Here is a 142,528-nt window from a genome sequence, read left to right as displayed (position 1 = left end):
CGCGCTCTTCTCGCAGCGCTGGGATCAATGTTGAGGTGAAAATCGGAGGCCCGCGACGGGAACTCCATCGGCTGCCTTTCCTTGTCGTCCCCCCCGCCACTTACAACACACACAAATCCCCTGAACCAGGTCCGCCAGAGGAAATCCATCACAAAATGACATTGTGAATTTATTTCTTGGAGGGGGTGGCACCATTAACCCCTCCATTTGTCTTCCTCCTCCATAGTAAGCCTGCGAAAAAGCCTTTGATCGTTAAATAGTGGCACAATGCGTCAAGCCTCTGCTTCTCATGACGCTGAGTTATAAATGAACAGTTTGTCCACTAACATGTATTTCAATATTTATTTACTAATGTGGAGTCTTTATTCAGGACACTAACCCTAAATCCTATTTATTCTGCACATTACAAACATCTTTAGAGAGAAACCGAATGCACCCGGGATTATTCTCTTTTATCAAGGCGTCATTCTTAAAACATTGTCTGTCGGTTTCATTACGACGTCCCGACTCAGAAACTTTGGGCTTTTACTGAACTGCTCTCAACTTTCGAGCAACTTTCGTAACGATTTTCATCAAATTTGGTGCAGATGTCAGAGCTGTCCAGAGGATGCACACCGGAGACTTTGATGAAAACAACTCAACACCTGTGAGCACGGCTGGTACGACATCCTGAAAATAGACCAACAATCCCAACAGGACGAGTCCTAAAAAGATGGATGATCTGTGAACTCCTTCCATGAGTTTCACATTGGACATCGGATGGATCACCGTCATGTAACCATCCGTAGCTTCAGGGATCATGTGACTTTGAAACTGTGACGGTCCGGTTCATAATCAATGCATCTGCAACACATTGGCTCCCAATTTACTGCATTTTCAATGTGAGGGTTATATGTTGGTGTTTGTTAAGGGTTGAGGAGGTGTCATCACATTGGACATGTCTCAACATGTGATCGAAGCTGCGATCTTCTCTTCTCATCCTGCTCACCCACCTCATCAGCAAAGAACCGCAGTTTAAAAGACAACGAAAGGGGCTGAACACAACTTATATTTCATTTTAAAGTGTTTCGGACACAACATTTGAAGAAGAAAAGGTATTATTTAAAGGAGAAGGGTTGGAAATAAAGAAAGTGCATCAGAAACCCAGAACCAAAATATATTCCTGCCGCAATCATATAAGAAGCAAGGCAAGGTTGAAGTAAATTATTAAAAATATCTAGCATTGTAATTACATTTCTAAGACACTGTGGTTTGGATCAGACTTTCCTCTCACATTCTGCATCACAGAACAGTGCTGTGTGTGAGTGAGTCAGATGCTGAGGATTTGAGTTACTTTTATAGATATTTTATTTATTGTATCTCTCATCCTGAGAAATTCACGCCCATTCATTTGATCTGCAGGATATATGAAAAATAAATATTAAAGAGGTAGAACATCCAAGGCCATTTTAATTACTACTGAAAAGGTTCCTTCTAGCTTTTGTATGAAATGTATCTTTAGATTTACCACAATACAATCGATCCATTGTTAGAAGAACAGGGGAAACTCTTCTCATTGTGTGAAGGAGGCAGAAGCAACAGAGTCTGTTGATTGTTTTTCACAAAGTTTGGTTTCAAACCTAAAAAGCTGAAACAAATTTGCAGCACCAACTGAGTGAATCCTGAATCCTGAGAATTGTTACGAGAACAGGTCTCACGTCCCATAAAAGAAATGCACCTTTGTGTTCGATCAAAGAAAAGAATCCGCTTGGCAACAGTGAAGTTAAAAAATCCCCGGAGTCGCCTTATTGTGTCTTCTTTGTGTGTTGATTTCCACCTCGATGCCAACACAGGTCCTTCCAAACAGCTCGTTTTCTGAAGTGGGAGGGACAAACGAGCGGGTGGAATGGAATTGGTTGCCATGGATTTTCATTAATTTAGTACCGTTCATTTGGTGGCAAACGGAAACAATGCACACTTTCAAAAGCAAGTTGTTGTTTTTTGAGAATGCGTCAAATTGCCCAAATGTCACAAGCCAGATGCACGTGGTTCTACACAAACGGACCCAGCGTTTGGCTGCATGCGAGATCAGGAGAGAAATACTGTGAGCTGGTCCAAGAAGAAACAACCATAAGATCAGACCCAAAGAACCCTGTGCTGCTTCGATCCGATCACCTGACCTGATCCATGTCGCACATTCTTTGTTCAATAACTTCCTCGAATCCTTACAAAGCACTAAATGTATGACAGGCTGTATTTCCACTATTTGTGCATTGTGCGATTTGAGTGTGATCCAAATGGTGATGCGCTGTCTGTGAAGGACTCGAACCCAGCACAGCACCCGCCATCACAGGGTGTCCATATTGAAATATTAATGTAGGTAATGATATTGGTTCACAAAGCAAATCAAGGATCGGCTTTGATAAGATTCAAAATCAATATGGCACTGATTCTGCAAAAAAAGCTCTGACTTAAAAGAACAGCGAGTACAAACACGTTTATTTTCTATCCGCATGTTGATTTTTCACCGCCAGCCGTGGACTTCAGACAACAACAACAACCACAACGCATTCCACACTTCATTCATTAAACTGCTAACTGCGCGTGCAGCTGCCCGCAGCCTTCACCGCCGGCTCTTCACGCGAGCTTCCAGGCGGGGTATTTTGGAGGGAAATGGTTGGCGCGGCAACCGTGACATTCTGATTGGGTCAGTTTGTCGGGTCTTGGTATGTTGTTACGGCTGAAAAGGGAGACAGATCGTTTGATTAAGAGCAAGCGGTTTAACTGGTGCCAGAAGAAGAGGCCGCTGGGGGTAAAACCCACGGATTGCTAAACGCCGCCGTGACAAATAGCTCCGACAACCCCGTCAGCGGCGGACCAAAGGCGCCGCGTGACCGATGTCTCAGGATGACACTTACTGTCAAATTATATAGGGTCATTGCTTAGAGATTATGGAACAAACTAAACTTTCCTTCTGTTGTTTTCTTCAGAAAGTTTGTCTGGTTATTAAAATACAAACAGGAAGTCTGTCTAATATATTTAATGCACTACAATAACTATGATACTTATTTACTTATATACTGCTACTAATATACTATATACTACTATTAAATATGATTAGTAACGAACAACAACATGAAGATTAGTACAGTAACACACAACCTCACAACAACACTCAGGAAACAAAACACACAACCTCAAAACAACACTCAGGAAATAAACACACAACCTCACAACAACACACAGGAAACAAACACACAACCTGTTTTAAAGAGAAACTGTAAATGTAAACTATGTGGAGATCAAAGGAAAAGCCGCCAGGAAACAGGAAACAAACACACAACCTCACAACAACACACAGGAAACAAAACACACAACCTCACAACAACACACAGGAAACAAAACACACAACCTCAAAACAACACACAGGAAACAAACACACAACCTCACAACAACACACAGGAAACAAAACACACAACCTCACAACAACACACAGGAAACAAAACACACAACCTCACAACAACACACAGGAAACAAAACACACAACCTCAAAACAACACACAGGAAACAAACACACAACCTCACAACAACACACAGGAAACAAAACACACAACCTGTTTTAAAGAGAAACTGTAAATGTAAACTATGTGGAGATCAAAGGAAAAGCCGCCATTCTGAATCTAATCAACGCTCTGGTTTAACAAAGGCTCATCGACTATCTGACGGGTTTAATGTCTTTAAAATCAGCTCCTTGACTAAGTGTAAATTTTACTGATAAAACTCCAACCAAAGCGTGCGTGGCAAACATCGTGATGCTCCTGCTCTACTTGTTCAACTGAGTCAACAGCAGTAATGTTTGTCTCAATCCTTAAAGGCCCCTATTTTACACGTAGTTCCTAAAACCAGGAACACAAAGAAGCCACGGAGCTTCCAATCATCTGGAAAGCAGCACAGCAGTCTGTTTTTACACCATTAAATACAAAAATACCTTAAAGGTCAATCCAACCCAACCATAGAAAGATACATCTTTGTCCCCTGCAGTGGCGTCCAGCCATGCAGTTAATTTCATTTCATTCTCTGATATTTCAGTTTGACAGCCGAATAGAATGACGTTGCTCTAATATAATAATAATAACGTTTAAATGAAGCAATGCTTCTCTCATCATCTTCTCTCTTTGCAGATTCCAGCACACAGTGTGTAGCCGGTAGATTTTATTGGAAACATTTTCTACTGGAAAATAGAATTATGGAATAATATTTGACAGCAACACGTGTCAGGCGGCGTTCATTAACGCAGCAGCAGCAGCGAGGTCCCTCCGCTTTGCCTTCGGTGCTGATAGTCTGGAGAGGTTCGTATTGAGGGCGATTCGGCTCTCCGCTCGCAGCCTAAACAAAGTCTGTATTCTTAGACACAAAGGACCAGAGGCCTTAATCTGTATTCTTCTAAGATCAAGGCCGAATGAGGCACAAAAAAAAATGGGATGATGTGGGCGTGACTTAAATATATTGATTTAAAACACGCAGTAGAGCCACGTACTGCGCTATTAAACTGTGTTTCTTGTTACATAAAGGATGCGCTTAACGGAGACGGACCGGTGTGAAGAATCAGCTGTGACGGCGTCACATGTGTTCTGCCACAAAAGTTCCGCATCGCTAAAACACCGAAATTAAAGACGCCATTGAAATGCGCGGTGAGACGAGAGCAGTGCTCATCATTAGCAGAGATGCGTACGAAGCGTCACATCAACAAACCCAGACAGCTGTGAAGGGATTTCCAGATCCACATAAAAGGGAGTGTGCACATTGGAATGTGTCGAACTGACGAGAAGTGGGCCCAGAACAGAGCTCTGCGGGACTCCTGTTTCACTCTTTTTTAATCGGTGAAAATCCGCGAGCACCCTTTGGACACGACACAAGCGGCGCTGGCTAACAAGACTTCAGACTATTGTTGACAAGAGAGGTAAAGCCCCCTGGACAATGTTTTATTCACTGCAACACAGGACTTCAACCTCCCGCAGGGATGCGCGGGAAGAGTTTGAGGTGATCGCTGTCCACTTTGACTGCAGGAAGTAGCACTGAGAAACACTTAGTTAGTGCACCAACATGCAGCATTCAGAATTCTAAATGAAACGAGGCCATTTTTTGGTTTCCCCTGAAGGGCTCGCTCTTCAACAACAATGGGCCCGAGAGAGAAACAGGGCCAGTTAAACCTAAATCACTGCACTCAGACGACTTGACAGTGTTACACAAAGCAGGCAGAAGCAGCAAGGGAAGTGCAGGAGACTGTCTGCTGGCCATTAATAAGTGATGTCATTGTGCATATACAGTTTTTAACAGCCAGAGGCTTCACCAACTAAAGCACCAGATGGAAGATTCCCCAGTTCCTCGTAGGTATTATAATATGTTTCTAGATTCATACTTGGCGGTCCAGAGGGACCATCACGGTTTGTACATAATGGCCCTCAATGAGTCCCTTAAAGACATAATGTAATCTTTAATCAACCAACAAGCTCAGCACATCAGCTAATGTTCACGCCCCAGCATTGACTCAACAGACCATTTGACCTCTACGAAGTGTGAAAATAAAATCTCAGACAAAAGTGCTTTAGAATCGATACATGCAGCCGACATCATCCAGTCGCTGCACATTCTAATCATGAACATTGTGGATGCGTGGTCCTTTTGATTGAGGTGGATTTGGACCTCTGAGGGGCAGAAGATACGCGACGCATCGTCTGTGTGTGACTGTCATATTATTATATTTTGAATATTGTTTTCTATCTCATAGCAGAACAAAATCTCCACATTTTTGTTCAACATACAGTGACCTTATTTATCTGAAACTACGTAACTTTCGTCCTCATAATATTGCAGCTTTTACCTCTTGAACCTTTTTTTTCCCCGAGAGCATTTGCCCATCGCAATAATATTACTGAAACCATTGACATTATTAACATGGTTAACGTGTTTCCTGAATGTTGTGTAAAGCCAAAAGTAAGCAACAAAAAAAAAAAAAGATTCTTCCCTAGTGTTCCTGTGTTTAAACGTGTACATGTGAGCGCGTCCCATTCTCCCTGCGGTCCAGGAAGTTGAGCAATTATTACATTACTCGGGTGAGAATTGAACAAACTGTCCTAAATTGCAGAGAGACGGGGAACATAACTGAAGGTCACATTAGCATACGAGTCGACCGGTAACCTGAGCGCACAGCGACTGGTTCCTCAAAGACGTCGTGACTCTCGCTGAAGTCTCTTTTTTTTTTTTTTTCTCCGCGTTTTACTGGCTCTTGGCTCTCGGTGCGGAGACGTCGTGCACAGTTCCTCCGGTAGGACGCAGCAATTAGGCAAACGCATTTGCAGGATGCTCTGCAGACGAGAAGCGGAGGGCGGGGGGGGGGGGGGGGGTCGAAGGCCTGTGACCTCGTTCTCTTTTTGACACATTTTCCACCCTGAAGGGGTTTGTGAGTATCAGCCCACATACATATATATATACATATATCTCATATATATCATTTTTTATATTCCAGATAATGACCTGGGTGTTGGTTTTCTAATTTTTTTTTATTACTTTTTTTGTTTCCCATCTTGTTGGAATGTAATTTGGGCCTGCGGGCTCCCCCCCCCCTCACAGGCAGAGCATTATGTGACCGGCTCCCATTAATTTAGTCATACACTTCACCCATGGTACTTATCGGTGGGTCATGCCCCATTATAAATACAGTTTTCTCTATTCAGGCACACAGGGATTCCCGAAAGGGTTGAAGAGTAAGTGATTAATCTGATTGGCTCTCCCCTCCGGCGGACTTGGCGAGAGGGTTTTTTTTTCATTATTCTCAGCAGATGGGAGCTGCTACTACGCTGCTCATGATATTTAATTCAAGTACAAGCTCACCTCTGTGCAGTGCTTTGACAAACATCTTGTACATTTGCTGAGTTATTAAACTAATCACTATAATATGCAGGGTCACATATTGCTTTCTGTTTATCTATAAAATGATATAAACCTTTGTGTATTAAGTGTGAAATTAATATTTTTCTGTCAAGACTCACACAATTGTTATCATAGAACAAGTGGTACCTGGATTAAAGATATGTCAACTTTAAATCTATATTGTTAACAACTATATTGATAATAAAACTGGTCAAAGGCATGTGAAGTAGACACATTACTAAGTTTAAATTCTGTTTGTTGGAGCTAATTAAAGATTAAAGTCACTTGCTGTGTTCATTCCTTCATTCACTAAGACACATGTGATAAATCATTGAGATTCTGCCAGAATTACGAGCCTTAATAATTAAAGTATTTTTGTGAGGGCTCTAGGTCTCACATGCTGTTCATACAACTCACTAAATAAGATGTGTTTATACTACTTATCTATATATGCATAATATATATATAAACGCTTGCTTAACCCACAGAAATTACAGAGTTAAAAAATGCCACTGGCTGCCTCATGCAATATGACACAGAGAGAGAGAGAGAGAGAGAGAGAGAGAGAGAGAGGGACCTGAATCAATGCAGATCACATTTATCTTGTTCCAGCCCCGTCCTCTTTCTTACTGTTAAATATGCATTAAAAAGAATGGAGTCGTTGAGTATATTTGGCATATAAAAGATATGGGCTCATCATTAAAAATCCATGTAAGCCCTTTAAAGCTGAAGAGAGGTGATTTCATGCTTGACTGCATCATCCCGTGGCTGCTCCGCTCCACCTCCACCCACCAGCACCACCAGCAGCAGCACCACCACAATAGAAAACACACACACACACACACGCACACACACACATGGCATCAGGCAGTGACGTCCTTGGTTCTGCCTCCCCCCTGCGAGGCCCGGCGGGATGGATGCGGTGTCTGGACTAATGGAGCAGGGAGAACACGGGGCCGGCTGTGGATAGGAGGAGGAGGAGGAGGAGGAGGAGGAGGTGGAGGAGAGATCACGGTGCTCTTGAAGCACCTCTTTGCAACAGCAGGTTCACGCCATCGCAGTGTCGTGAGGAGCGGGCTGATATTTATCGGCTGGAGGTGCCGGATCTCCCCGACAACCGGAGGAGGGGGGGTGGGGGGGGGGGGCTTTTATTTCTTCGCTTTGTTTGCATGCAAAGAAAAAAAAATCGTACTTGTGCGCTAATGATACAAATGTGCCAAAATGTCCCGCGCAGAACATCTGCGTTTCCATAAACCATAAAAACATTTAGCCTGTGATTAATGTGGTTTTCTTAGAGAGCTCGTGGCTCTCCTTAGCAGACCACCAGGACGAGATGTTCAATCAACTATGCATGACTTGACCTTAATGGGTTTTTCACTGGGAGGCTTGGGTTGGTTATTAGGGAACCAGCTCATGTGGAACAACCTTGTCCCCTTGGGAGGGGAATTACACCAGTTTCGGAGGAAACCCACATTAGGTGGCACGCGGAGGAAAAGGGGGGGAAAGCACCATTTCCTCCCGACTCGCATCCATCTTTCAGTTTAAAATGGGCCTACTGTGTCATCTCAAAAGACGAATTTCCATCTGCTGCTCGGTGACCAAACCCCCCCCCCCCCCCCCCCGCCCGCTCTCTGCCGCTTAATGGTCAGCGTTGGTTTTCCTGCTCCTCGTTAACGTGGTATGGAACCGATGGGCTCGCGATGGGCTCAGCGGACCCGATCGCGTGGACCCAACGAATATGGCTCATTAGACTTTAGAATTGAACGGTGGCGTTGTGCATGTTGGTGAAGCGATGGCCGTTATCGGCCTCCACCCCCCCCCCCCCCCCCCCCACCCCCACGACCAGAAGCCTTGATCATCAAGCTCTGTTTACCCCATTCCAATCCGCACACACCGGTAAATAAACAAACAAAAAGGCTCGGTGTAGAATTAATTTTCTCCTCCAGCTGTGTACTCTAATTGGGATAATAAGCTGAAAGGTTATCAACACCCTGTGAGGCATTATTCTAGCACCTAGCCCCCCCCCCCCCCCGGTGCCCCTCCCCTCTCCTCTGCCGCAGTAGAGGGGATTTGTGCTATAAACTGAGAAATGACACCCCCACCCCCCAATCCCTCCCCATCTATATATAGCTTTATCTCAAGCAATACAGCCTTACCATCGATGTTAAAGGAGGTTGGAGAGCCGCCTGCTTTGATTTGATAAAGTGTGAATCAATTGCATGAGTTGCATTAGGTTGTTTATTTTAATACAACACTTCCTTCTCATTGGAAATGATTCCGGGTCATTGTGTGTGTCAATTCATCGTTGCACTTTGCACTTTTTACTACTGAAAACCCTCGTGGTTGACCTCCATCTGTTGAGGGAGACCCTGAGGCTGAAAGCTCTCCTTCATCATTTGGAATGTGTCTTTATGTCTGCTTAGACGTTGTCATTTGACATGTTCCTCAAAATGAAAGTAATTGAGGTCCACGCATGTCGATGCTCGAGGGTGTTATTATCTTTGGAATCGATTTAAAACAGCGCTAAGCGTCATGAGACGCGTTCATCGGTAACTTTGCCAATAAAACACTCTTTATTACATGTCAACGGAGATATTTCACGTGTCCGTTGACTGGTTCTTTGTTGTGAGGAGTTGAGGAGTTTATGTAACTCAACCAGTCCAAAAGGAATACAGGTTGCTAATGGGACCATCATGGGGCGGCTGATTAGACCGTGAAAAGTGTACATGAGCAAAATGCAAAGCTGGATCTGAGGCTTTTGTTGGACAAAATGTATCTTCTGTAGGTCTGATTAATCTAACTGTGTCATAGTTTGGTATTTTCTCAGCTACACTGATCATGCTAATCGTAGTCGTACATGCTAACAGTAGCATGTTGCTATGTAATGTTCAGTCTTGATGTAGTCTTGATGAAGTCGTTAAAATCAAGGCCACTTGAAGCCTGGCAGTCCTGCGAGGTTACAACAGCAGCTCTGACGTGAACGAGATTCTAATCAACTGGGTTTTGCTGCTTTTATTTTGTTTTTTCATCTATTATTTTGTGCTTTTTCAGCTTAGCTGTAGGCAGTCGTGCTTTGAGCGAAAAAAACAGTCTTGTTTTAGCAGGTCAACATGCAACTTCGTAGGTTGAAAAGAAGATTAGTGGATGAAAGAAAACAAAAAAACTTAAAACCTAAACCTAAAATCTCCCCCCGTCCTGTGAATAGAGCTTCTGCCCGAAGGAGTGATACCGAGACGATGACGGACCACCCAAAAGGAGGAACACCACTAACGGAGGGACCGAAAGCTCGGTTTCATTACACCATGCAGATCAGAGGCATGTTATCCCCTGCCGCTGTAATTATGCACAGCAATTGTGCCAAAGCATGTAAATCAGCCACATTATTATAACTGACAGTGGACTCATCTCTTCATCACTTATTCAGTGCAAGGCAATTTTCCAAGACTTCCCCAGATGGTTGTCAATTTAATGCAAAATGGAAAGGGGATTCAGTCCAGCCAAGCTAAAAATTGATATCTCCAAGTCATAGGTTGGATAGTTATTTGAAAGCCTTGAAGTAAAGTATGGGTCTTCATTTCCATCTGACAGAAGTGACAAAGAAAAATACATGTTTTTCAGAGATATTTCCCCAAGAAAGGATGACAAAACGTCCTATCCGGCTTTTATGGAACCGTTTATTCCACTTTAACATCACCCGCACTTTTAAGGGTCACTCAGGTTTCCTTAAAAGGGGCCATTAGCACGGCTTTCAGAGACAAGGACCTCTTGTGCGAGAAGCACCACTTGATGGAAAGAGCTTTTGTCCTCTGATCTTTTGTCTAAATGCAGAGCTGCAACACTAAACCAAACATATCACGCAGGGCTCAATTATTATGTGTCCAGATAACGTATCTCGTTAGAAATAAACAGCTCAAGTGTTGTTCCTCTGTGTACATCCAACAGCCTATTATTATATAATAGGACTTGAGTGCGATGCTCGGCGATATCTATGAAAATATGGCACAAAGTCCCGCTGTGCCATTCATTCACATTTTATAATTGCGGACACCTCAAAACTGTGATTTGTTCTGTTTCCCTCTCTGGTTTTTGTTCCTTTCTGGTGGTTTTTTGAGTCCTTTTGTGTCAGCGCCGTGTTGCTTAAAAGCCCTGCGATGAATCGATTGGACTCAACCTGACCGACCAATGGAAAATGATGTTTGTTGTTGTCACTTGCTTTTCTTATCAACCCTGTAAATTTCAAACTGTGAACCGGCTCCTCTTCAGTATTCATGCCGCATGGCACACCGAATACAGCGAGGCCGCGTGAGGAACGGCAGCAAAATTGGCTTCGGAGGCTCCCTGGCTGTCAATATTGACACGTACAAAAATGTTGTTGAGTAAAAGTGGACTTGGACTGTTCGTCATTCACAGGACAGGAGGAGGATGTATTCTCATTTTTGCACCATGGTGGAAGTGATCTTTATGTCTTCTTTGGCTAACTACGCGGAGAAAACCGCAAGAAAGAACGTGAACGGCGACCACGTGTCAGCGGCCCGATCCAGTCAGTCCTGCTGCAGAAACCTCCTCGCCCTTCTGCAGCAGTGACTCGCTGCCTCGGTACCGGGATGAAAGACCCGACGGCTTCGAGCCCGACTGTAAAAGATGGCCTACCCTTAGCTTTGATTTATTGGCTCCTGCTGAATGTAACTGTACCCACGGTGGACACATACACATCGGTCACGGCCCCCTATCGATTTTTCAACCGTTAAATGGATGACTTTGTTTAGTGGGGAAAAGAGTGAGCGATCTCAGCCGCACTAGCAAGCTGTTTAATAGTCCCGAATCTATATTTCATTAAAATGATGACACATTGCACCTCTGGCGCTCTCCACAGTCCTGTTCTATCGATCTGCAACACGTTGGGCCTTGTAGTGAACAATAAATCGTCATGGACCCCTTTCTCAAACGCTCACGTCCGGGGAATTAGACAGCGAGGGAATCTCCATCCTGCGCGGCGTGTGAGAGGAGCATCATGGGTAATGAATATCATCTGGGAAAGTTCTCACCTGATACACTGTACCTTCCCCTCAGAGAGGAGGAGAATCCATCTCACTTAGCTGCTCACGGGTCCGCGTTCATTCATTCATTTATTTTTATTCATAGCACCAAAAAAATCAATAGCCTTTTTCTTTTTTTTTCTCCGTTCGCAGTGCCGCTCTGAAGCGTTTTTTTCGGGTGGGGGGGTTAGGGGGGGGGTAACTCGTGGTCCGCAGCGGCTCGTGGAGAAGATGACCTTTGTCGTCCCCCACGGAAAGACCGATTTTTGTGTCGCGCATCTCCTTTGTTTCTTTTCATTTTGACACAATTAAACCACGAGTCGGGGGCGGGAGCGACGGGGGGGGGGGGGGGGGGGGGGGCGAGGGACTTCCTCTGTGATGGGAACCTGTTGTGTTCACCATGAATACCGACCAATCGCTCGGCCTCTGGAGGGTAAACAAGCTTGACATTTAGTGTCGACCTTATCACTTCTATTACGCCGCTGGTCCCTTTTTCTGACACAGATGGATAAGGGCCCCTTTTCTCATTTCATCGTATACAGTGATGTTAACAAGGCATCCTTGTTAGGTCAAAGCATATTCAAATTGTTCTTTCACATTTGTCACATTTGAGGCGAGCTCCTAATAATAAACAAGAGCAGCTCTAACAGCAGGATTACTGAAATAATTATTATTACATTTGCATGTCAGTGTGACATGATTTTAAGTACATGTTCTTTTTTTCCCACAATGAAATGCATTTAAACACCCTGCAGTTAAGTGAAAGCTTTTGCTGTATTACGGGTGGGATTTTTTCATTGGAAAATAGTCGAGTGCACGCGAAATAACAATATTGACAAAGGTCGCGTAGCCTGAGCGTCCGAGTGTACCGTGGCTGCACGGTGAAAGAAGAGAGTGCAGCGACACGTCACAGTCAACCAAACACACCGCGTGATTGACAGGTGACCTCTGGGAGGTGCAGAGCAGAAACGCCACGGCGAGATGCTAATCAGGATTAGCACCTGTGGTCTGTGGTGTGCAGTGGCTGATAAAAGAAATGGATGTGGACATTTGACCAAGACTGACCCAGACTTACACAACCCAGCATGTAAGAGAGTACAATAAAAGCTTATTTTACAGTGGAAATGTTCATGAATCCCACTCAAACACTTAATAAATCAATGCCTTTCTTTCGGTGCACATACTTTTTGCTGCTGTAGGTATTCAGTAACAAACAAAAAGAGACAAACAAAAGATGGGCAGTATTTTACTTTTCATGGATAAACTCCTGCTTTAAGCACCTTGGCTTGATAGCTGCGTGCCTTCTGCAGACGGCCCCTTTAAAGTCAGTGTGTAGCTATTAATTCTATATTATGTATATTTGTAACAATTCGGGAAGTTGTGGGTAATAAATGAATTAGTCCTCTCGTCATCCTTTGTTTTATTGAAAAGTTACATGTTGATTTAAAGCTGCATGTTGTTGTTGTTGTTGTTGTCGTTTTAGGCCACATGGGGTCAGCACAACAGGCAGAAATGTCAGTAAAGTGTTTTTTCCTCTGCTTTGGTCTGCTCCTGAGGGAAGAATCTGGCTCTTTAGCAGATAAATGTTTACAAGCTTGCAGCTAGCGTCAGCTGTTGATGTGAGAGCTGAAGAGGAACCAGAAGCTGAAAGCTGGTAAAATCTGTGTTCGGCTGAGGGGAGCTGCATCTTTAACGGCACGATAATTAATTTGATTCATTGTTGAAATGAAATGAGTGTCATTTTAATTGGATTTTAGGCAACTGGCTGTGTTTACAAATGAACAATGTGAAACATGTTTGGATTAATGGAGACGGAAGGGTTGGCTTTCATCACCGAGCATTCTGTCTCTTTTCACTTTTCACTTAATGAAGAAGGGAAAACGCAGCTAATATGAAGAACCTTCGGGTCATATCAGTCCAAGACGAACCTGCCCTGCTCCAAAAACCCAAACCATGTATTTTCTATGGAAGCTAATTTGAGTGGGATATTGAACCGGCCGTATTGGCCAAGGTAAAACATCCCCGAATCCAAACCGTCCTTCTGCTGTCGGTTCACACACACCGGACCTGAACCTCGCTTCTGATTACAGAGCAGAGCAGGTGTAAATTAAACGGGTACAACGGGATGGCTTCCTCTGAATAAATGCATTTTGATTATGAGCAAACATTGCCCTCCTTTGGCCCTCATTATGCAAATTGGGAATTGTATTTTAAGGGAAGGGACGGAGGGCGAGGGCCATTTGTTTGCGAGAGGATTCTGGCGCAGCTCGGCACTCGCATATTGTTGATTAACGGACTAATGGACGAGCAGCGGAGTGGGGTGAAGTAATTTCATACCAATCACTATTCATTACTTAATGAGAGATGATGACTCGGGGCCACTCCTCGGCTCCGACGGCAGCAGAGAGCCAGAGTTGATGAGTGGTAATAAAAGAAAAATCATATCATTATTTACCTCTTTAAATTCACCGGGGCCAAGGACCGTAATTAGGAGGCACAAGGGGGAGAAAAGAGGAAGAGGTGGAGGGGTTTTTGGCAAATAGAAAATCATTTATTATGACCTAATATGATTTCTGTTTACAGCTGGAGCCGTCAGACTTTACCTGTTGAGGCGAAGCATAATGACATCAAGTACAACGATGTATTTCTCTCTTATAACGCAGCTCTTTGTGAAGCTTCCCATTGACTTCAGAGATGAATCAACCAGAAAGTATCATCTCGTTTAACAATTTGACTTAGTTATATCATTTGGTTTTTAACGACATCGTATTTCTGGACTTTGTGCAGAGGATAAGGAAGTGCTTGTAATCTTAAAACAATGATACTATTGGTGCTATTTTGATTAATGGAATAATAAATGGAGCGGAGGTAAAAGTTTAGGTCATTCACTGGAATAGAATACAGTGAAAACATCACGTCATGCAGAGCAAAGCTAAATATACAGAATATACAGATCAATGAATTATGATTCCTGGTTTCTGCATCACTTGGATCATCAGTAGAATTAAGTCACAGTTAGTTCAGGTCATTTTAAATTAGTAGTTTGCTGGGTTTTAAAAAGATTTCAGTTTGATGAGACGTGTGGAGAATTTTGGGGGATTTGGTGCAGCTTTCACGTCTTTCCTGGACTTTTTTGAAGAACAAAGTGAAACTTCTGCCCCCAAGTTGCCCAGAGAACGTGCCGCTGTGCGTTTGGTCCAATAATGTAAACACGTGGTTACGAGGTTATCGCTCATGTAAACATTTAAATATGCTCCCGTTCTCCTCGCACTGTTGATCTGTCATTTCTGAACAGGTGCTGTTTGAATACGGCTCTGTGTACATTTTGGTGCTGGCGGCGTTGCTCCTCTCCGCTGACGGTTGGTGTGTGTGTGTGTGTGTGTGTGTGTGTGTGCGTGTTTGTGTGTGTTTGTCGGTGTGTTTGAGGGAAGGAGGTGGAATGTTCCACAGTGGGGGAGGGGGGGGGGGGGGGGGGGGGGCGGTGGATCACGTTGCAAACCTCAGTAGATCTGAATTCTGCTGCCACAGTGAAGTTCTCAGAGAACTCCAGACCGTGGCACCAGCTTTTCTGCCCAAACGACATGATGGTCATCCTGCTTAGTCGCCCAGTGTGTATTATGGAATGTTAGCAGAATAACAACCACGATTTGTGTCATTCACAAATCGTGGCCCCTGGCCCCTGGGGTAGATTTTGCGTTAATATCCAGCAGTTTCAGTAAAAGTCAATTGTATGAAATCTAATTTTTTCTAAACTAGAGGACCCCATTTGGGGCCCAAACAAGGTAGAACCAGGTGAGAAACAGTATCATGATATTGATACATTTACATATAAAGTAACATATAAACTGATGGTTGCACTCAAAGGGGTTCCCCTTTACCCCCACAAGCATAAACTGTACAAATAGACAAAGTAGTTCCAGTGTTACTACACTTTTTATCACCAGTGGGTCACTTTCAGGGCAGAGGGCAGAAAAGTGTCCAAAGCAGCAACAAATTTGTACCTCGTACCCACAAAGTAACTCTCTCCTCTTAAAGTAACAGGACAACATGAATCGTTACCCGTGGGCTTTATTTGTCGGATGGATAACTGAGAAACACAAAAATGGGTCGAGTGGTTCGCTCTCCTCCTCAGAACCTGTGCTCGTGATCGCTCTCCTGCATTCTGCTGTCCGTTTAAAATAGGTGGGGGCAGAAGCCAGGTGACGTGGGCACCGCTCTTGGGGATAGTCGGTAAACTTCTGTCTGCAGAGCCAAAATCCAGTCAGTGACTGTCAGGAAGATTAATGACGGGAGGAATGAACACTAAGGAGAAAAAGGAGGTTAAGAGTTAAGGTTTCAACAGAGGAAACCAAGATGGCTTCCTGTATTCAGGACTCTGCCGCATCTCGTCCCCACAGCGTTGTCCCGTCTGCTGTTTGAACAACTGCAGGTCATTTCCTGGTCAAAAACCGAGATTCTTATGAAATGAGTTGAATGTACCCTGAAATGTTCTGATCCCTTTCTTCTTATCCAAACGTATGCAGCCGATGAGCAATTGACATTTTATTTCCTAACTCCGTCCTCTGGTTAAATGCAGTACAGACAGTAGTTGATGGCAAGAAAAAAAAACCTTCAATATCTGGATACTTAATTGAGTAAGTTCCAGCCTCCAATGTACTGGGACCACCCTCGTTGAAGTTCCTGACATCTTCCCACTGTAAGATAATGAAAAATGCTTCACCATTGATCTCCTTCCTGATGCATATCTTGCATAACTTTCACTTTTCTGAACAAAAGCTCCTCATTTATTGCCGTTATTCCCTCTTTGTCCTAACTGTCCTTAACTGGTCGCCATTAAAATGTGATGCTTAACGTTTAGAAAACCCGCCGGCATCAAAGCCTTCGGCGCGGCTTCTGCTCAAGTGAGATGAGTCCTCCTTTCAATTAAAAGCGACTCCTCGCTGCTCTTTGTTGGGCATCCTGTGTTCAGGAATTCATCGTAACCCTTTCATCGCCGCGCTCCTCATTAATGGGCTTTTCGCAGGTAATCTCTTGTCCTCTCGCTCGTATCAGAAATGCTAATGAAACCGAGTGGCCACGACAAGCTGCTGGATGTCCCCACCGAGGAAGGCCAAGGGTTTCATGCGTGAGAATTCGGCATCTTTCTGTGTCGGTTCCCTCGAGGGGACGTTTAAACGTAACCGAGGGGGTCAAACATTTTGTCGTGACTATTTTTACAGAGAATCCTGCAAGTTGTTAGACGGCTCAGTGGCTTTAAAAATAAGCTGGGAATCACATTACTTTTCATTAATACACTTCACAGTCCGCAGTGAGAGAACTGTATCTGTGTAAAAATGAAAAGGATGAATAACTTCTCAATTCAATTCTGAAAGTTAATCAAATTGCCAATTAACTGTATTAGCAAAGGGAGGCTACAATTGATGGATCCTAGATGCTTCTCTAGCTCCTGATGGAACTGTAAGGCAATTGAAATCTTCGGAGGATGACCTTTGTCTGTTAATCAGCCAATTAACTTTGAACGAGACGCTTCATTATTTACCTGCGAGTGTGCAGTTAAATAGCCGCGAAATATACGCATGCTCTCATTGGAAGTCCTGCAGGAAACAACCTCGCCGGCACCTCCCCACCCGGGCTGCTGGGAGGCCGGCCACCCTCCCCCACCCGTCTCTCCAGACATCTCAATCCACCCCCCCTGCTTACCCGTACCCGAGCTGGAGTGTCAAAAAGGAGCTGGACCAAAGCGTTCAGGGGAAGTGAAGGAATGGTGAGGCTCTAATCCACCTGAATCACAAAAGGGACGCTGGAAAGGGAGAGTTTGATAATTTCACATCATATTGTGACAGAACAATATGCAGTTCCATTCTTGGCATACATTCATTTTTAGATGTGGAGGAGAGAATACTTTAGTTAATTTTCGTATTAGTCAATATTCCCATGAGCCTTATTCATCTCTAAGAACTGTATCCAGAGAACTAACTGAACGTTTAATCTCTCAAAGCTTTCACTGTATGTATAGAATATAAATAAATCAAAGTAGCCAGAGGTTCGTGGTGATCTTTACTCTCTCTCATAAAAGGTCTCAGACTCTTAGATATATCGAGGTATCAAACCAAATCCTCACTCTCAGCGCTTCAGCTTTATCTCCCCAACAGCGCCTGTGGCCGCAGGCTGCCCCTCAGGGCGCCGACCCGTTCTAGCTCCCGACGATGCCAAACGCCAACACCAGGGGGCGTCGGCCTCCGACAGCGACTCGCGACAACGTCGCCTCACTGCGACACACGTCCAGTGGCGTCACTGGTAGACGGTCGAAGGAGAGAGAGAGATTCTGAGAGATGAGGTCTGGGATGGATGGTTCGGGTCAAAAAGAAAACGTGACTTTCACCCCGGAGACCTGAAGCCAACTCGTACTGAATCTAATAAACTCATTTGATTTGTACGAGCTGTAATTTGTAGGAATCCAATGAACTCAATTATTTTGCAATCCACGTGATAATGACCCAGTATTCATAAAGGTCGTTTATAAAAGTCCAAACAGGGTGGGGGGAGTGAAGGTGAATGGTTTGATTTATATTGATTAACTTCCGTAATAAAACAATTGAGCCACAAACACTCCCATCACTGGTTTGTCATGTGACATACTTATGAGGAGCACACGTTAATGGTGCCCCGGAGGAGCCTTGATGTTGGGAGCAGGATCACAGCGCCCCCCCCCCCCCGACATCCAAGGACGTGCCGCGTTGATTCCCGAAAGTCCTCACAGTGCTCCAGATCGGGAGGCAGATCCTGATGGGAGGGGGTAGGGGGGGGGGGGGGGGGATGTTGGATTTGGATGCATTTCAGAAAAGCACACCATATGCACTTGTCACAGAGTGGATAATCCCGAGATATGCAGGATCAAGGTTAATCTGTGGTTAAAAATGAAATGGATTCAGAACATATCAAGACACAGTATCTCTCGCTCAGCATGTTTGGGATTCTGCCAATGCAGCACATTTTGTTGAAGGACGAAAGTCATGATGACTTACTTGAGAGTCCACTCATGAAGCCCATATGGATATTTCTTCCTGGATTGTACATTCTCTTTCACCTTTTCTGTCATCGCCTTTTCTTTTGCACGAGAGTGGACCTTTGCAAGGATCATCTATCATTACATAGGATTACCATTTCTTTGCATGCTGGGATCTCTTGGGATTACAGAGAGATTAGTTCTTATTTTTTTAAAACCCCCCCGTGCCAGATCTGCCTTTATCTTTTCCATCCGGCAGTTTTGTGTAAGATGCTGAATTTCCAGCATCCTGACTGCTTCTCAGATAATTCTTTCCCATCCTCAGCAGATGCCTAAAACTCTGTGTGCGGATTCTCTTTTCTTCATTCCAATGATTTCCCAGCTTGTTAAATAGGACCTAGCACACGTAATGTGGCTCACTCTCTATATTTTTTCATGATAAGTTAACCAAACAAGCTGGAATCCCCCCGCGGTTTGAATGCTGCGGCTTATTCTGCGTCCCTAACGGCAAACAGCAGCCTGCGCTGTGTAAGAAACAACACATCATTAACAACGCAGCCAGCTACAACGGGCAAATGGCAAGGTCATGTTCGGGTGACATTCTCATTATGGAATTGACATAGTACATGAAATAAAGAGGACAAAGGGGATGCATGAAAATCACGTCACCAAAAAAAAAAAAAAGAAGCATGCTAGAGAGACATAAAGTAGAAAGAAATAGATATGATATGCTTCTCTAGGCAATGTAAAACATCTTTACAATCCCCCACAGAGTGAGATTAAAGACTGGCTGCAGGGGGGGGAGGGAAGCTGTATGGAATTAAATAACATATATCAACACCATTTAAAGGATAAAGAACACATACTTGGGCAACATTATTAGAAAGAAAAATAGTTTAAAAATACAGAATTTCCCTCCTAGCTTTTGTTTGGTCTTTGTCTTTGAGTTCTTATTCCAAAGCAGGAACGCGTGCTCGTTGGTACGCGCACTGCAGCCAGCTGTTGATCATGCTGTGGGCGTTTTGGCGTGTTTTGTTGTTTCCCCCCTGACTCGGTGCTCGGTGCACAATACTGAAAGTTAACACGGGTCTTCTCATCTTCTGGAAATTCGGCAAATAAGCACATTTCCCCCAAAAATGCAAACTTCACTGTTGAACAAAGCCTCAAACAAATCCTTCCCCTCTTTCATCCTCTGAGCGTCTCTTTGACTTGACCCCAACAAGCAAATGACACGGATGTGGCTGCTAAAGTGTGTTCACCAGCAACACTAAATTGGTGGGTATCGCCTGAATCCCCTTTTTGGAAGTCGACCTGTTGTTATTCCGGTTGGTCACCTCGAGGGAAGGTGAAAGCAAAAGTTCAGCTTCTTGAAGCCGAAGAGATGGATGCACTTTACGGGGTTTCTTTCGGCTAGATTTCCTCATCGCTGCTGATCAGAACTTTTCCCTTGTTCCGTAACTACTTACTCGTTAGATAAGGAGACATCTTGAGACCTTACTGCCGGGGAGGATGCTACAGTAAATGTTAAATGTCTCGGATCAATACCGTTACCCGCCGCTCTTCACTGCACTCTGCTCATTAGACATGTGTCCGACCTCCCGGCTTCCATCAGGCTGCTGGCAGGCAGCGTGAGCCTGCTATTAGCCCGCCTACAGTGCACCCGGGGCCCTGTGCAGCTCTACAAGCGCAAAAGACATCTACCTGAGCACAACGCAACCTGAAATCACGTCACAATTTAGGGGATGTTGTGTGAATGTTTGTCACAAATCATGGACAAACTTGTATTACGGACAAAATGGCTTCGGTGCCGGACCTTTTTGACGGCTTCCTGTGCCACGATCGGGGTAAAGACAGAGAGCAGCAGCACCATCTGCTGGAGAGACGCGTCATAATAGAAGGAAGAGGGTGAAATAATGAGGATGTATGTGTCTTAATTGCAGCACATGTCAAATACACAAGGAATTTATTCTGAATTATTATTATGTCAAAAAGGAAACAAATCCTTTGTTGGTTGATAGCAGACGTGACTTCATCAACAGTTACAGCCTCTCCTAAAAACTGATGTGAGCAGCAGGACATCTGGATCAAACCCCCTGGAGGCATCTGTACTCGTAAAAGTAGAAGAATTGAACTCTATACTGAGTGGTCCCTGCCTATAAATAAAACGTTGCAGAAAGACAATCAAATGTAGTCTGAGTGGATTACTTATGATGTCACTCGAGTATTAAACATCTGCCACGAACGTGCCCCAATAGTTTAAACCAGAGCTGTCAATAGATTTTTTTTAAATAACTAATTAATCGCACATTTTGAAATACAGCAATTGCGATTAATCGTGATTAATCTGTCTTAAACTTTAATTGTTGTCTTTTTTGAAGCAGTGGTGGTCTCCTGCAGGATGTTGAAAGTAGCCTAGCAGCTAGCTAAGCCTTATAGTTCCCCGTTAGCATTGTATTATATTTTTTGTCAACCCTTTTTTTTGAAATATAGTATGATTTTGACGACGCAGGATACAGTTGAGGAAGCCAAAGAACAGCGATTAAGGATTTAAAGCCCCTTTATGTTACGGAGCACTACCTTTATATTATATAGTCTAGTCTTCAATGTCTGCTGGTTATAATAATGAGCTGCACTTGCTTTGGAAAGTGAAAAATCCTACTTTGTGCTTCTCAAATGACGAATCAAAAAAGGAAAAGAAACTCCCCACAAAGAAGATCTGTGACGGTTTGTTTGCCTTTGTAGTATCTTTTACTCTTTCAGACGAAAAAGAAAAAAACATCACAAAGACAGAAAGACGTTACACAACAGTCCTGGAAGTCCAGTTCGGCTGCTGTGTTTGCATCACTTCATCTCCCTGATAGTAAGTGTGAAATCCTGCACATTGGCATCACGGAAGATAATGAGCCCATGTGAGATCTTATTACCTCCCAGCACCGACCGGCTCATGCAGCAATAATTACTCCCACTGGCGGCTTGCTTATTGAGGACGCCTGCCCAAACTATCACTCTGGGACTAATGGTTTCCCTCCTTCAAAAGGCAAACAATGGAATGAACACCGCTTCAATCAACCCAGAGTGATGGATTTAATGACAAAATCATTTTCCCTCCACTTTATGCGCGAGGACGAGCGACACATGCAGAATGAGATAAGTCTCGGAGGGGATGTGTGTTAGTGTGTGTGTGTGTGGGAGCCGAGCTGTAAACAACAGCGCTGCTTTTATTTACTGTGATTTCATTGTGTTTGATGATAAGTGATTGTGACCATTTGCTGTTAACTTTCAGCAAATGTAATGCATCACTATGTGCGGGCGCGGCTCCCTCATCCGTTGTTCGCCGACCGAGGGATGTCTTTAAGGTCGGGGGTGGAAAAATGAGCTCTATCGATTTCAGGTGCAGGGGGGGGGGAGTGAGGATGGAGGCAAGTGGACGGACTCCAACTAGCCTCCGTTGGATGGTGAGTTCAACGCGCAGTGACAAATGGACGGCGGGATGAGAAAGAACACCCTGAAATCAAATTGAATATGGATTGTTGCGGCCTAGATTTATGGCTGCGGGTTGCACCAGACCTCGAAGCCATGAATTGATGCAGTTCAAATGGGGTGTCGGGGGGGGGGGATTGTATTCGTTTAGGCCGCGTGTCATCGACATGTTGTCGACAACACAAACGGTGAGTCACGGTCGTCCCACAGCGGGGCTCCTCAACCCACTGCACACAGACGGGAGTAAAAGGCCCTGACGAATCTGCCTCCCTGGGCCCTGTGGACATTTTGTTTTAGGCTTTTTTCATTTAAGTGTGAGTATCCATGATTTTTGTCCATCTCATGAAAAAAAGAATCAAATCTTTCTTGTTTTTAACACCATACGTGTCGTATTCCTGTGTGCCATCAATCACAGCTGAGCTGCACTAAATGAATTCAATTAGAGAATGAAATGTTTATTCATCCGCAAACAATGCACTATATCCTTATCCTATGTACTAAAAACGGAAATACTCCGCTATACCCTTTACAATATATTTAAATGATTGATGTCTTCAGTATGAACCATCGAGTCACAGACAGTCTGGGGAGCTTTTATAGTATTTAGAGAAGGAATCCTACATTGTTGGTCCTGCTTTAAAAGACAAAAGTCCAAAGTTTTGACCAAACGACACCTTGGAACTTGGACCTTCATAATCCAGAATTTATTTTACCAGACAAAGAATAATTCTGTTTTTCTTTCGCTATCTGAGATCTATTTTTGTAGTTTCCTGCCAGCAAATCCCATGGGTCGTGATAACATCTTATCTCCTTGCTGCCACACTGGCAGATGAGGCTTACCAACTCAATCCATTGAGGCACCGTGATCAGATGATCCGACGGATTAAAACCAGTCCACAATTCATGGAAACCAAGTTTTGAAATAAGTGGAAGTGAATGCACCAGCACTCTTTTTAATGTGTTCCAGCAACTGTAGTAAGTATCAATTTAAAGAGAAATCTGAATGAATCTATTTACACCAAATCAGTCAGAACACCTACAGATGAACAAGTCTTCAACACGACAATATTTTAAGGGTCATTGTAACGTATTTTATGAACATGGATCCGGCCACAATACGCCATGTTTCCCGTTACAGTCCACACGACATATGATATGTAAGGTGATCATGTCTGCCATCACAGTGTAAAACTTATATGAATCCAACGATTAGAAGTTCCTGAGTTGAGTGAATCTATTTGAAAATGACATGATAAACTGCCTGTGAACAGATGCAATAAACCCCGAAGCAATATAAAAGCAGGAAGAAAAGAATCAATGCATTTTAACATCACTTGACCTTATGTGCCGTGTAAAAATACATCTTCAGTGCTGCTCCTTGTCCCGGATGCACACAATCAATATCTTTTCTTCATGCTATTTGTGTGTTTAAGGTGGCAGACTTTTGCCAATAAAAATAAAGAGCAGCCGCTGATAAATATTGGTGTTTTTTTTTAGTCCAATAATCTTATTTATTTTTGTATTTATTTTCAAAACTGTCTGTTCCAATAGAAAAGGTTAAAACACACATTCTAATGGGGAATGGAAATGTCCTAATTGAGAATTACACTGATTCATATTAAAACCAAACCAACACAAAGATTGAATAAGATAATTATGCAAAAGGAACATTTTTATTGTATCATCATATCTGTTTACAATAATGCTATGCTATATATATTTATATATATATATATATGTATTTGTATTTATATTTTTACATAGAACACAAGCTACAGAGGAATACACACAGTACGGTCAGCAACATAGAAAAATATTAGACTAATATTGGCACAGATGCAGAATTTATTTTACATGTTTTACATTCAACAAATAAAATAATCACATGACCCTCACAGCGACGTCAGACGTTTTTAACATTCCTTTCAAACACATGAAAGACGTTCTAGCGGCGAGCAGAAAATAATTGCACGTCAGAGCGCACACACACACACACACACACACACACACAAAACAGGACTCTGATTAAAGGGTCATCAAATACAGAAAAGGTTCAAGTCAGCTAGTTTTGAAGGTTGACAGCACAGGATCTTTTGGATTTATGGATCTCCTCTGATTTCACTCCGGCAGCAGCATAAATACAGTTAACACTCTGAGAGAATCAATGAAGAATTTATACAATAATTTGTGATACAGCGTTGGCTTGGAGGCAAAGCTTCCACGAGGTCCTCCCCTCCAGTGACCCCCGCTGACCCCTTAAACACGCACGGCCCTAAATGCAAACAAGCTAAAGATACATTATGCGTCTGTCTAGTGGGGGGGGGGAATGATGCACGGCGGCTTTCCAAAGCTGGTGGAGGTGGATTCAAGGTTGTCAATAAAGTGCACTTGCCATTGATCTAGTAGTGCAAAGGTTAAACGTAGCTCTGCGTGTACATGCGCCGGACCGCTGGGCGTGAGGGTCTGTGGCGGCAGTTTTCTAAACGTCTAAATGTAAACACCGTTTGACGGACAGCTCGGTGATCAGAGACACAGCCGTCACCCAGAAAAACCACGTCCCTCCCCCCATCCCCCCCCCCCCCCCCCCCCGGCGTCACGTCCCCCGCTCGTTTGACAGCTGATGGAGATGGAGACTCGGCCTCGGACGTGCAAACGTGGCAGAACCACGGCGGCGGGGCCCCATCACGCACACGGGCCACCCAGGACCACAGAAGCAATGACACCCCGATTAAAAAAACATAATGAGGGCTTTATGAAATGTATCATTGTGTAGACAATTTTAATCTTCAATTTTAAAAGGCTCATTAAGAAAGAGAAGGTCATTAGAGCGTAATATACTGTATAGTCACGGATAATTAGTCTCACATATGTACGGTAGATTTGCTATTCATTATATTGGTAAGCCTGTCTCCTCGTCACATGATTTAAATAATAATAATAATGATAATTCTAAACTGTTAGATGGTGGGGCTCAATAGCTTCCTACCTGCAGAGGGAGGCCGACCAAGCATCATCCCCAGCTTCCAATCACGATATTGATGAACAAAACTCACTTCTGATCCTACCTTTTTCTGGGATGTTAGTGGAATCTGCATTAAAAAAGTGTCTTGAACCAATTCATGCAGTTTTTTGTCTCTAACTGTTATAATTTACCAGCAGGAGCTGTTAATAAAAACAACAGAACCAGCAGGAACATCTTTAGTTGTTTAAAAAATGACCACTGAACTTCAAATGCTAATCTTCCACACTGCCCGTGCCGGCCTGCTAAGCTCGACAGGCATAGCAACAGTAACCGAGGAGGGCGGGACTTGAAAAAATGTTCAATTGGTGAACTTATTCAATCAATCAATCAATTAATGGAAAAGGATCCATTGAGAAAGCGAACACAGCGAGAGCCATCTGGTATCAGAGACGCCGTATGGCTCCTTTGTGTCTACTTCACCGTCCTCACCAGATAGATCCGGATGCTGACTACACACTAAGGATCCCGTTTGGATGGACTATTTACACTGTAGAGACACGCTCGGATAAAAAAAAAATATTTTTAAACAATGTATTTATTTTTTGTACAATCCTGGGGATAAATGCTACCCATATATTGCCTCGGCTTCGAGAACAGTTTAAGACTTCACGGAATAATTCAATCAAACAGCCACACCGAAGCCTTTAAGGCGACCATAAAGGGAAAGTAGTTATGACCACAGTTAACATCCTTCAGCGTTTAGGTCGGACTCGTGTTTATTAATAAGGCCATGAAAGCATCCAAGTGGTAGATGTCAGATGTTTAGTTTCAGGAGGACTCCTTGTCAAACTCAAACCTCTGAGGAAGGGTTCCACTCACAATACACTGGTCTTGTTTCGTGACAGTTGGAACAGGCCTCGCCTCTTTGATACAAGGGACTATACACATTTGAGACTCTGTACAAAGTGAAGGTCAGACCTCCCGGGATGGAAGGTGCCTCCCTGCGGCCCGCCGTCCCCCCCCCCCTCCCCCCGAGGCACCTTCACTTGAAGTAGTTGAGCCCTGCCACCAGGAAGAACTTCTCCAGGAAAAGCTCAGAGTCCAAGACGGCGATGTGGGCCGCGCGCCCGATCAAGGTGTTGGCCGTGTTGGGCAAAGCGTGGAACACGTTCTGGCGGATGAGGCGGCACTCTTTGGCCTCCACGAGAGGCCGCAGAAGGTTCTTGATCATCTCGGTGTAAACGGGCCCTGCGGTGGTGACAATTAGGGAAGATGCGGTGAGTCGCGCCGCTTAAAACACACTTTGCATCCAAATCCCACGGCTTCTAATCTTTAAGGTGAGCTGAGCTAAGTGGAGCAGCTGCTGGCTGTCGTTTATATATAAACCCTGGAAAATCTATTTTGGCGCTCTCAGAAGGCCAAAAAGAAGTTTGCTAAATCCTGCTTTGTTATCGCTGTAGGGCAGAAGCTTTGTGTGGGTGTAGGAGCTGTGGTGCACTTTAGGTTGAACCCGCGACTGAGTGATCACTAAATGATGTATCAATAGGAGCTAGACAGCAATATGAAGCTGGTCAGACGTATTTAAATTTATTAATTATGAATTTAACTTTCACATAATTAAATAATACCAGTTATGATGTTTACAGATTAGTGAAATATAGAGTCCAGTTGCGATGGTGCCTCTGACCTGTGGTCCTGTCTTTGAGGGCGGTTTTGCACATCTCTATTCTGGCAGAGTGGAAGGGAACGTATCGGTCCTGTGGAGACGCCACCAACACCACGTTCTTGAAGAACTGGAGCCCTGGAGGGACACAAATCAAACACAATGAGACACTGTGTGTGTGTGTGTGTGTGTGTGTGTGTGTGTGAGAGGGGGGAAAAGAGTGAATTGGTTGTAAAACACAAAGAACAATCACAAACTACAGTGACAGGCTTGATAGGATAAAACAGAGGGGTTTTTTTTCTTCCTCCAGCCTGCTGTCAGTGTGCTTTTAGGAGAGTGCGGCTGGTGGGTTTCCAATGACAGTGTTTGGATCATTTTGTCAGCCTGCCACAGCTCCGGAGGGGTAAAATAGTGTTTTCAGGCTTATCTTCTTCAAGTCTGTGTGACAAACGACTGCTTTGTTCCACTCAAACAGCGGGGAGGCCTCTCGCAGCCGGCCGCCTGCGGTTTGAGGGCTGGCGAGCCGACGCGTGCAGAAGTTTTGCAAAAAAAAAACAAACAGGACGAGATGACAACGATTTGGTGAAATTCTGGATCCTCTTGTCTTTCAAGTGATGAGACAAATTACCGCCTGTGTTTTCCAAATTCCTCCAGCTTTCAGAATGCTGTACCTTGTTTCTGACTCAGGAGATAGAGGAAGGTTTTCCGTGGATCCACTTGGTCTCTGAAGGTGAGCTGCAGCAAGGATCCGGATTTCTTCAGCTTCTGCATCAACCACAGACCTAAGAAGAACACACACACACACACACACACACACTCCTCTTTCTTTAACCCCCTGCATAAAAGCAGAACAGCATGGATGGTATTCTGGGATAAAAGATGCCGCTGTGGTTTTATTTGTTTCCTCACCTGTGCTGACCAGTGTGCTGCTGTTGTACAGCGTTCCCAAGTGGGGGCCCGACAGCGAGAGGAAAGTGTGCAGCTTGGGTAAATAGCAGCGGAAGCGGGGCCTCGTCAGCACGGAGCGGATGATGATGTTCCCGAGGGAGTGGCCGATGAAGCTGTAGGTCGAAAAGGACAAGGAACTGCTTTCAAGGGGGTTGAACTTTCCACCCGAGTGGGTGGCTGCAAAAAAAAAACCAGAGCCTCCAACACGGCTGACCTTCGACACCGCGCGGTATCTTATTATACACTTTTCTATTCCAGTTGGGGCTATTGGGACATTTGAGCTACAGCATTGGTAATGCATTAACTTGTTTAAACATTCTCAAAGGCAAAGACTGCTTAATGATGCTAACATGGAGGACATGCCATACAAATGAATCCTCTTCCCAGCAGATGCATGAAGCTATATGTCTGTCGGTTAGTTTAATCACTGTACTGTTTCAGCTTTGCCCAAAATCCCTAATCACCATGTGGGTTCCATCTCATCTATCTCCTACAACTAAATGTAGAGGAAATGTGGAAAGAAGCAGATGCTGCCGGGGCAGACGATGGCATTCGTCTTTGATACTTTCTCTCGAGAGAATAAAACAAAAAAAGTGAACAAACTTGGGGAGAAACTTAAAAAAAAAATCAAGAATTGGCACGTTGAGGGCAATTAGGATGGGAAGATGAATAGCTTAATTTGACGGGAACAAGGCAGCACAGTGCTGCATAAGGGAGTAACATCTATCATGGGAAAGTCCTTATTGGCACTGTATAATAAGAGCTGTTCATCCATTTTGTGATACTTATCCAATTTGGACTCGTGCAGGCAATATACAGTATATCATCCTGCATTTGTGATGTACATGGGTAAAAGCATTGGAGGCATCATTGTGAAGTCTGTGCTGCCATCTACTGTCCAAACACAGCGCTGCTGCTCAAGGTCTCCGTTGAAAGGATGAATTACAAATCAATCTAAAAAGGTGAGTTGTCGGTAACGTGCGTGTTGCACGGCGTTAAAGCCGAGCGGCCGACCTTATCCGCCCTACGGTGAGGTTGTACAGCTGGATGTGCTGAATGATTTCATCCAGCAACCTGTCCGTCATGGTGTCGAAATCCGCAAACGTGTCGGCCTGCAGGGAAAGGGCAGAGAAAAGCTCGGCCGTCAGCATCCAAAGTACTTTCACAAAATGGGACCGGACATTTTAGCCATTTGGTCCCGTCTACTAATGTACCTGGTTCCTTTCCGACATCAGGAAGTCGAGTCTCGACCCTGGCAGTCCCAACTCAATAAAAGTCTTCACCAGCCGAAGGTCTGCGCTGTTTCCTGGAAACAAAGAGGCAATTCTACTCATTGTTTCTGGCCCATTAATCATTTAAGTGACACCTGGAATTAGTATTCACAGACTACAGTTTGTAGGACCCACTTCGAGAGACTATATTACATTTTCAATGCCAATAGCGCAGAAAACAGGATGTAGAGTATGCAGGTGATGGTTCTTGCACCTTCAACTGTGAGAGGACCTACCATCAAGCCCGTGTACACACACCACAAGGTGAATGCCGTCATCAAACTCTTCGTCGTTCTCCTCGGGGGGGAAGTAGGGCAGATCCGAGGCCAGGACAGGGAGGTCGCAGTAAAGGCTGGCCTGAAAACTCCACTCTTTGAGCAGCTCGTCTTTGGCTTTGTAGAAACTGGAGTAAAAGGGAAACAACAATAAAATAACTTGAGATATACTCTGCATTTGTTATATTGGCAATAAAATAACCTCTGAGAAAATTAAGGTTTAGTAGCTCATTTAAGATTAGCCCTTTATACCCACCAGGTTCCAAATTTCAGCTGTGGAGTCTGAACCGGATTCCAGCTCCTGTATTTCCAGATAATCACAATGCATTTGTCTGCACCCTTTGAAGTGATTTAAGGCATCAGGAGGCGTTTTACCTCGTCTTGACTTACTCGCTTCATATTTGCTCGCACTTCATTTTGTTGTGCCTGGCTTTCCAAGTGAAGAATAACTGCCAAATATCTCCCCCGATGTCAACCGCTGTCTCCATATAGCCATAAAACCTTGTGTTTTGCCCTTGTTTCCTGCAGTCTGTGTCAATTTACTGACATACATAAAAGTTGTACACAAAAGTCAAAAAGGCAGTATTTTCCCCTGCCCGAACACAAATAACTAATGAAGCCTCATGGTCCAACTGAAAGTATAGTGTCAGCCCTAAAAAAAGATATATATTTTATTTTTCTCCAGATTTTGTGTTGATATTTTTGTAGGGCTGTAGTGGAAAGTCCAAACCGGACTGAACTTTAAAATGTTGAAAGCATTAGCATACTAGACAGCAAAACATTCATAATATTTCAAACATGTGCACTTAAACGCTAGCAGATGTAAAGACGGTAGCTTAGCAACGAGCTCAGGCGCTAGCTCAGGTGTTAGCGGTTGTCTAGACGGTAGCTTAGCAGCAAGCTAAGAATTCTGTTTTAGATAAGCGGAGACCATTAGCTAGGAAGGGAATTTGGGCTGCAGTTCAGTTGGTTTGTTTTTTAGCTGCTGTGATGTTTTTAGTTGGTGTCACATTTTTTTGTCCCTGTTTATGCACACAACAGGGAAACAATACATTGCATCACTTTTTTTCCAGGGATCACCTGAAGCTTGATTAACAGGGTGGTAAGCAAAAAAAAAAAACATAATTTGCTCTTTCCTAACCCGTAAACTCACTTTAGCATCCGTTCGTTAGTCTCGTCGTCCATACTCAGAGGATTGAGTGAAGACGAGGTGATGATACCGAAGGAGCCCAGGGGCTGATGGGTGATCGGCGAGGTGGCCTGGCGAGCGGACATTCCGCTGACGGAGGGAGACTCTCTTAGCGCTGAAGAAAATGGCAGGCAGGTCGGGGCACAGGAGACGGACATATTCACCACCTCCACCATCTTTTTATTGACGAAGGCCAGCCCTGAGTTGGGGATCTTGGAGGGCTTAGCCTGGCAGTCCAAAGGCTCCTTCTCAACGGGCGATGCGATATCATTGGCAATCAGCCCTGTGAGATTGCTCGGCCTCTGTTTGATGGTAATGCTGGGGAGGTCACTGGTGTATTGAAGCACTGGAGGTGACGGGGAGTGATCCAGACACTTCTTGCCCTCAACACTAACCACTTCAGTCTGATGGAAACTTTGGCAATCATTTACAGTGTTGATTCCCTCCTGTGCGTTTGCACTTTTATGCACACATGGTGTGTTTCCACAGCTGCAAGGCACCACTTCTGTTTCAAGGAGATGCACATCCTCCTCTGAGGTGCCTGATCCACTGATGTGTGTTTGATTCTCCCGCTGGCTGCCAATAACAGTGCTTACCTTCACACGAGGGCTCTCTACAGACTCTTGTAGAAGCAGCACTTCAGACGCACCATTTAACCCTGACTCAATGCTGTATGTCTTTGACAGGTTTTGAGGTGAGTTTAACGGTTCGGAGCTAATATTCGCTTTGAGGATATGGCCAAGGTTTGGCGTTGAATTCGGGTCTAACAAAGACGATTCAGGTTGTTTTGAGCCGTTGATCTTCATTGAATCCTGGTGTTGCACCACACCATCCGTTTCCGGGTTTCGGAGCACACGGTCCTCCTCTATGTCTTCAGGGCTGCTTATCTGCGGTGCCGAAACGGACTTTGTCAGTTTACTGAGCTTCCTCTGCTGCTGGTCTTCCTCGTAGGGCAGCGAGCTAATAGAAGTGAGCGAAGCCTGTATGCCTGCACTGCCATTGCTCTCCATCTGCAGGCCTTCCAGAGAGCTGCGATGGACCGGGTGGCGACGCGCTACTTGCTGCGGGATCTCCCGTTCGCTGGAGAAGTCTAGAGGCGGTCGGCCTCGCAGCGGGGCCTCCAGGGGCCAGGCCACCGAGCTGGGCTCGCTCTCAATGCCCGAGTCCGAAATGACTGAGGACGAGCGCTTCATGAGCTTCGAGCCGACCAGGCCTCCCCGTTGGGTCACCTCTCTTCTGAGATCACCGGGAAAAGGAGGTGTGGCTGGATGCGCGTGGGGAGGGACGACGGGAGAATCCTCGATCTCATCATCCACGGAGGGATTTAATGGCATCGCAACATCGGACTCCTCCTCGTTGTTTTCACTCTCCGTTGCATTGCTGTCCTTTATGGCATCACAAAGGCGGATGGTATTTTCGGGTAGATGACGAGCAGGAGACTCATCACTGCTGTTGTTAGAGTCAGTGAGTAGATTGTGGTTTGAGGATAGAACCAGGACTGTTTCTTCTCTGTAAGGATCCACATCACAAGGCTGATCGGCGATGTCTTGAATCCCGCCTTGTTTTTCCCCTGGTTCTTCCGAGTGCTCTGCCTCTGCTCGAGAGGGTTCAGCAATGTCCCCGGTGCCAATGATGCTCCGGGTTCCCATGGTGCTACTGGTCTGACTCTGCTCTGCCGTGAGTGAGCCATATGTGGGTAGGTCCATGTAATCATCACTGTCCAAAGGGTTGTGGTGATTTGCTGGTGATCTGGCTCCCTGGCAGCTCTCAAAAATCCCGTTCACATGCGACACAGCAGGATCTGACTTGGTCTGCCGATCAGTGGTTGGCACGTGTGATATCACATCTGGAAAAAACAGGACATTGCAGTAAGCCTTTTGTGATTGGTTGCAGACAACAGCATATTTTCAGTTGATCTTTTACATCACCTGTTTGAGGGGACTCCACATATCTGTCCTCAAAGATGATGGGCAGGCTGTTCCAGTCTCCATCGATGTCCAGGCACTCAACAGGTAAAGGAGGCATCTTGGTCAGGTAGTCTGAGCTCCGCACTTCCGCAGCTATCTGGCCATGTCTGTTGATTCTGAATGAGCAGAACAACATCATCATTACTACGCCTTTCTTCATTCAAAAAATTAACATCCCCTCTTCCTGAGAAAGACTACTTACAGTTCTTCTTGAAAAGTCAAAGATATTTCCTTATGGTGTTCGGTGAAGAAGTACGCCTCTGAAAACCTCCGCACCTGGTGTTTTGAGAAACAGACAAAAGTGTTTTCTTATGAGTCAGTTGCAATGAGTCAGTCATTCAAGGTCTGCCTAGAGAGAGAATGATATCAGTGCTTTGAGTTCAGGACACAAGCTTGATCCTAAAAGCTTTCTCTTTCTCCAGACTCAATTAGAAATGCATCATCCTTGAAAATCAGCCACTGTGACAGGCAGATCACCAGGAACACTATTTCTGGTGTATTTTCATCCCCCAATAATTAAAGAACATTTTTGCGATCTAAACTCCACTAGTGCATGGAGGTATGACAGTATCTCACCTTGGTATTCAAAGCAAACATGTTCATTATTTTCAGACCAATGGAGACAAAACGATGCGACATAAGAGGTCCTTGAAAGCTAATCTGCTGTAAAGAACAATTTCCTGTTTAACCGCCTGGTGTTTGGGAAGAAATTGAACTGGAAACTGCTGCATTCAAGCCATCTTCTGGAATTGCACCTTATTTTGTATTTAATTTCCTGCCCAGAGTTGGGTCATTTTGACTCATGAATCTAACCATAGTGCACCTGATGTTCTTTTTTTCAACTCTTTGTAGATCGTCTCACAACATCCCCTAAGGAGCACCTCACAGACACAAAGCTTCAATGCTTACGTAACCATTTGATTGTTAAGTTGATTGTTAAGCAATTTACAGATATCAGCACAGATCGCATTCATTGCACTCTAACATGAAGACCGTCTGGCCTGCGCGTTCTCACAGAACAAACAGGACCATGGCGTCGGAGCGTTCCATCTGCGTTTGGACGGCGTGCCGCTCTCACCCTGAGTGTGTGGTGCTCCTGGGCCAGGTAGGAGAGGATGTGAGGGTTGAGAACAGCGGCCTCCAGGAAGTGGCTCCACAGAGAAGCCAGCTGGGAGCAGAGCTGGCTCACGTCCCTGCTGATCTGCTCCGCCACGCTCTCATGGCCCTCCTGTCGCTGGGGAGCGCAGAGAAATAACCCTTTATTATCAAACTGAATCAGACCCGCTGAAATAAAGCCTTCTATTCTAGGATCGTGTTCTTCTGACAGTGTGAGTCTGACTCATCCAGCAACGCATGCAGTTATCTTGGGGGAAGGCGGGTTATAACAAGACCACACGTCACAGTGAGAGATATAACACCATCATATATACTGTATATATATAGCCTTGAATTATCTTACTTATTAGTGTTTCTAAAACCCTAAATATGAAAAAATGTTAAAGTTCTACAACAGAATCATACAAAGTAATCCCACCACCACGTCTTTGACGTGTTTTTTTACCTGGGGGAAGAACATACCTGTAACTCTGTTGTGAGCTGATTCAGAGTTTCGTCCACAGGCAGCGCCTCTGTGGGGAAGAGAATCAGCTTTTATGAACATAGATGGAATTTTAGTTTCCACATGCTCTAGTTTCTTAATACAAATAAACAAGAAAACATTTTTAAAAATACGAATGACTTTATTTTGAGTATTCAAATTCCAATTCTTAAATCGTAAATGCAAATCTGTTGAATAGTTTAATTAATTTGGGGGTTTAAGTTTGAAACTACATCATAGTGAACATGGGTGTAATTATATTAAATTCATAGTTAAATGGCATGATATCTTAAGTTTAACAGGTGGCAGAAAGTGGCACATTATACTTCTACCTTGTACTACTTCAAGTACCAACGTAGAAGGTACATTTACTACACTTACAGTACACCTTTGAGGCACTTTGAGTGCTTTCCTTTCTCTGGTTGTTACTACTTTACTCCACTGTAACTAGTCGACCATTTAAATGTCCTTTTCTATTCCAAATTTGTGATTCTTTAAAAAAATATGATGTTTTAAAATGTAAAGGAATCTGCTCAACAAGCAGCCATTGAGCGTACTCTGCACTGCCAATATGTCCTTGTCAAAACCGGCCACCACGGTGTGGTGGCAAGGCAGGAAGGAGGACTCAAATAAAAAAAAGACTTAGTCAGAAAAAATCCGGCCAGGAGAGTACTGTGTGTGTTGTGTACTACTCGGTCAGGAGAGTACTGTGTGTGTTGTGTACTACTCGGTCAGGAGAGTACTGTGTGTGTTGTGTACTACTCGGCCAGGAGAGTACTGTCTGTGTTGTGTACTACTGCGTCAGGAGAGTAGTGTGTGTGTTGTGTACTACTCGGTCAGGAGAGTACTGTGTGTTTTGTGTACTACTGCGTCAGGAGAGTAGTGTGTGTGTTGTGTACTACTCGGTCAGGAGAGTACTGTGTGTGTTGTGTACTACTCGGCCAGGAGAGTACTGTGTGTGTTGTGTACTACTCGGTCAGGAGAGTACTGTGTGTGTTGTGTACTACTCGGTCAGGAGAGTACTGTGTGTGTTGTGTACTACTCGGCCAGGAGAGTACTGTGTGTGTTGTGTACTACTGCGTCAGGAGAGTAGTGTGTGTTGTGTACTACTCGGTCAGGAGAGTACTGTGTGTGTTGTGTACTACTCGGTCAGGAGAGTACTGTGTGTTTTGTGTACTACTCAGCCAGGAGAGTACTGTGTGTGTTGTGTACTACTGCGTCAGGAGAGTACTGTGTGTGTTGTGTACTACTCGGTCAGGAGAGTACTGTGTGTTTTGTGTACCAGAAGGGCTGTTGTCATTAACTCTTTGACGTGTATTTGTATCAAAAAACTTAATTTGATACTAAAAGTACAATTAGCTGTTTTATTTAGTTTTAGCACTTTGGTTGCAGTGGATATTTCATCCGATGGGTCCTGAATGAAATGTGAACATCAGGAAAAAAGGAAAAGGTTGTTTGATGAAAACCATGTCGCTTAAATAATAATAATAATAATACAATTCAGACATTTGAATACAGTACTAGCATGCATCCTTTTAGAGGTTTGCGTCACCTGAGGCCAGCGGCGTCTGCTGCAGCTGAGGGATCTCCCTCCTCAGGGCCGAGTGGTAGGTGTGCAGCCCTCTGTGAGCGACCAGCAGGAGGCGACACAGCCGCCGGTGCCACGTGTGAGCTCTCTGCAGGCAGTTCTCACTGGGCAGATAAAAGCTCCCCTGCAGAGAAGGAGACCCGGAGGAAATGTCAGCTATGTAGGTCACTAGTCACAGAAAACAGGCTGTCTTAATAACAGACGTGTACACATACTTGACATTTAGAGTTCAAGTATACAGCTGCAATGGTTGAGCGGGTTTGTCGGTGACCTTGTGATGAAAGGAGCGTGTTTCTGGATGGGAACGAATAAGATAATCGCTCGGGAGATCAAACGCAACGTTGGGGACAAATGGACTCTAAACGCATCCCTGCTGACCTTTAAAAGATCACACGGAAAGGAGGATTCAAGGTGCAATTGTTTGTTCGGGACATACGAGTAAAAGAATAAAAGCCCTGTGAACACAAACGAAGCTAGACTGGAAAAAAATAAATTGAACTCGAACCATACAATAAAATATTAAAAAGCAGCATGACGAGGAGCTCTTGGAAAGTATTCGTGACCTGGCTAAATATGAGTTGTAAGAAGGGCGGCGTTTCCAGTAGATGGCGCTCTAACAGCGCCGTGCAGGTGTGACATCACCAGGGCCTTGATCCAATAACTATTGCACACATCGGCCGTGATCAGACGGAGCCGCGGGGGCCTCGGATGGGACCACTGGCCCCAGACCTGTCTGCTCTGGGGGGGGGCGCCTCCTCGTGGACCGGGGGTGGGGGGGGGGGGGTTTCGGGCCGCGGCGGCTCGCGGCTTTTGAAAGGCGTTTGACGCCGGAGGAGCTGGGGACGTGCAGCGGTTCGCCCCCAGCAAAGTGAGGTCCGCGGCCCTGTCATCATACCTGTGAAGCGCTCTGTAATTGCAGCTGTGCAGAAAAGCCAAACATCTGTACGGTTACTTGTTCTTACGGTTTTATAGAGGCCTGCCCGGATCAGTCTGAGAGCGAGGGGCAGCGAAAAAATAACAACTTTTCAGAACGAACCAGTAATTATCCTGAAACTATGGTTTCTCTCCGGGCTGAAAATGCCTCGGATGTGTTTTGGTCGTACGTCACCTGACAAGAGAATTCATACTTCAGTGGGTTTAGACAATAAAGAAAATATGTATTTGACCTGATTTATCCATGATTTAAACTGGATTATTTTACACCAAAAAGCCTCCTTCGGTACCACAGAGGGAACCATGTCATCGCGGGTATGAAGCTCTAAACGAAGGGGGGGGGCGGATTTATTTCACCTGCAGCTGTGAAGTACGTGGCGCTTGTGAGCAGAACTCATTACTGTGATCAAACGCGGCCCCCCCGCCTGGCTTAAACGCAGAGCTTATTAAAGCGCCCCGCTAGGGGTGGGAGTAAAAGGCAGGAGGTGTAGTCGGGGAAGGGGGGGCGGGCGGGCGACCGGGGGGGGCTCATTAAGATTAACGGCGCAGACTGCGGCGTCCGCAGGGACCCGAGAGATGCACGTTATGGGTTTTACAACTGTGCAAACAGAAGACAATGCCAACATCCAACAATATGAAGTGAATGAACGAAATGCCATGAAACATGTGGTCATAAGGAGGTTTTAAGTGTTGCATGTTGACGCAGGAAAGGATGTCAGCATGCTCACTAAATCCACTGTGTGCGATTGACAGTGTGTCCACAAATAGCAATTCCATTCACTATGATCCCAGTCCATAAAGTATTCAAAACTCCATTTGAGTTCATGGATTTGGGTCGTGTCATATGTCCCGAGATGCAATAAACGATTGACAGCTGTAGAAAAAACTGAGGGAAATGATCCAAGAAAAGGAAGGCCCTTTTTTAAAGAGGTTAATACGCACGTTTCTAATGCCACAGACGCTTGTGTTGCTGCGACTGCATGTTTTCATGCTTGAAGGCTCACAAAATGATTCAGGGCGCGTAGAGTCAGACGTTTACCGCGTGATAAAGATTCCTGATTATGATTTCGTTTGATTCCATTATCCCTTCTGTCACCGTTGCAGCTGGGAAGCCCAACTCGACTGGGAATTGGCACGGAAACGCTTCCAGATGCCGGCGGCCCGCCTGCCCGGCAGGTGGCTTAATCAGATATTATTAAAAGCCAGAGAGCGCAGACTAATAATCCCTGCGACCGCACAGAGCCCCAACAAACGAGTGCCAGGGGGGCAGACGGGGTCAAGGACTCCTGATCCATCTCAGGATGGGTGACCCGCCCCCAAACAAAACGACCCAAATCCGTCGCCCTCCGTCCCTGCAGCGAGGTCCACCGCCATGCGGTCACGTCATCGCTTGGCATTTAGATACTTACAAAAAAAAAAAGGGAGGAGCCGGTTGCGCCGGTCACGCTGCGGCCCCCTAAAGGTCCACGTACCTCAGAGACCACCGGCTTGCAGTAGCCGGCTCCGAACACCAGGTTCTCCACCGACATGGCAGATGGGTCGCTGGGGCTCTCCGGCGAGCCCTTCCCCAGCCAGGAGCCCTTCCCTGTACGCGCAAAGCTGCAGAGGGGACAGGACACACGGGGGGGGAGGGGGGGAGGGGGGTAATCTTTGTGATGCACGGCTTAGAAGGGAGGCGGCTGGATTCATCAGATTAGTGGTTGATCACTTATCGGTTGGAGCGGCTGACGGACGCCACAGAGAAAGGACAAGTTGATTTTGATTTTATGGGTACAGGTGCATGGTACATCTTCTCTAAAACTCAATACTGCATCAATTACAGAGACCTATTTGCCAGTGACCACATGGTGACATGATGCCATTGTCCAATCAGTGTTTAGCACCTTCAGCCGCAGACAATCAAGCATTGAAACAGTTTTGAGCAAAAGTATTCAATCAAAGTGGGTTTAACCACCAAAGACAAGCTGCCATTATTAGTGTGTGTGTGTGTGTGTGTGTGGTTAATTTTCTTTTCTAACGATCACATTCAAGTTGACACGTGACGTTTCTCCACGCGAGGAAGGTGAACTCCACCTGATCAGCGGCTGGTGTAAGGCGACCAGTGAGGCGTGCACGGACACCGAGATGACGGACAGGTGGAAGTAGTCGAACATCACGGGGACGTGGTGGTGGAGGCCTCGGCGCGGGTGGAAGTGGAGGCTGAGGGTCCGGCTGCTGATCAACGGGACGGTGGCTATCTCGGCCAGCCTGAGGAACGCATACGGGAGACAGGCTGATCTGACCTCTGACCTCTACTGCTCTGTCCAACACCATTCAATGCCGGTGCAGATTCATCTTGCTTAAAGATGATGTCCTTTGCCTTCTGCCAGACTCTTTTAAACATGTCTGACTATGAGGACTGTATAATGTTATAATGGAGTTGTTGTCCTATATTGTCCTTGCAGCTATAAAAGAGAGTCTGAGGAAATCGTGACTGGAATCTTAATGAAGGCCTAGCAGATAGAACACAGACTCCAAGAAAGCAGCTAGCGTTAAAGCTACAAGGGAAGGCTCTACTATACTCACACAACTACGAGCCAATAAAGAAAGCAGAGTCCCAACAGAAATAGTGTCTTTTGCCACGTGCTGAAGCAAACGTAGCGTTTCTCCTTCTATAATCCCAGTGATCGTGCGTCGCTGGAACACAAGTCGTAGTCAGGTGTTCACAAAGAGTCTCAAACACACACGGAACCTACTGTTGCTCGTTGTCGGTGAAATGAAGGTCCAGCTTCAGCTGGAAGTCCACCTCGCTCAGGGCTTCCTCCACCTGCAGGGCACAGCCGGGGTGTTTAATGCAGGAGCGTTAAGGCGGCAGGTAGATGTGGTGGTGGTGGGGGGGTTAACAAGATCATGAAAATACCACATTGACCAGGCTTCAGTTCTCGAGTAACCTCATCAAAGGGAGACAAGCACTGATGCAAGAGCCCTCTTTGATATACAACAAAAGGGAAGAAATCCTTTCTGCTCAAGAATAGTCCAAATTATGAACATTAAACCAAATGTGAGGATCAAAACGACACGTTTTCTTTGGTTTTGTCCCTGAAGTCTGATGAGGATACAGTGGATATTATATAAGGTACGTGGTGGTGGATTAATGCGGCTTTTGGTTCAATCAGTCATTTAAATGAGGTGTCCTGTTGTCTGTGTGATCTGCAACCAGCACTGAACCAATCGGCCTCTCAGGGAGTCATGTGACACGTGGTTTATGGAAACCCAAAGCAGCCATTGGCCACACAAAGGCTGAGGCATGAGTCTGCTGAAGGGCACCGTTCTCCCTGCATTTGTTTAAGGGAACGACACCCCCCCCCCCCCCCACGCGCTGTACAGCAAACATACACGTCTTTGCAGTCGGGTCCTTTTTATTGATGCTCCGACTAATCGAGCGTGCATGTGACCGTGCACGGGGGGGGAAATGAGGGGCTATTTCGGTCCGCGCTATCTGCAGCTGTGAGCGGCAGATAACCTCCGGAAAGGTTAATGAGTCGTGAGCCTTCGGGGGGGGGGAGGGGCTTACAGCGGGAATCGGCAGCGCCCCGAAGCTGCCTGATGAAATCTTCCCAAATTAGGAGGGCGGCAGTGGCGTGAGGCGGCGCAGGCCCATTCTGACGCCGCGGTTTGAGCTACGGCTATCATGTGGGCTATTAGCTTCCGTGCCGGGGGGGGGGGCACACCGTTGCCACACTTTGTAGCTTTAAGGCTGGGGGATCGACATGAGGGATTTTCCATCGCACTGTTTTGCCGCCGAGTGTAAGAACTCAATCCGTCATTTAATAACGTTTTCCAAACCACTGCTCCTCTTCTCTTTCATTCTGCATCTGGTTCTGACAAACACACAGCGGCATGCGACAGACGCAGCGAGCTCGCCGCAACCGCCGGAGACGACGCTCCCATCAGTCAACACGGTCACGTGACTCCTTCATTGGATCCTCATGTCGGATTTCCGATGCAATTAAATTGCTTGGATCCCCGGATGGCAGGAGAAGGGAGTGAGGAGCAGATGATAAAGGCCATTTCTTAATGGCCATTTAATTCAACTACCAAGGTGCTGTTCTTACTGTGATCATCCGTCATGCATTTTACAGCGAGGCTACTGATAAAACCAGCGGCCATTCCCCATCCTATCTTTCTCAACAGGATGTGTGTGTGTGTGTGTGTGTGTGTGTGTGCGTGTGTGTTGTCAGCAGCATGACTCACCCGCTCTCCGTCTAACAGCAGGTGGACCTTGAAGATCAACCAGTCGTTCACGGTGATCTCCTCGTTCCTGTAGAGGATCTGAAATGTGCGGCTGAGCGCGGTGCCGTCGTGGACCGCCGTGGAGCCGGCGCTGCATCCTCCTGACGTGGGACACACCGCCATCAACACCATCAACACCATCAACACACACACCGCAATCAGTGTGTCCGTTATGCCTCAACATGCACAGCTCTTACACTGCAAACAGGTTTATTTAACTTAATTAAAAAGATGAAGTACTTCCTTTCTCTGTTTAGGTTGCACTCATTCTGTATTGTGAATATGCCACACTGATGGATAATAGGATATTGCTGCCATTAAAAAGGAACCTTTCACGCTCAGAAATGAATTGAGGCCTTTCGCCTGGCTAATGCTTCCCCTGATGAATGCAGCGTGTGCTCACATTTGTGACTTTGTACCCAGAGTTAAAAATGCACCACGCCGCGTTCACACCTGGAAACGCGTGCTAATACCTGCGTTAGTGTCACCCGTCGTACCTCAGCACACAGCCAGCGTCTGCTTAGCTTAGCTTAGCTTAGCTTAGCACAACGGCTGGAACCCCGGTGGGAGGGGAAACCAGACGGATGTGTCCCAATCGTCAAGCGGGGACAAGTCTCTGTAAATCCCCTGCTGAAAATTGGGGATGAAGGGTGTGACTTTGATATTATTGTTTTTCACACGCCACCCCCCTCCCCCTCCCCCCATGTGTGTGTGTGTGTGTGTGTCTGTGTGTGCGGGTTTGCAGGATTAGAAACGGTAGAACTGTGCAGGACTTACGGTGAATAATTGAGGCGGATTGGGGAATTCTCCTCATGTACATTCATAATCCGTATTTTCTATCTTTCAGAGTCATTCAAATATGGGCAACGTTTGATATTATTTCCACACTCTTCTAGTCCTCATTGGGTATTGAGGTATTTGGAATAGAATTTCAATATCCCAATTGTGTTTTCACAGTGAGTTAGTCCATCCATCAAACCCACACAGTTCTGACCATTTATGCTGCAGACATCACAGGTTTTTGGAAGTCATCCCATCCTACACATTAAGACCTGCTGAAATGCCCTCAAGCTTCAGCATCGGTGAGTGTGCAGAAAATAATAAGTTCAGAGCCTCTGGGGCTGTGTGTGTGTGTGTGTGTGTGTGCTCGTCACTCCTAATCCTTTAAACCCTTAAAAAAAACCCACAAAACTCTCCATGCACCTGACGATCGTAGTGTGAGGAAGTCTATTTTGTCCATATTCTGACCGGAGGATCACAATGTTTCGTGTGTGAATCAGTCATTACTGAATGCTTCGGTTGAGTGCATGGCAGCATTCCTCTGAGGGGGGGGGCGGGCACAGTGGATTATTATTCCCGCAGTCTGCGTATGATGAGAGCTGTCGATGCTCGGGATTCAGCCTGTGAGGTGCACTTAATACATGACCTTGTGGAAGGAGCTGCAGAGGAAGGGAGGGGGGGGGGGTGGCTGCAGCTCCTTCCAATTACCAACGGGATGCTCACTGCAGTGTTGCTCATTTGGCAGAAATACTATTTCCTTGGACACGGGTACAATGTAGCAATGGACGTTGTCTGTACAAATGCATTGTATGTAAATCTGAACACGCTCCACTTGTGCTGTTGGAAGAACAAGGTCACGCTCACCATTAAGAAAGCACCCATATAGCTTTGTGTGTTGGAGAGCGACTGTACTTCAGCCAACAAATGGCTAGATGTGTCCAATATTTACAGCTGTGTTCACCGGCTGTTAGTTCATACAGTTTGTGTGCCTGTTGTCGCATTTGAGCAAAAACGAGGCTAACAAGTTTTCACGAGATGGTTAATTATTTAAAAAAGAGATAACACGTAGCACACATGTTAATCAAATATCTTCATGCTAGATGTTTGCATGCGCTGCTTCGCACGTCGCTATGAATGCGATGTATTCCTCACCTGACGTCACGTGAATCTGCACCGTCGGGATACGGCCTCGTAAAAATAACTGCTATTATTATCACCTCCATTGTAACCTATTCATGTTCTGTCTACTTGGGATATTTCTCCATCCGTTAACTAATGCTTTAAAGGAGATTCCCGCTTGAAGTGACCTGAACGCTTGTCACATCACAGACGGAGACACGAACCAGCCGCGTCTCTTTTGACCTTTGCCCCCATGAGCCACACGCCGAAAATCAATAAAACCCAATCCTGATGTCACCTTGGAGCTCCGAAATCACACCTGAAACGTCCTCAAGATCCACAATTTCATAAAAGGAATAGGATGTGCTGTCAGGGAGGTCTTCACAAGCACAGCCAGACCCCGGACACACACACACACACACACACACACGTGCACGCCGCTCGAGTCATGACGAGCTAAAAATAGCCGTTATTACTGCGAATGAGTTTTGCCAGAGAAGCGGCTCGCTGCGTTGCCAGAGATCCGGATTCAGAAGCACTGCGTCACATCCAACGAATACAAACCAAGGAACGTTTGTGATCAAAGTGACGGATCATTTTTTCAAATTAGAATCGGTTACATGTAAACATTCTGGCCACAAGCATACGTTTATTTATGGGAGCTGATCGGCTGCAATCTGCCAAAATCCATGAATGTCTGACATATTTTGGCAATAAACGATTCCCGATTGATGATTTTGAAGAACAAACTTTTAAGAATAGCCAATGTTTTACTACACATTTCAATGTAAATTCATTACGGCTCAATGAGGAGACGTTGAAATACGGACAAGACACGAAAAACAATCCAAAAAAAAGAAAAGGATGCTCGGCAGTTCCAGGAGGCGGGTAAGTGTTACCGTGTAAAGTACCGTGTACTTTAACATGGAACATAAAAATAACACTTCAAAGACGTGGTGAACAACACTGTGATCCAGACGTGAACCTCCTAAATGTTTCCTGTGAGATCTTCTCGCACGTCTGAACCAGTACAAACAGGATGTTCACTTTAATATGACTAAGGAGAAATATGACTAAAAACAAAGGCAAAACAACGACAAAGAGCCATAAACCTCGGTTCCCCTCAGCGTACCTGTGTTGTCTTGCGTTGTCACTATCACCCTGTGGGGCACTCGGGGGGAGACCTTCACTCCGGCGCGTACCTGGTAGAACCTGTGGCAGAGGACATCAGAAGTGCACTAAATAAAAGTGCGTTTCAGAACGTAGGGGAGGGAAGAGGTGGCTGGAATCACTCCCATGTTCTATCTTTCAGGTCGAAGGTCAGCCTCCTGCCGCCGATGGGGGATTGGTCACCGATAAAGTCGACACCGGGACTTGATTTATGTGCAAAGAGGGGCCGCTGTTGCAGTCATTTAAATCTCAGGGTCACCGGCTTGAACATAGAAAGTGATTCTTCAAACTAAAAGCCTACCGTGTAAAATATGCATATAAAAAAAAATACAAAAACAGACAAATATGTATTGATCCCAGGAAATGAGGTCATTGCAGCTTCGAAGAAAGTCTAAAAATAAATAAGAGCTCTGTGAGGGTTGTTTACAGGGCAGTGATGGAAAACATGTCTCTGCAAAGGTCACTTTGACGGCGTCGTGTAAAAGCACAACTCCCCCCCCCCCCCCCCCCCCCCGCGGGACCCCAACGCGGTCATCACCTCGACGTGGACGCGTGAGCCAGAGGAGCCCGGGGGGGGGGGGGGGGGGTGGAAGGGTGAAGAAACGAGGGGTGTTTGTGGGATTGCACGGGCGGCGAGATGCACGGGCCCCTGGAAGCGTTCCTCTCCCTCGCTGCTTCATTGGGAGCGAGGAGCGGATCACTTTGCACCTCCTCACCCGTCAGGCTCCTCCTCACACGCCGCTACACCGGCCTGCATCATGTGAAACGGCGCCGGATGCCGTGGGGACATCCGGGTATTTTTGGCATACTGCATTTGACATACTATATATATATATATATATATATATATATATATATATATATATATATATATAAATATATATTTAAAAGAGGACACAAGCCATCTTTTTTTTTCTTTTTCTGGCACACTTTGTAAAAACAAACATATTAGTGCACTGGGATGAAGGGATCACGATGATTAAGCTCTGATGGAGCTGAATCCGCTGAGAGGTTTTAATCTTCTCGCAGAGGCAGCAGCACGATAAACTAAAGTCATAAAACCAAACAATACTGAAACGAATAATAAAATGCGTGTTTCATTCATCTTCATTGGTGGAGGTAATTACATTTAGTTGGGTTGTGCTGGCCTACAGAGCGCATGCATTATGGGGGGAATGCAGATGACGCTCTAATGTTCAAGAAACACCACACGGGGAATCCAGCAGAATGTCCTCCTTCAGATCTTTCTGATTATCTGCGTTTATTAGATCGGGCCTTTCGGGGTCATCGCTTGTCTGAATGTTAACGACATTTAACCCGCGCCCATGTGCATAACCGACATGTCGTTAACCCCCCCCCCTCCGTGACCTGGTGTGTGTGTTTGCAGGGGATTATGGGTACGACAACATGCAGCTCAGATAAAAGTTGTTCATTTCGGGTTTTTCCGAGGAGACATTGGCAGATTATTACTTTAATTTAGTTAATGTCGTACTTTCACATTTTAAGATATTCTAAGGCATTTTTACCCATCAAACCTTCTCATCCCAGTGTTTTAATGCCTGGATTGTTCCATCACCAGGGTTATCTGGACTCATATGTTTCTATGCTCATAAACTGCTGATTTGCGTATTTTTATATTTGAGTATTTGGGGAAATGCCTTCCAGTCATCGCTGTGGGAGCAAAAGTCCAATTCTACTAAACTACATTACAACAAATTAAAGTTATGAATTCATTTTGTTCTGCTATGGTACAAAATGCTGACATTGTATACTGAAAATAACTCATTTACACAATAAGTCGGTAGTTGAGAAGCCATATAAACCAATATAATATGACTCTGTGAATGCGATGGATGCAAAAATGAAAGCGCTCACCCTCTTTGAAAGAGATCCACGTTGTGAAACTTGTGCAACTCCACAGAAAACTCCAGTGTTCCCTGTACTTCAGACATGATGTGATCCCACGCATCACCTGTCAGAGGAGAAGAAACACAATGAGCACCAAACGAGCTCGGACGCCATATGACTCCCACATTGGTCCAGTGACCTTAATACAGACAACTTTAGGAACATTAGCACCATCAGCGTTTGATGTCTGTCTCCCGTTGTATCCGTCCTATTATGGGATGCTCTGGGCTGATTTGAGATCAGCTGCCATTCATAACAGTGTGAGCCCTCATTGTTATCATCACCTTTAGAATCAGGACTGTGAACCCGCTCCGTTGTGTTTATCTCGTATCAGATGTTAATAAAGATGTTCTCAATCAAAAAAAGTCACTACGCTTGAAAAGACAGAATTAGTGAACAATGTATTTCAATGTTTTTTTTTACTTGTCAAACATATGAACTGTTTGGCTGCTTCTCGTACAACTTTCTTCTCTCTCGCGATGCTTCCAGCGCTCGGACACAGGACTCAATGAATTTGTTCCCCGTTCAAGGCCATTCTGTTGCATTAAGCCTCTCTGCTGGTTTTAAAAGATGCACCAAGCCACTCGAACGAGATCAACTCTTTGTTGAGGGAGAAGGAACGATGTGGATCCTCTGCAGCCTCGTCCGCACCTCATGGTAAGAATAAGAACCTCTTTCGGCAGATACCATCAGGCCTATTTTTAGGCCCAATTCTTCTCGGGCAGGATGTCGGGCCTATAACATAAAGCCATGAAACGACGTGCTGCGCTTCCATGACAACGCTGTCAACGTTGACAACCGCCATATGAGCTCAGAGAGCAGGACGTGGGTCTGCTCAGGTGGACGTCGCTCCGGTCTCTCCACATGCCGACACCTGGCTGATCCTCCGAATACTGAATATTGCACCTTTTTTCAGTCTGATCTGTTTCCAAATGGATGCAACGGGTCTGTTACCCATGCTTTAGCTGCTGAACTCATCTCCTCAGGCTGCGGTTTGCATGAAGGAGCGCTGAGCAATCCAAGGTTCAGACGAATACACCAGTATTGATCAATCAGCTGATCAATAAAAGCCTTTGTCCTACCCATGGTTTACCTACAGGCACCTCGTACTCAGTTCGATGTAGTTGCCTTTTAGATTTGGTCTTTGCAGCAAACCACTAAACAACAATCACGGCCGAACAGCCACCTGCTGTCTTGTTTAATGCATTTAATGCAATGCACATTTGCTGTGATTCCTAAACCTTTTAGACCCCCCGCCCCCCCCACCCCCCCCAGCTCGGTTAGGAATGCCGAGTGACATCTCCAATCTCAATTTGGAGAGAATGAGAATGAGGAGGCCACATCATAGTGGCTAAATGCGGAAGAGGCTGCGCAGGTGCCAGTGTAACACGGTGATTGTGTGCTTTTAAGTGCAGGCCGCCGTGTGTGTGTGTGTGTGTGTGTGTGTGTGCACAGCTCAAAGGGCCGGAAATTAATCTCGGGCATTGTTCCATTCGTCCGACGCGCTCTGCAGAGCACGATGACAGAAACTGGGCCATCACCAAAAGGAAGGGAGACGGTTATAACTGTCCATAACAGATTTTGAAGGAGCAACAGCGTGTGGACTCAGTCTGGACTCAGTCTGGACACAGTGTGGACTCGGTGTGGTCTCAGTCTGGACTCAGTCTGGACTCAGTCTGGACACAGTGTGGACTCGGTGTGGTCTCAGTCTGGACTCAGTCTGGACTCAGTCTGGACACAGTGTGGACTCGGTGTGGTCTCAGTCTGGACTCAGTCTGGACACAGTGTGGACTCGGTGTGGTCTCAGTCTGGACTCAGTCTGGACTCAGTCTGGACACAGTGTGGACTCGGTGTGGTCTCAGTGTGGTCTCGGTGTGGACTCAGTCTGGACACAGTGTGGTCTCAGTCTGGACACAGTGTGGTCTCAGTCTGGACTCAGTCTGGACTCAGTCTGGACACAGTGTGGACTCGGTGTGGTCTCAGTCTGGACTCAGTGTGGACTCAGTCTGGACACAGTGTGGACTCGGTGTGGTCTCAGTCTGGTCTCAGTCTGGACTCAGTCTGGACTCAGTCTGGACACAGTGTGGACTCGGTGTGGTCTCAGTCTGGTCTCAGTCTGGACTCAGTCTGGACTCAGTCTGGACTCAGTGTGGACTCGGTGTGGTCTCAGTCTGGACTCAGTGTGGACTCAGTCTGGACACAGTGTGGACTCGGTGTGGTCTCAGTGTGGTCTCGGTGTGGACTCAGTCTGGACTCAGTGTGGACTCAGTGTGGACTCAGTGTGGACTCGGTGTGGACTCAGTCTGGACTCAGTGTGGAGCGCCCTGACGGACATCACTGAGCCGGTAATCACGTGACAGATTAATCCAGCATTTGCTTAAACCCCCCAGCGATGCTGTATTAGGCCCTTTGTTGTCAAAATGACAAACATAATCCCTGCGAAAGGCCGACGGAGAAGTGGAATGATCAAGTTAAAGGAGTCAGCGCATGACTCTTCCTGGTTTCTCCCAATGAGATTCTGCTGAGATCAAAGAGCGGTTCTACGAAAAAAGAAAGGGGGGGGGGGTAGATAAAGTAACCCACAGGAAAATCCTACTGCTTCAGAAGTCCTTTGAGGTGTTTGCAGAGCCCTCAGTTCTCTTCACTCCTCGGGCCTCTGTGTGTGTTTCAGTATACAAATGTGAAGAACGGGTCCAAAACCAATGGAGAAAGAACTTTGACCCGGTGAACTGCTTTGAAATGACACAGTGAGCCGGTGAAATGTTGACATCAGTGATGCAGGGGCCAGAAGTCAAGTTTCATTAGAATATAAGCAACCCTGTTCACTGTGATCTCTTCAACCCGCCGCTGTTTACTTCTTCTGCTCTGGGTTGTTTTTTTGTGTTGCATGTGCATCGTTTCATGAGGGATGGAGCCCTGCTTTGATGGTCTCAGACTACAGCATCTAAGGAAGTACTGATAACAAACAGCACACACTGCACCGTGCAGCAGCGCTGCCACAGAGATGCAGAACTGCACAACCATACTGTGTAAATCTAACAAGACAACATTCATCCACCTCATCCGGAGCACAATAAGTCTTTTTTTCCCAAATACTTTTATTTTGAAAGGCTACTTTGATTTAAATTGCTGCGTTATGTGGTCCATCTACCCAAGGACGCAGGACAAAGACCCCCTCGGCTGTGTGGAAAGTGTACGGAAAGCCATCAGCAGCACATCGCGTCCACACGCACCACACGCACGGCACCGCGTACCCGACGAGGCGGGAGGAGGGGTGTCACGTCGGGATAAAACGGCCTCACCTTTAACAACGACGAAGCGCGGTGTCCGCAGAGGGTTCCGGTCCAGCCTCCGCCGGCTGATGCGCGCCTCTCGGTGTTTATGCCGCCGCTTCTCCTGCTGCTGCTGTTGCCATGGTTATTCATCCGGAGCCTGTGTGTTCTGCAGTCCCCCTTTCGCTCGCTCCCTCCCCCCTCTCCCTCTCTCTCTCTCTCCCTCTCTCCCTCTCTCTCTCCCTCCCTCTCTCTCTCTCTACGTCTGACTGTGGTTTCAATTTGGGAAAGTGCGGCAGCGTCTGTCTTTGTTTATCCTCCCTTTGCGGACAAAGCGTGGGGTGGTTTTGATAAGGTGGCGGGGGAGGAGGGGGGGGGGGGGGGGGGGGTTTAATAGTCAGCATCCAGTCAGGGTGTCCGTGTCCTGCTGCTGCGCTTATAGTATGCGTCCAGCGGACAAGGTGACGTCACACACTCGCCCCCCCCCCCTCCCCTGGAAGCCGTGCGGTCAGAAATGATCAAGCTGAGACACCAAGGATGCGTGTTATGCAAACCCTACATGCCTTTTATTTTAAATTACAAGCATGCAGCATACAGTGGCGGATGTATAGATCTATGTATTGATATGTTTTGCGATGATGTGATGAGACACAAACACAGAATGACGCGTATAAACACCTACAAAATGATCAATGGCAGTGAAACGTTGTACCTTTTACTTTGTCCAGACTTCTTGTCTTTTTAAAACACCCTGAAAAATATGTATATATGAGGAGTAGAAAAATAGATATAGAGATTTTAAAGGATGCAACAGGACGCCAAGTTCTTTTTACCAAAGAGGCGGCGAGGAGCAAAGTTCCAAAGGTGACACAGCGACGATCTCTTATTTGTTCCTGACATTCAGTTATTGAAATGAAAAGGCCATCTGTCCAGTTTCCTCACCGACTCGTCAGATAAGAGGGAGCCAGCGATTGCGTAACTGCAAATAAATAAACCTGTCTATAAGCTTATTTTTCACTTGGTGTCTTTGAGGCTCTGAACTCGTACAAGATGCCAGTTTCCCTCTTTTATTCCCAGCTTCTTCTTCCTTTTTGTGAAGGAAAAAAACAAAAAACAAAGTCAGTTGCTGCTTTCCTCCCGTGCCGCTCCGCCATAAGCTGCGAGCACTCTTCATTAAGAGAGAGAAGCGCTATCGATTCCATTTTTCTTTTTCCCCCACCGTTGCCAGAGTACAAATTATAGTGTGAGAATTTCCCAGGGTTGTCACGCCCACCACCTTCTCCCTCACTACGACAAACTAATCACCTATTCAATGCGGGATGCAGACGCCTCCATGCGGGGCGGTGGGCGGTTTGACATCCAAATGAATCGTCGGCGCACGGAGACCCCGGGGGTCAGCCATGTGACGGTCATGGGGCCGTGAATGAGAGCGGGAGCTCCCCGCCATGCGGGCAGGTCACGTGACCTCTGAGGTCTCTGAGGTCGCCGGGGTCGTGTTTTTCCTTTTGTGGCGTCGCTGCAGGAACAAATCAATGAATGCAGAGTGATGCTGTAACACATGTTTGATACTAGTTTTGGTTGAAGTGAACTGCAGAGTATCTGCAGACTGTGAAGCTATTGATCCGAGCTGCGGGAATCAGTAAAACCTCATGATTTAAGATGGAAAACGGATTTAGGCATAAAGATATTGGAGAATGACTTAAGTTTGCTCTGTGACATGCATAATAACAAGTAGTCAAAGTGATCTTCATGCTCTTGGACTCTTTTGGTATCACCTTTTGATCTTATTTCGATTACAATTTCTTCCCTCCGAAGCAGGTGCTGCAGGAATCTGTTCGTGCTTTCACACCACAAATTACACATTTTCCAGTGTTCTGCCCCCGCAGGCGGAATCGCTTCCCGTCACATCCAAACCGACGAGGCAGTCGTACCTGTCAGAGACACCAAAGTTAAATAAAGCCCCAGCAAAGTGACACGAGGCGTATTTTCCCATTCGAGTCGACGTGAAACTCCTTCAGTCTCTCCTGCAGCTCCATTCGAGGCCTCAGATCTTCCAAAAGGGAAGCAAAAATCACCGATCAAACGCCACAGAATCAACTACACAAACACACACAGGATAGGACCAGCGTGTGCGCCCGAGGGCCCCCCCACCCCACCCCCACCCCGTTAATAACACGGCTTTCCTCGTGTCAACACGACGGCAGCAACGTGCATTCTTCACCTGCGCTGGTGGGTACACGCCGTTACCCCGACGCACATTTCATCACGCGCTGGCAGCCTCGCCGCTATCCGGTACGATAATTATTAAGAGAGCCGCATACGTGTCATTAGGAGGCACCATGGGGAAAAGAAGCAGCGGGTGGGGGGGCGGGGGGGGGGGGGGGGGGGGGGGGGGCTTGCACATGGCGGCCCGTGGGCTCCTAGCAGTCTTTAAGTGCTGGCAATAAAACGTGGCCACCACCTCCTGACGAGCTCATGGCCAATGGGAACTCATTGGAGACTCGTTTTTATGCGTCCTCAGAAAAAGGCCCGAGCTTCCCCTGAGCCCCCCCCCCCCTTCCCCCCCTCCCCCTGCCAGTCTTTAACATGCGCAGGTAGGACACACTCCTGGGATTTCATGTCCGTGACTCCACTCTGCTCCCGCGTCTCGCCGCTGCTCCTCGCCGCCCGCCGAGCCTGACCGTCTCCCACCAAGGAGCCGGGTGAAACATGGCCCCCCCCACACAGAGGAGGTAAATACCCCCTGCTTTATTAACTTTCCTTTTTCTTAATCTTCCCAACATTAAACATTTCCACATAGTAGAAGGGTCTTTAGCGCCACGACGTGTCACTGCAGTGCTTCAGCTGGAATGGGTGAGTTTCACATTTCATTGACGCCTGCAGCGTGACCGTCACCCAGGACGACGCTCACACTCGCCGCGGCGCTCCGACTCTGCACATTTTCTGCAAACGGACACATTTTGTCTCACTCTGAACAGCGATCCGTTTGAAGCTAATTGAGACAAATCAGTCAGTCAAATGAGTCACGTCATGTCATGCCAGGGGGCTCAGGGCCCCGTCCCGGCAGCACCTGTGGGGGGGGGGGGGGGCGACATCACAGCGTCCCGTCAGACCCTGATGAATGTTGGGCATTGGCGAAGATGACATGTCGTCACCTAATTGACTTTGACATTTAGCGGAACATGTTTTTACCGGGGACTTTCTTCACGTTGAACCTGCGGCGGCACACGAATCACAAGTGTGTGAAAACCAGCACGCTTTGATGTTGCAGGGTGCAGATGAGACATCTTGGTCATGGTCCTGTGTCTGACAGCGTTTTGGTGCTCGTGAGGGGGCACGGACGTTGAAGCCTTCATTGAGGCTCTTGCGTCGTCACCTGCGGTGCAAACCTCCCATCGGTGATCTCTTCATCTGCTCAACAACACAACAACACGAAGATCCAAAGAAACAAGCAACGCTTCTGTTCCTCCTGATTCATTTTGTTATTCTTCTTTGAAGCTTTTCTACTCCGACCAACAAGTGAGACGATTAGAAGAGGTGTGAAAACGTAGATAAAAGACTTGGATGAATGATGAGCATAATTAAGACCGAGCTTTTGGTATAATGGTAAAAGCTAAATGGAAACAAAAAAGTAAAGGACTCACATTTAGGTTTGATTACTTCAATAAATGCGTACGAAAAAGAAAAGAAAATAACAATTTGTGGCTTTTCTCAGGGTTTTACCTTCGCTACGCTACGCTAAGCTAAGCTACGCTAACTGCCTCCAGGCCACTTCTTTATATTTGACATTCAAGACGGCAGAGAAAAGGCTCCTTTTCCTCGTGAAGGGCGGCGTGTTAGAGGCCGGACCTCGGTGGCTTGGCCATTAGTCATTGATCTGACTGTGTGCAATCACACACACACACACACACACACACGCACACACACACACACACACACACTGGAGATGGGTTCCAGCCTCTGTCTCATCAGGGTTCTCATTGACGAGTGGCCACCTTTCCTTCTTCATATCACCGTCCGTCATGTTGATGACGGACACACATTCATATGTGTGTTTTTAATGATGATGGAGTGTGATGATGCCAGACAAAATGTGGACAGCCGTCTATCATCCACCTTCTCAAGTACTGATTCGTGAAATGATCTGATTGGGTTGGGTTGCACCTGGATGGGGGCGGAGTCAAGGAACCACAGTCAAAGCCTTCAACTAAGAATTAATAAGCGGTTTAGAATTTTGTTAAGTTCCTCCAGAATGTGCTTACTGTCTCATCCCATTTGATCTTTTATCTCCACTGGTCAATCAGAAGCTGTGCACGAAGGAAACACCAGCGAAGTGCCTCACGTCCAGTGTTTCATTGATTCGGACACACACGGAAATGTCAAAGAGAATCAGATGCGCGGGTGAATACTGATTTTTCTCCATCCTCCCTGAACAGAAACCGCCCATCGACGTGGGCCTGCACACCTGCCTGCGTCGCCCTGCTGTCCTTCCTCCTCGCCCCGGCGTCCGGACGTAAGTCACCCGCAACTCGACGCACGGCCACACCGACGCACGCAATGCGCAGAATGCCGCGTAATGAGCCGATAGCACCGTGGAAGAGGACGCAGGTCGCCCTCTTCCACACAAGCAGAGGCCACAAATAGCACCCACGTGGCCCGCCGCTGCTCTGTGGGATCCATTCGGTAAAAAGCCCCCTCCAACGACCACAACAACTTTGCGACGTCGTAAAAGGTGGGCTGCGTTTTGTGGAACGCAGCTCATTACTGCGGCGCATGTGCAGTCCTGACTGCGGCTCATCCCGCGCTCATTGCACTAATGATTTGCGTAACGCTGCGGTGACTTTAACAAGTTGAGGCCCACGCGCAGTCAGACGCGTCTTTAGTGGTCGTAAATGTGGGAGCGTAAATACCGTCTCACCCGCTTTATATCATTTCTCAGCAGTTATGCGGGACGTGGGAACGGCTTCCAGATGTGTTGCGCTCACTCTAGTCCCTGTAAACGAGCTGACTCAGGGGGGGGGGGAGGCCCTCTGGCAGTCACCCCCCCCCCCTCCTAACTGCAGTGTAGTGACTCAGGGATAGCCCCCTCTTCTGACACATCCAAGGCATTGATTTCTCTCTGTGTGTGATGTGTTTTGTGTGTCCTTGGAGTACTAAAAAAGGTGCGTTTCTTAATTCACTCATTCATATCGACTACGGTCCGTTGTTGACAATGAAAAACGAGGCCGGTGTTGTGTTTTGTAGATTCACGAAAAGAAAAAAGCAAGACCGAAAGTATTGGTAAAAGTTCAAATGAAATGGCAACTTGATGCATTGACAGATTTAAGTTTCCACACTTCCATGTTGATCAATGATCCACAAAAACAAAGTCCGACCTGCCGCGTGGACCATCTCAAATGTTTCTGATGACACAACACCAGCTGCCATCTTCATCAATCTCTGGGGACGTAGTGGGGACGTAGTGGGGACGTAGTGGGGACGTATTGGGGACGTATTGGGATCGCCACGGTCGTCATCATAAACACAATGTTTAATCTGTGAGGTGCAGAGTTGATTAGGTCACAGGATGATTGTTGTTGTTGTTGTTGTTTCGTCAGAACTGGACCTCAACCGGTTGGATGGCGACACCGTCTGCCCGCCGATGAGGAGCGGACAAGACGACCTTCCAGGTAAAGAAACGCCGAACCCGCGAGCTCTTAAGCCCGGAGGAGGGGGGGGGGGGGGGTTAATTAGTTGAACAGGGTGGGCCGCCTTAATGCCTCAGGACGCCGCTGGTTTTTAAACGAGGCAAATAAAACGTTCCGCCCCGAGCTTTTGCGCAACTCCAGTCGGGAACGATCCGAACTCAGCAAGATTGTAATTGCTCACCGCCGCCGGCTTTCAAACACATCTGCAGCCACGCTGCGCCGTGCCCCCCCCCCCCCCCCCCCCCCCCCGCCGCTTTGAATAGAAGAACTCTTCACTCCTCCTCACATCATCCTCATCCACGTAGGAAGATCAAGTGAATTTAGCATTAAGATGAAGCATATAGGATTTACACACTGGAGCTCATTAAGTGGTACGTACAACACTAGTCACATTATTACTCTCACTATCACCTCCATTCAGAGGCACTGCAGTAGAGCAAAAGGACCCATTTCATCGCCCGGTTTGCTCTGCAGGTTTTGACCTGATCACACAGTTCCAGTTGGACGTGGTCCCGCTGAGAGGTGTGAGGAAGGTGGACGGCTCCACCCCCCTGCAGGTGGCCTACCGCCTCGACAAGGAGGCCAACTTCCAGATTCCAACCATGTGAGTAGCCAGCGAGGAGGAGGGGGGGTGAGGGTGGGGGCGGGGCGGGACACACGCCGACGCGGATGAGCGGCATGCCGTCGCCCTGGTGCAGGTGTTTCCTTATTACAGGTCCTTTTACAGATGTTACTAAATCACAGGCAGTATGTAATTGTTAGAGAAAAACATGTCTGAACCTATTTGTCAGACAAACTGGCAGAGGAGAGTGTGTGTGTGTGTGTGTGATGATGAGTGTGTGTGTGTGTGTGTGATGATGAGTGTGTGTGTGTGTGTGTGATGATGAGTGTGTGTGTGTGTGTGTGTGTGATGATGAGTGGGGGATCGGAGAAGCAGGTTTTTGAACCCTACTAGAAGCCCTCTGTGCTCACAGGAAACGCACCATTTAATCTCCTGCTGTGCAAAGTCCCCACAAAGACAGCACCGTCTCCTCGTTAAGACATTCCCACGTTTCTTAATTAAAGGTTAGTTGAAGCTTTCTGGCCCCCGGGCCGAATATCAGAATTTGGGCCCCTGATGAGAAACGCACCTGCAGAGGCTGAGGTACAGTATCCTGAGTACCAATTAAATGTCACACAGTACTACCGACGACACCTTTTTTACAACAATCTATTCATTTGACCCTTGAGATTGGGAAATAACGTATAAATTATTACAAAAGGACCAAAGGAGTTATTCCGCTAAAATGCGCCACTCTTCAATTGATCCAGTGTCCCGATTCCAAAGGAACATAGTGAGCCCGGAGGGGTTTAAGCTCAGGGTCCTTGGTCCTATTGCAGCTTCCTACTTAAATATATGTATATACAGTATATACTTATGTACTGTATATTATACTGCAGCTCGCTGTTGCTGCAGTGTCTAAAAACGCAGCTTTTTGCACTTTGTTTGTGCAAGACATCATTTTACAGAGCTGCAATGTTGCATGTGCGGTTTCTAGTGGTTTCTAGTGGTTTCCAGCGGTGTCTCCTGCTTCCCGGTGGGTTCTGCAGCCTGTGTCGGGCTGATCTGTTCCTGCGGCCCACTCTCTTTAAGCCGTTATGTAACTCGCTGGCACCCGTCACCAACGCCATTCGGGTCCCTCGCGCTGAATGTAAATACACGTTTGTCCCCCCCCCACTTACGAGTCCCCGTGTGCTTTGAAGTCTGTCCCGGGCCAGCGGGCGTCATGCTGCACCCCCCCCTTCCTCCCCTCTTTTTCTGCAGGGCAAAAGCAGCACAAACTCTCGCCCCCCTCCGGCAGAGCCAGAGAGTGGTCTTCATTTGTTTTAATGGCAGACAGGAAACTCCTCTTTTATTACTTCACCTTTGATCGTTTTACGAGGCGCCGAAAGTCACGTCCACGAGGCGCCGCCTGCTGAGGGGAAGCGGCTCGTTAAAAACGCACAAAAGGGATCCGCCACTGCGGATTCACGCACTGAGGCTCCCTCTTTTGCACGTTTAATATTAGCCCTTTATTTCTCTAAAGCACGTTTACTTTCATCCTGGTCAGATCTGACTGGGAAAAAGTGATTGATGGAAAGTCATGATCATAAATGAACTCATTCATGCATCCACGCATTCATGCATCCACGCATTCAAAGCCAGCTGCTTCCACCGTGACGCCTCACTCCTCTTTCTCCCCGAGGCTGAACTTCCCCCGCGGCTTCCCTGACGAGTACTCCGTCATGGTGACCTTCCGCATGATCAAGAACACCGTCAGCAAGGTGTGGAACGTCTGGCAAATAGTGGACGAAGGCGGCTACAAGCAGGCCGGACTGCGGCTCAACGGGGACCAGCTGGCCCTGGAGTACTACCTGATGGGCGCCGACGGCAACCTGCAGACCGCCACCTTCCCCGGCCTCTCCGTGCTCTTCAACACCAAGTGGCACAAGGTGATGATCGGCGTGGAGCGCGAGCAGGTCACGCTGTACGTGGACTGTCAGCCGGTGGATCGGAGGCCCATCAAGGGCAAAGGCCCCATCAACACGGAGGGGGACACGCTCATCGGGAGGCTGGACGCCGACCCCGACGCCTCCGTGGTGGTGAGTGAGGTTCTAAGCGGTGAAGCGTTTGGGGGGGGGGGCGGCGATGACTCCAAAGTGTTGCGGCCACAGCAAAGCGGCTCAACTGGGTTAAAAAAAAAAAAACGTAAACCCGGCACAAAGTAGCTCAGCAAACCGATGCAGCGGATCCAAAGCTACAGAGAGACGTTCGGCCCCCTGAAGATGAGAGTCTCACATTTGCAGTAACGTCGTCGTCTCTTTTCAGTTCGAACTCCAGTGGATGTTGATCCACTGCGACCCAAAGAGGGCCCAGAGAGAGAGCTGCAGCGAGCTGCCCGCCACCGAGGTACAGTGACCCGGTTTGTGGTTCCACTCCGCAGGCCGCAGTGCACCTCGCGGGTCTTCGTTCCTCCGCGGCTCCCTCGCTAGCTTTAACGACAGCGAGGAAGCTCGATCTCATTGGAGCTGTGAGATCGGAGGAACCCGACCCGCTGAGTCAGCACAGAACACGACGTGGTAGTTGGCCCAACAACATGGTGGTCTAAACTGAAAAAGGTTCCAACTGACTTTGCTTTTTAAGAAAAATTGGCATCAGAAGAATTAAAAAGTGTCGTGATGGGTAGTGAAGAGTTACATATTATATATATATATATATATATATATATATATATATTCCTTACATGTATTCCTGCCTGGAATAACTTTGTGGACACACTTCCTGCTTCTACTTGATCGCCCGCTGACAGCAATGCAACATAACACCTGCCGCCTGCTGTTTAAGACCATTCCAACTGATTTTCTCCACCCGTGTTGCCCGGGTGGAGCTTACCTTAGCATGCACCTTATAAGGTATCAACATAAGAAATAAGTTAGTTTTATCTTTTTGTTTTTGCTTTGTTCTCAGGTTTCTGTTCAAATTGTGGTTCTTTAGCTTTAACATCGGGGTCTTCATGAGTTTTGACCTCTGAAGGTTTCTATGCATTCGAATGGTTTAAACGTGTCTGCCAGGTGGTTCTGTATGTGGGTGGGGGTGTGGGGGGGTCGTTGGTACTATGGGCTGTGTGGTCACATGACAGCATGATGCACTCACTGCTAAGAACTATGAACAGGCTTCTGCTGACACTTTTGGTGAGGGTGGTGTGACTACTTTCACTAACTCTCCCTTTATCTGATTTCTCTTGCTTCTTCAGATGTTTGCCAATGCTGAGGTATTTATTTATCTACCTACTCTACTTCCTGTTTGCTTTGTCATTTCAATAATCTACTTGGGTGCTTTGGTTGCCTACCTGCCGCGTTGCTTTGTTCTAAGCCTTATTTGTGGTGTTTGGTGGCTGTTTTAGAGCACAGTGATGTATATACATTATAGTGATTAAAGTGCAATGTACCAAACTAGAAACAAGCACTTTAACAAATGACCTACAACATAAATTACATAATTGTTGTGTTGTGTATAACGTAATCATTTCTCACAATATCGGATCGGTTATTTGCTCCTCATGGTTTTTGACTCGCTGCCTGCTCTCAGCCCGACAAATCACTGCAAGGCCCCCCAGGAGCCCCCGGCCCAGAGGGCCCCCGAGGGCCTCAAGGAGAGAACGGCAGGGACGGAAGAGATGTGAGACGTTTCGTCCTTTTGTCCCCTGAAGCCAACACAGAGCATTTGGACATGAATGTCTCTGCTCTCTTTAACTTGTTTTTTTTTAAATGTGTCCATTCAGGGTCTCCCGGGTTCTACTGGCAGTCCAGGCAGCGTGGTAAGTGTTTCATGTTGGATGCTTTGTCGTGTTCAAACATTCGCTGCCTAAAATGAGGTAAAAAGGGACGACTAAACTCTCCGATGTTGTCTTTTTTTTCAAATTTGAATGTCATTCAGCGACGTTTGACATTGTGACATTTGATAATCAAGTTTGTTATTTGGTCAACTAGCGCAAGGCCACTTTCTACAATAAAGGATAGACTCAACAAGTCATATTCAGCTACATAGATTCAACATTCATGTTGTTTTCATCATATTATCTCATATTGACACACTTTAAGGGTAGTACGTAAGGATTTGTTCTTGTGTTACTGTTGCTGGTGATTTGAAGTGAACACGCAGCATCCCCCAAATGTTCATGTGTCTATTTTTACTCCTAAAGGCAGGAACTTAACTTTAACACCATGTTGACATTTTCCTCTTGGAATTATAATATAATTGACACAATTGAGCGCCATTAGATAACCTCCTTCGATGAAGCGGTTAACGAATGTTAATGTTATTTTTGCTGCGCTGTATAATGAATGAACCCCCTTTGTGGTTTTCTTGGAAGCGTCTTTATTGTCCTTCCGTCCTCCAGGGCAGCAAAGGGGAGCCGGGGGAGATCGGCCTTCCAGGACAGAGGGGCCTGGCCGGCCTTCAAGGAGCTCTTGTGAGAACCTACACGAACCCTTTCTCGTGCGCGGCGGGGGGGGGGTCCGTGTGTGTGACGCTGTGTTTTGTTTGTCGCAGGGTTCTCCGGGTCCGATGGGTCCCAGGGGGCCTGTGGGGGAGCGAGTGAGTATCCAACAGGGCTTATAGACAGAGCTCAGTAAGGCCATTACAAAGGCAAATGAATGGGGTTACATTGTCATGAATATATGTGTTTAAAAGACAGTATAGTTAGTGTGTGTTAAATACTATCAATAAGTAATACAAATCTAATGAAAAGTGTGAAATATAACATGTCATAATAAAGTCCTTATGTAATATGTGATCAAAGAAGCACGTAAAAGGAAGATTATATGTAGATGTGTGATTCATGTTGTACAAATGCTGTTAGTAGTAAAGTGTCATCTTTAATGTCTTTGCAAAAGTGGTTTTCGCAACAAATTCAAAGAAACATCATCATTACAGTGGTTTAGAATACTTTGTCATAAAAACTCACCATCACAAAAATACATTTGTAATACGTCCAATGGAATCCATCCCATAGTAAGTCATATAGTAAAATAATAAGGTAATGTTTGCCTCCTGACTGCAGGGACTTCATGGATTCCCAGGACCTGCCGGTCCTCCTGTAAGTGGAAACGTGTTAAAGCAGCTTTTGTGATGCCGCAGTGAGATTCATGTGTTCATCAGTGTGTGTCGTGTGTCTGCCGTTTCACAGGGGCCAGCGAGCGAAGGGCCCCCGGTACGTGTCTGCAGCATCTTCTCCGTTACTGTGAGACCTTTGTTGCACATGGATGACTTAGCAGCGTGTTGTGTGTCTGTGAAAGGGCCCCCCGGGGAAGGCAGGGACCCCAGGAGACGAAGGAAACATCGGGCCCGAGGTGGGAGGAACACACACTCTTAACACAGTGGTTCTCAACTGGTTCTGGGTCCGGGACCCACCATCACCCCTTAATGACAAGCCGCGACCCAAAGCGAGGAACATCTCAAATTTATTCAAAATCAAGTTCATAAGCTGAATTTTATATTTTATATTCAGGAAGTTTAATTATCCTAAAAACCCAACGTCTCCCCCATATCAGAATGGTTTGACCCAACCTGGCACACGCTGCTGAGAACATGGACTGACGAGCCAAAAAAAACGACACTCCGCTGCATTAAAAAAGTCCCTTCAAAATAAAATCACATTCATTTTTTTGTGATTTTTTTTTTCCCATGCAAAAACGGGTCCGAGACCCACTAGTGGCCGCGACCCACCAGTTGAGAATCCCTGCTCTAACACACTGTAAGATGAAACCAATGCAAATACTCAGTGCCGGAAAATGTTCCTCCAGTATAAAATATTTAAGGAAGATCAAATAAAATGTAACACTTTGTTTTTACATAATGGATATACACTCACCGGCCACTTTATTAGGTACCCCATGCTAGTAACGGGTTGGACCCCCTTTTGCCTTCAGAACTGCCTCAATTCTTCGTGGCATAGATTCAACAAGGTGCTGGAAGCATTCCTCAGGGAGTTTGGTCCATATTGACATGATGGCATCACACAGTTGCCGCAGATTTGTCGGCTGCACATCCATGATGCGAATGTCCCGTTCCACCACATCCCAAAGATGCTCTATTGGATTGAGATCTGGTGATTGTGGAGGCCATTTGAGTACAGCGAACTCATTGTCATGTTCAAGAAACCAGTCTGAGATGATTCCAGCTTTATGACATGGCGCATTATCCTGCTGAAAGTAGCCATCAGAAGTTGGGTACATTGTGGTCATAAAGGGATGGACATGGTCAGCAACAATACTCAGGTAGGCTGTGGCGTTGCAACGATGCTCAATTGGTACCAAGGGGCCCAAAGAGTGCCAAGAAAATATTCCCCACACCATGACACCACCACCACCAGCCTGAACCGTTGATACAAGGCAGGATGGATCCATGCTTTCATGTTGTAGACACCAAATTCTGACCCTACCATCCGAATGTCGCAGCAGAAATCGAGACTCATCAGACCAGGCAACGTTTTTCCAATCTTCTATTGTCCAATTTCGATGAGCTTGTGCAAATTGTAGCCTCAGTTTCCTGTTCCCTAGAACCCTAGAGATGGTTGTGCGTGAAAATCCCAGTAGATTAGCAGTTTCTGAAATACTCAGACCAGCCCTTCTGGCACCAACAATCATGCCACGTTCAAAGTCACTCAAATCGCCTTTCTTCCCCATACTGATGCTCGGTTTGAACTGCAGGAGATTGTCTTGACAATGTCTACATGCCTAAATGCACTGGGTTGCCGCCATGTGATTGGCTGCTTAGAAATTAAGTGTTAACGAGCAGTTGGACAGGTGTACCTAATAAAGTGGCCGGTGAGTGTATATCTTATGTCTAGTCTTTTTTCTGTCTAAAGTAAAACATTTCTTTGGGGTTCTTTCAGGGTCAACCTGGACCCAGAGGGGCGCCGGGCACGTCGGGGCCTCCTGGTCTTCCTGGTCCACCAGGGCCTGTGGTAAGACGTGACATCACTGCGGTTTCAAATGGACCCTTTTCTCCAGAGGCTCCTCGCCGCTCAGCCCCGAAGACGCCGCTCCAATGTTTCACCTCTGTCTGGACCCTCCTCTTACAACGTGACGTCAACGCCGTGCGGCGCGTCCTCTCGCGCGCCGCCGCCTCCCTTCGCGTTTTTCCGTCTGGGGGGGTTCTCCTGCCGGTGGGTTTCTGAGGACATCCAGACCTCCTTGTCCCTTGTCACATGTCCCTGTGTTGTGTTTTAGGGGCCGCCTGGTGCCACCAACGAGGGGAGCGGGGAACCCGTGAGTGTCTTTCCCGCCTTTCGCACTCCTGGTACGCGTGACATGGACGTTAAGGGTATGTCTCTGAGTGCGTTGTGTCTTGTCCCCTCTCTGCTCCGCAGTGTCCCGCTGCCTGTCCCGCCGGCCGACAGGGACTGGCCGGGCTGCCGGGGATGAAGGTAACAAATACATTAATAAATGAAACGTTTCGTGGCGTAGACTGAGATTGATTCAGTTGTTGATTCGGGGGGGGAAATGAGGCGATGTTGGACATGCGACAAAAGACGATGTGAATTTCTGTCTCTGCGTTGCAATGAAAGTCCCAGTATGTGAGAGACATGTGGGCTGGGTCATCATGAAAGCCCCCTTCTTTGATCCACTCCTAAATAACCACATCTGTGTTTATAGTTGTACGAAATTTGCGAATGATTAATCGTTGCCTTCAGGGACACGCTGGTTTGCCTGGAGAGCCTGGAAAGGACGGCGTGCCTGGAGACAAGGTAGCGTGCATGTGTGACGTCCCTCCCCCCCCGCTGAGTGAATTCCCCTTTCCAGTCAAATGCTGCATACGCAGAAAAAAAGAGAGCGATGGAGAACCACCTGAGCCGTCGTTTGATCGCAGCCCGCAAAACAGTTTGATGCGATTATCTCGGGTTCTCTTGCAATTTGATTAATTTGTCCTGGTGTGCCGCAGGGAGAGGCTGGAGAGCGAGGTCTTCAGGGCCCGCCGGGACGCATGGGAGATGACGTGAGAGGAAACCCGTTTCATAAGCAGAACGTATGTGTAGAACGGGGACGACGTGTAAAATGCCGACGTGTCGTTTCAGGGGCAAAGAGGAGCCGTCGGCTTCCCCGGAGCGCTGGGAGAGAAGGGAGACAGAGTAAAGCACAGCTTCTAAACCACTAATAAAGGAACCATGGTGACGGCAATATTAAAAATAAAATAAAAACCCCTTCGTCTCCTCCTCGCAGGGACCTCCCGGGTTCAACGGCGTCCCCGGGCCCACCGGCCCCCCCGGAGCTCCCGTAAGCATCCGTCCAGTCTCCCGCGGCGGGGTGTCGTTGAAAGCGCGACGTTGAGCTGTGTGTCCGTTATCTGTCCTCAGGGCGTGGAGGGGGTCCGCGGACGTCAAGGTCCGGAGGGGCCCAAGGGCGACGAGGTGAGCTCCCAGCGGTTCTGCCGACCCGGGGGGGGGGGGGGGGGGGGGGCTGTTTTTTTTTTGTTGTCGTTGATGCAAAAGCGGCGTCTGAAGGTCTGCTTTGATACACGCAGGGAGCCGCGGGACCTCAAGGAGAGCGAGGTCCAGCCGGGGAAAAGGGAGACGCTGTAGGTTTGCAAATGTTTATTCCTTTTGTTCACGAGTGACCGGGTCCTAACTGCGTCGGTGACGTTGCAGGGCGAGCCGGGCGAGGACGGCGTGAACGGACTCCCTGGATTGGATGGAGCAAAGGTGACCCGGAAATACCCAAATATTGAGTTCTCCCTCTTTAGGATGTGAAGCTTAGAGTAGAAATGGAGCAACATGTTGACGAAGCGTTCTTTATAACACGTGTGAATAATCCTCCACTCAACAGGGAGAGTCTGGTGCTGCTGGAGCTGCTGGTCTCAGGGGGATTGTGGGTATTCCTGTAAGTCCAATTTAATTATCCTAAAATTTAAGTAATGACTGACTGACTCTCATATAAATGTTGTCAACTGATTGATGTTTTTTTTTGGCGTGCTACGTGTGACTTTTTTACATCGGCCTCTTAGTCTTTTTAGCATTATTAGATACCAACAGGAAAAGGAAGTAGCTTTAGCAACAGCTTACTTCCTGCTTTGATGTGATGTGTGATTGTTCCCAGGGGCTGCCGGGGATGCAGGGACCAGTTGGACCCACTGGTCCAAAGGTAACTGGAACCATCTCCTGTACCAGGAGGCGTGTCCAAATTCAAATGTTATTGCAGCACTATTAAACAGAACTTAGTCCACCTAAAAACCCTCATTCCAAGACTGACACGGTCCGTGTTTTGGATCCAGGGGGAAGTTGGTGGTGAAGGACCCGTCGGGCCGGTTGGACTTCCCGGAAAGACTGTGAGATTCTCCCGTTAAGCTTCCAATAGAACTTTTTTTTAATTAATGTGCTGCACATAATCAAACCCAACATGTATGTGAACACAGGGTGAGCCAGGAGAAGATGGAGGAGATGGAGAAAAGGGAGAAAAAGGAGCAACCGTGAGTCTGCATTCGCTTTGTTCACATCTCTGTGTGTTTAGTGCATCTTTGTTGATTTGTAAAGTGTAGATGTGGTTTTAATTTATGTTCAATACATTTCCAGGGTGGCACTGGAAAACAAGGACCAGTGGGACCTGCTGGTCCTCCAGGAACCCATGTGAGACTCATAGTTGATATGAAGTCGACGTTATTAAACCACAAGAAAACACACTGAAAAGCACTTGTATCCACAATGGTTTACAGAGAAGTGATAGAGACAAAATAACTGTAAAAAGCTTGTATTTCTAGGGTGAAAAGGGGGATAAAGGTCTTGCTGGTGCCAATGGACTGAAGGGTCATACTGGACACAAAGGTGATCAGGTTAGACAAATCCAAATTTACTGATGTCACTTCAACAGTCTTTACCCGCCTGAAAAAAGTACCTCAACTTCCCCCCCGTGTGGTTGCGTAGGGGCCAATGGGACCGGTGGGACCGAAGGGAAACCTGGTGAGAACTGTTCCGAGTGTCACCATCTGATGCGTTTTCCGCTGCGGACGCTTTCGCAGGGATTTCAACTTCTTACTTCTTTTGGCATTCAGGGGGATCCGGGTGTAGCCGGAGACTCGGGGGTGAAGGGAGATCAGGTAGGCAAAGATGGAGGCTTCTCTGTCTGCTGTGAAAATGCTGCGACCGGCTTCTTGAAGGAGGTCGACTAATCTGTGTGTGCATTCAGGGCCCGCCCGGCGCTACTGGACTCAAAGGAGAGGTACCAAAGCACCTCCGTTTGTTCCCAAACCTTCTGCTTCAGGATCTCTTATTAATCGATAATACGGTTCTTTTTTTTTTTTTTTTTCACCTTCAAGCGCGGCGAGAAGGGCCTACGGGGAGCAACAGGAGACGAAGGCAGACCAGGCCAGACGGGCCACGAGGGTTTGCCCGGTCCGATGGGAGCTCAAGGACTGGAGGGTGAAGCGGGCGTCCCCGGAGCAACGGGCCTCAGGGGTCCGCCTGTAAGTGCACACAAGGCCAATACCATCGCAGCCGCAGTGAGGGTCAAAGGTCAGAGGAAGCGAAGGAGGCGTCACCGTGCAGCGTTGACTGTTGGCTCTTTTGTTCGCAGGGCCCCAAAGTGACGGATGAAGCGCTTCGGGAAATGTGCTCCGTCGTGGTGGAAGGTGCGGATCGTTCCGCGGTGACGTCACCGACGCTTTTGAGTGTTTCGGGGCGGTTTCTCGTGCGGTTTTATCTTTGATTTCCACTGGTGAAGTCCAGAGGTGAAGTGAGGTCATTCCTCGGGGACCTCACTTGAGTCACTTCCAAAATGTCTGCCTGGCTGCTCCTTTGGTAGATGAAGCTAATTTCAAAAAGCTTTCTTTGTTAACCCGTCCTACATCACATTTGAGTCATTCTAACCATATTCCACATATATATGTATATCTAAAAAGGTTGTTCTCACAGTCTGTTAAACGTATATTTCACAATTACAAATAATAATGAACTGCTCGATTGATTTTGCTCATTACATTATTTAGAAAAAATGTATTTTGTTGTCAAAGACATTTAAAAAAATATAAACATAAAATAGATTGAGTATTATTCAAATGTATAATATAAATATCAGTAGATAGTATTGTGGTAGTTTAGAACGTATTTTTAGAAAGGTGTTCCTTGCGGTCCATTTATGATCTTCCCTACAGGAAAAATGGTTTTAATTTAACATCACATGCACATCTGCATTCTGCAATGAACCCACGACTAACGACTTCCTGCCTTGAGCTGATCTGTTCTTTGCTCCTGCAGAACAATTAGCTGAGTTCATGAAAGAGTTCCTGAAGAGGCCGGCAGCCATCGGTTCCCCCGGTATTCCCGGACCGGCAGGACTTCCTGGCGCCACTGGACCAGCCGGAGCCACAGGAGCAGCCGGCCCTCCGGGCCCGAACGGGGCCAAAGGTCACCCAGGGTTTTATGGGCTTCCGGGAGCACCAGGCAAAAAAGGTCAGCGAGGTTTTCCATCTCCATCCCTAAGAGGACGAAGGCTGAATCCTTGGAGTCACTTCAGGGTTCTTTGTGTTCCGCAGGTGATGATGGGCAAAAGGGAGACAAGGGAGACAGGGGGGAGGACGGCGTGGGAATCAAAGGAAGCCAAGGAGCACCAGGTGCACCAGGTAAGGCGCCTTCCTGCCATAACAGCAGCACTTCTAACCACTTTGACTCAAACAGGAAGTCATGAGATAAACAAACATCACGAGTCTTCATCCTGGTCCCACCACACGTGTTTCGCTCCTCAGGGGCAACCGGCGCTCGCGGCGTCGGCAAGGACGGCCAAGACGGACAGCGCGGCGAGCCGGGGAGCCCGGGCGACCCCGGAGCGGCCGGCCCCCGGGGCCCCTCGGGGCCGCCGGGCCTCTGCGACCCGTCGACCTGCATGAGCAGACTCCCGCCGCTCTACATGGTGAGCGGGAAGAAGTCCGCCGGCTACAAGAACTAACCAGGGCTCGTCAGCACGCTCCGCATCGCATCCCGCTGCTCCTCCGAAAGGCTCCACGTCACATGACCTCCGTCTGAGAGACGCCAGGCCACAAACGATTGCAGAATACCGTGAAGACATTTGGACTTGTTTGCGATGTTAGTGGGAGCTCATCTACTGTTCAGAGAGAGCTGCTACTGACTCCACCCCGACGACGAGGGGCCCCCAACACCCCCCCCCCCCCTCCCACGAAAATCAAACGCACCCGAGCGACCGCTGAAGCCTTATCGCCAGAGAACCACACCCCGTGACGCCTGCAGCACATCAGGGACACGATGTGCTAAAGAGGAACTCATCTTTGGGGCCACGAGAAAACCACGAAAATGTAACGTCTCCAACAATGTGAAACATTTGTTTCGTCACACCGGTTTGTTTCTTTTTCAAACGATTGAATAAAATGACGTGTTTTGGAAGTGTCTCACTGTCACTGTGTTACGTTTCTACTAGGCCCGGGACTCGATTAAAAATATTAATCTAATTAATTAGAGGCTTTGTAATTAATTAATCGAAATTAATCGCATTTTAATTGCATAAATATTTGACCTGAGAACAGTGAGAAGTAATTTTTTTCACATGGATTTTTATTTTTGTTCAACCACGTGGACTTAGTTACCCTGGTCCTTAAACCAGTCATCTGGTGCAGTGTGGGTTGGGTGTGGGTCCTTGTACGTCCACGCTAGCTGCTAGTTGTGTTGCGTTGAGGTGATACTTGAGGCTCGATGTGAATTCCTTGTTGCACAGCTTGCACACAACCACGCTCTTATCGACGCTTCCATCCGTGTGTTTATTATAATAAAATTTCCCATTCACGGGACCAACCGAAACGGTCTCGTCAGCTTCTTCGTTCATGTTGTCTGAAGTCATGAACGCTAGTTGGTGCTCCAGTATAATCGGTCCTCCGAAACTCATCCAGTGAGAAACGTTCCGCGGTGCAAAAAATAAGTGTAAAAATGTGTAAAAAATGTTTAATGTGTTTTTTTTTGTGTAATTAATTAATTAATCAATCTTAATTCACATTGTAATGAATTAATCGTAATTAACGCGCTAAAGTCCCGGCCCTAGTTTCTACATGTCCACTGGAGCATGATACGACTCTTCAGGAAAAGGGTTTCATGGTGAAGACATGAGGTCCCTGGGTTGCCATGGATATAATCTGTAGTCGGGAGGTCAGAGAGGTCAACAATCCCCCCCACCTCTGCACGCGGGTCACGCACATTGACTGATTGATTATTACCGGTGATTCCTTTACGTATTTGGCTCGCGGACAGATTTTGAAATTTAGAGGCAGAATTGATTTTTTCAAATAACACGAGACGAGAAGAAATCAAAGTATATATTATAAAATGAATCCTTTCCAGTCTTTATTATACAGTACAGTACGTGTATTTACCAAACTTACAATATGCAACTAATTTAAAATATCTTAGCACCAAATAGTAAAGAGGAAAAAAAGGATGGAAAATAGGATAATGCACTTTAGTCAATGCGTTACAACTCATTTGTATTGGATCAAATTGTGAATAACTTTCAGTCAGCAAAGACAGTCATTTGAATACTGAAAGGTGTTTGCACTAAAACTAAAACCAACGTATCAAACCCGATAACAGAATATATCCGTGACTGTGATTCAATTCATTTTATTTTGTATAGCCCAAAATCGCAAATTACAAATAAGTCCTCTGAGGCAAATTTGTAATATGCGATTTTGGGCTTTACAAAATAAAATGAATTGAATTGAACTGTAACCAGGAAGGGAAAAATACTGATATGGTTCAACTGTTCAATGAAGCAGCAAAAATCTTACCGTTTAAAGAGCAGCTATATTCCAATAATACGTTTCACTTTAAACTTAACGTGACACAATGTTTGGTGACTGAAGCGGTTGAGACGAAGCACTCAGCTTCGTCCTTTCCTCAGACAACATGCTGCCATGTACTGCTACAAAGACAACTTCTCTGATTACTGTAGTTTGAGGAAGTGTCCCCAGGTAGCTAGAAGGGAAGTGTGCAATATGGAGTCAGGAGGTCCAGGGGCCATCTGCGAGACTCTCTTTATGAGGGGGGGGGGGGGGAGCTGAGCCGATGGTCTTCAGCAGTACAATCTCCACATAGAAAGTTCTTTGCTGCTACATGAATGTTCTTCATCTTGCACCTTTACATCATTCACCCTCATAAGCTGCAGTAACACAAGCACTCAATTTAGCGAGGGCGTTTTATATTTTCAATAAATTCTACTTTTGGGAAGAACGACAAAGCTTTGTTGATGAACTCCAGTCTGCTTCACTAAGTTGTCGCAGCCGCATTTCATGAACGAACTGCCACCAGGTGACCCGAGCAAGAGGTTGAGACCATCGCTGACCTTTGATCTCATGGCACGTCTGGGTCCTCTCCTCCACTGCGGTGTGCATCGCTTCATGTTGGTGAAAGGAAGACAAATGGGATCCCTTTTGTGGAGGATGTTAATGAAGTTCAAGATGACCAGCACCTCTGAGGCTTGGGAGAGGTGAGGGGGGGGGGGGGGGTTATTAGGTGTCTGCTCAACAGGATGCAGGGAAGCAACTCGCCAACTTAAGGGGCTCTGGGGGACAAATGAGAAAGGACGATGTCCTTTCACAGCGGGGGGGGGGGGCGGGGCAGAGAGGAAGTGACACGTTTAGAGCAAGCGGTGAGAAACAGGAAGCTTTTCAAGAGAGGCGAACAAAGGCGTCAATTAGACAACCTCCTCAAAGCCGTTTCTCCACCGCCATCTTTAAAACAAGCAAACAAGCCCCCCCCCCCAAACCTGGAAACATCAGGGCCAAGGATGGCACTAATGGATGAGTTGAGGCAGAGCGGCAATATCTTTAAAAAAAGCTTGTTTTGTTCATGTCTAAATAACGCAATCCCATTCCAATTGGTTTTAAGGATTAATTGTATTTGGGGGGGCCATGGTATCCGAAACAAGGCCACATAAGCACACTGCTACATGGAGAGAATAAGGCCACAAAATGTACCCGCACTCACTCACTAACACTCCTACGCAATATCACTACTGGTGCATGTCCTCCCCCCCCCCCCCTCAATTACAATGAAACAGATTACTCCCCCACTGAGTGATGATGTCGCCGCCGATCCCCAGCCAGAGACGGAGTCAGTGAGCAGGAACTGACTTCTGTGGCTCGACGCTCGGAGGGGTGGGGGGGAGGGGTGGGTTAGTTTCTCATGTCGTGAGGCAGAAAAAATAAAAAGCTGCAAGAAAACGCCTGGCTGAACTTTTGAGACGGCTGATGATGAAACAATTACAGGAGGATCAGCTGCCCCCTCTAAGCCATTTTTAAAAGCCCCCCCTGGATTCTGAATCCTTCCTTAAACGTTGTGCCAAATATAAACCAAAACAAAGGACCTGCTTCTGCCCCCCCATACTGAAAAGAAAACAAATGTAAAAAGTTCTTGATTCGGACCAAGTTCATAAATACAGGTGGACTTCAAGCTCTGTGTCCCTTCTCTCTCTTAGGTCCCCTTGACGTTTTTGGTGTGGGGCCTCTGGGCCAGGCTGGCGTAGTAGGCACACTGGGTGGGGTCACACTGGCCGGTGGGACCCGTGGGTCCGGGTTGACCGTGGGGGCCGGGGTTCCCCGGCTCTCCCTGGGCTCCGGCTTGCCCGGGGCTCCCGTCTTTGCCGTATCCGGGCAGCCCGGCTGGACCTGCAGTCGGGGGGGGGGGGCGGAGAGGATATAAGAACAGTTTAAGGCACCAAAGCCGGGGGACGGCAAGCTGAGGAGAAAGTGAGAGAGGCGGGGGCTGTTACCTATCGGGCCCGAGGGGCCTTGCTCTCCTCTTTCACCGACACCCGGTTCCCCCCGTTCTCCCCTCGCTCCTCTGTCGCCTAGAAGGGATGAATTCAAAAATCAAGTTGAACCAATCTGATCATTATTATCAAAGCTGCTCTCTCTGTCCTACCTTTAGGGCCCATGGGTCCCCTGGATCCTTCCCCGCCGTTCTGTCCAGGCACGCCGGGCTCCCCGGGGGGGCCAGGTCGTCCGACATTGCCGTCCTTCCCTGAAGGGCCCGGAGGTCCTGGGCGGCCGGCCGTGCTCCTCACGTGGGCCGGCTGCATCTGAGCCATGAGGTAAGCCATCTTGGCTGCACGCAACAAGAAAAAGGGCGTTTTATCCACTTCTTAAGGGGGGGGGGGGGGGAGAGAGAGCTCAACCTACGCCATCATTTATTAAAAGGTGGTGCCATTTTAATCTCATGTGTACTAGACTGCGCGACCAAAACGAGAATAATGAGGATAAAATATTGGAGCGATTACCACTATGGGAACAACAACCTGCACTGCTTCATTGAAAAAGTAGAAAATGACCATTTTAATAAAGGTCACAAAAGCATCATTCTTTCACGCCTCCACACGGAGCTCCTTGAAAGGTCACAATTCATTCAGAAGCCGCAGCAGCCCATGATCGATCAAAAGAATGAAATAACAGTGGCTGCCTTTCCTTTAATATCTCCACGATGAATCTGTGAGAGGCTACTTCCCCAAACTGAGCTTCACGTATCTGATACTTTTAATGTGGATCAACTGGATGATCGTTTCGTTAATGAGCTACTAAAATCTAATGATTTATTTTCCCTGTGAGCTGAATAATGTGACTGGTCTTCATGTTGACATTTCTTTCAATTGAATTCAGTCCTTTGCAGTTATTCATTGTATTACTTCCATTGCAAACAGGTGTACTGAGGTCATGTCAGCCAGGTGGAAAGATGAGACAGGAAGACGCCTCCTCACCATCCAGCTGTTTGGCCAGCTCCTCCTGGATGAGCCGTCTCATCTGTTCCAGTGACACCGACTCGCCCTGAGACGTCAAACATGTCCCCCGTCAACACAGCCGTTACAACTTCAATGTGGTCAATCAGCCGTGGGACCTGCAGTCCCCCGGTGGGACCTGCAGTCCCCCGGTGGGACCACCACTCACTCTGTGGCCTGGAATACCGGGATTCCCCGAAGGTCCTTGGGGCCCCGGAGCCCCCAATTCTCCGGGAGGTCCAGACATGCCCATCATCCCCGTGTGGCCCTTTCTGCCGGGGGGCCCGGGGTTCCCAGGCATCCCCGGGTCTCCCGATTGTCCTTTATCTCCCTTCACGCCCGAGTCTCCCTGAAACAGATGAGAGCGCTTGTACATTTTTACACTTAATAATCATTATAATAACAGTTATGTTATTGTTAGAAATGATCTCATTGTTTTCCACTGCCATTCAAACGGATCCATCCTTGTGTACATCAACCGCCTTTTTCTAACAAGTCATAATCTGACTTTTTTTATTATGAGCATGAGAAACTGGTAACAATTATGGAATAATGTGAGGGTTTCGGGGCAGAGGATGTGTACAGACTGTAAAGCCCTCTGAGGCAAATTTGTAATCTGAAAAAAATAAAATGAATTGAGTTGAATTGAATGATGTGACGTGACTCTCGTAACTCGCCTTATCTCCTTTGAGGCCGCGATCGCCAACTCTGCCCGGCGTCCCCTGCAAGACCCCGAAAACCAGGAAGTGAGTGAAAAAAAGCGATGATCCTAATTTCATAAGGTCGGTCAAACTTTGATACGAAGTCCTCACCTGTTTCCCTTCCGGGCCAATCGGACCAGGTGGACCCTAGAAATAGAGATACCGGTTTAACACCACCAGGCCACATGGGTGGACTGAAAATCAGCTGCGGGGGGCGGGCCACTCACCGCGGGGCCCTTGGGCCCGCTGAAGCCCGGTAAGCCGGGGTTGCCCGGCTCTCCCTTGTTTCCGCTGAGGCCCTGTGAGAGAGAGAGGAGACACGTGCAGAATATACCGTGTACCGGTGCTCCAAAAGCCCCCCCCCCCTCACTACTGAGGATGGAGGAAGGATTAATGTTGCGGCCTGAAGAGATTAATCCTGGTGTTTGCACGGGACGAGCGGGTCTGAAGCACAGCGGGGGGGGGGGGGGGGGGGGGGGTTTAAGGTGAATGTGTGATGTCCTGGATGAACCGGCCACAATAAGAGCGGGCTCCTGTCGCTCCCCTCGGGCTCAAAGGCAGGTCAGCGGGGGGCTTTTTCCTGATGTGTCCCCTGACACAATAATCTTCATCCCCCCTGCAGTGTCGTTCTCTGTTTCAACGTCTAATGGCAATGAGAATGTGTGGCGTGCTTCATTTGAGCCTCTCGTGTGTTGTGAGCACGTTCTCCTCCATCCATCGCTTTCACGTGTCACACCTTCTACATGTCCTCTGGACTGCCTAGAGGGAGATCTTATGACGGAGGTCTATTTTTGAGCACCTGTCCATCTCCGGGAGAAGGATCCCTCCTCAGTGGTTTCTTCCTGTTCCCCCTTCGGTTAAAGGCTTTGCGTCATCATCCTCCTCTGTCTGGTAAATTTGTCCATCTATTGACATTTTTGGAAATGTCAGACCCTGTCTCTAAATAGCTCCACCCTCTCCTCCTCCTCCCGCCCTTTTTGCATCTGGCTCCCTGCCTCCTGCTGGTGATCTGCTCCCCCTGCTGACCACTCTCACCCACTTCTCTCCTCCTCCTCCTCCTCCTCCTCGCAAACAGTTCTAAAGGTTCTCCTTTCATTTTTGATGTGATGTTCACATTCTCTTCTATTATTCTTCCTCTTCAAAACCCCAGGGAGAATAATCTACCGTATTTTTGGCTCATGGTTGTGGTTTTCCAATAATAGATATAAGATAAAAAGATGACTCACTGGTGTTCCAGCGAGACCTGCTTTTCCCGAAGGCCCCGGTTCACCTGGCTTGCCCTGGGATGCAAAGGGAGAAAAAACACAGCATGAGAAAATTGATGGGGGCGGGGGCAGCGAGAGGAGCAACTTGAGTGCCACGTTGTGTCCGTATCGGTCAGCCCGACGCGGGGCTGTCTGCGCCCTGCAGGTGATTGAAAATGACTCACCGGCTCTCCTCTTGGTCCACCGAGGCCTTCTCTGCCCGGAGGTCCCATCGAGCCCTGACAGGACGACAAATGAACGCTTTTATTCTGGCTTTTACACGCTGGGAATAAAAAAAGGGAAAGTACCCGAACCACCTCTCATCTCGAGGGCATGCTGAGAAAGGAAAACTAGCGTTGTTGTTGTGTGAGGCAGGTCTGGTGTGGGCAGGTTATGAAAGGAGTCTCATTTTAGGAGACACAGTAATCCTTCTGCACAGTAACAAAAGTTGCTAGAACGGGTGCTGCAGCCTTTTGAATACATCACATGGATTTCAGTTTGTCATGCGGCGAAGATGAATGGCATTAAACTGAGTGAAAGGATGTGAAGCCGCTGCTTTGTGCTGCTGGTGGAGCTCCAAGCATCGTCTCCATGTCTTTTGCTCTACATTTAGATCCCGGGAGTTTTTTGTGTGAATTCACTCAATCAACCCGAGGGCTGGTTCCAAAGCAGCAGTAACAATTGTTACCCATCAAACGGTTTCGCTTTGAACAGACCTCCTTCCCCGGTTTGCCGTCGCGGCCCGATGATCCGGGCTTTCCATCTTCACCCTGTTTGGATCAGAAGAAGAGAGAACAGACTAAATAGGTAAAAGGCCCTGCAGCCGAGCGGAGGTAGAGTTCATCCATCACCCCATTAGAGGCTCAGCCAGCGTCCTGCGCTGCTGCAGCAGGACGCGTCCCGGGGGCGTCAGAGGCCGAGCAGCAGGTGAACTGCTTCCTCTCCCCAGGAAGGTTTTTACAGAAACACTGTGAAACGCTGACCGTGAGCTTCTCCGGCTGCAGTTAATTGTTCTAGAGCAAAAGGCAGCTCTCTTTTCTTTTTTTTTTCTTTTTTTTGTTCTTTTTCAAATCCATGAATACTAATACGAGCAGAGGACGTTCTGCCGACTTTAATCGCATTATGTTGGTTTCATTTAACACGGCCCTGCAATGAAGACGAGTGGCACAATCCCAATTGTGTGATATACTATATTTATATTTTGATATTTGACCTCCATTGAGGACCACTAGAGAGTCTAGTTGTGTCCTAACAGCTGTCCCAGCGTGCAGCGCCTTTAACGAGCCGTCTGGGAATCTGCTGCTCTCATCAAAAAGGGAACAAAAAACGCTTCTCACTAAACCAGGACGTTCTATTAAAGCTTTTAGAAAATGAAAAACATTGTGCTGCTTTTTTTTGCCCTTCAACATCTAGAGTATTATGTTCTCTTATTAAGCATGGTTATGCATTGATGTACACCAATGTGTGAAATTGACTTTGACAAGGTAAAGACGCTTATATAATACATAATCACACTGGAAAAAAGTACGGTTTACTCCCCCCCCCCCCCCTTCAGTTTTATCATTACAAAAGGTGAGCAATTAAGCAAACATCTATTATGCCTCCTACAGATGGTGATCCCCATGCGGCAGAATTAAAACATGATTTCAGTACTAACCTTCGCTCCAGGAGCCCCGGGCTCTCCTCTGTGGCCCTTGAAGCCCTGCAAAGGAAACAAACAGCAGGGAATTAGCCACAGCAACTCGCTCTTCATCAGATCCGTTTCCCGGCGGTCACTTACCGGGAGTCCCCTGAGCCCCGGGTTTCCTAGTGGTCCAGGCTCACCTTGCTTCCCCTGAGAACAAAGACAGTTTAATTGCACTATTATAGAGACTCTTTGGATCACACACAAATATCTCCATCTACTTACAGGCTCTCCTGGTTCACCTGGTTGGCCCTCTTTTCCCATCTTCCCAGGCTCACCCTGCAGATGAATGAAACCTTCCATTTAGCGCCTGCTAACAACTGTGACTGCGTCTAAAGCCCAGGCTACTGACGCCTCACTGCACGAGCAGTGTGCAAATTCATGGTGTTTTTCCTCACCATCAAGCCGGGAAGACCTGATGGCCCCTGGATTCCTTTGAGGCCCTCTTTGCCCTAAAAGAAACAAACAAACAAACAAACACACACAAAGAGGTCAATGACACCAAAGAAAAATGATGAATGGCCACTATTAGCACACAGGCTGGCTGACCTGCATGCTGGAGGGAAAGGGTTGGTTCAGGGATGACGTATTGGTAATACGTTTTCTAAAAGGGGGAAAAGTACATGTAGTGCGGCCTGACCTTTTCTCCGGGGGGTCCCGGGGGGCCGACGGGGCCAGGCAGCCCATCGTTACCCTGAAGAAGAGAAGAGACAGAGGCAAGATGTGATGCAAATTCCCCCGTTTATCGACCGTTTTAGAGCTTTTAATGGAAACAAATGACTTACAGGTGTGCCCATTAGGCCGGGGGGGCCCGGATGACCAGGCGGTCCTGGGTGACCCTGTAGATGGAAAAATGACAATATAATTATGCCATACATAGCAGACAATATCGCTGGGAACATTTCTTACAGGAGATGACGATGCCTCATGAGTCAGAAACATATACCTTTTCTCCTTTGTCTCCGGGGCCTCCTGGGGGTCCTCGATCCCCTTTAACACCCTGAAAAATAACGAAATAACCTCATATTTCAAGAGGAAAGCGCCAAAAAATATTCAATATTCAATTCAAAATATTACACATTGCATTCCGCAAACTTGCCTTTCCTCCGTCGGCTCCAGGGGCCCCTTGAGCTCCGGCTGTCCCCGGCGGGCCCTGTAATGACACAGCAGAGCATCAGTCTCTGCCCCCCCGCCCCCCGAGAGGAGGCCCAGCTAAGTGATGCAGTGACAGTTCGGGCCGACGTGGTGGAGACACACACACAATAATAATAATAATAATGTCATACTTGGTAGCCATCTTGACCGTCTTTCCCCGGAGTTCCCTGGTGTCCTTTGTCCCCTGGGACCCCTGGGAGACCTGGCAGTCCAGGTGGGCCCGCGGGGCAGTCTGAGCAGACGTCCTACGGGACGACAGAGACACGCGATGGGGACGAGGACGCCAACGACCAATGAGCGACGGGGAGGCTCCTCACCTTCAGATCCAGTTCAGACAGGTCTGCTGCCTTTCCCTGAGGGACAGGAAATGAGGACATGAATCCAGAGTTGTTCAATCACAGATCCGCTTGGATCATTTTTAAGCTGTTGATGATGACTTTTAAAACAAATGCAAAAGAGTAAAAAAACAGCCATAACTACTGTTTCAGTTTTTGTATGAATGCAATTAATAGTGACTGGTTTATTTAATGCACTTAATCATGTAACTAAAAAAAGGATCTGAAAGCATCCATTGAATAATGACAGAAATTATTCTCTCTTATCCATAGTAAACAGTTAAGGTATAATAAGTGAAATAAGATTAAGTTTTACACCGGTTGTACTTACAGGATCTCCTGGTGATCCCTTGTCTCCTGGCCTTCCTGGTAAACCCTGCATTTTGGGGCAAAGGCAACAAAATAAATGTCCTTCTATGTTCTTCTTATATTTTAAAATACAACGATATAAACCAGAATAAAAAAGAAAAGAAGAAAAATCATGATTGAATACAGACCAAAACAAAAATACTCATCAATGTAACTGCATGAAGGTATTTAATAGGATCGTTGGACTCACATTATGTCCCGGTGGGCCCTGAGGACCGGAGACTCCTGGGAGACCCCTGAGGCCCTAAAACCCAGATAAACACATTTTAGAGAAACCCCTTTTATACAAACATTTTCATTATGACTCATTAGAAAATACTTAACCGGAGTTCCAGCGTCGCCGTGGCTTCCTGGAGGCCCCTAAGAAAAAAAGAGAAGAAAAGGGAACCATTGCACGTTTCCTAATATGTAAACGCATGGAGGGTGATGATGATGATGTGACCAGTGATGCTCCTACCGGTGGTCCCGCTCGGCCTTCCCCCGCAGGACCCCTGTCCCCCGGGGGCCCCACTTCTCCTCGGGAGCCGGTTTGGCCCTGAGGAAGAGAGACGTGTTGCTGTTTACTTCACCGCCCTCAGATGACGTCATTGCCCTCTGATCCCAGAAACACCCGATTTCAACCAAACGTTTTGGTGCACACGAGGGTGAGCGTCCCCCCCCCCCCCAGTGGGGCTCTTCAAGACTGTCACAGTGCAAATATCCACAAAAAGAGAAACACACACACACACTGACTTTAGAGTTACCTTGATCCCTGGAGGTCCTTGAATTCCTTGCGGTCCTGGATCCCCCTGGAATATCACGGTATGACAATCAATCAATAAGTCATTGGAATAAGTCATTCAGAGCTGTGGGTGTGCACGGGTTGCTGTTCTCGATGCACATGGAGAGTGTGGCGAGGGCTCGAGGAGGGGGCGGGGGGGGGGGGGGGGGGGGGCACCTGGTAGCTGTAAAAATAAATAAAGTGCTTTGTAGCCAAATGTGCGTAAGGGGCTCCTGTGTTGCGTTAGCGCAGGGTGTCTTTACAAGGTCTTGCCCGTGTGCTGGTGCCTCGTCAGCGGGACGGACACATGTCTCCGGGGCGAAGAAACGCGTGGCGCTGCACAACGTGCTTCCTGTTGTGCTTCCACGTGCCAAGCGCCTGCTGGCAGACGCCTACGACCAGAACAACATGCACAACGCGTAGCGATGTCTTACATTCTGCCCGTCTTTGCCCTTTCCCGGTGGTCCCGGGGGTCCAGTCAAACCGCCATCTCCAGGTGGGCCCGCGGGACCCGATTGTCCCGGCTTACCTGTTTCGCCCTGAAGAAAAGGTGATGAAATGAATGCAGACAAAGGTTTTTTTTCCTTTCGAGGCTACAGCAGGAACATCTGTAGGTGGCGTTTGGTCTCCTCAGTGTTCTGATAGCTTCTACTTTCCATGGAAAACTTTGTGTAGAAATTACATTTTATATATATTTTTTTACTTGTGGAAAGAGTCAAACAAAGAGGGAGAACAAATCAGGAGAAGAGGCCATGAGAGACAGTAGAAAGGACATGAAGGACATCCAAGGTGTCCCCTCTGCAGACTCCCTCTGAACATAGAGAAGAACTTCTTACCGAATATAGCGACAGCGTTTAAGAATAGAGGACTGACCTTGTCTCCCCTCTGTCCGGCTGGACCGGGAGGCCCGATGGTCCCTGGTATGCCCTGGAAGACACACAACTGGGACTGAAGGGATTTGTGGCCACTGTTGATATTTCATCGCAGGGACGGGGCGGGCACCGAGGGCGTCCGCTTTAAAGTCAACCCGAGACCCTTGGAATAGACTTACCGCAGTCCCGGGTAATCCGCGAGCACCTTGAGGGCCGGCGAGGCCAGGTGGACCCTGGGGGGGGGAGACGGCAGTACAGTTGGTGCACCACAGAACATCCTCCCACGGGGGAGACAAGGTGCAGTGCTCGAAGACGGACAACTTACGGCATCTCCGACGCGTCCCGTCTCTCCCGTTAGTCCGGCGTCGCCTTTTGGACCCTGGAATGAAAATGCAGAATTAGATGTATTCCTCTAAAGAGGCTTGGTAAGTAAAAGATTAGCAGCATTTTACCACTGGTCCAACTGGTCCCTTGAAGCCTTGTTCACCAGGTAAACCTCTTTGACCCTTAAGGAGACGACACACAAATGTTCACTGTAGTTTTATACGATTTTACTCTTGCATATTCTTGTCGAAATGATTAAGTCAATGGTAATAATAATATCTATGACATCATACCCCGTCACATGATGCTTGAGAAACTCAGAGCTAATGGAAATCATTAGCAAGTGTGTGTGTTACTGCTCTGCTAACTAATATTCTGTACTATACTATCTGTACTGAACTACCTGAGAAGCAGGCCAGTGCACTACTGACATTCAGGTGTTTTTAATTAGCAGAGTAATTGCTACGTGGCATAGCTGTGAAAACCGGATGTGCACTGACATCTAGTGGACACCTTTGCATATTGCAAGAAGTCTTTTTTTAAAGTGAAAGAGGACAGAGAATAAAACAGGAGGAAAAGGAGCTCACAATCTCTCCTGGGTTCCCTTGATCTCCCTTTGCTCCCTTCTCTCCAGGTTTTCCCTACAGACAGGAAGGGGAGGGGGGGGGGGGGATAAGAAACAAAAATGTTGACTCTTCAACTCTTATAGAATCTCTGTCATGCGTCCTGCAGCGGCTGAGGTGGATGGACTCACAGGTTCACCAGGCTCGGGGATCACGTTTGCCACCTGTGAAGAAACAAAAGGGGACGACAAAACAAACTTGATGAAGCGCTGTCCTTGACTCCAAGACTTTTTTATCGTATTCATAGCATGCAGTTGCAGACGTGTCAAAGTGCAAAGTACAAGAAGCAGCAGTTTCACTCACATCCCCTGGGATGCCAGGAAGTCCCCTCGCTCCCTCGTCCCCCTGAGGCAAGAGACAACAAAGTCACCTTGTGTGCGTACTAATGACCTCCTCAAAGCTCACGCTACGGGGGGGGGGGCATTACTCAGGACTGCTGTAAAACGGCGGGACGCACCGTGAGAAGTCCTCAGTTTTTGACCTTCATACATCATGTCAAGCTGGTCCCTCATTTACCTTGTCCCCCTTTTCCCCTTTTGGTCCCAGTGGTCCGTCCTGTCCTCTTTCTCCCTGCGCAAGGGAAGCCAAAAGCAAGTTTTGACAATAAACTTCTACACATCACAGACCATTTTTTTGGCACTTTTGTGTTAATTGATATAAAGCAAAGTTGCACCTACCGGAACGCCCCTGTCCCCTCTAACTCCATTCCCACCTGTCTGACCAGGGGTACCAGGCTCTCCCTGGGAAAATAAATACGAATGCATATATATGACTGTGTTTATTATTAGAGAATATCAAACCAAAAGGCTAAACCGCTGCAAGCTCACTCTGTCCCCTGGAGGTCCTCTGGGACCAGGAGGCCCATCGTCACCCTGGGAAGAATGAGATCAATATAAATCTGATTATTATGGAAAACACACGAGCTGCATGTGACGTACGGCGTGTTTCTGGGTTTCAGTGAAATCCCAGCAGTACCTTTGGTCCGGGCTTGCCGGCAAAGCCATCTGCTCCGCGCTCTCCCCGGGGCCCCTTCAGAGACACAACACTTCCACTTAGATCTCAGAGCCTTGCTGTTCAAAAAGATGCATTTGCAACAAGCGTACTGTGTGTAGCGACGTAGACACTGTATTCATTTCATTGTGTCAGCTACACATCACAGGAGCTGTGTTTCAACTCTTCTGCTTCCTAATCACTGTGAGAATGTCTGAACAATAACAGATGTGGCCATGGATCCAGAGGTCTGGAAGCCCACTTTAAGTTTCTTTACTCTCTCTCAGTATCCCTGCCACTGAAATAAATAGCACATTGTAGGTAATGCAGCTATTTGCCGTATTTGCAGCTCATAGACTCTGCATTATCAGCTCTCATTAGCATCAACACTAAATCCTTGTTTTTTCACAGTGACTAAACATAAAGCAGTTATTTATGTTTTTTTGTAGGACCTGGCTAACAAACAATCTATAAAACAGAGCTAAGTTTCTATTTAAATGTGGGCCATCGGATGGACTTCAGTACAATATTCACTTTCCTCGTGTTCACTCCAGCTGCTCGGTTCATTCACTTTGTCTATTGTTATATAGCATGAAGTTCAGAGGTCTTTCACTGATTTTAATAAGTGAACCATAACAGTTGCAGACCCTAAAACCCAAACAATGACCTGAAGGACACCAACAAGCGGCGTGCCAAGAGACTCCTTTCACCTTCCGAAAAGCATTTGAGCCATTGTTCACATAAGAGTTGGGAAGTGTCACTTTTTATCGAGAAATAACGAAAGAAGAGAAAGATTATTCAAAAATGTCATACTGACCATAGTGCCGTCGTTGCCAGGAAGACCGTCGAGACCGTCTTTACCAGGATGACCCTTCCAAGATGTGAAGTGAAGAGAAGTTGACATTTAGAGGCGAGAACCGAGGGAAAAGACAACATGAGTGGAACTACTTTTATTTGAGAATAACATGCAGACTCACAGGCTTTCCGGGCTCGCCCTCTTTGCCCGAACGCCCAATTTCACCAGGCAGACCCTTCATACAGAAAAAGGCCATTCATTCAATTTGCTGCTGGCACAATCGATATATTTTAACAACGGTTGTAGCCGGATTTGTGTGCCGGGTGACTTACAGGAGGTCCAGTGTGTCCTGTGCTTCCTGCGGGCCCAGGTGGACCCTGAGGACCCTGCAAAATAAAAGATAATATCACTAAAAATGTTTATCAGTTGATGATCATCCAATAAAGCAAGAGACGAGGCGAATCACTGCAAGTGAACTGCCACTAGAGGGAGGTATTACACTACTGTTGAGAGGGAAGGTTTGCATTTAGCTTCTTCTTCTTCCTGCTGTCAAAACAAACAAGTGAAAATGGCCACACAAAGTGAGTCCAAAATGAAATGTCAAAATCAAACTGAAATTGTCCTCACAGCGGATCCGGGAAGGCCGTCCACTCCCGGCAATCCACCCTCTCCTTTCTTTCCCTGAAAGACAACGTTTCACTTCATTTAAAAACTGAATTAAAAGCCAGTTAATACGAAACATGATCTGTTTTTTTAGAGATAATACCACTCAATGTATCTTTGCTGTGTTGGGAGGTTTAGCGGTGAAATGTTTAAACCGTCCCATCATTACTCTACTTTCCGTTGGATCCAGGCTTTCTCTTACAGAGTTTGCAGGGAAAACGAGAGCTTTAATTCAACATTTAGACCTCAGAGCAGGAAACTCAAGTTCCAAGATGGTTGTTTTGTTGGCAGTGTAGTTAGCTAACGCTAACTGTCGTTAGCTTATGAACTTTTCTCATAACACAAAGTCAAAACACAATAACTACTTTCGGTCAACATGAATTGATACTAGACAAATAAAGATTTTTTCATATATAAAAAAAATATTGTACGATTCAAACTTACACGACGGCACTCTGTCACAAGATATAACGGCATTTAAACATACAATTAATGAAACACTACCCAGGCGGTTTTAAGGGGACATTAAAACCGGCTTTTAGGTAATGAGATTATTGAAGTTGGCAATTCTTCGACGGTGTTCAAAATTATGTTCAATTAAGTTTTACGGTATATAATCATATATGTTACTCGTGTGCTGCAGCACATTTTGATAGAAATGTGTTTCTCTATTTGATCATTTTGTACTAATGCTACATGTGAAAGGTGTGTATGTAGAACAGCAAAACTACAGGCCTCTGAAGAGAAATGTATTGTTGGTTTAAATATTCTTAAACAAAGGTTAAAAAGGTTATGACCTGACCATACGAATGTCCAAAGTAAATTCCTGGCTACATCTCTTTAATATTTTTTCCCTCCTAAGGTTTCCTGGTGGTGTCCTTCACGTTCACATTCTGGCTCTGGCAGCCCTCAGCCGTCTTATCGGGACAGAGGTGAATATAAAGGGCCTCAGAAGCTGTGTGCACACGCAACTGATGAGAGCTTTGCTGCAGTCGATGTGAAAGTGACTCAATCGGTACCAAATCAACCATAAAGCCAACTCTATCAGTGCTCTCAGCAGTGGAGACCACCCTATTATCACATCTCTCAGCTGACCTTCCCCTGATGTAACAAAAGAGCTGCACAGGAGATGTGACAGGCTCCGTATTGTGGAATCTGAACCCGTCGTGATTGCTTTATTCATATCAATAAAACATAAATCCCTCGCTCTCAAATAATCTTTTGAGATTACTGCCTGAGGACAAAGTGCATGCTGGAAGTAGAAAAGTATTTTTTATTGCGATCCAGGGGGGGGGGTTGCCTGGTCTCTGGAGCCCAGCGGAGCAGCTGCACACGTCGATTCCACCGTAACTCTAATGAGAAGTTAATTGCTCCCAGTGGAGACGGGGGAATGGAGGTCACTGTCTTTGTTAATGTTTTGGATGAACAAATCATGTTAAACTACTGTGCCTGTTTTAATTTATCTTTGCTTGTGGATGGACCCAAACGGACAGAAGAGAGAGTGAAGCATCAATAGGAGAGAGACAGGGGACACTTTTTGTACCTACTTAACAGCTGCATTATCAGCTCTCATTAGCATTAACAATAAATCAGGTTTTTTTCATTCTACATAATCCCATTGGAACGTGATAAATACAGTTATGGGAGCACAGCGTAAAATCCCAACTGCGTTAGACTTAGAGCAACGAGTTAGGCCTGTTTTCTGTCATTACAGAAAATAGTCATTGTTTTAAAATATTACAAAAGAATTCACTTGTGATGCAAACCATGTTTGTGCTTGTTTAATTATAATTTCATGTGAAACATAATTGCTTCCCGGAGAAAGGCGCTCATTCTGAGCCCTGGCGGTGTTGGTTTAGCTCACGCATCAACGGCCCTTTGGTTAAAGAACAGTGTTTAGCATTCATGAGGTTCTATTGAACTTTACTGTTTAATCCTCTGGAAATGAAAATTGTTGTGTTTGTGTGGAAGGCCCCGTTGTTTGTGAGTTGAAACTAGAGACCACCGCATGCTGCACAGTGCTCCACCTGTAAGACCATAGAAAGATGGAGGATCTTTCATCTTTCAACGTCGGAATATTCCAGAAATTCTTCACTTTTCCTTTTGGGGAAACCAATGATCCAGATGCATAATGCTTCTTTGTTGGAATTTAATGATTCAAAGTTGAATGTAACTTTAGGAGAGAAGCTGCAGGAGAGATGTAATGTGATCCTGAAAGCATGAAACAGACACAGGTGCACAACTTGTCATTTTACGTCATGATCATGTGACTTTGGAGGGAGGAGAAAGAGGAGGAAGCTGCTTTACGGAAGGATACGGGATAGAGTGGAGTTGTTTTGAAGGTCTAGCGTCTGAGAAACTGGGCGTGACTCGTATGCAGACTGAGCCACAAGGAAAGGAAAGTCCCTGATGCAGTATTTTAAAGTCAATGGTTCTTACTTACTTAACTTACTGAACAAGATATTGTCAGAAAGTAAGCAACACATGTCCAGGTATTTAAAACATGAGGTGCTCTAAGCTGAAGAGTAACCGTATTAAGGTCGAAGTACTGAAATAAAGAAGCAGAGTGGAAGAAAGGAGTGAGATTCTTACCCTCTGGCCAAACTCTCCAGGTTTCCCAGGAGGTCCCTGTTGACCCTGAAAAACAAAACCATCAGATACAATCAGTGCCATCGACTGCTCAGCACCACCATCCAACACACGGCTTTTCCACCACAAAGAAACAAGGAAGAGGATGTAATTAATGATGATGCTTACTTCAGGCCCCGGGGGGCCCTCGGCCCCTGGAGGCCCAGGAGGTCCTGCATCCCCCTGAAAACAGGTCCAGCGCGTTATACACGTTACATAACACACCTTCTATGGCTCTTTGAGACTAAAGTTACCATGTTATGTTGAACATTATACAGAAAACATCTGTTACACAAAGGCACACAATGGCAGTGTGCTCATTTGTGTTCTCTTTTAGTCTTTAGATGAACATGTTAAACGATTTGGTTATTGAATGATTCCTCACCTTTTCACCCCGTAAGCCTTCTTTTTGAAACTGAAATTGAAAAACAAGATGCATAAATAATGTGTTATTTTTTTTAATTAAATCATCGACAGATTGCTTGTGCTGCTGCGGATCATTGTGGGAATTTGAGGGCATGGACTTTGAAACTGGCAATTTTTATTAAAAGGTAACAATTGGTAATTTTATCCTCTGCAGTTTCATTGAGAAAATATAATTGCTTCTTCTGTAAAAGTTATCCCGTTCTTACTTTTGAAAGACTTGTTTTAATTAATAAAAGAAGTGGCATGTTGCTCTTTTAGCTGGTTGGATCCAATCCAAATGTTCACTCCATTATGTCATCGCTAAACAGGCCCGTAATTCTGCCTGCTTTTAGGTCTATTCCTGGTACTCACCACATCCCCAGGTAATCCGGGAAGGCCTCTCTCCCCCTGTGACCAAGTTCACACAACAAAGAGGAAAAGCCCGTCATTAGAATCAAGAGACTTTCAGGACGAAGCACCGAAAGGGCAACGTGGTAATGACACGGTTCCTGCAGTCATTGTGGGTCGGAGGGAAAGTGAAACTCGTGTGCGTGTGGTACGAGCCTGTGTGCTCTGCAGGAAGATTCACAACAGACAGTAGCAGACAGGTGAGGGGGGGGGGGGGGGGGGGGGGGGGGCGCACCTTGATGCCTTTAACTCCACTGGGTCCCGATGCACCGACCAGTCCTCTCAAACCCTTATTGGTTTCAGACAAAAAGGTTCATTAACGCGAAGGTGAGTCACGAAACATGTTGCAGGTTAAGCTCTGTTAAATCCTTAAATAGAGGATTAGCACCTACATCCTTCCCAGGAGCACCTGGTTTGCCAGGTAATCCGTCGAAACCTGCCCCACCCTAAAATGGAAGAGGAGGAAAGACAATAAAGGGATTTATAAATAAGTTATATCATTGAAATAAACTTGCATTTACTCCACTGACATCAAAGCAAGTGTCTTGAAGTGTCCAAATTGACAGCAGTGAAAACTTTTTAAAGCTAAATTAGCCCTTAGATGTTGAAATAGTTCAATCTTCTCCCCTCGTTGGCTTTACTGACACAAGTACTTTTGCAGTGTTCCCCTGCAGGAAGCGACTGGCTGAGTGACAGCTCCAAACCCGCCAGCAGGATGATTGAATGGAACCTGCTGCACGTCCTCCTACCACATGGTTAAATACTCAGGGTAATTGCTCCATGTTTACGGCTTTACACGGACCCCCGCGCACAGGTTGTAAACATATCAGCGTAATGCAAAAGGAATCCAGCTGTTTCTCATCACGTAATACAATATCTGAAATAATTTTGACTAAAAGGTTTTTTGTGACGAATGGAAAAAGAACCGCGGATTTATTAGAAGCCCGACTTGCATTCTGACATCACTGGGACGGCCGAAGGAGGGAGGTGTTTACGGCTCGGAGGGACCTTCAGACATCAACAAAGCTTCTGCAGGCCTGAATGAGCTGAGTTACGGCCAGACGGCCCCCGCGCGGTCCCAGACAGGAAGCGCGCGCGGCGGCGAGCGGATCGAGGAGGGCCGCATCTGTTTGCGCGATCACGCCCTCACTTCTCCGCTCCTCTGAGAAGAACTGCCTCTCTCAGAAGTTAACCCCGCGGTCTGGATTGTGTGCAATTTAATCTCTACTCCGTGCAGGTTCAAGCTAACGTACTCGGGGGTTCAAGTCCCGGGGCACGCTGGGAAAAACATGGACAGGAGTAAACAAAAGATTTGCAACCCTTCCAAAACGATTCTGTTCAGGCGCTTTTGAGCAAGATGGCCGTGTTTGTGCACCTTTCGTTCATTTATATCAAAGAACTAGGCATTGCTTACCTTGTCTCCCGAAATTCCCTTTTCGCCTTTTCCACCTGATTCGCCCTTCAACAGAACGCAGCAACGTTACAACGCCGCGCGTGAAAAATATCGTCATCACTCGCCAACGTCCGATCTCAGCCATTCACCTGGCGGCGTGCGGGCGGCTCATACTCACAGGGACACCTTTGGCTCCTGGCGTGCCGGCAACCCCTTCGTCCCCTTGAATTCCCTGATGTGAGGGGAGCAACATTTGATCAGAGGGAGTTCCTTTGGACCGCAGTGACTTACTTTAGAACAAGTGAGGGACTTCTGAGTCAGAGGTCAATCGGTGGGAGAACCCCCCCCCCCCCCCCCCCCCCCTCCCAAAAGGAACAGCAGCTGTCAGGGGCACGACTCAAAGTGCACGGCACAGCCTTGAACTTTGACCTCTGGCCTCATTATATATCTGGTGTCCATTTTAACGGTATGTTTCGTTGCCAAAACAATTTTTTTTAAATAAAAGGTCGTCGCAAATTGCATTTTTCAAATTACAGTGAGAATATCTTATAGCTAAATGTGAAACATTCATTTAAAACTGCAACGAAAGACCATGTACTGAAAGCTTCTGTTTCCCTGCTCTTAATCAGGTCTGCAGAGTTTTACACAGACGACATCACTCAATGAATCATTATACTGTCAGCTTGATTTTAAAAGCTCACGACTTGAAACAAACAATTTCTGTGTGATTTGGTTTAATGACATAACTAATGTGACGTGACTCACTGTCACACTGTAATCGCTCACTGGGAGACTTGAATTGAACTTGGTCATCAGTAATGTTATCGATAGAGCACATAGAGCTGCTGTGGGAGGGGCTTGTTTTAGGTCAGATGTGCGTATTATCCCAGTTGTGGGAGCAGAACGTCAGCTTGGGATGTCGTTGCGTACAGCTCAGAACGAGGAAGCGTTCTAGCATACGTTAGATTTATGATCCATAAGAACTGAAATGCTTCATCTTTCTTACTAGATTTTGATGCGCTGACATCACCGAGGCTCAGCAGACTTTATGCTCTAAACCGCACAGCCAGCATGTCACCGTTCATTGCCCCCCCCCCCCCCCCACCCTCCATGTATGTGCACTGTCTTGTGAAATCGATCAATTAGACCATATTCACACACCTTTTGTCCAGCTAGACCTGGTAGACCTGGACCACCATCCCGTCCTCCTTCACCCTGTTTACACACAAAAAACACTCATGTGAGCACATTGGTTTGGCGAAACCTGACTGGATTATCACACAAAGTTAAGACTTACTTTGTCTCCTTTGTCTCCGGATAAGCCGTCGATACCTGGCAGGCCACCCGTCCCCTGTCACACGATGGGAAACACAAAATGAATACCACGCGGTTTCTGTCATCTTTTTTTTGCACATCCGTCATTTGAGGGGAAATCCGCCGCGTGTTCCCTGGGTTTCGCGAGTGCACACCTTCTCTCCTTTTTGTCCGGGGCCACCTGTCAACCCTATTCTGCCCGTATCGCCCTGTGGACAGAAGGCACGCGTTTACTGCTCCGTCAGCCATTAGCATGCGGGACGGGCCGGAGGGACGGGACGACGTGCTGTCAGAACGTCCGCCGCGCGGCGAACACACACAGGAGGTGATTTGGGTGGTTCGGAGGGTTAATGTGGGACAAAAGGTTTCAGTGTTAGAGAGGGATTAATGGGTTTGATTATTGGAACAGGGATACACACACATTTGGACAAAAAGATAGGCGTTAATATCACACAGAAAACACAGAGTTACACATTTCAAGATACACACAAAAAAAAACCCAGAAGGTGGCACGTGGAGTAGCGTGATGCGCTGCGAGCCGCAAGGTTGGCGGTTCGGATCCCGGCTGCTCCATGTGCCGTGTCCAAGTGTCCCTGAGCAAGACACCTGACCCCCTAATTGCTCCCCACGCAAAAATGTAAAATGCAATGTCAGTCGCTTTGGATAAAAAGCGTCAGCTAAATGACACGCGATGTGACAGAGACCCAGACCCACTACCACTGTGGTCGCCCCCCCCCCCGCCCGGGGGCCTTGAGCCGCGGCGAGGAATCCCCAAAGCCGGACGGAGTGAGAAGCAACAGCAGTCAAATCGCACCGCACCACAAAGCACTTTACAAGTCACCCCTTTAATTATTTTAGGGAGCGTTCATCATGTTAATGCACCTCATTTCATTCATCACAGAGATTAGGAGGAAGGCTCCCCCCCCCCACGCTCCGCTGCGCCCTACAACCAAGAAGACATTATCTGCAACAACGCCGCTACACGGGGAAGGGCCCGCTGTTGCCGGCTAAGGATGCAATTAGAGGCAGTGAAAGCTGCTTTAATTCACTTTCACCCTAAGCGGCTTCTGCTTTACGTTCTGTTTTAGCGTCGGCATTTGAAGACAAATAGCAGCCTCCCCCCCCCCCCCCCCCCCCCCAGGCAGGAGGTGAGGAGAGACACTGGTGCAGAAAGGAAGAAATAGGAAAGCAACAGGGAAGCGCTGCATTAAAGTTCGATTTCATTAATGCAGTTCTATCAAACCAGTGGGGCTTCCGGCAGCAAGCATAACAAAATTAGCATCTATTCATCACACAATTAGCTGGAGCTGTCCGTCTGACTGCTTCGCTGACCTTAAAGTAACGCTTGAACGCTCCGTAGCATTTCTTTTTTAATACACCTGCATTTTTCAAATCAATCACAGGTACATTTTTATCACGTAGAAAAGAGTGCAAAGACCACCTCTGTGCTTCCACACCTCCTGGGGCCATTTTTAATGTGCCTCCGTGGACGGCTTGAATGATGCATGCTGAGGATTTTTGTTTCAAGGAATAAATTATACTGTGAGAATCCTGTGATTTGAACGGACTCGGTGGGAACCCGCGTGGGCCCCGCCTTCTCTTCTACCCTTCTCTTCTGTGGTAACATGTCCTCTAATTCGGACAATCACAGCATTTTCCTAGCCACTCCCTGACCAAAAAAGACGTTACGTCGTTCAAAGTTATATATATATGAAATGCAGAAAACAGAACAAAAAAACGAAAGAGAGGAAAAAAAGAAAGAGAGATGCGTGTCCAAGAGGTGCATGCATATGACGTATGCATGGAGACAAACATGCAGCATCAGAAAGAGCAGGTGCACTTACCTTCTCACCTCTGTCACCTTTGACAGATATTACATTGCCCTGCAAATAATTCATCAATAACGATCAATTATTCTCGAGGCAGCAAGAAAAGCAGACGAGATAATAGCTGTAAGGCATGCGATCTGAAATATCGTAGTTTATCCACAGAAACATCTACAATCTCTCTATTAAGGGAAATCACACTTTTAAATGTGCACACGTTAATTTTTCATACAGTGTCTCCCTTTTCTCCTCTGATTCCTGGAGCTCCGATGGCGCCCTTAGAGCCGGCGTCACCCTAAAAAACGTAAGTTCACAAAACAGCTCCGTGATGAAAACTGCAAGCTTTTGTTACACAAACTAGCGGTTCAAAGGAACTTTAGATGACCTTTCCACCCTTAGGACCTGCAACACCGGGCTCACCGATGGCTCCCTGTGAGAAATGAAATGAACAGAAGTCTCGCCAAAGCCTTTTAAGAAACGATTGCCACTCATCTGTGGACACAACAGACAGGGAGGAAGTCCGCCAGCAGCAGGGGGCTTTACCTTGTCTCCAGCAACGCACGAGCAGTTGACTTCGGGGCCTCTCTTCTGCTCCACACTGGTAGGTGTGGGATCTGGGATTTCCACGGGGGGTGCCTCTGTCACTACTTTCTTGGGGCACTGAAATGATTGAATGCATGGCAAAGAGTCGAACCAAAAGTTAATATAGCACCAGTGGAGTCGGGCTTTCAGGTGATGTCGCTGTGAGCTCAACATAATGACAATGATCTCATTTTGCTTTCCGGTTCAGGTAACAAAGCCAGAAAGCAGCCTTCTGTAAACCTGTAGTTGGATGTAAATCTACTTCTTAGACGGTGCCTCAAATACTCACAGGTCCATTGGGTAAATCGCAGCAGGTCTCCAGCTCTGCCTGCTTGGAGTCACAGTAAATCATCATCCTCTGGAGGTCAAACTGCGTGGAAACAGACGATTGATTAACGTCTCACTCCGGAGGGTATCAGGACATTTGAAATGCACTACAGCCTCTAATAAAGCACACGGACTCACATCGATCGGCACGCTGTCATACAGCCTCTTCCCGATCACGGTCTTGCCCTGGATGTCGATGTCCTCCCGGTCTTCGATGGGCAGAGTCTGGATGTGTTTGCAGTCCAGGTACAGAGACACGGACTTGGCCTCCACGCTCAGGGCGATCTTGTGCCAGTTGCGGTCAAACAGGTTGTCAACTTCGGGGTTCTTGAACACGGCCCTGACGGCGTCTTTGGTCAGGCCGACAGCGTTGTACTCCACCGCCTTGTTCTCCCCGTCCAGGCGGATGGACACCTGGCGAGACAGAGGCAGGGAAAGGATGAGGACCGAGGCAAACAGGCAGTCGGGTCCACCACTAAGGACACTTACTTAAGAGGTGGGGTTTTAGCTACATTTACTTTACCTAAAGATGTCCATTTTCTGCGGATTTGTACTTGCAGTTCAAACAAATCCATTGTGATTGCTATATAATGGGTTAGGATGAATATTTAGTGATGTCCATGAGGGGAGACACAAGCTACCCAGCAGCATGCAAAATAAAATAGAGTTAGCCCGGCCTTTTGTAGATGTTTTAAGATAATGTATCCATCAGTGATTCTATTCTGAATCCAGCCACACATGTAGCAGTAATAGTCACCTTTGTTACCATTTACGTTTGACTGACCCACCTGTGGGATTCCATATTTGTCATAAACCTGCCAGAGGTACCAATCTTCACGTCTTGAGGTTTTCCTGAATTTAAATGTCGTCACAAAGGCATATTCATCTGGCAACCCTTGAGGAAACACATCCCTGCCAAATAGAAAATAGGAAAGTATTACAGCGTGTATAAACAGTTCTTTGTTTTTTCTTTGACGCAGTGCTACAGTTTAGACTTTAATATACAAACCCATAATGAATCCATACACTTTTAGATTTGAACGTACGCTGATACATCTGACGATGCTTCTAATCTTCTGAGAGGAAGTACGTGAAAACCTTGTTTTGTGTGTTTTTTTTAAAACATTTTTAGTTGGGGCCCATCAGTTAATTCCGTTCCACAGTCCATCAAATTTGAAAGTATCCTAGAAGACCACGTGCAGCTTATTGCTTGCAGTATAACTGGGCGGCCACTTACTCTGTTTGCTGCACAATGGGCATGGTGCCGAGGCGAACGTAAGAACTTTGGCCTTCGTCCTCCTTAGTGCCCAGAACGTCTCTCACGTTGAAGTACTCCATCAGGTTGAACCCTGCGGCAAACAAAGAAAAACAGCCCAGTTGGACCCAGCGGTCTTTGGGTTGAGTTATGTCTTCGTCACATTTCCTGGGTACTTTGGCTTTAGCCACACCCTGGAGCCGCTGTGTTTGTAATTATTTTTGAAGGAAGATTAACATCCCGAAACGACTGGAAACTAGAACCATTGGTTGGCAATTTAAACATTTCTTTGATTCATTGCCAGAGGGGGAAAAAAAAATTCATCTCTGTTGAAGGTCTCTGAGGCTGTGTGCGCACGTGTTTGTGTGTGTTTTCCCCCCGCGGCGTGTGATTTTAAAGTGGTGTGACCACAGGTCATATTTAAGGGGTTTGGAAAGGACACTCCCTTGTGGGCCAAACAACCGCCGTAGCTATGGCGACGGCAACACGGTGACAGCTCGGGCCGCGACAACGCTGCCGGTTTGCCCGGGCAGACCCCGTCGAGAGAGACGTCAGCCGGGCCGCCGGGCCATTAGTGTGCCGACAGGATGAGGACAGCCTCGACGCATTCCTGCATGGCCTCAGTAATGAAACCGAAATTCACGAGAAGCAAGGTTTCCGGAGGGAGGGTCAGCACCGGTGCACTAATCTTCCAAAGAGGAAACGGGAACATCAGGACCGGTAATGTGAGAGTCTGGCAGGAGCTTAGTGGACTTCATTAGAAATAGCCTTGAAACAGGTGGTAAGAGTCTGCAGGCTGCTCCGGTGCCGTCAGCTGCAGAGTCCAAAATAACCTTAAAAACAGAGGGAATCGCCGAGGGGATCGGCCTTCTGTCACAGCTACTCTGCGTCAGTACGAGGTCCCTGATGAAATATTGTCATGCACTCACCACAGCTGGTTTCTTACATGAACAAAAGCCTTTTGGGCAAACATTTTAGATGCCATTTACTTCAATCGTACCTTCAACTCCCACGACTGGTCAGCAGAAGGTGCTGTACTCAACTTTGCCTCAAATGCGCGACAACCCTTGTTTTTGTCCAACTAGCATCCATGTTAAAGGTTGATGGTGCGTACTTCATTTGCATGTAATCAGCAGCGTAGTTTGTGTAGCATTATCACCTGTTTGAAGACTGAATCCATAAAGTCACTAAAGACAACTAGCGCGATTTGAAAGTGTCAAACATGAGTTCTCAAATTTTGTGTCGTCTTAAGGTTTTTTTTTCAAAACCCAAATGACACACACACATACGTCTTAAAAAAAACACAATATAGCAAGCGAAGCAGCGAAAACGAACGTCTATTGACATCTGCTGTGAAAAGGCTTGGATCATTGTCTTTATCAGAGTCTATCGTTCCTACACTGACCAGCGGTAACAAGTTAAAGAGTGACTTGAGCCTTGATGATGCTACACGCTACACGCTACATGCTACATGCTCTGCTAATGGACGTGTTTGCTCGAGGCAGCAGTGCAGCTGTGAGCCTCGGCTCCCTTTGTCCCCGCGCTGGTTTTCTATGGCTGTCGCGGGGGCCCATCTCAGCACAGAGCTGTAATTTGGACTGGCAGCAGATAGCATATAATCAACCCCAAAAAAGTTATTTTGGACGCCCAGAAAACAACCAATGGGGAGATCTGCGGGGAACGACCAGATGAGTTCACAGACTGGGAAAAGGCACTCACGCACACACACACACACACACACACGGCGTTCTTTTGATCGGAGCAGATGTCGGCGGCCGTGCAGTAGATAGTGTGAGCGCATGAACCACAAAGACGTACCCCTGAGGGGGTCAGACTAGACAGCCCGTGATAAAGACGAGTCTGACTCAAACCGCAGGTCTCTTGGCCGTCAAATCGCAATCAGCGGCGGGGCGGTCTCTTTGCGCGGCGGTGGAGCACGTTTTTTAATTAGAGGTGGGAGCGTACAGCTGCATGTTGTGAGGAAACATACAGTTTGTCTTGTACTTGTGGAGAATTCCCAACGAGCACTTTACTCAAATGAGTGATGACTTCAAATGAGTCACAGACTAACGGTCTATGGAACAGCGGTCGAGGCCCTATACAGATTTGGGCTCTGAGATGACCGTATCAATAATCTTAATAATAATACCTCTTTGTGGCAACATACAAGGTAAATAGGAGAAATATACTTTTGCTAGGGACGAGCGGTGGCCTCTTTATATTTATTAGGATATGGAAGTCCATATCTAAAGTTACAGCACAACGATAACTAGGGATTTAAAGGTATTATACTAACTCTTAGGCATTTGTGATGCTTGTGGCTAAATATAAATCAGTGTAGTGTGTGGACCAATTACAGAGTTTACAGCACGTGGTTTTGATTTTCAGATATGGTGATGGGCGGGTGACTAGTCCGTGCTTTACGCTGCCTCTCATCCAGTGCATGCTGGGTTATTATGCAAAACAACCCTGAAAGGGACGGAAAGGTAAACCAAAGGGATGGATTGTTGAATTTGTTGAATGATGTCCATATTTTAAAGATTACCCCGTCAATAAATGCCAGACAGATTTAGTTGAGTCAAACTTTCTACAACACGGCTTCCACTACTGTGACATCTCTCTTTCCACAAAGTTCAATGTAGCGGGAGTCCAAACAGGGCATCTGTTTTTTCTCTCAACGTGATGGATGTGGGTGGGAGACTCAGACAGGAACCCAGATCCCCCAAAAGACTCTCTCACAACAACATCCAACCTTTCTGGTTAAGCACCGTGCAAGAGTTCTCAGAAAGTTAAACCAGCAGGGCTTTATCAAATCAAGACATCAAAGGGTCACAGCAGCATTCGTTTATAAAATAATAAGATACATGTGTTTAAATTCCAGTCTGCCAGTGGTTTTTTTGCAGAAATATTAATGTTTTATATTGGTAATTGTAAAATAAGACAGAAAATCAATGTTGAGGTAAAGTAATACATCAAGTCATGAATAAACCAATTTCCAATTATTTAGAAATAGAGGAAATCGCGAGTGAAAACTGTCTAAACCTTTGCATGTAGAACACGTTTCTCCTCATGTATCAAAGCTGAATGTGGTAGACAGGTGTAGCCGGCACTGCATGCAGATTGCACATACCTGGGACCTCTTCAAGGCCATGACTGCTGCTGCCGGGCTTAAACCGATCAGGTTGAACCTTCATGTTGGGACACAGGACATCTGAGGAGAGAGGACCACAGTTCAGTCCCACGCGCCGTCCATCAAGATGCATTTTGTGCATGCGTCAGCAGTCATGTTTGAATGCACATTTCTGTGATGTCCGTTATGTTAACACCTAAACTATCAGCATGTCTGCACACGGTAGGAAAGTTCATGTTCTTTCCATGTGTTTGTCCAACAGCTGGATCATACGAGGCTTTTATCTGAGAATACTTTCCACCCGTCAATCTAAATTAAATAGCAAGAATTTTTTCTCAACTAATTAATTGGGGTAATTTCGCCGAGGAAAGACGAATCAGTCTGTTTGGAAACAACTCTGATTTGATCCCACGCGGTAATTTCACAACTGACAAGGTAAATTTGGATGGAACCTCCTCGCCTACCCCACATGGGGAGATACAGTTTCACTTTGTTGATTAGATATGACAGCAGGATCCTGTCATGATTTGCAATCAATCTGTTCAGAGAAACTTCTCATTAAACCTGATATCAGCCAAACAGTTTGTCCGTGTCGTGGCTGTCGGCCCTAAATATCATCCGAGGCCAAAAATATCACAGTGAGACACTCCAACTTCCCTAAAAGATTGAGTATCTGTCAAACACCTACCATTAAACCCTGCCTTTTTCTTAAATTGCAGCAATAAAAATCATCCTGTTAGACCCGCTTTTAACCTTTGAGGTGTTCTTTATGTGCACAGCTCCGTTGACGTGACTTGTTTTTCTGTTCCATGCAAATCCCAGAACACGCCGAGCAGGTAATTTTACTGTCAGCATCTGAGCACTCTTTTTAAAAGTGATTCTTCAAGATCTCAGAAAAGATATTTAGTTTTAATTGTGCACAAAGGCAACAAGTCGAAAGATTTCCGTTCTGTGAGTGAACGTGTTGATGCACAGCCGTGTGCGACTTAGCATGTGAAAGCTTCTCCCTGCACTCGGGGCCCTGGAGCCATAATTTAGGAATTTTGAGTTAAAATGTCAAACTTGCCTTTGGAAATTAAAGTCACAGACAGATTCCTCAGTAAACGTCTTGGACTGGGTATTGGACTGGGTCTTGGCCTGGGTATTGGCCTGGGTATTGGCCTGGGTATTGGACTGGGTCTTGGCCTGGGTATTGGCCTGGGTATTGGCCTGGGTCTTGGACTGGGTCTTGGACTGGGTCTCGGACTGGGTCTTGGACTGGGACTTGGACTGGGACTTGGACTGCCCCGACCACGTCTTTTCCCAGTGACTCCTCATACTGTATAAAGTGCTCTGATTGGAACTGCTACTGCTGTCTGTCGTATTGCGTCCGGGTCCGTACCCTTTACAGGAGCATTGTACACCCGATATGAAAATACTCCAAACACAACGGCAACAAGTTATGGAATAACATATGCAAATAAGTCCAGTGCTTGTGTTTCTCAGGGAAGCAACATGATGACCAAGCAAACAGCATAACATCAAGCAAGCGGAGACTGAAGCCAAAGAATCATTTCACAGACAAACCTTGCGTATGACAAACATCCAGCATGTGACTTAAATGCCTCTTAGCTTTGACGTTTTGAACGAAATTCTGAAATCAATCCGCTGTTTGAGTCATGCAAGATGGTGGCCATCTTGCATGACTCAAACAGCGGATTGATTTCGGAATTTCGACTCAAACGGCTTCTGGTCCCTTTTGAGTGACGTTAGGGGGGGTCAGGGGTCGAATTTCACAGGCTGTGATGCCTGCGCAAAATCCTGTCCCAGAGTAGTAATCCTCACTATCAATGTAAAACCTTTTTAGGATTACTGTCTATACACTGGGCTATCACTTAGCCTGGTACCTCCATCTTTTATAGGACTTATAGGGCTGTTAGCGATTTTATTTTAATGCAAGTCTAAAGATTTGAAGGGTCTTTTGTGTGTGTTATATTGATTTCTTTACCAGTAAGACATCAACTGATTTGACACACTCACAGTGGTTCCCTTTCATCCCCAAAGAAAATAAATAGTCCAAATTAATTACATAGTTATTACACTTTTTTATCATGGGTGTATTACACATGCTTCCTGCCATCATTGTGGACGTGCACTTTTTTAAACACACTGCAGCTGTCCGACAGGAGGTTTAATAGTAGAGTTTCCTCCCTCTGGGGCCATGTAGGGTCAAGTGTGTGATCCAAGCGGGGCCACACACGCTCTAATGAATCAGTGCAGAACACAATAAGTAGATTCCATTTTTAAACCTTTGGATTAAAAGGTGAAAACTTTCGACATGGACATGGAGCGGCTGCACTGGACCCACTTAAAACATTAGAGCTATAATTTTCAGAGTGAAAATAACTTGCATTGCTCGCTGAGCCAGTTGTGGTGGCCCCTGATATACTTTGAGACCTCAGAGATTAGAGAAAGAAAACATTGTGGCGTTTAGTCTGTGTAAATTTAGCTCTGGGTTAGTTCTACACCACCATGTTTCATTACACATAACCTGCATTATTAGTCTACAAATTTGAAGATCGTCTGAATCAAAACTTCCTTTGGAACAATATTTACTTTTGACTTGTCAAATTTAGAGCGTGATTATAGTGAGATCTGGGAGTTCTGTCTTTGCTCATCTGTGAACTAAACCATGTAATCATGTCTTTTTTTTTCTATTTAGTTTGTGGCAAAGAATCATGGCATCCTTTTCCTTCCTGTCTGGCTAATTTTAGGCAGGAATTTCAGTGTTGGAGTGCAAAGCATCCATCTTCTCCGTGAAAAGGTTCTCGCACAGATATTTCTGCTCACAGCTACTGAACATTTGACAATGTGGGACACTTCCCGAGCCTGTGTGCATGTGTTTGTCTCTGCGAACTAGTGGAAAAACCAACGAGGTTCGCTTGGTACCGGCTTTCCAAGTGCTAAACACCTCTGAACCAAAGCAGCAGTTAAACAGGCTGCTAACCCACAGACAAAAAAAAAAAAACTGTCTCCTAAAAGCCAAGGTTCCCAACAGGCCGCTCACACGCTTCATCCTCAGTAGGAAGGCAGCGCGGATGGCGTGCGTGTGCTGCAGCTCTCCGTGGCTTGGGGTGGGGCTCTGTGGTCAGGGTCTTTCGTCCATGCAGTGCTTATGGTTTAAAATAAGAGTGCAATTTGATTAAGTGCACGTTCTGGGTGAGGCAGGCTCTCCTTCAAACAGGAGGCCATGTGGCACGCGGTGTTGGTGTCGAGGGCGCCGGGACTTACTCTCGCACAGCCTCCTCCTCAGCCGGCCCCTGATCTTGTCGATGGCGTTGAAGTCCGTCACGTGGAAGACGTGGGCGCTCTTCGGCTCGGCCGCGATCTCCTCCAGCTCCACCCGCAGGGCCTCCCCGATGCCCACGGCGAACATCCTGACGCCGGCCCTGGCGGCCGCCTTGGAGGACTCCAGCACGTAGTCCTGGCTCCGGCCGTCCGTGAGGAGGATGGCCACCCTCTGGACGCCGCGGGCCGCGGGCCTGGCCCCGTTCCGCTCGGTGAAGATGCTGGCGGTGGTGTAGTTGATGGCCTCGCCGGTCATCGTGTTGCCCCCCAGGTAGCGTATGTTGCGGGCGGCCTGCTTCACGTCCTCCAGGGTGGCGTGCCTGCCCAGCGTGAACTCGGTGGTGGGTCTGTCGCTGTAGCGGACCACGGCCACCCGCGTCTTCTCCGGGGCCACGTCGAAGGAGTCCACAATGTTGGCCACCCATTGCCTGATTTTCTCAAAATTATCTTTCCCGACACTGGAGGAGGTGTCCAAGATGAACGCCAGGTCGTAGTGGACATTTTTACATCCTGCCATGAAGGAGCACAGGAGCGTTAGGTCACATGAGGTCAACAACGAGGCGTAAATAAGGGGACGTTCAATTCAACGGTTTTACCTGCCCTCTGAGCCTCCGCCCTCTCGCAGCCGCACAGAGTCAGAGCCAAGATGACCAAGGCGATCCTAAATCCCAGTCCTGACTCCATCTCCGCCTTCGTTCGGTTCTGTTTCATGTATCTTGTTACCACCATTAAGATGTTCTATCTGTGGAATGGTCAGTGGAAACATCAACAAATTCATTAATCTTCCAGCAGGTACTGCAGTCAGTTTTTGTGAAAATGTATTTTGTAAGTTATTTTAGCCCAGATGCCCTTTTGGCAAAGCCGATTTGTGATAATTTCGCTCCCGCAGTGAAGGCAAAGTGGGTGGTGTACTTCCTGTAGCGCGAAGAGATTGCTGTGAAAAAAACAGAGGCCTCCCACAACAACATGTCTATATGGAGAAGGCACCGGTGGAAGGCTGATTTCAGAATGCCACTGTGTATAAACCTGGGGCTCCAGCTCTCTCACCCCCCCCCCCCCTTCCCCCTCACTGTGCAGCATTTCTATTCCCCCTCATTTAAATGTCCTCCTGCTCTAGACCCTCACACGAGATGGTTCTCCGTTCTCTCGGTTGTGATAATTGATGAATACTTAAACACACTTTCCACGCCATCCAGAGGACACTAGTCCCGCCAAAGACTCTTTCTAAATGCAGCTGTGCTCCGTTGTGCCTGGGTGCCTGTCCCCCCCCCCCCCCCGGACACAAACCTGACACTATTCCTGCTCCTGCTGTACGCCGGTGGTTGAGAGGCTGCAGGGTGACCGACCGTAGCCATAACACGGGGTCGTACTGACGTGAAGCGTCTCGCTGTCACTGGGGGGGGGGGGGGGCGGGGGGCGGGAGTGCTTCACCATCCTTCAGCGCCTCTCTGCGCTCTACTGAATTCCCCCGAGGTGAACGGCAGGCCACGCGTTTTTGTTTTTAAAATAACTATGATATGAACATATGGCCGTGTTTGCAGTGCGTTGGGGGCTCTTTTGGCTCAGTGGACCTATCATGAAGACAAAGTACTACGCTGGAGTCAAAGAGCACAGCGTTATTCCAGGAAATGGTCAATTTTCTAAAAAAAAGTAACCCGTTGACTGTGGCTGGCCTTTATACCCAATAGAGTGTGCTTTATTCTCTGTGGCCTCCTGGTACAAGTTTCCCGATCCGATTCTCAATTGGGCTTTTTCTGTGCTTTTAATAGAATGGGCCAGCTGACTCACTCTAATTCCCCCAATTAGTGAACATTTAAAATGTGAGAAATTCAGCCCAGTTGAGACTGAAAAAAATCTGAGCACCCAAATAATAGCTGCTGAACATCATTTAGATTCCGGCTCCCGAGTCCAACATTTTCTAATTTGTCTCTCTTTCATCTCTGATCACATTTAGACACACGCCAGTCTCTCACTTGTTGAACTCTTCGCCTCCGGACCTGGTACCTGAACCCGAGGCCAGCTTTCTCACGGACTTGAAGGACTCTTGTTTCCACTTCCTCTTCTCAATGGTCGACCTGGGACCAAAACCTAGATGTCTAAAACAGAAGCACCGTGTTTGTCGTTCCCAAATGTTTTTTTTTTTCCATGTGCAACGCGAAGAAAGAATAGAAAAAAAAGGTCTGGACAGCGTGTTGGATTTAAAACTGATACAGAACTTTAACAAAGTCAGTTTCAGATCATTTTAGGATGTTTTTTTCTCTCACCTGACCCGTCACTGGTTCTCCGGCGGTTCTGCGGCGCGTCTCTCACTCTGGACACCCCCCCCCCCCCCTCCCCAGCAATCACGGCCTGGATCAGCACCCAGGGAGCATCGTTATCAGGTGACAATAATCCAAGGTGTCTCCCCCCCCCCGCTGAAAATGAGACTGTGGTTTTAATCCAGGGCGGGAGTCCAGCGTGGCGGCTGCTTGACTGGAGATGTGAGGTGAGCCTCACAAACCGTGTGGATGGGAGGACATAGTGGGAGGGAACTGTGAAAGGGGAAAAGTGTAGAGTTTCACTAGTTGGGGGGGGTGCGGGGGGGGGAGGGGGGTGAAGTGGCTTCTACTGTTCTACTGACTACAGGCCAATTATAGACGCAACTTTGTGTGTATTTTTATCCTTTATTTTCCCTCCTTTACGGCTGCGCCCATCAAAGAGAAGAAGGCAACGCGGCCTTCGGCAGCCGCAGCGGAGCCGCCCCGGGGGCCCGGTGGTGGCTTACGGGGCGGGGGCCGTATTTACGTTTTTGGGGGGGGGAAATGATTACAGAACTCTTGTGCTTGTTTGACTTGTGTTAAATATCCGTCCCGGCCCGAGACTTGAGGCCCTCGCGTCGACATTTATGCTTTAAAACATCTGCTTTGTAGAACTGATCAGATAAAACAGACCCTTTCCCCTTGATACGCTATGATTTGATGGCTTGAATTCACATTTCAGTGAAGAGAGGGGTACACACACCGACTGGGTCCTTGTGTTAGCAGGGGGGTTTTTTTTGGGGGGGGGGGGGGAGCCATCCTCTCTGGAGTCCTTCTACAGCTCTCACTTAGAAAACCCGCCGTTCTCAGAGAAGCTGGTGAAGCACCAAAAAAAGCCGATTGGGAAGTGGGCTGATGATTCGGGGGGGGGATGGGGGGGGGGGGGGGGGCGGAGGCACGTCATGAGCGGACGGTGTCAGTCCCAGCGACCGTCTGTCGCCTTTGTGCCGGAGGGCCGGAGAGGTGAGCGGGAACCAGAAGCTGCTGAGCACCACGTCGCCGCCGAGGAAGCCATCTGCTGTCTGATTGACAGCCAGCTTTCCTCCTCCCACGGGGGAAAAAAAAAAAGAGGAGAATGTGTGGATTACAGTTGCAGCGGAATAGACTCACGCCTCAGCATTTTGAAAATAACCTCAGTAAATGTTTAGGTTTCTTAATGCTACACAGGCAGCTAGCGGGTTCTTCTTCTTTGGAAAGGTTTGCTTTCCATCGCAAACTTCACCTTGTTGGTATTTCCCTCCTTGTGAGTTGTGGTTAATGGTGGATGGGATGTTGCCTGACACAAGGGTCCGGGGCGTCAAATATCCAAAAAAACCAAAACCTCATCCTGTCGGGCTTCAGGGAGCGCGTTTGCGTCCGGAACCCCGAGAGCCCCAGATGAGTTTGGCTCCTGGAAAATGTCAGCGAAGATGCTGCAGAAACATCTGTTACATCTCTTTACAAGAGAAGAGGAAGAAGAAACAACACAAAAAGCTTTTTCTAAATGGAAAATATGTTGTTGTTTTTGACAGATGGTTCACCCAATTAGGGCCCACTTGTGTAAGAAACTACTTGTTTAAGGGTGAAGACGTGGAAGCCCAGTGAGGGGCAGGCATGTGCTGAGCAAACAGCAGGACAACATCTGGAAAAATCCACAGCTGAAACTAAAAAAACAAATAACACACACACACACACACTCTCGTGAAATGTTCTAACATGTTTGGGAAGCCAGTTTTACAAACTCCAAATCATCCGGCGTCCTGCCAGCGGTGCGTTGGCTCCGTTACGATTCCAATCCCCATCGGGGCACCGTTTCTGAAGTCAAGTCTTGCGAAATCAAATGATCAAACCGATTTGCTCACGCTGTCGTGTGTGTGTGTGTGTGTGTGTGTGTGTGTGTGTGTGTGTACAGCCATGTACGGATTAATCCCTTTTTGATTCCCACGCGAGGCTTTTCATCTGCTGAGTAACTTAGTGGACTATAAATCAGCTTCCAAACTGGCGGGCCATCTCCGAGCGTGACATCATTTCATAAAGTCCCCGAGCTGCAAGAGTGAAAGATCCAATCGAATTACAGCTGGAGGCGTTCCAGAGGGAGAGCGCCGTTGTGCTTTGAGATCACCCTTCTTCTTCTTCTTCTTCTTCTTTAGTCTACGATTAGGAGCACTTGGCTTCACACCGTCGTGGGGCGGATGTCGGTCGAGGTCGGAGGCCGCCTCGCGGCTTGCTGACTGCGGTCCTCCTGATGGCTTTCGCAGACACGGCCTCCGGTGGGCCGCAGGAGGCTCTCTGATGGCTTTTTCAGCCCCCCTCTGCCTCTTTCTCCCCCCCCCCTTGCTGAATGAACAGGAGTTTCTGCCTCGGAGGGCGTCTGAGCGGCCCCGGGTCTCCCTCCCGTGTGCTGCTGACAGATGGAGGCCAGGTGTTTTGGAAACCCGAGGTTCTGACCGTTCGGATGCAACATGGTATTTTTAACTTGCACGGTCAACATTTCTTCTCGGGGGGGGGGAGGCCCCTGAACAAAAGAGACATCGCATCAATATTACTGAAACTATAATGTTTCTACCAGGAAGTCATTTTAAAGCACAATGGCGTCATCACAATGGCGTCATCACAATGGCGTCATCACAATGGCGTCATCACAATGGCGGCCATCGTGTTGTCCTCCGTGTTGTGTGTAATTAGGCAGATTGGGGGGGGGGGGGGGGGCAGGACAGGAATCTCTGATCATCACACGCGGATGCAAAGTGCAGCTCTGCAGTGACACCAAAGAGCGGCAGGTAGCTGCTCAGGTGATTATGAGGAAGAAGAAAAAAGGACGCGCATAGGCTTTGCAGTTCTCTCGCCACTAGATGGCGCCACACACCACCTTTGCATACTCGGTGTTGGCCTCGTCGGTGGCCTCGTCATCCTTATTGGGTGTAGAGCAAAGCAGGCTGTCAGGAGAGCCCTCATTCTGCTCGTCAAATATTAAAGGACAAACACATACGTCTAATAATACTATGGCAACATACTGGGGGGATTCAACTGTTTGTTTGAAAAAAATGATGTGGTCATCAAATGTGAGCTCCAGAAAACAATGATTTTCTCAGGCTCAAACAAAATCCTTCATTTTCAGCGTTCACAGGACACAACTTTTAAGGTGCCACCGAGTGACGAGTGAATCATTCCTTGTGACTCCATCATTTCTTTGAAGCCGTATCGGTTGCCCTCGTGAAACCAAAAGCAGCCGCCCGAAGGCGGTGGAACGTCACGAGAGCGATAGAGGTGTTTTTTTTGGTGCGACTCAACACGGGTCACAAATCACTGGGGTTGAACCTTAATAGAATTCTCTTCCGTGGCGATGGTTTCCAGCACAAGCATCAGCCGAGATGCCGGTCGTGGTGCTGCCTCTTAATCGCTTCAAGGCAGCAGCTCGTTTTGAAATGCAACCTTCGTCGCTACCACATCAACCCTGTTTTTTTTTTTTTTTTTTTTTTTTTCTTCTATCCAGCGATGGATAGTAACGGGCCAGTTTTGCCTCCCGCACTAATCTCCACCAGGCAGAGAGCACAGCTACGTCATGTCGGCGGCACGCCGGAGGCTGCAGGAACAACTTAGCTACGTTTACACGATCATTCCAGATGCAAAATTACAGGCCTGACGCCAAGAGATGGCCTTCACGCCCCGCTGCCATGTTCTTATTGTGTCGCCCCCCTCCCGCCCCCCCCCCGCGCGTTCACGGCTGACATGTAATTACTGCGGTGTGGGAAGAGAGGGGAGAAAAAGAAGGGATGCTGCCGGCTCGTTCTCCCACCTACTGGAGGCCCAGCTGCACGGCGCCGGGCCCTCAGTGAGGGCTCCGTCCGTCGCATTGCTCCTCATGTTGCTCCTCATGTTGCTCCTCATGTTGCTCCTCATGTTGCTCCTCATGTTGGAGGCCAATGGGGAGCAGCCGACGTGGCGTGAGAAACCACCGGCTAGGAGGCCGCTCTTCATGCCCTGCGTGAACATCACGAGTCGTACTGTGTGATACTTCCCCACTTTAAACCGATTCAACCTAAACTAAAAGTAGGTTTTTACCCAAAGGAAACCTCACTATAGTGCACCACATTTAGTGGAAACTAAAACGTTGTTCCTCACACATCCCAAACTGATGGTTTTATTAAGAGTCTTATATTTCAAAGTACTGGACCAGTGTTTTTCTTTCAATGTTTGTACAACCATCACCGGATGGAACCAGTTTCGGCATCAATTCGGTTCCGTTCAGTGAAAACGTCGCTGTGCAGTAGAGAAGCGAGCTGTTCAGACTCTTCATGCTAAGCTAGGCTAGCCGACCACTGGGAGCTACACACCTGCGTGGTCTCAAGTAAATAAGCACATTTCCCAAATGTCAGATGAAATTGAAAATATTTTGTATTGAGACTGTTCAATTTGCATCTCCTCTCATTGGACATGCTGGGGGGGGGGGGGGGGGCACACTTCTCCACACCTTCACTTCAAAGAGATGTGATCTTCAGAATAATATTCACGTTTTTGCATTCTAAATGAAATATAACCAAGAGGTTCCTAAGTTCAATTCTTGGAAATTTGGAAGTTTGATCTTGAAACCGTTTTAACTGAGAAAAAAATGGCCCTCGGCACATTAAAAAAAATAATTAAAACATTTGATTTAGTGAATGTATAATGACATAATAATAGTTTGTTTTTTAAACAACGTAAAACCCCATGTGCAAAGTTAAGCAGTTAGAACAAGACGGAGGGTTTCAGAAGGAGGCTCATCATTTTATTCAAGTGTGTCACGGCTTCACTCAGGCAGCGCGAGAGGGAGTCACCTGACACCAGGTCATGCATCCAAAGGAAAGAGAAAAACAACATACAGATGTAAAATGTTCATCTCACCCGGCAACGATCCAAAGACAACTTCTTCTCTCTGCGTGGCGAACAGAAAGGGGAACACGGGGGGGGGGGGTACTGTACGGACACGGGGCTTCAAAAGGTCCACAGAAGACGTCGGTCCGGTCCAACATGACCGCAAAATAAAAAAGCACACACGGATGGGATATAGTCTCCTCTGAGGAGTACGGTACATGGTATGATTTGTTCTTCAGACCTACAGAAAAACCTATTCCACAAACCCCCCGCCCCCCCCCCGTATTGTATTACACGGTTAGTAGTGCAATTTGTGTCTAGTTGTCCCTGTCGGAACAAACAGGCCCCTGGAGTGAAGTGGCCCCCCCCGCGTGGTTGGGCGTCACCTGCCCCAGGGGACGAAGCCGCGTCGAAACGAGTTCGTTTCCTTTCAGAAGGAAAAACAAAAAGAGAATAAAGAAAAAGGTCCATTATGGCTGATACATTCCCCCCAAAATCTGCCTGGAAAAGGTTTGGCTGTGGCCTGAATGGAAGGTGCAGAGGACACGGATCGTCCTCAGGGACGCGTCTCAAAGACATTTGAGCGGCCCGATCGGTGTTTAAAGGATAATTCCAGTGTTTCGCCCTAATTTGTGACTTTTGATAACATTCTTTTGGCCGAAGTGAGATCTGGGAACAAAGACTAGTTTAAGATCGTAACAGAACATCTGAACTATGTTTAGTGACGATGTGCAGGGCGACCACTACGGGGGGGGGGGGGGGGGGGGGCACAAAGTGTTAAAGTGGCGCGAGCATTTGTTGAATTAAAGGCATGTCTCACAGCGGCTGAATTGTGGACATTCAGTCGTTTTAAATCGTTTTGGTCAAATAGACAACATTTGCATGTAGGATGAACTCAATCGTTGTAGTTTCGGGCAATTTTATTTGGACCTTTTCGATGGAATATTACAAGCATGAACTTCAAACCCGTCTCGCCATCTGCCCTCTTTGTCCCCGACGCCATCTGGCTCCCTTTTTCATGGATGCTGTTGAATTGCACGAACTGTTGTTGCTGGATCCAGCAACTCCTGGAATTATCATTTAAGCTGCCAGAGAATAATTACTCCTTTCGAAAAGCAAAGAGGGATTGGGTCCGATTTGGCGCTTTTCCGACCCGGTCACAACGTGGACTGTCGCCCCCCCCCCCCCCCCCCGGGGCGCCGCTCACTGACGCTTTGAGGCCTTCCGTAAACCCACAGATCCACTACGTTTAAAATGTGCCCGCGTCGACAGAAACACCGGCGTGGCTGCTTCTTCAAAGGCACGTAATGCTGATGTGTAAAAATACATATGCGTCTCAGCCCTGAAAAGGCGTTTTTGTTTTTTTCTTTCTTCTTTTTATTCCAAAGGTCGTTATAAACATGTTGTCCGCTCGGCTACTCGGGGGGGGGGGATCAATAAAAGGTTGGCACTTGGCAGCAAAGGGTACTGACGTAAGATTGATTTTAAAGGACGGAACTGGCTGAGGAAACAGCCCCCAGCCCCTGTGTAACTTAAAATAAAAAGCCTTTACCAATAATTGTGTTTAAATACACGTTTACAGCCACAAAGGCTTTAGTAAATCAGGTGTGAAGTGTTTTGTCTTTGAGCGCAGGGCATTACTCGTGACAGGGGAAAGGAAAAACAGAAATATATACCGTGACAAGCCCCCCCCCCCCCACCCCCCCCCCCCCCCCCCCCCCCACCCCCCCCCCCCCCCCCCCCCCCCCCCCCCAGCGAGATGATGCATCTCAGTCGCATTCCTTCTATTTGGATCTAATGAGGATTTGACGTGTACATTGTGATGGTTTGGGCCGATAAAAGGCGATTCATTCAAACCTGAGAAAGAAACGTTATTGTACAGTTTGTTTGAATGAATAAAACAAAGTGTTTCCCTTTAAGAACTGAAGGGCTTTGGCAAAGGAAACAGCTCGTATTGTAAATTATTCTTAAGACTATTTGCCATCCAAATACTTTAGAAGTTATTATGAAAATTACCTCCCAATTCATCACACAAAGTTCATGCACTAATCAGATCTTTCAAACATGAAGCACGTTTCCAAGGCCCTTCTTCTTCTTCTTCTGATATTTTACAGAAAGTGAAAGGATCACACTGATGTTATTAAGTGATCTTCAGTATTAACTGATGTGTTCGTGGGGCTTGTGTTTCAAACCTAAAGAAGCGTCCGTTTGGGTTCACCAGGAGACCCGGGGTCTTTGATTAGAAGTGGCACTGCTTGGGGAATCACATAATTGCACTTTGATAACTGCAGGTCCAAAACGCCTCTGCTCCTCTTTCACTGCTTTACGTTTGGACTTCAATCATTTTACAGCAACCAACAAGACGACTTGCCTCTCAAAAAGGCTCATCAGCTCCAGATAGATGTCAAAGAATGCTTCTAAAAATACCTTGAGGAGTTTCTTGCAGCCAATCAAAAGCGAATGTGTGGCCCTTTGGTTAGTGAAGAGCCTCAGAGGGTCATCTCTCCAATTCCAAGCCTTCGGCTCACTCAGTGTCCATTCATGTGTGGACATAAAATATTTAAATGAAAAGCGATGAAAAACGGAGGCTCTTGTGTCTTTTTAGCTTAATTGCATTGTTTTGGTTTGGAGAAACAGAGTTTGTTGCACTTAACACGGTTGATACTCTGTACGAATGTAACGTGGTGAAATAAAAAAAAAAAACTAATTAAATGTGTGTAGTTCCGGTGTTGGATTTTCCTTCGGGTCCGTTTGAAATCTAATTAGGAAAAAAGGCCGCAGGTGAACAGAAAGCGTCCTGCAGGAGGCTCACATTAATACCAGCAGCATGATCCTTAGAGTTCAACCTTCATTTTGCTGTTCAACAGGCAGACAAAATGAAATGTCGCACAAAAAAATGATGGCACACTCAGTAAACGACATCTAATGCACATGCTAATATTGGCGACGGTATTTTGGCTTGATGCATGGCGGAGCCATTGAGATATATGATTGCTTATAGAAAACAATACCTGATGCTTTTAGTCATTTTTAGAATCTCTGTCTGCAGTGAGGCATAGGGAGAGTACACAAAGTTAAGCTGAAACAGGCTAAGTCCCTTTTTGAAAAATAGCATTTCCCCAAGTGTGCATCATTCGGTATGAAACCGGAGTTAATATATCAATTTTGTACCGTCAATCTGAAAAGGAGGAAGTTCTTCTCGTTTGTAAAGTGAGCGACCCCTTGAAAAAATAGACATCCATGCTTCATGCTTTGCATCCCGTTGTGTCCACGCTGCTCCGCACGGTTCTTCACCCGTTCCCCCCCCCCCACAGGGAGGGAACACCTTTTTTTTATATCGACACCCTACCAAAACAGAAAGAGGACCCCCCAAAAAAAAAAAAAAAAGTGCTGAAAGAGACGAGGAGGAGCAGCGTTGGAAATGTTTTGACCTCGTGTATAAAACATGGCGCCTCGTTTGTCCTCCTCAGATGGATTTCCTCCTCTTCATCAGCTGGTGGCTGTCGGTGAAGCTGCGGAGGCCCGGCGACACCGAGCTGACGGGCGACGGGAAGAAGCTGTTTTTCAAGGTGCTGGGCGAGATCTCCTCGATCCGGTAGGAGACCGAGTGAAAGTACTGGCCGGGGTTCAGCTGCGAGCTGAACGAGTTCTGGTGGGAGAAGGCGCAGCCGAGGGCGCCCGTCCCCCCCCCGCCCCCGCCGCCGCCGCCGGAGCTGCCCAAGTCGCGCGAGCGGTAGTGCATGCAGGAGCAGACCGACTGCAGGTCGCCCACCTCCGGCCGGTACGGCCTTCCGCGCCCCCGGCTCCCGCCCCCGCCCCCGCCCCGCCGCCGCCGGCCCCCCTGCAGCGACTCGTCCTGGATGTGGATGATCATGCTGTTGCGGTTGCCGGCCAGCGAGGCGCGCTCCTCGGCGTCGCGCCGCTCGTCCTCGCTGTTCATGGTCAGGAAGCGGAGGACCACCAGGTTGAGGAAGGCCCCGATGACCGTCAGGCCCACCAGGATGTACATGAAGCTGAAGGCCACGTACAGGGGCTTCTTCTGCAGGGCCCGGTTCTTTTGGAGGGCCACGAAGTCCCCGAAGCCGATCGTTGTCAACGTGATGAAGCAGTAGTAGTAGGACTGGAAGAAGCTCCAGTCCTCGTAGTGGGAGAAGGCGGCGGCGCCGATGCACAGCGTGCCGATGCAGGAGAAGAACCCCACGGTCACCATGTTCTCCATGGACACGTCGGTGATGCTCATGCCGCAGCACTTCTTGATTCGCTTCAGGAGGTACTTGACAAAAGTGTTCATCCTCTCGCCCAGACTTTGGAACATGACCAGCGTCAGAGGGATTCCCAGGACGGCGTAAAACATGCAGAAGGCCTTCCCGGCGTCGGTCCCCGGCGCCGCGTGCCCGTAGCCTGAGGAGAGAGCAGACAGACGACATTAGTGACTCCTCCTCCTCCTCCTCCTCCTCCTCCAAAAGCCCCCGGATCAGCGTTTGTTTACAGACATGACCAAGCAAGAAATCTCCCTAAGAGTCTCCGAGCGCTGCCAAAGGCGGCTATTGAACGGGGTGTGCGCCTCAAAAGTGCGTCCGCTCATTAATCTAATTTGGGCCCAAAGATGGTGGCGGGGGGGTGGGGGGGGCGCCGCTTGTCAGGAGTTCTCCGGTGAGGTAGAGGGAGTTTGGAGGAAGGATTGGGCCGGAGTCGTGGGGGGGGGGGAGCGAATGGAGCTTTTAGCTTAATTAGACTGTATCTTTAGAACACAAAACTGCTGAGTCACGCACAAACAGACTCCTGAAGCGCTAACAATAGGATCCGTGCATTAGATTCAATTCGGAAAATGCAATATAAACCATTTTTTGCAGCAGATTGAACGGAGCCAATTTCTCTTGAATATGCAACGCTGGAAAAAAAAAAAAAAAAAAAGAAAGAGTGTGGTATTGATTATCGCTCTTCTACCACATTCTATACTGTGAGAATTAAACATTAAACATTGTGGCCAAGAAACAGCCACCATCTGCTGGCGTGTGGATCACTGCTTTCCAAAGAGGAGACAGAATATTTTGGGGTGTAATGCATTTCTTATGTATTTATTTATTCTACATCCGTCCTGAGCGAGTTGGGAGTTTTGCACTCTCAAATATTGATTCTGTGTTTTCCCGGAAGACTCTGCCCACTCGAGCCTGTGTTTAGTTATGCATTTAAAAAAAAAAAAAAGGACTCGAGCCATCTCTCTCTCCTCTACTTGCACAAGCGGTTTGTGTGTGTCATCAAGCACAGGTTCTATCAAGATGGGTTCCACCTGTGCTGGAAGAAGACATTCTAGAAGGTGGATTCAAGATGAGATGTTTACTGATTTCATCCTGACTGAGTCGTGAACGCAGTGGAGCATTTAGCAGTTAAGGACATTTAAGATAACTTCCCTTGGGACTCGATTGTTGCATCGGGATGAAATACCTACGTTGAGCTTTTGCTTTTACAATGTTACCGATGGTGAAAAAGACTCACTTACAAATGAATCTCAGAATTTATCACAATAATCGTCACACATTTGATTATGAATATTTTCTTGGTCGTTTTATCTCCAAACTGCCATCAGAATTGTGGCAGAATAAACTCCATTTAAAGATTAACAGCCTGAGATGAAGCTGTTTAACAAACAACAACAACAACAACACACTGCTGACATACAAACAGTGTGGTGGAAATGATGCAATATGTCAAGTAAGTGCCAATCTGCCCCCAGTGAGCTGGCAGAATAAAAGACGTGCTTTGTAAAAAGAGAAAGAAAAGAAAATGCAGCAAAACATGCAGAGTCAGCGAAGTTTAAAAGATCAGCTGCAGGTCAGCAGCTTTTTGCACTTCATTTCCACACACACACACACACACACACACACTGTAAGAACTCTGGTAAAGGACAGAGTGTACGTAGTAATGCACAGATTAGTGGAATATGAAGTGCAGCTGGAGAGACTTTGCACTTTGAGGCAGAACGTCTTCCTGCTGCTTGGGGAAGAATCCATTTGGGTCAAAGTAAACACTGCTTGCAAAACGCAGATAAACATGATTGTGGTATCCCAAAAATGTTTTTCAATCTCAATTACGCTCGAGCACAGATTTGTGTCCCAGACAGACATCCGTCTTCCTCCATGCTTTCTCAAAATGAGCAGATTAATTGATATTGATTCTGATTGCTTCAATTTGTTCCTGCGCAGTAATTAGGACGTAACGACTTTCGGTGGCAGCTGTGAAGAAATGACGCAACTTTCATCCTCGGCGCACACAGACCTCGCCTGTGCACGATCTACGGCCTTTGTGTTTTACACACAAGGACATTGTTTGAACTAATGTTTGTGTTGTTGTGACGGATTGTGCAACGAACGGCTTCTCCCCGTCTGGACTGATCCAGATCAGATCAGCTGTCCTCCTTTTTTTGGGGTTATATACACTCATTACATGCAAAGTGAGATATTTCAAGCCTTTATTTTATATAATTTGGATGTTTATGGCTATATAATATATAAACTAATATATTAGTTTCACCTTTTAAGTTGAGTTGCTAAAAGTAATGAGCTTTTGCCCCATATTCTAATATTTCGAGTTTCACCTGTACATTAAAAGGATGAAACAACGAGCAATGGAGTCCGCTCGTCCTCACAGACATTAACACGAAGGCTAGATGTCTTATGGGCGGAGTATGGAACGTACGCGCATGGCGGCCATCTTGGTACAGTCAGCTCGCTCACCCACACCGATGTGTTGGTAGCGGTACAATTTAAATGATAATGACTTTGATTGTTAAACGGTTCGGTCTGTCATAAACGTCAGAGATGTAGTTATGACACCAACCCGTTGGCCAGTGACATCTATCCTTCATTTATATTTATTCGGGACAATTAACAGGGTTTTAGAGTGAGATGTCGACGCTCTGTGACATCATGAATTGAGGAAGCCTCATGAAGCTTGTTCGGTTTGGCTTAGCACTAAATATTTAAAGAGTAAACGGACACCTCCGCTTAGAATTCAGCGGCTTCCCGACTCAGTCGAAGCATTTCTTTGGTGTGGTCTTGGGGATGTTTGGTTTTCGGCGGCGGGCGCTGCACTTTGTCATCTGTTTGTCCGGCTATAATGACTCTATTATCTCTCGTTGTCGTGGGAACAGACACATTTGCTCTCCCCACACGGGGCCGTGGCTTTGCGCGGGTGCTTTTGTGCTCGTGTGTGCAGGAGGTGAGCGCGTGCGGTCGGCCCCGGCGGAAAAAAGCAGAATCACGCTCTTTGAATTAATAATAAAGGCGGGAGAAAGGGCCGATTCTGTCAGATATGACATAATATTGAGAGGCTCGAGGGCTGCGTTCCAAATGCCAACGTCTTGAAGGAGAAGAACGTTTGACATTTTTTTGTAATCTATATTCTTTTTTTCCAGCTGCAGCAGACGAGATTGGTTTGAAAAAAAAAAAAAAAAAAACACTCAGTCTTATCAGGCAGAAGCACAAAGTGTGTTTAATACACTCTGCAGTCCTCAAATTGAGATGCTGTGAACCTGATTCGTCTCCTAGACAGATTTTCTCCACAGAAATCTTTGTCGGCCTCCTCTAGTGCATCTTAATTTTTTAAGTAGGCTGGGCTATAATAAAACAATATGACAAATGATTGCTTTAACAAAAAACAACTTCACAGCAGCACTCCAGAAGCCTGCCATTGAGTATTTGGATAACAACAAACCCCCTGGACGTCCACTCAAAAACTCAAAATGTCCCATTCCCGTATAGCTCAGTTTTAAAGGTCCCATTTTGAGACGTCAATATCTTTTTAATAATGAAGCAGGTTCTAAGTGAGGGAGACTTAAGGAGACTTAAACGGAGCTGTGACAGGAGTAAACACCATCCGATCAAAGGAAAATGCCATTAAAAACCACCAATAACGACCAGGAATAACGACCACGCGGCGGCGCTGGGGGAGACGTCAGAGGAGCACAAGGGTCACGCGTCGTCCTGCAGGCGCCGGAGGTGCTGGATGAAAAGTGGAGCAATCAAAGTAATCAGGCTTCTTCATCTCTGCCCCCCCCCCACCCCCCCAGCGCCGCTGTTCTCAGGGCTGCAGGAAAAAAAAAAAAAAAAAAACTGAAACTGAAAAAGTGTCCCGAAATGCAGCAGCACATCTGGTCCTCCACCCGCACAACTGTCACCCGGCTGCTCGTCGGCCTCCTGCTCACCGACACCCCCCCCCCCCCTCCCCCCCCGCACACCCAAACACACACACCACCACTGCACAGCATCCCATTCGCTCCCTCTGGAACTGCAGCTCACCGTGTGTCACTTTGGGGAGAAGCTTCTGCAAAATGAATCCATCAGTTAAAGGTCTGGATCCGTACAACAGCAACTAAGGGGATGGCACATTCATGGTGTGGAGTGTAATGGATAGAATTCACCTTAAGGGAACTGATGATGATGATCTTAGATAACTGGTGATGTGAGTCCCAAAGCAGAATATTAGATGTGTTCAACCGTGAATGAAATGTCACTCAATCAAACATCTAAAAATAACCCTCTTTGAAACTAAACGCACTGTAACGAAATAGAATGTGCAGCCCATGTGACTCTGCACGCCAAACCAACATGCATCTGATGTTTGACCCATTTGTGAATATAGCACGGCAGCTCTCATCATAAACTGCATGACTCAACCTTTGTTTGGCTCCCATCCACTTTACTATGACTTATTTTGAATGTCTGCCCACACCCACAACGAGAGCTCGACAGGTCTTTGTGAGTGACTCACTGCTTCTCAAAGCCTAAATTGACACAGCTGGCTGACGAAATCCAATTATTATATTATTATTATCACCAACAATTAATTCATCCAAAAACGTCTCTCCCGGTCATGTAATGGTTTCATGAATTAACCAACAGTCCACGCTGGGCTCAGATGCTGAATTCCAGCCGACTTTAAACCTTCTATCAGAAATAATCCATTATTTATTCGTTTAATCATGACTAAATAAGAGATAATCAAAGTCACGTTCATATGGTTGTTACTTAATCCCGATCACCTTTTTCTTTATTGCGTCGGCATTCTGGCTTCAAGTCGTCATGCAGGCCTAAGCCCCGCCCCCTAAATCATCCCCGTGAATGACATCACGAACGCGACCATTAGCAGAGAGAGCGTCGTGGAACCATCAGTTTATTAGAGGCCCACACACGCCACATTACTTTATTTTGTTCAATCTTTTGATTCACTGGTTGCTGTCAGGAGGTAATAAAAAATACCAAAAAGCTTTTGCAGACAATGAACGATCCCGACATTCAGTGACAGAAAGTATTCAGCAGTTTGTTGATAAAAATCAGTCTGATGCAACTGCACTTAAAAACCTCCAAACAACCTCTAAACGCTGCAGCAACACTACGACGAATGGAAAAACACGCTGAATAAGTTTTAATAATATAAGAAACAAGTTGGTAAATTGAAAGGTTCATAATCCACGATGTTCGACTTCCACATTTCATTCATTCATTCATTCATTCATTCATAGTCTCACTGAGAAACGTCCATTTGCCACTTTTGATTTAATATTCTACAACTGGACTGGACGAAATTTTTATTCAAAACAAATATTCCTCCATCAGCCCTGAAATGAGTGTGTTTTTCGTTGGACTGAGGACCGGAGCACAGCATGAAATGTGGGGCCTCCCCCCTTTTTGTGTCTCATTTGTTTCCGCACGTCGCAGGTTGTGTAATCCACATCCACATCCTCCATTATTCATCACACCATCAAGGTGCTCACTCATTAGCACCCACACACGACCCCGAGCAGTCACTCTACAAGTGTTCCTGCACTTGTTTAAACCAACGCTTTCCGCCTGTTTGATCCGCGGGGTTAATCGGCCTCGTGTTACTCCGGGTGCCCCCCCCGCCCCCTCGCCCCCCTGCCCCCCCGGGTGGCATTAATTGCTCAAAGGCCGTGGCGTTTTAATGAAGGTCACAAAGAGCAGCGAGCGGGCGAGGTGAGGTGAGAACACCTCGTCCAGCTCGCCGCGCCGTGTCTCCACTACGTCACCCGGGCGAGAGCCTAATGAGTCTGGGAAGTGGGGAGCGCCATGGCAACGGACCGCAGGGCCCACAATCCCACACGCGGATGGCACCCGATCCGGCTGTGGACTTTTCTGCTGCTGGATGCCTGATTTCTATTCTATTGTGAAGGGGGGGGGAAGTCAGACATTAAATTCCACCGGCATCGTTAATACCTCGCAGCAGCCTCCGTGATGTTCGGTCTCTTTGGGACACGAGTGTCCAACGGTGTGCAGCGAGAGGCAAACTTAATCAAAAGGAAAATGAATAAAAGGCGATTTTGTAACGTTTCGTAGATTCTCAGAGTGCCGCTGAGCAGCAGAAGATGCCACCAGCTCCTGGAAGCTTGGAAGACAACTCAAACAGGACGTTCATGGCTCAAGATGTTGTGGGTGTCTTGGTGCTGGTGAACTATAACTATCAAAATGACAGAATTCAGATTCCCGGGCCTGCTTTCTGGTAAACATAACAATATGCTGAGCTCCAAACACATTTATATCCCGGTGCTCGACCCGACAGATGAGCCCGTTTAGGTATGCAAGACAAACACAGACCCCAAATGCACCTTGAGAGAGAGAGAGGACGCAACGCCAGTCACTTTAAGGGCTGCTGCCAAACGGCCACGAAACGCTGAGCCGCACATTCCCTGCAGGGGAGTTGGAGAAGTTTCAAGGTGACCACGAGGAATGTGTGCGCGTCCAGGTTAGAATGAAGACGGCGCAGCTTCTAATACGTCGCCGCTCGGTCTGAGCAGCTGGTCGCCCTCGGCAACGCGTGAGGAAGATGGCCGCAGCCCCCTCGGAGGACTGGAGATGCTTCAAATCTTTGGGGAACATCCTAACGCTATCGTTCTCATGTTAGCGGTTAGCTTGAAACACCGCTGTGGAGTTTTAGTCTTTTTGCTTCTCTAATTTTTCTTTGTGCAGGTAACATACAACATATCTTTGTGCTCAATATCTAGAGAGTTGATGGCATTTAATGCACCCAATTTAATATTGATTTAGCTAATAGCACTGGCTCCAGGTCAGCCTGAACTTGATCTAACCATTATTATACCATAATTGTTTTGAGCAGCCTTCTGCTGATACTTGGTGGCTTTGCGTTGCGTTTTTATTGGAGGATAAAAACGAAATGCAAAGACGAGATTTTTTTCCTCAGAACATGTTCGAGTGATCATGTGCAGCTTAACGTTTTGCCGAAGTATTTATCGTTCCTTGCTTTGTTGCACTAATGGACCACGAGTCCCCCCCTCAGCTTATTAGACAGCCATTGTAGCAGCGATCTTCGGTCTTCTGTTTGCACGGCGCTGTCTGGGGGTAATTTCAGCGATAAAACACCTCGAGGGAGACGAGTATTAACAAACGTGACCCGGACCTCTGCGACCTTCACAGCAAACCATAAATCCATATTTCATCTGAGAGGATGTTCCACTAATTCTCTCCTTTGTTCAAAGGCGGCGTCTCAGGCTGCGAGCGGCGACTGGACGACCTTCCTGAAACATCCTCTCGACGTTTGAGTCAGTTTTGGTTCAGTTCTAGATTGACGATGGTTTTCTCACAGTTCTTTGAGTCGGCCCTCATCCGCCTTACAGGATTCACACTTCATTGTCTGCAGGGTCAGGGTTGGGGTTAAATACCCGATATATATATATATATATATATATATTACGATCCACTGAAGTGAGGCCCGGACGTGTCAGTATTGCTATGTTCATTTTATTTTTTTTGGGGGGGGGGGGGACAACTGAAGAGGCCCTCTGTTTCCCAATCTGTTTCCGTCGTGCATAAAGTGATACAGTAATACACTAATAGGTAGGACACCCCCCCATTTGGGTTTGGGTTGTTATTTTTCCTCGTCACTGCCACGTCTTCAGACATCTCAGCCCAAGTCGCGTGTTCGCATCCTGCAGCCTGCTGCCGGCAGGACACTGAACCGTCCCCTGGTGTCCCTCCCCCTCCCCCCCCCCCCTGTTAGGCCCCCACCAAATGAAGCTCGTTGGCCCCGCTCCGTTGAGTGCTGCTAAGCAACAGGCACTCGCGCCGTCCATCAGCTCCACGGAGACGCCGGGCCCCCCCCAGCTCGGGCCGACGCGTGGCGGCAGCTGGTTGCGCCTCGGCTCCACGTCGCAGGCGCGTTTGGCCCCTCGCTGTTTGGCCCCGGCGCTTCACGTGGCTCTCAGAGTGTCGACCTGCGGCAGTGCGACGCGCAGCGATTTGACACTGATTGAGATCTGTATTTACATTAGGTCCTCGTGCACGTCATTTTATCTTTGCATGAAATGAACACATGCATGCGTGACGTGGCGGTCCATCACGCATGGGACCAGTCCCAGAAAGCATGTGTTGCATATTGCATCGCATGATAATAACTCAGCAGCCTTTCATTCATCATGAATAAATGATCCTTCAATTAGGAGCAACTGGTGCTCTACCATGCAGAGTGGAGCCCCGCCCTAATTCCTCCTTCCTTTGTTGTTGTTTTTTTTTTGGTTTGTAGTTTGTATTTCACTGTATTTGCTTTCCACCCTGCGGGGGGGGGGGGGGGGGGGGGGGGAACGCATTTTAGCATCAGAGACACCACTCGTCCATCAGCAAAGCGGCAGCAGACCGCACGCTGAGTGCAGGCCGCCGACGCTCATTTCATGCTGCTGCTGCGCGGCAACAACTCGTCCGGGAGACCACACATTCCCACTCGCTCTGCAGATGGAATAAAGTGGTGGAGATGAGACCACGTGGGAGTGCATTACAGTGCAGAGCTGCAGGGGGAAGATGACTGTCGGCCTCCAGGAGGAGAGGACTACCGGAGGGTCACAGCGATGGAGTCACGTCGGTCATCGGCACTCTGAGCGTAGATTACATAAAATAACCCCCCCGGGAGTAAGTGGGGGTTATTTAAGCTAGCGCGCCAGAGAGGGAGAGGAGAGGACGATAATTAGATGAAATGCAAATGTGGGGGTTTTTTTGTGCCCGGAGGAGCAAGGAGACGCAGCGTTCACCGCCGCCGCCGCCGCCGCGTCCGGGCCTGCGGCCCGAGCCACGTGGTGCTGAAGATCCAACAACCGAGGCTGCATGACTTGGGTTCTTCACACAGGCAGCGCGACGCCTTCCTTTAGCCCACAGACACGATGCTTGAAACACGTGAGCGATGGGACGAAACGTGCAGCTTCTTACTTCCCAAATGCTGCTTCTGCTTTTTGTGAAATATTTAACGAAGCCTGTTGGAAAAAAAAGATATTTCTCTAAAAGCTCCGGTTGTTTTTAGAAAATGTGACAGGAGGGATCAGATGTGGATGAATACACATTTCTTGTGTATTTTGTGATGAAGGACGATGTCAGTTAAATATGAAGTTATAACAACTAATCATAATGATGTCAGAATAAGCTGCAAGCTGTAAAACTTAAAATATAATATAAAAACGTATCAGTTCTTCTTCTTTCTTCACATTATTCAACATTTGTGAGATGGATTTAAATATCAAGTTTACTGTCATTTCAATATTTGATGGCGTGACGTATCAGAGACACCGTTTCACCGTCCTTTCTCTTTTATAAGCACGCAGTCAGCTTTCATAGCAATATTTCAAAATAAAACTGCATCAATAATAATCACATCCACACAGAGTCTGTTGTCCTCTTAACACACTCCAAGAAAGGAGTAGACGACGGTAGTTTTGGAACAAATTGTTTACGTTTGCTTTTCAGAATCTTCATGACACGCCACAGTGTGTACTGTGTGTATAAAGTGTGTAGTGTGTGTATAAAGTGTGTACTGTGTGTATAAAGTGTGTAGTGTGTGTATAAAGCGTGTACTGTGTGTATAAAGCGTGTAGTGTGTGTATAAAGTGTGTACTGTGTGTATAAAGCGTGTACTGTGTGTATAAAGCGTGTACTGTGTGTATAAAGCGTGTAGTGTGTGTATAAAGCGTGTACTGTGTGTATAAAGCGTGTAGTGTGTGTATAAAGCGTGTACTGTGTGTATAAAGCGTGTAGTGTGGTAGATGCTGGTCTCCATGAAGAGAACGTGCTGATATGTAGACGTACATTAGAGTCATTAGAAGGACACACTGCTTTTTCTTTGTGGTCCATAATGTTCATGTCCTATGAGTCCAATAACAGGCGTCCACACAGCGTTCCTTCCTGTTCTCTGAAGACCACGAAAGGCTCAGATTTATAAAACTACCCTCACAGCCCGAGAGGTTAAACTTTAACGTGTGAAAAATGACCAGAGCTCCCAGTTAAGACAGCTGGAGTTTTCTGACTAACATCTCAGGTCATGTTTGGTACGGCGTGCAGAGTTTGAACCTCCCACAGAGAGCTGCAGATCGCCATCGATCTGCGTGCAGACCTCCATCAGGCTCCCGGCAGGACACCCCGGCAAAGGGGAAACAATCCGCGGCAGCCGGGGGCAACGCCGCCCTCCCTCCAGTAGTCCGACACTGTTATTGACCTGGGTTTCGATGAGGCAGGTGAGCACAGGTTGATCCCGTTTCACGAAGGTGTTGATTCACGGCACAGAGTTGATCTCACAAAGTGGGGACGGGGGGGGAAGTCAAATCTCGAGTGAACAGAACCACTAAACACTCCATTAAGCCCTGATGGGTCTGGCGTTGTCTGGGTAATGCAGCACCAACGTCGAGGGGGTAACAACAGAAGAATCCCCCCCCCCCTCCCTCCCTCCAATACAGCTGCTGCACCAGGGAACAAACAAGTCTTTAGATGACGGCCATTTGACACCGAAACCAGAGTTCTGATGATTGAATTTATTGAAATGAACATCGTGACTATTGGGATTCGGGTCATGCCGACACCGAGATTTCTAACATCCATCTCCTCGTTGGGAACTTTTGTTGAACTAACCCTTGAAGAATAACCACGCGTTTGCATAAACGCCTCCAAGACAGACGTTATTCAAAAATACGACTAAATATTTGATAACCTTCGACAGGAGACAGACCGGTTGATTAAAACTGAACGTATGATTTATTTCCACTCGGATGACGAAAGCTTTCCCCAAAATGTCTTACATGGCGGCCGTTGATTAACAAAAACAACACGAAATCAAAAGGATTTTAGACACGAGTTCCTCCACCAAAAAGGCAGCTTTTTACCGTCTGTCCGGCGAGTCTTTGGACGTCTCGCTGTCCGTCGAGTCCTTGTCAGAACGCCACAGCGAGCCGCCAAGACCATCAGTGCACGTGCTGCCGCACACCTGTATGCAAATAGGCCCCGTGCCCCCCCCCACCACCATCATTTACTTCAGCCAAACACCTTTCTAATATCGAAATTAAATATAAAAAATGTCACATTGGGTCATTGAGAATGATTTACAGTACGAGTCGTAGTAGTTTATATATAAATCAATCACTCACATAGAGCCAGTATTTCTATAATAGATTAACTGAATGGCTTCATTCGGGACGCGCCGTCTTTTAGTGGACTGGTGCTACTGGGACGTGTGAGTGGCCCGACGGGTCCAACGGCGTCCGTCAGAGAGGATGTGGGATGAATGGGTTTGTGAGGACGATGGTGCTCTGCATCACCTGCATCACCTGCAGCACCTGCAGCACCTGCAGCACCTGCAGCACCTGCAGCACCTGCAGCACCTGCAGCATCTGCATCATCTGCAGTGGTGTTGCTGGCCTCTGAGATGGATTTGTTTTGGTACCTTCAAACATCGGGCCGAATGGTACTCACAGTTTCTGGGACTTTCACTTCTTGCGTGTTTCCCTTTCCCGTGACGACACGGCCAGGCTACAAAGGGACCTTTAACACCGTCATGAATCCCTCCTCGTCTTCATTAAAGTGAGTTTCGGGATCTCTCAGGAAGCCTTTGGCTGAAGCGTCGGTCACGGCCTTCATGCGTCTCCGAGGCCGACGCGTAGCACCCGATCCTCGCCTCAGTCGCACCCCGAGCGGCCTTCTCTGCGCACATGTTGATGTTTCCAGACATTTGGCAGGGATGACTTTCACCTTTTAAGCCGTCTTCAGTCTCCGGGCAACACGAGGGGGCCTCGACACGAGAGAGAAAGGCACGCGTTTATACGCACTGCTGCATGCTGGGAAGAGAACACCGCGCGCTCCTCACATGCTGTCATCGCTAAGTGTCACATTGGGTGCAATTAGTCACAGGTGTGTGTGTGTATATATATATATTTATGTGTGGTCAACTCGCAGGGTCAATCTGGATGGAGCGGCGGGCGCTCACAGCCTCGTCATGGCGACCGAGCGGCACCACACGAGAATCCCATAACACGCTACCAAAAGTGGCCTGACGTTGTTTATCAGTGAAGAGCAGATAGTGTTTTAAATCCTCTCTGGATAAGTGTCTCGGAGTCTGACTCTTTCTCCTTCTACTGCTCCTGTTCATTTTTAGAAGGCACTGAGATTTTACTGAAAGAGACGGCTGCCAAACATCCCAAAAATGGCAAGATTTCCATTTGGCACAAATTTACCCGCGACCTCTGGCGACATTAAAAACAGGCCGTGCAGGCTGAAAGATTTGAGAAATGTGGAAGCGAGTCCCATTCGTCTCTTTATTGCAGCAGAAACTCTGATGATTTACAAGTTTCATTTTACAAAGAAATGACTCAACAAAACTCTGAAATGTCAGATGAGCAGAAATGTGATTAATTTTCCTCTTTGATTCAATAAGGTTTTTATAGGTCGTGTACAGATTTGACTGCTCTATTGATAATGTCCTGATGTTTAAAGTATAGTAATACTTGTGTTATAATAATAAGTATATGTTTGATTTGAGATGCAGTTCTTAAAGATATAAATACAAAACTATTCACATTGGTTTTCTTTATCTTCTTACTTAGTTATCTTTGGAAAATGTGATTGTATGGCAGTCTGTTTCTAGTACTGGTAGTATTGGTGGTACTAGTACTCTAACCATTACTATTGATGCTGTCACTAAACATGCTACTACTACTTCTACTGCACATTAAAACCCCTGCTACAATGGTTTCTACTACTGATAATACTAATAGTACTTCTTCTGCCACAGCCGATACTTCTACTACTACTATTGCTACTGCTGATTATACTGCCAAAACTGCAGTAATGGTTACACTCTCGTCTAGTACGATTAGTATAAAGGTTACAAATACCAGTAACAAGTACTACTAACACCACAAGAACATTCACTACTGATGTCTGTAAGATCGATCCAGCAGCCATCAAAGCAATTATGATTTTAATATATTTACTTATTGCAGACTTTTGTAGCCTTTAACACCACGTTCAGTCACATTATATTATTTACTCTCCCTTCTAACAGTACAATTCCGGCAGTAAGTGCACAGCCGAGTGGAACCACATATCTTAATAAACATCTTTGTACCGTATTTTTACTGTCCCACAAGATGAGACTCTATTTAATTAGTTTCCACAAACAGCTCATAGTTGACACAGTCCAAATTGTTTTCCTTATCTTCGCCGCGGTTTCATTTTGCACAAACCCGGTTTCAATCCTTTCAATTTTAGCAGACAAAATCATTATTTGAGAACCTATGGGCTTGTTTCATTATTTCTAAGAGCAAAATGTCCCTCTGAGGCTTAAACAGGTGAGAGTATACGAGGGGATGGATCTCATGCCTTCAGCTCAACAGCATGTTTGAGTCTCTACTTCCAATCTTTGAGTGAACTCAATCGAATCAGAACCAAAGACACGGGTGGACGGGTCAAATACTACCTGCAGATAATGTTTAGCTCTCGATTCAAGCTGCGAGGGGAACTGACTCTGCAAATCATAGAGAACCATTTCACTGGGATTGTTTTTACGTGATTTCTTTGTTTCTTGGAGCATTGAACACATCGTACAAGCAAGAACATGATCATGTTCTCGTATTCTATTCCACTTGGATCATTTTGTTCATTCTCTGTCTTATACGGAACCTAACTTGAACCTTGAGCAAGAACTACCTACTACTACTGACTGCTGCTCTCCTCTATCATTCAAAAAAGGAAACACTGATGATAAATAAATATCACTCATTCATTGATAAATATCACTCATTCATACCTGCCCTGTCCAACTTTAATCCAAACACCCGTTTCCCTTGTAATGCTAATCAGGATCATTCCTGTACATGTTGCAGGATGATTCTTTCTTACACTGTTAAGGAGGCACAGCGGCCCTGCGCTAAATGTAACATCTATGAATGTGACACCGTAGAAACAACAGCGGACCCATCTTTTCCCTTCCAGGTGTTGCCGGGTGAACTAGAGGAGCGTCCCGTTGACACATCTGACTCCACTGGCCCAGTGCTCTGTGACCTCTGAGGGGAGGGAACTTCATTCTTAACGTCACTCATTCTAAAATGAGCCGATTGAAAGGGATTGAGCGGTAACCGGTAGTAGTTTTTTTATTTTATTTTTTTGCTGGTGCAGGTTTGAATTCATTCAAAGCTGCAGAAAGACCGTGGCTTGCTTTTGGAGCATCCAAGAGAAAGAGAAACTCGGTGCACCCCTCCGCCGGAACTACATCTGTATGACGCAAATGCATCATCGCGTCAACCTGATGTAATACATCCTTTTAGGGGGATCATAGGAGAATGAAAGAAGAATGGAGAGGTTTTTAGTCGGCCATGTTTCTCTCGTAGTTCCCCCCCTCTTTACAATCACTTGTATTAAAGCTCCTTTATCACACGCCGCGTTTGCAGAAAACAACACACAAACACACACACCGACCTTTCAGCGTAACGCACATCTACCCACGCGCACTGATTAACAGGCTGCAGATCAACTGACCCGGGATCGGATCCCGCTCGCTGAACTCCCCGAACTCATCCGGAGAGGAGCTGTCCCCTCAGCACCACGTCACCAGATCCAGCTCGGCGCGCTCCGTCCAAAGTTCACTCGCAATGTAACGCGTGTCCCGACGGCCCGTCCGGGCGCGCTGCACGTCATCATCCTCCAGAAGGGGACGGACGCGCGCGCGTCCAAACGCCGCCGCTCGCCATCCGCGCATTGCCAACAACTCCCCGGTGACTGAAGGCAACATGTTGCTTAAAAACTTTACGTTAAGACTCGCGGCTCCCTGTTTGGAACGTTCTTGGTGTGATTAAGAGACTCTCGGTGTTTTAACACGACAACAACACATTTCGCTTTTTATTGCCTTAAACCTGTATTTGTCCTCATAATAAACTACGTTCTGTTTGCACAAAAGCGATCGCCCGGGAGCCACCTGTCATGCTTATGGAGGGGGGGAAGGGGGGGGGGCCTCGGTTCTACTGGTTTTACAGACTGGGACACACCACGACAGCCCCGGAACTTACCTATGGTGGTTATGACCGTGATGGCAAAGTAAAATGACCCTGCAAATTTCCACTGCACCCCGGCTCTGTGGGGCTCTGCCTCCATGATGATGGTCTCCAGCTTGCGGTAATCATCCTCGCTGATGTTATATTTCCCCTGGAGACGCTTCTCCTGGGCTTCCAGCTGCTCCTTTTCCCGCATCTCGTGGTCGGACTCCAGGGCGTCAAAGACAGCGGCCCCGACGAGCAGGTACGTGAACGTGCAAATGATCAGGGACAAGGTCCGCACGTTTTGCCGCTTCATGGCCAACAGGAACCGGCGACCGAGGGGCTCATGTCCCCTCGGATTCCCCGGGAAGGCGCAGCAAGCGTCGGGGAAGCCGTGTGGGCAGCGCCTGGAGGCGGAGGCGCAGAAAGGCGCGCTCCGGTGACCGCGGTGGCAGCTGTGGAAATCACCCACCTTGTAGTGGTCCCGGTGGCAGACCCCCAGATCCTGCTCCTGGTTTGCGGAGAGACACAAAAGACTGCTGGAGCGCCTGGACCAGGTGCCCTGCAGCCGAAAGACCCTGCGCAAGACCTGCCCAAACGAAGTCCTCCCGGTGCGCAGTGCCATCAACAAGCTGCTTCCAATATCTGCCTGTTGGTCTCTTTTCTCCCCAAGTGAATTATTCGGATGTGAATAAATTCGTCCAATTAAAGAAATGGTCTTTTTTGTTTCCTTTTCCTCGAGCCCCCACCTCAGTTTGTCTCAGCTGTGATTTAGAATGCACTACAACAAGGCATCTTTCCCCATGGCTCCAAGTTTCAGCTGAACACCAACCTGTTCATTGTAGCCTCATCAGCATGCGGGCTATTTTTAGCAGCCATTCCCTGTGTACCAAAAAAAAAATCCAGTAGCTGTGAAATCTTTAAATCTTCCTCGCAAGCTGCGGACATCCTCATCACAAATGTGCTGAGTCCTCAATTGGACGGAGAGGTTGGGGGAGGGGGAGGCGGATGGGAGAGACGGGGGGGGGGGGGGGCACAGGGTATCGCCGGGGGACGTCAAGTTGGGAAACGGTGCTCTCACAATTCGCACATCAATCATTTCCAGAGACCTATTGCTTTTTAAAATGTTTACTCCTGGATTAACTCATCGGTTTGTTTATTGCGGCAAACCATCGTCGACAACAGGTTCTGTCGCAAAGAAGAGTTTCTCCCCAATTTACGTCTATTTTAAGGATGTTTAGGGAAGAATAAAAATAGTTCTCAGAGCTCGAATAAAAGGCTGAAGCGCGCTCCTTGCGCGGAGTGGCACACACGCTCCGTTGCGCACATCCAAACGTCCTCTCCTGTGCTCTCTGTGGAGGAGTTTAATCGGATTTTGAATAAAACAAAAAGAGGGGGGGGGCCTCTGAGTTTTCCATGCGTGTCACGAACTGCTCGTATTTTGAAGACTCCACATTTTACGTCCCCACCGTGGACTCTAATCGGTGGGCTCCGCCCGTCTCTGCGTTTTATCCAAATTCCGGCTCGTCCGAGAGTGAGTATCTGATCACTCTTGGAAGCTGCCTCTTCGGGAAAAGAGATCTGCCGGAGCACATGTGACTGCTGCCCACTCACTCACTCACTCTCTCTCACACTCACACACACGCGCGCGCGCGCACACACACACACACGCCCAGCGCGCGACCTCCCACATCGACCCCTCCTACTCGTTACACGGACGCAGGAGGCGGCAGCGGGGAATCTGCGCTCCGAGGCCGGCTGAGCCGCACGCGCTGCTGCGCTGTCCGCGGTGCTGAAGTCTGACGCGCTGCTGCACAGAGAAGGCTTTCACGTGCATGCGGATCGTGCATGCAGCAGGAAACAATGCATGCAAGGAAGTCGTATTTGATGGACAAACCACCCTAAGGGTTTCATCCTCGTGGTCATCTGATTCTGTGCTAAAGTATCTGTAATAAGGGCCTTAAAGGGACACGTGACTGAGTTGATCTTGAGATCCCACAAGGATGCCCGAAACCCCTTTTTGAGGCCTTTATTTTGTTGGCTTTACACTGTGAATACAGCCATGCTGCTTCTCCTGCTTTGCATCAACAGTCTAAATTTAGAGACAAGCTGGACTGAGCTGTTTGCGTGAGTTTTAAATGCAGTAGCACCCATAGATAAAGAATCCTCCCAGCATGCACTGGAGTAATAGAGACGACCTTTTGATTCCACAACTCAAATACAGTTATCACTAATATATAATTTAGTTGGGACTGTGAATTCACGTTGAGGACTCAAGAGTTGACGGAATATTTTTCTAAGACTTTGCGGTATAATTGGGATAATTGAGCATTGATAATTAGTTAAATGAAATTACCAGAGCACTGTAAGTGTAATAATTAAAGTCAGGCAGTGTAACTCCTGAGAAAAGCGCCTAGTCTTGAAATTATTCATAAGTGGATGAAAAGCAAGATTGCTCGAGCAGAAGTAAAAATTCACCAGTGTCCACATTTGGTCAGAAAAGCAAATGCAAATACTTGATATCAAATTACAAAGTTCCTGATGTCGCGTCGTATGCACACTGACGCCTTTAAAAGGTTCTCCACGTTCATTTTAGGCTTCAAATGAAACTCAACTCAAATTGTCCACATTCTTCACAAAAAAGACCCACAGGAAGGAGTGCAGCGCGTCGACGGCAGTGTTTCATTATGCAGTGGAAACAGCTCCACTAATCAACACCGGCTGGATGTGTACTCGCTCTATATTTAGCTCGCCTCTCACACATCTGGAGTGTCCGCCCGGCCCAGAACTCCTGGAGCATTTCTGGAGAAGCGCCGATGGGGGGGGGGGTGGGGGAAAGACATGGTCTCCATGGTGATGACCGCGACCTTAGTTACAGATCACAGGGAGACAGAACTTCTGCTTCATAATCAACACGAGCAGGATTGAGTAAAAAGTTCTCAAACATTGCGCTTTTGTATATTTAAAGAAAACAGCTTAGAAATAATCTACATAGGCAGAATACTGCATGGCTGGGTTACACATGAACGTAAGGGCTGGGGTGCAGAGGTCATGTTCTCTTATTTATCAAAATATCAATAGTTTAATGACTTTCTGTCTCTCCAATCTATAAATCAGCTTCTTCCCACGTGTGTGTGTGTGTGTGTGTGTGTGTGTGTTGGAGGCGAATTAAGGCGAGAGAACGATTTTCTGCACCAGTGTGATAGTCGTGACAATTAGAAACAGCCCGACGTCATTAGCTGGTGGCGCTGTGGACATGTGACGACGTCATTAGCTGGTGGCGCTGTGGACATGTGACGACGTCATTAGCTGGTGGCGCTGTGGACATGTGACGACGTCAGAGCTGAGCATTCTGTGCCCCGTTGAGTTCAGGTCGGCTTTGTTTCACACTGCACCGTACACGTGTTGTGTCCCCCCCCCACCTTGGCAACCCCTAAATTGGTGGCTTTCTCTCGGAAAACTCGTTCTTCTCACTGATGTATCTACTTAATATCTGTTTTGGGGGGGGGGGGGGGGGATCACCACTGATTGATGAATGATTGTTAGCCAGATTGCGATCAGAATTACAGATGTGCCGCGAGGTAATGAAGGTTGGTGGCTAATAATGTGCTGGGGATTTTCTGATAAGAAACCTCATTTAAAATTGAGACAAGATGCTCAGTCCTTACTGAATGTCCTCAGTCCTGGGGGGGTGGGGTGGGGGGGGCAGCTTGTGGCAAACGCTATAATAAACGCTGATGCTCTCGACATGATGTTTTCTACTGGTGAAGACCAGGCCCAAAGACCTCATACTCGTTTGAAGCTGCTCTAAAAGTATCAAAGTGTCAGAAGAAGGGATCCGGTTAACTGGCTCCGCGCCTGGAGGCAAAAAATAAATAAAAATGAATAAGCGTGAAATAAGACACAAAACAAACAAAGAGCATCCAGCCACGGATGCATTATAGAACTGGATTCACTTTGTGGGAGTCGATGCCCACAGACGATGGAATGATGTCACAGTGAGACAAAAATAAAAGCAAAATCACACACACACACACACACAGCGTAATGACATAAACAAACAGACATGAATAGTCGCGGAGGCCGTGTTGCGTTGCGTAAGCGATGCACCTGTGTGGATCCACTGATGCATTGTTCCCATGCGTAAACGTATGTTTGTATTAAGTGACCTTCATGGAGACACTGCATTCAGAAAAGATGTCCTCAGCTTCTGGTGTTCACGCCGAACTTGCATTACAATATGAAGTCGTCTGAAAGCTTTGTGGTCAGGGAAAAAACGAATGAGATCATTTAACATTATTTGTCCATGCAGGACATGGGTGGAGCCGCGGCGCTGTGACGATGGAGCACGGCGAGGTCCTGAGGGAGAAGGTGTCAAAGCGAGAAGAACGCCACGCGTCGGTGGGGCTCGCGGCCCGTTGCCCTGAACAACATGTTAAAAACGAGCTCAGGTCATCCGTGTTTGTGGATTAATGGGAAGAATTGAGCTTCCTAAACGTGATGAAGATGGACAGAGTTAGAATGATTTTTGACAACTAGAAATAAGGTCACAATAAACACATGTGGCTTCTTTAAACATATATTTACAATCATCATATGTGACATTTAATAGTAGGCTCAACTATTCAGTTCAGTGAAATGATCCCTACAGCAGTAGATATAAATAAATCTCATGTGTACTTAACTAGCTTCAATGCTCACTATTTCTACCATATAACTGACTATCTTTCAGTAGATATTTTATCATTTCAATTTCATGGAAACAAAAATAATCAATAGAACAAACTGCAGCGGCTAAGAATCACGTCAACGCTGGGATGCAGAAAGGAAGCAAACTTTTGTAGAAGCTTCCCAAAGAGTTGGGAAGAAAGCAACTGCTTGCATCACGTTTCCTTGCTCGGCTAGCTAGTTAGCATATAGATGACTAGCAGTTGAGGAGCTAGCTAGCTAGCTAGCATGAAAGCAGCCGTAGCATCTTTTCCCGCCTCAGACTGGCCGTGTGACCCGGCCTGCTGCTCTGGTTGGGACACCGTGGACCAGTTCACGCCGCAACACAATCAATAACACGGCGGATTCCATTTTGGACTCAACTGGTTGCATCGTTCCCACTGAGGTTAAATCATTTAGAAAGAAAGAAGCGGCTGGTTTCTAATCACAGAAATCACAGCCGACTCCACGGATCATTAGCTAGAAACCACTCACTGAGGTGGGCAGCAGTGTGAGGGGGTTTGTGCACTTTCCCTCAACTGTGCACACAGTTTAGCCTTTAACAAAGTGATATTTACATGGGATTTAATTCACAAAAATATTGTATTTACAGAGAAGAACGTAAAAAAAAAAAAATCCTTTAATTCTCACAGGCTAAAATGACGAGGCCACCTTACCCTTAATTAAGCCCTTAGGACCTCAAGATCTAAGACCCTTAGACCCTGACACCCTTAGGACCTTAAGCAGAGAGGTCCTTAGGCCCTTAGGACCATAGACCCAGAGGTCCCTGGCCCTTAGACCCATAGACCCCAGGCCCATAGGCCCATAGACCCAGAGGTATCTGGCCCTTGGTCCCTGGCCCTTAGGCCCCGGCCTGCAGCGGAGCGTCCAGGGCCCGGATGTGGACACTGGGCAGAGTGAACCAGGCCAGGGGAAGCTCTCGTCCGGCGCTGTCGTCCTGGAACTTGATGTTGAGGTAGAAGTCTCCGGTGTAGAGGAAGAGCAGCGCTCCCACGCAGACGGAGCTCTCTCTGGGTTTCACCTGGTGATGGAGACACACCGCAGTGAGACTCTTTAATCGCGTGTTCCAGGCAGAGGCTCCTTCCAGGACCCCGTAAGGATCTTGATAAGGCCGATTGTATTTAAAGACTGCAGCCGTGACCTTTAAAGGTCCATAACTGTGTTTTGGTGGTTTTACCCATCTTGCCTCAGCACGCGGCAGTAGACCGATTTAAAGTTTTAAAGTGATGCCTGTGCGGCGCTCTGGTCCCCACTGACCGTGTCGATGTAGAAGGTGTTGGAGCCGATGAAGGAGACCGCGTCCCCCAGGTCGTAGTTCTGGACTCCGTTCTGGAAGTCCTGGAACGGCACCACGGTCAGAGCCAGGGGTCCCACGGCGTTCTTGCTCCGATTGGTCAGCCGCACCTCCAGGGTCACGGGGTCGCCCGCTCTGCAGTCGGCGATGACGTCGCAGTCGCACGGCCTCCCATTCACCAACACATCTGGACACATGAGAGGGGGGGGGGGGATTAGCGGAAAGCTCTTTTGTTCAACGCTCTGTAACAAAAGAGGTGCTCTGAAGAATTTGGGCAGAAGCAAAAATTAAGACATTTCAAATCTCCACGGTGCCATTCACGGGACCCCCCCCCCCCCTCCCCCTCCCCCTCGATCCCCCTTTACTTTTGTACCCATCAAAACCCGCACAGTTTGACGGACACTTGGGTATTAAACCGGACTCCCTCCTAATTGATCTCATCATGCGAGACTCATTTCTGTCAGCGACGGACGTGACACACACACACACACACACACACACACACACACACACACACACACACACACACACACACACACACACACACACACACACACACAGAAGAACGTTCCTCTCTCCTCTCTAAGGTTACACCTCCCAGCCGACAGAGTGCAATTCCTTCCTTCCTGGCGTGGCCCCCGCCCCTCATGGGCCGATCCGTTGCATGCAGCGAGGGGGGCGAGAGAGAGAGAGAGAGAGAGAGAGAGCTGCAGGTGGTTGACATTCAGCTCCACATCGGTGTTAAAAACCCACTTCACTCCAGCAGCACTCAGGGGAGGTTCTTTCTTCTCCTTTTAAAGAGGCGTAGCAGGATGTACGATAGCATACATCAAGAGGTCACATTATTTATGACACTATCTTTTCTTTATTTTAGCTATTGGCTGAAACGAAGTCTCTCGGTTTGATCTTTTTGACAGTTTCTTTGATCACACACACACACACACACAAAAAACTCACTTGATGAACTGACATTAATCCCTACTGCGATTCGAGCTGTTTGACTAGTGTTAGAATACCAGTTGTAGATTGGAGTACAGCATCCACACAGTTAACAGCACACGTGATAATAGTAGTAGTCACTCATTTTCCTGTCATTAAAAACCCTGCAAAGTGATTTAAATTCATATTCATTAGATATAACTGCAGAGAGCTGCACATTTATGTCAGTCAAAAGTTGAGCATATATTTTATGTGGCTGAGTCCATCTAAATGAAAAAAAAAAAAGACCTCATAGAGAGACCCAATTGCTCAAAGACCAAAGTGAATATCGGGGGCGTTAGGATATTAGGTGGAGAACAAGCTAATGTGCACATTGTGGCTGCATGGACTCAGATCCTCATTTCCTTCGCCCAGAAGAAGTTTTCTTGCTGCTTTTTTGCTGAGCCGACAGCAGCAACTTGTTGGGCCAAACCGATTGGCTGAGATCCCACACGGCGGCCCGTCCTGTCGGTGACCTCTTTCCGTTGCTTCTGGAACCTTTTGCTTTAACTGGAAGACCGCCGGCACGCACACACACACACACACACACGCGTGTGTGTGTGTGTATACACGCGGACACGCACATGCAACACAATCTTTTCATAGCCGGGGCGCTGAGCATAGTGACACCTCAGCAAGTAGCTATATTTAGTCTGTTCAAAGTCCTGTTGCTAGGAGATGTGCAAATTATAGGTATTGGCTCTAAAAACTGGAAATAAATTCTTTCACATTAAAACGAAAGCAAAGAGAACGGATAGTCTGTAACGAGCTGATGAACTCCCACACACTCAGCCCCCCCCCCCCCCCCCCACACACACACACACACACACACACACACACCCAGAGAACAAACATCTCTGCCTTCCTGCATTGTGTGTCAGCGCGAGATCGACTTAGACTTCACGCGTGCACGGGGGTGGGGGGGGGGGGTGTCCAACGCTCTAATGAGGACACTGACGGGGCGATGACACCGACACTGGCTGAAGTGAAAAATTTCAGGCGACCTCGAGAGAATTAAACCAGCTGAGAAGGTTCTGGTTCTCTGGGGACTCTCAGCAAACATCTTTGAGACGAAGCCGACCAAACGCTGGCCTCTTCCCCTCCGCCGGGCCTCTGCTCAAAGGGTAACTCCAGGGACGCAGTGTCCCCAGAGGCGGATTAGCTGTAAGGGGACACATCCCCCTCTGGAATATGGAGGGAAATGCTAGGTGCTGAAATGCCACCATAGTGGATTATTACATTCAAACTACAGGCCTGTGTATCTGAACCAAACATGCATCACAGACTTGTATTGTTTCCAAAAAGGGACGAAGGTCAAATATTTAAAATAAAGAGTAGATAAAAGGTCAGCAGGGGAAAGACCAGGAAGAAGAACCCTCCTCCAACCACTCGTGCACCAGCATCGACCTGCTGAGTGGTGACTGGTTCATTGAGAGAGCCGCAGGAATTGATCCGTTCATCGGGGTCCAGCCTCTCGTGCAGGTGCAGCACTTCCAGCCCGTTGCATAACGCGTGCGGCCGGGCTCCAGCACGCGCCCCCCACCCCCACCCCCCGGGGGGCTCTGCCCCGCTCCAGCCTGCAGAGGCAAAGCGCGCTGCGGCACGCGTCGCCACAGCAACCGGGAGGAGAGAAGCAGGCCGCGAGACGGAGGGACTATCGCCGCCCTCCTGCGCGAGAAGGGTCAAGATTTCCAAATATATAGATAGATGTACAATTGTTCTCTAAAACGGATCATGAATATTAATAATAAAACAATGAATCAGTTCATAAAACGCCCCACAGTTCAATTGACATTGTTTAAACTACTTCAAAATTGTGCAATATTAACTTGTTCTGAAGAATATTCAAAGCTGACTGGAGCAGAAAATCTAAATGTGCTGAATAAAGTCCATGTGTGAAAAATGACTCCAGATAAAACAAATCAAAATTAAAAGTTGCTTCTTTTGGCGTTTAAAAGAAAAAGCAGGATGCGTGTTCACATCAATATTATGGGGGGGGGGGGTTTGAGGAAGGGTCCAAGTAAAAAACGAAAAAACAACCAGCTCAACTGCGATGTCCCCCTTTGTAATCCTCCCCATAATGAACTCATGGGACACCTGAGGCCTTCACAGGTTCCTTCTGCCTTGAAGGCGTTTGGAACACCACATGCTGGATGCTGGACTCCTGCTGCTCTGAGGGCAACAAAAGGCTCAACAGACATAAATCAACCATTTCATTTGCAGGAGACATTTGTGCCGCTGCAGCATCTCAACGCCGTCCACCTGGGCCTCTTCCTTTCACTGCTAGCAGGACGCATTTAAAGCCCCAAACAAGCACATCTACTCCAGCGCCATCATTTCCACCTGCAGTGAGCGGCATTGCGAGGGGGGGGGGGTTGTTGTTGTTGTTGTTGCAGCAACAGCTCATGAGCTCGGTTGACTCGCGTTGGCTCATCTCCACGTGGGACACCCAGCTGAGCGGCGCCGCTTCCAGCCACACACACACACACACACACACACACACACACACACACAGCATCAGCACCACGGCAGCTTTACTCGCCCCAAACACATCCGACGTGCCTTTCCAGGTTGTCACTGTATCCGCCCAGCCGGGAGGCACGAAGATGCACACCTACCAAGGTTAACAAGTCCATTGGTTGAGACATAAGAGCACGGTGTGGGTCCACAGAGGCTTCTGCAGGTGAGACGATGACGAACGGAGGCCGACGCGGTGACTAAATCTCGGCCTTTTTGGACTGTGGAACCCCGACTTCTGTCCGTGAAGAGATGTTTTGGAAGGATTCCTGAGCTCGGGGGCCTGCCGGAGACGAAAGGCCGACACAATGACGTGCAATTCCCCACGACTTCGTTACCGCGGCAACGAGGCCTTCGGGGGGTGAAAATGTCGACGAATACCGACGTGCTTTGTACAGGCGGCCACATAAGATTTAAGAAGAACTGCGTGAAAATCGGTTTCCACTTGACCACTTGTGTCTTGAGAAGATCTTCTTCTTCTTCCAGTAAAAAGCAGACTCGAGGAGTGAGGACGATCTATTTAGCAGCGCGTTGTAGGCACATAGTTCACACTTTCTTTTACAGGCGCTGCACTGTGAGCGGTGACCCCGATCGGGAAAATCCAGAACACTGCAAGCCCGGTACCCAGTGAGCAACTTCCCCCAAATAGAACTAAATCAATAGTCCGAGGTGGTGGCTGGATGCCGTTACGCTCTAACGGCCCCTCGCTGCGATGGCCGTCTCGCCTCGGGGCCTCCCATCACGCCTTCACCAAACTACACCCCCATTTCAGTAGTCTCCTCAGAGCTGAGGGATGCTTATTGTATCGGAGTCAGAAAATCAATCAATCAACCAATCAATGGACTGGGGGGGGGGGAGGGGGGGGGGCTCCACTCGGACATAACGAGCTGGTGGAATTGCCCTCGGTAGAAGCTTCTCTCTCCCTGTGACTCCACTTCACTTCACTCCGTGCCAGCTGTTCTCCACCTTTCTGCCGGATCTTAATTCAAAGGTCACACGTGGGAATCTGAAGACATTTTTGGTTTTTGTCCATTTATATTTCTTTATTGTCTCCCTGGAGCCATGGAAGCTTTACACAGCTCATGTAACCTCTGTGTACCACAACCTTTTAGGAGCAAAGCATCCGTTCACCTACACCTTCAAAAATAATCTTTGCTTTCAAGTGTTTCAGTTTCAGCTTTCAAAAAACATAGATCTGGGCTGTTTTTCAACAAGTTATTTTCAACATTTCGCGGCTGAAGACGTTGTGGACAAAGAAAAAAAACACATCCTAAGATTTCATATATTGTAGATCATGTATCCATTCCTTTAAATCACTGAAAATGCCTGTGTTCCTTAAAAAATACATTCAAACCCCTTAAACAGTCTCTATTTAGACAATATCTCAAAGAGTTTGATAAGGAACTTTGACATTGTGTCTACTTACAAATACTGCTTTCTATGATTCAAGATCATTTCCTCCGAAATCTGAACTGTCTACTTCTGTGTGAAAGAAAAACTGCGCGGCCTTTTAAGCACCTGAAATACATGCAGCCTGCTATCAGTCAAGCGCATTATGTCACGAACTAAAAAGAGCACCAAAACGGAAGGTTTCACGAACGCTGCGGTGTTATTCCAGGAGAGCGACATTCTTACTCCTCCTCTCCTCGTAGTCAACGGTGCCGATGCATAAGCACAATGTGGACCACTAAATAACAGAGATAATATACATGTAGGCTAAGATGTATGCGCTCCTTGCCACGGAGGGATTAATTAAAGACAAGAGCAACCAGGGGCTTCCTTGACTTTCTCTCATCCGCTGAATCTGAAGAAAAGGCAACACAGTCTCAAGTAAAACAGCGTTAGGGAGTGGCTTTGTGCGGCTTCATGCCCCTGCTGAGCCTTATTTCAGTTAATCTTATATACGGAGGGCACATCATTCGGTCCATCTTCCCTGTAAAGACTATATGAAAGGGAGTGGGGGGGGGGCACAGACTCCTGTCTCGTGCATTCAGCTCCTCGGGGGGAGAATTCGGCTTGTTGGTTTTGGAGGGACGGTCAGAACGGTTCATTCAGAGGAAATTATCCACATTTAAAAGCCTTTTACGGGAAGAGGTCAGAAACATCTGCTGCGATACGAGACTGTAAATCAACTTTTTTTTTGACATATACCCAATTACTTATTCATCCACGTCATGTTAATGAGCAGCGTGTTGATGTGGTACCTTCTCCCCGGATGCTTCTGAACATCACACCAACTGCAGCTGTGTTCACATCTGATTAAATATGGGTTCGTTTCTATTTTCCCCAAAGCGGGAATTCTTTGATAATTATAATTAATCGGGTGCCGTCTTGGCGTGGGGAGGGACTGCAGATATTCCTGGGACGGTTTGATCAATATTACAAGATAAAGATAGTTTAGATAGTTTACGGTCAGTCGCAAAATTGTTGGATTAAAAATGCTCACCGTGTCAGATGCAAATGAGCTGTCAAATTTAGTAGCATTAGTGGATATAAAATAACACAAACAGGCAGTGTGTGTGTGTGTGTGTGTGTTACACTGTGCTTTAAATAACATCAGCGTTCTCCCCGTCGCTCTCTAACACACCTCATGCTACTCTTACTGCAGCGAGCCAGAAGGCTTCCTGTGAGCATCAAAGATTTTACTTTAGTTATTTTGATAGACAGTGAATATTTTTTAAATACAAAAAAAGATATATATATATATAGTCATTTAAACAGATAATACCATTTTGTTAATTATAAAAAAGACCAAAGAACCAATTGGGCTCAAAACAGGGACGAGGAGGACATGGTCAGAGTGGGACTGGTTTGACTTATCTCCAGAACAATCATCTGACACAAGTCACTGCTGTGGTGTGGTCCAAACCCGGCTGCTGTCATGTGCCGCGCTGCACACTTCGCTGCCGTTTCCCCCCCACCCCACCGCCACCTTCATGTGATTGACCTTTAATGAACGCGTTGGATTCTCCGCGCAAGAAGAAGATGTGAAGAAGAACGGGAGTGAACCGAGAAACGAGACTCGACCATCGATGAACAAACTTTAAACGTTTTTTTGCCGCTGCCATTTGTCGGAACTGTGACTCGTCTGACAAAGCGTTTCTCCATGCCCCCCCCCCCCCCCCCCCCGCGTTGCCTCAGCGTCGGAGGCTGCAGAAAAAAAAAAAACCCGCTCCTGATGACGCGCATGCAGCGGTGACTCGGAGGGGATTCCCCCGACACCGAGCTGAAGGGGATGTCATTATGTTATGTAGAAAAGAACAACTAAGCTCCGCCTCCTCTCACACACACACACACACACACACACACAGTCTTGAGGAGATAATGCGACACACAGACACACTGTGGGGTACATTGCTTTTATGTGGCAATCACATAGACAAATGAACCCTGTGGGCACTTATGGAGTCTATAAGTGCTTGTGTGGGAAACTGTCTGCAGGAAGTCAGTGAAACAAAGTTGTTGTTGTTGTTTGATGAGCGAAAGAGACGGAGAGAAAGATATCAAGGAATGCTGGGTACCAAACATGTGACTCAATAATTGAAAAAGGAAATGCAGTCGTGTATTTGCATTGTATGGCAATGGAAAATACTCCATTTGGGGATCTCCAGCAGAGCCAGACGGATTAACTGGAGTAAATCCCACCAAGTGACGAAGACGAGCACGGATCGGGTTTTCAGCCGGAGAAGAAGAAACGCAGTCAATTATCATCCGACAAATTCTGTCTGCAGTGAGCTCAGACTGACAGGCATCACGGTCCAAAGGATGGAGGGAAACAGGTGAGCAAAGACCCCCCCCCCCCCCCCCCCCCGGCGTCGCCCCTTGATCCACGGCGCGTCGTCGTAAACGCGACGTGCAGAACTCTCTGGGTGAATTATCAGTGTGCAGCAGGAGCAGCAGAGGTAATGAGCTGTCAGTACTGCACGGAGGGGGAGGGAGGGGGGGGGGAGTCATTAAACAAATGGGAATCAATGCCGTTCCAAAAGTCACTTCAGTCACCTGCAGCTGCATCGAGGACTCAAGTAGCGGTAAAAAGAAAGGCACGTCATTAAAAACCTGCTCTGGCAGCTTTAATCACAGACACACACAGGTTCGCCCTTTAGTTGGGGTTGGGGGGGGGGGGGGGGGGGGGGGATGCACAACTGAAAGGGGTTTAGGGATGTTTGTTGTGCGAGATTAATGAAAGTCCCTTGAGTGGCTTTGATGAGGTTAGACATCCGGGGTTTTTAATAAGGTGAATGAATAGGTGAGAAGAAGCCAAAAGGTAAATCGCACTACGAGCCTCAGCTCTCGATCCGTCGCCGCACTTCTTCTAATGAGTGCGCCGTCGTATTTTAATACGTTTTAATCACCAGCCCCCCCCCCACCCCCCTCACAACACGGGAGAAGAATGCACTTGATGTCAGACGTGAGCCGGCTTCCTTCTCATGGCGTGTTGTGCGGTTTGTTGCTTTTCACTGCTCCAAACTAAACACAAAGCTAATACAAACAAACCGGCTGGGTGAGTGCAGCAAAATGACTGTCACCATTCAATTTAATCAAATGTGACTAATTAACTCATTTATTTTAAATGACACTGGTGGAAACCGAGGAAAATGGTGGAAAATGAGTTAATAAAAGAACTCTTCTTTCCCCAGTGCACCTCTGAATTATTGTATTAGCATTTTATTTAAATGAATTGTGACTCACATGGAGGAATAATAGATATACTTTGACACCTAAAATTACTTTCCATTGCTCACCTTCATCTGGGCCCGGTACCCCAAACTCTCAAATCGCTGGAGTCAGCTGACTCCATCCGGTTTCCTCGAGTGATTAACGGCGAAATAATGTGAAAACCTGTCGAAACAACTTGAGAAAGGTCAAAGAGAATTAACCCAACGTGAGGCAATCGTGGCATCTGAATTAACCCCCCCCCCCCACCCACCCACGAAGAGCATCGCTATCTATCCATCACCCAACTAAAGCATCTTCCTCCTCTTCCTCCTCATTAGCCCGGCCAGCTCCATCACTACAGTCACGAGCCCTTTTAACGCCGCCCACATCCTGCTACGAGCTGGCATCATTTCTGCAGGGGGCCATTCCTCCTCCAGAGGAAAGCTTAAGACTTCTCACTGCACCAATTTAACCAACAGAGCAAATCAAATAGTCTCCCCCCCCCCCCCGCCGCCGCCCCCCACCTGCTCACAACCACGGTGTGTTTGTACCCCACCTCCATTGAACCCTGTGTGTTGATCCCAGAAGAGCCGCTGACACATTTGAACACATCACTTCTTCTACACCTGACTTCACCTGCCGTTGTTTCGGGAATCAAACCAACAATCAGACAGATCGTGTTTTCACAGTATTTCCCATTAACTTCACCTGAGAATGAGAACGTAATATGGAAGGCGTGATGAACGCTGGGGGCTATCAATTACCTCAAATGGTAGATAAGTGAAGTAAAACAGCTGTAAGAGCGATTCAGGGGGTCATTAATGGGTTAATAAGAGACTAAGCCGCACTGCAGTGCGTTACACCACACACCCACATCACAGATACAAACCGTTTGATCTTATCTTCCCCGACAACTCTCAGCACTTACTAAAGGAAAGCTCCGGGAGACTCGCCGAGCCTGACCTTTGACCTCCTCTAAGACAAAGAGGAGGTCAACTTACAGCCCTTCAGATGGCTTCACTGGGTCCTCCGACCATCTGCAGCCGCATCATCAACCACAAATATTACAACATGAACCCGAACTAGAGAAGACTCTGCCTCCCATACTTCAAATGGTACCAAATCAAAAAGTAACAGCACGCACAGTATTTTAATGCAACATTCAATTCGAGTCCGTACAGGCTAATTAGGGTCAATGTTCAGCTATCTAAGGTCACTTAATAAAGAGCTGCTAATCCGGAGTCGCATTTTGGTCAGAACTCCAAGCCCGGCCCGGGCTGAGTGATGAAAGAATGATGATCAATGAATAAATCCCAAGGTTAATCTCTAAATGCATTAAACAGAAGCGCCGCCACCCTGCGGAATCCCTCTGGTTCCCTCGATAAAAAAGAGCCAATGGACTATCGTGGGATTTTGGATTATTACGGAGAATAAAGCAAACAAAAGATAACGAATTGCGCATTTTGGTTAGCGAGATAATCTTCCTACCTACGGGTGGAAATAAAGTGACCGTAACCTTTTACTACCTTTAAAGGGTAAATGCATTTTGTCAGTGAAAAGTTGTTGCTGGGTTTGTCCTGAACCTTTTTGAGTCTCAGGCCGGAGACCTTCTGCGACGAATCAAACAGACTGAGACGAGCTCACCAGGAAACCCTTTTGGTGACATGGCAGATTTGTTCCTACAGGACGCTCTGTTACTATTATGACTCGTGGATTAATGTCTTATTTGGCAGAGACGGTGCAGCAGGTGCTCCTATGAAGACATAACCGAATAAAACCAGACGACCCTCCCTTCTCCTTTCTTCTCCTTCTATAAAACTCATCAAAACGAAGTGACAGAGAGACTCCCGAATGATATTTTCCGCGAGAAATGACGTCATGAAAATCTTAAAAGGGGCTCGAGGCCCGTCCTGCGCTCACAGCTTTCAGACAGGAGGAGACTTCAGTCAACAGAAGGTTAGCCAGGTCCTGGGCGAGGCGTGAACATTAGATGCGTGATCACACAAAGGGTTTGAGAGACACCGAGCTGTAATCACACAGAGCAGGTTGGGTGTAATTAATGATCAGAGCGTCAGGCACGACCTGCTCCTCAAGCACCGCCACCCAAAGCACTTCAGCGCTTTGTGTGGGTCATTCGATGCAGGGGATCATTTCTCTAAATATTGCGGTGCGCATGCAGACGCATGCTGGTCCGGCGAGGCCTGAACCCCCCCCCCCCCGACATGCGCTTTGCCCCACTCCTAAAGACAAATGGATTCAACATTGATTGCGTTTTTTCTTTTTCCATCGTAACAAACACTACCTTTAGTGAAAGAGAGATAAAGTGAAACCCATCAATATCACGGAAAAGAACTAAGTATTTAAAAAAAATTCTTCAATCCATTTTCCTCTTCGCTCATCTCTCCTTCCCTTGAATTATTCAATTTTAATACAAGCTGTGTAAGTGCTGGCACTGAAATAGCTCAGACTTCTAAAAACAGCCAATGAGGGCACCAAGTTACAAAA

At 47.2% G+C, this 142,528-nt stretch overlaps 5 protein-coding genes across 6 annotated transcripts in view; 1 reads left to right on the top strand and 4 right to left on the bottom strand.

The window, feature by feature from the left end:
- Positions 1-26,429: 26,429 nt before the first annotated feature.
- On the bottom strand, positions 26,430-46,133 carry fam135b (family with sequence similarity 135 member B). The gene is made up of 19 exons (XM_037473715.2): positions 46,041-46,133; positions 44,128-44,207; positions 41,058-41,197; positions 39,560-39,630; positions 38,898-39,071; positions 38,297-38,423; positions 35,856-36,015; positions 34,285-34,334; positions 33,785-33,940; positions 32,909-32,982; positions 32,668-32,822; positions 30,704-32,585; positions 29,512-29,678; positions 29,219-29,310; positions 29,019-29,116; positions 27,966-28,117; positions 27,728-27,838; positions 27,081-27,194; positions 26,430-26,641 (listed from the first exon to the last, which is right to left on the bottom strand). Exons 1-19 carry the CDS (start codon positions 46,115-46,117, stop codon positions 26,436-26,438), a joined length of 4,086 nt encoding a protein of 1,361 aa, XP_037329612.2. The 5' UTR covers positions 46,118-46,133; the 3' UTR covers positions 26,430-26,435.
- A 5,798-nt stretch (positions 46,134-51,931) lies between these two features.
- LOC119219550 (collagen alpha-1(IX) chain-like) lies at positions 51,932-68,520 on the top strand. The gene is made up of 38 exons (XM_062558651.1): positions 51,932-51,939; positions 53,782-53,858; positions 54,943-55,014; positions 55,507-55,636; positions 57,258-57,654; positions 57,881-57,961; positions 58,806-58,823; positions 59,141-59,230; positions 59,334-59,369; positions 59,952-60,023; positions 60,104-60,148; positions 60,615-60,650; positions 60,741-60,764; positions 60,850-60,903; positions 62,448-62,519; positions 62,785-62,823; positions 62,925-62,981; positions 63,249-63,302; positions 63,497-63,550; positions 63,630-63,683; positions 63,775-63,828; positions 63,909-63,962; positions 64,076-64,129; positions 64,200-64,253; positions 64,378-64,431; positions 64,648-64,692; positions 64,823-64,876; positions 64,964-65,017; positions 65,121-65,174; positions 65,306-65,377; positions 65,469-65,504; positions 65,597-65,641; positions 65,731-65,763; positions 65,861-66,007; positions 66,118-66,172; positions 66,798-66,992; positions 67,076-67,162; positions 67,286-68,520. The coding sequence occupies exons 1-38, from the start codon at positions 51,932-51,934 to the stop codon at positions 67,483-67,485; spliced, it is 2,817 nt and encodes a 938-aa protein (XP_062414635.1). The 3' UTR covers positions 67,486-68,520.
- Positions 68,521-68,858: 338 nt separating this feature from the next.
- Positions 68,859-101,737, bottom strand: col22a1 (collagen, type XXII, alpha 1). Its single transcript, XM_037473712.2, has 66 exons — positions 101,685-101,737; positions 101,394-101,516; positions 100,017-100,162; positions 99,364-99,930; positions 96,094-96,174; positions 92,946-93,057; positions 92,497-92,620; positions 91,847-92,122; positions 91,671-91,751; positions 91,343-91,459; positions 91,185-91,229; positions 91,032-91,094; positions 90,818-90,856; positions 89,129-89,182; positions 88,957-89,010; positions 88,821-88,874; positions 87,838-87,891; positions 87,681-87,725; positions 86,659-86,712; positions 86,502-86,555; positions 86,231-86,266; positions 85,839-85,868; positions 85,583-85,636; positions 85,418-85,462; positions 82,790-82,843; positions 82,495-82,548; positions 82,344-82,397; positions 82,184-82,237; positions 81,352-81,405; positions 81,204-81,248; positions 81,054-81,116; positions 80,893-80,946; positions 80,680-80,721; positions 80,508-80,540; positions 80,341-80,394; positions 79,882-79,935; positions 79,755-79,808; positions 79,609-79,662; positions 79,431-79,484; positions 78,992-79,096; positions 78,541-78,585; positions 78,255-78,332; positions 78,122-78,157; positions 77,988-78,041; positions 77,760-77,804; positions 77,411-77,446; positions 77,225-77,338; positions 77,038-77,091; positions 76,885-76,938; positions 76,724-76,777; positions 76,579-76,632; positions 76,337-76,390; positions 76,164-76,217; positions 76,035-76,088; positions 75,912-75,956; positions 74,971-75,024; positions 74,440-74,493; positions 74,237-74,290; positions 73,238-73,309; positions 73,122-73,157; positions 72,987-73,031; positions 72,479-72,658; positions 72,292-72,358; positions 71,463-71,645; positions 71,311-71,388; positions 68,859-71,206 (listed from the first exon to the last, which is right to left on the bottom strand). Exons 3-66 carry the CDS (start codon positions 100,147-100,149, stop codon positions 71,013-71,015), a joined length of 4,902 nt encoding a protein of 1,633 aa, XP_037329609.2. The 5' UTR covers positions 100,150-100,162; positions 101,394-101,516; positions 101,685-101,737; the 3' UTR covers positions 68,859-71,012.
- An 8,184-nt stretch (positions 101,738-109,921) lies between these two features.
- Positions 109,922-126,805, bottom strand: kcnk9 (potassium channel, subfamily K, member 9). Its single transcript, XM_037473780.2, has 2 exons — positions 125,884-126,805; positions 109,922-110,948 (listed from the first exon to the last, which is right to left on the bottom strand). Exons 1-2 carry the CDS (start codon positions 126,473-126,475, stop codon positions 110,014-110,016), a joined length of 1,527 nt encoding a protein of 508 aa, XP_037329677.2. The 5' UTR covers positions 126,476-126,805; the 3' UTR covers positions 109,922-110,013.
- A 3,608-nt stretch (positions 126,806-130,413) lies between these two features.
- trappc9 (trafficking protein particle complex subunit 9) overlaps positions 130,414-142,528 on the bottom strand; it is a 78,485-nt gene continuing 66,370 nt past the window's right edge. For both annotated transcript variants that reach the window (XM_062558493.1, XM_062558494.1), the window contains 2 exons: positions 131,836-132,059; positions 130,414-131,599 (listed from right to left, as the gene is read on the bottom strand). In XM_062558493.1, the coding sequence (XP_062414477.1) occupies positions 131,420-131,599; positions 131,836-132,059 (404 nt within the window). In that variant the 3' untranslated portion in view covers positions 130,414-131,419. The remainder of the gene's footprint in view (positions 131,600-131,835; positions 132,060-142,528) is intronic.

Source organism: Pungitius pungitius, chromosome 17 (assembly GCF_949316345.1).
Source record: "Pungitius pungitius chromosome 17, fPunPun2.1, whole genome shotgun sequence".
NCBI classification, from domain to species: Eukaryota; Metazoa; Chordata; class Actinopteri; order Perciformes; family Gasterosteidae; genus Pungitius; species Pungitius pungitius.
The sequence above is the reverse complement of the archived record's forward strand: the minus strand, read 5'-3'. Positions and strand labels throughout refer to the sequence as shown.

Coding starts and splice junctions, on each gene's coding strand:
- fam135b (XM_037473715.2), bottom strand. CDS start 46,117: ATGTCTGAAGTACAGGGAACACTGGAGTTTTCTGTGGAGTTGCACAAG. Junction 29,679..30,703: donor ACTAACGAACGGATGCTAAA/GTGAGTTTACGG, acceptor CTTTTACTCCAG/TTTCTACAAAGCCAAAGACG. Junction 28,118..29,018: donor CTCACCGTAGGGCGGATAAG/GTCGGCCGCTCG, acceptor TTCGACCTACAG/CTTCATCGGCCACTCCCTCG.
- LOC119219550 (XM_062558651.1), top strand. Junction 59,370..59,951: donor CTGGCAGTCCAGGCAGCGTG/GTAAGTGTTTCA, acceptor TCCGTCCTCCAG/GGCAGCAAAGGGGAGCCGGG. Junction 64,877..64,963: donor TTGGACTTCCCGGAAAGACT/GTGAGATTCTCC, acceptor ATGTGAACACAG/GGTGAGCCAGGAGAAGATGG.
- col22a1 (XM_037473712.2), bottom strand. CDS start 100,149: ATGGTGGTAACAAGATACATGAAACAGAACCGAACGAAGGCGGAGATG. Junction 78,586..78,991: donor AGGGCAAAGACGGGCAGAAT/GTAAGACATCGC, acceptor GTGATATTCCAG/GGGGATCCAGGACCGCAAGG. Junction 76,089..76,163: donor CAGGTGAACCAGGAGAGCCT/GTAAGTAGATGG, acceptor CTTTGTTCTCAG/GGGAAGCAAGGTGAGCCTGG.
- kcnk9 (XM_037473780.2), bottom strand. CDS start 126,475: ATGGCACTGCGCACCGGGAGGACTTCGTTTGGGCAGGTCTTGCGCAGG. Junction 110,949..125,883: donor CACGGTCATAACCACCATAG/GTAAGTTCCGGG, acceptor CTCTCTCCTCAG/GCTACGGGCACGCGGCGCCG.